At 42.6% G+C, this 144,179-nt stretch overlaps 1 protein-coding gene across 2 annotated transcripts; it reads right to left on the reverse strand.

The window, feature by feature from the left end:
* Positions 1-1,066: 1,066 nt before the first annotated feature.
* Positions 1,067-105,570, reverse strand: LOC136675537 (collagen alpha-1(XI) chain-like). 2 transcript variants are annotated; one of them, XM_066652118.1, is made up of 67 exons: positions 105,376-105,570; positions 97,531-97,695; positions 95,449-95,662; positions 92,540-92,702; positions 70,910-71,035; positions 67,578-67,670; positions 66,553-66,648; positions 64,277-64,609; positions 60,988-61,047; positions 58,734-58,775; positions 58,263-58,325; positions 52,075-52,149; positions 51,747-51,830; positions 51,195-51,251; positions 49,371-49,424; positions 48,653-48,706; positions 47,517-47,570; positions 45,151-45,204; positions 43,675-43,728; positions 43,526-43,570; positions 41,485-41,538; positions 41,359-41,403; positions 40,849-40,902; positions 40,128-40,172; positions 39,008-39,061; positions 38,435-38,479; positions 38,180-38,233; positions 32,936-32,980; positions 32,109-32,162; positions 31,731-31,838; positions 30,882-30,935; positions 29,556-29,609; positions 29,000-29,044; positions 28,852-28,905; positions 28,376-28,420; positions 28,216-28,269; positions 26,655-26,708; positions 25,126-25,179; positions 24,916-25,023; positions 24,743-24,832; positions 24,553-24,606; positions 23,623-23,730; positions 23,282-23,389; positions 19,669-19,722; positions 14,665-14,718; positions 13,475-13,582; positions 13,074-13,127; positions 12,928-12,981; positions 12,734-12,787; positions 12,549-12,602; positions 11,623-11,730; positions 11,466-11,519; positions 10,786-10,839; positions 9,991-10,044; positions 8,922-8,975; positions 8,046-8,153; positions 7,805-7,858; positions 7,647-7,700; positions 6,820-6,927; positions 6,467-6,520; positions 6,311-6,346; positions 6,144-6,197; positions 5,802-6,060; positions 5,397-5,509; positions 4,795-4,863; positions 4,479-4,712; positions 1,067-3,906 (listed from the first exon to the last, which is right to left on the reverse strand). In XM_066652118.1, exons 1-67 carry the CDS (start codon positions 105,491-105,493, stop codon positions 3,760-3,762), a joined length of 5,490 nt encoding a protein of 1,829 aa, XP_066508215.1. In that variant the 5' UTR covers positions 105,494-105,570; the 3' UTR covers positions 1,067-3,759. The 2 variants fall into 2 exon arrangements, with proteins under 2 accessions (XP_066508215.1, XP_066508216.1); XM_066652119.1 differs by lacking the exons at positions 64,277-64,609; positions 66,553-66,648; positions 67,578-67,670; ... (3 more) ...; positions 97,531-97,695; positions 105,376-105,570 and adding an exon at positions 64,182-64,222.
* Between the last annotated feature and the right edge of the window lie 38,609 nt (positions 105,571-144,179).

The following is a 144,179-nucleotide window of genomic DNA, read 5'->3' on the forward strand; positions in this document are numbered from 1 at the left end:
AAGAATATAGAAATGGAAAGGTGAGACGAGTTGTTTAAACATCAGGACACAAGATGTTCACTCACTGTACTCAGTTATAATGGAAGCAGTAAGCAGACGTTCTCTCACTCTCTCCGTTGACTGGTAACACCTTCTCCTGTAGAAAATTCTCATCTTTTCATTCAGTTGAGAGAAAGGCAGTGCAACTCTTGGGCACTGTGTATTGTCTTAGTCACCAGGGGGGCCAGTGTGTATTTAAAGTTATTGTTGGTAAAGGGTAAGGAAGGACTGTAAACTACCCTTGGAGGGGGTGGGTCTGGGATGCCAGACTTCACTGTTGAGCATTCTGGAGATGTTGTGGGCTTAATTTAGCGAAACACCAACAAGAGGAGGTGCCTGCCTGATGACCCCTGTGAAGAGCTAATGATACAGTGAGTGGTTTGGATAACTAATGGGCTGGGCTCAACGAGTAACCATAGTTGTTAAGGATAGCTGGCTGCTGATCAGACTTCTGTTTTAGATTAACAGAAATATACCACAATACGTTAACTCACTCCTGATTTTTGTGCTCCACTGAGGAGGTGTCCAAAATGTCTTTGGACACAGTGGACTTCACCTTTCAGCAGGTGTGTAGTCAGTGAACTGGGCTGTTATTTTAGGTCACAACTGCTGCAGTAAATTCAAATGATGAACTTTAAATCCCTCAAAGCAAAATAAAACATACTACATTTCAGCTGTAAGTCTGTGACCTCAAACCAGTGCAGAGCAAAATGAGAATGGCGTTCTCTTGTCAACAGATGAATACAGTGATTTAACTGTAAAACATTTCAAACAAAAGACTGTCCTCTTCAAGAGTGGGTACTAGATAAAACCTGACACTGACAGAAAGGTTCTCAGGTCCACAGATACAGTGTAACTACACAATTGAGCCCTGCAGTCTGTGCTCGAGCATCACACGAGTTTTATCTGTTTCATCTTCATGGAAAATGGGGTGGAAGTTTTCTGAAAACAAACAGAACATCACAGAATAAAACTCCCTGCTTCGTACCAATCATTTATTCCACGTTTTACATAAATTATAGGCAAAATTACAGGGAAGTATACATTTAAAAGTCTTACTGAAGGCAATGTTATTTGGAGAAGAAAAAAGACACACAAAATAGCTCTGAAACAAAAGCAACAAAAAGGAAGTGAAACAAACAGCTGGAGATTTAGCAAAAAAGTTTAAAATAATGAAAAATAAACCACAAAACTCCACATGATGTGAAGACTTTTTTTTTACCACATTAGCCTAGAGAAGAATAGCAGGCATAAAATTCTGGAGGAAAAAACAGCACAGAAACAGAACCAAAACCCAGAGAATCATACAAACACATCCAGTACAGGAGCTCAGAGGAGCACGGGGCACAAGGGTGGGTCACACAGGGTTAATTGTTATTAACATTCACCTCTTCCACTTTAATAGCCCCTGCCTCAAAATATACAGAGCCCAGTCTAGCTCTGAACAGTCCAGCGCTGAGTTTACGTTCAGATTTAGACGTGCACATCATCTCCAAATCAAAGCATTATATTATTTATATTAATATTATTATTAGTAGCAGACTTCCTGAATATGTTTGAATCTCAGAGATAAATCTGCGCTGATTATTTTATTCATGTGCACATTTTAATCCAGTAAATCTGCCCTGGTGTTCAGTGAGTACAGAGCTGAAAAGCTGGACATATCTGTACAGAGAAAGAGGATCTAAAACAACTGACTGAATAAAGAGCTCATTTCATAGGATAACTTGATCAGTTTACCAAAATTCCCCCCTAATTATATAGTATTGTAACACTGTAACCACACTGTAACCTATACAGTGAGTGGGTGTGCTGGGAAAGGCTCTGTTTAAACCCAGTGTTGAGGGATTTTTTCCCTAGTGGATTACGCTTGGCATTGAGCAAAGTAACCTTATTGGGGAATGGTCTGATTTGGTGTGAAATAAAAGCTCTGCTGCAGAGTCAGAGCAGTATACATTGTTATGTGAATGGAACCAGATGTCCTCCTCTAAAAGCTCCTTACAGAGAGTGAGGACAGTAAACAGTGGGAGACAGTGGAGGTGAATCAAACCAGACCTCCTCCTCACAGAAAATGAGGACAGTAAACGGTGGGGGACATATGGCTGATGTCTGACCATAGTCTGGAGAAGGGAGTGGTGCTTAAACATGCAGGGCGCTGCGAGAGACACACACTGTCCTTCATCATCTTTATCATCATCATCATCACCCCATAGAGACTCTGTAGATAGTGGAGGCACTGGTGGAGAGGAAATAAAATGCTGGGTATGTAATGGAGACATGGAAAAACTTGAGAACACATTTTGTACCTTTAGAAAATTTTCAGACTCTGGAAAATGGGAGAATTTTTATAAAATGGGTGGATTTCCCCTTTAAGTCAGAAGAAGCTCCAGAACCTTTGGAGGATAACACCTAAAAACATCTGTAACCTTTAACTGAACCATTGGGTGCTAACAGGAACAGAAGCCCTAGACTTGTGGGTGATTATTTACAGGGTGTGGTGGATAGGGGGGACAAGGACATGGGGACAGAGGATGGGGGTTTGGAATTACAAATAAGGACTGGGTTTGAATGCTGGTTTTATTTGAGTGAAGACAGGGACAAATGTCTCAAGATAAAAATGAAACACAGACATTAAAAAGAAGGAAGAAAATAAACTCACTCTGAAGAGTGACGCCTTGGTCAAAGCCACCTCGGAAACACATGCAAGGTCCGAAAACCAGATCAGAACCAACACAGTTTTATATTCATTACAGTCTCATTACAATAGAGCACCTCCCTCAGCACCTCAGCTTCGGGATCAGAACCAGAACACATGGCTGGGTTCAGCTCCTGGAGAGCACCTGGAGAAACAGCCCAGAAGTGAGGGATGAGGACTGGAATCAGAACAGGATAAGAAATATGACTGGTGCCAGAATTGGGATTGGGATTAGAATTAGGATTAGGATTGAATTAAAGGATGAGGAGTCGAATTGGATCTGAGATGGCTATTAAGAAGAGGATCTGGATTAGGACTGGGACTAAACCGGAATGGACTAAGGATTAGAAATCAAATCAAGACTGGGATTAAGAGTGGGTGACTGTTAATTGGTTATTAAAGTTTCTCTCAAAGATGCTAACTTTACCAGTAAAGCATGTGAATAACCAGTGATCAACATTATGCAAATTAAATGCTGATGAGTGAATGGCTTTGAATCATTGTTAATTGTGAATTATTCAGTAAATGCAAACACTTATTTTTGAATTATTCTGAAATGGTGTAATTGTGTAGTTATTGTCGCAAGGAACTGAGGGTCTAACACTGAGATTAAAATGAGACTGGGATTGAGAATAGAAAAAAAAAGAGGGACTGAGGATTGGGGGGTAGTATAGAGGAAGGGAGATATGGAATGATGTATTAGGTATAAATGTACAGAGGTATTGAGGGTTGGAGAGATATAGAGTGTACAGTGGGACGGAGGGATGGGGACTGAAAGGATGGAGGAATGGGGTATGAAGGGGGATATGGAATGAAGGGATGGACAGATGGAGACAGGTGGTCCTCCGTGGTCAGTTGTTCTTATGCTGAAAGTGCACTGTTCTCCAGTCAGTTCACGTTGTTCCTCAGATCACAGGGATTCAGTCGGTTGTATCTTTCTGGCCTCCGCTGGGGCCGTTAGTGTGTGTGTGTGTGTGTGTGTGTGTGTGAGAGAGAGATTTGTCCACTCTCCCGGTGATCCTTCTCTATCCGAGGAAGCAGACAGGTCCCACCTCAAAGCCAAATCTCTGGTTGGATTCTCCGAAGTCGTTGATCATGACGTCGATTATGGGCAGTTGGTCAATCCGCGGTGTGTTGACCTCTAGGACTGTCCTTGCATAACCCTGCTTCAGCTGTATCACAAACACACACACACACACACACACACACACACACACACACACACACACACACATTTAGCAGTTTGTAATACATCCAGTAGGTGGCACCAGAGACAGGCTCTACACATACAGCCCTTGCTCCCTCAGTTGCTCCCACTGTCCCTCCCTTGCTCACTGAATCCTTCCTCCCTCCCTCAATCCCTCTCGATTGCTCCCTCAATCCCTACCTTAACCACTCCCTCCATCACTTTCTCGTTCACTCAATACTTCCTCCCTCGCTCACTCAATCTTTCCCTTCCTCGCATGCTCACTCCCTCACTCCCTTATTCAGTCCCTCACTCACTCAGGCAACGGAGAGTGGTTTGTTGGAGGGGTCAGTAAGTGAGGGGGCAGTAACTACGTTTTTAGTAGTGTGGTTTACAGAGCAGTTTGATGGTGGGGTCAGTGAGTGAGGGATCATTAAGTGAGGGGGCAGTAACTGAGGGGGCATTAACTACGTTTTTAGTAATGTGTGTTACGGAGCGGTTTGATGAAGGGGTCGGTAACTGAGTGGTCACAAACTGAGGGGGCATTAATGTGTTTACCGAGCAGGCATCAGAGAGTGGTTTGATGAAGGGGTTGTTGTCGTAGGACATCTCCTCGTCGTTGGAGCCGAGTAAGCGCAGCGCTCTGTCATAGTTGTCGCTCTTGGAGTCGTACCATGCCACTGACTGGTGACAGATGTAGGTAAAGTTCTGTCGAGCTGAAGAACTCAGCAGCTTCAGGAAGGTCATCTGGACTGAGTTAATGGAGCTGTCCTCCATGTCCACGTAGGATAGCTGAGGAAGACAGTCACACCGTTACATACACACACACACAAAAACGGGCTGGTTCTGAATGAAGGAGCTAAGTCACACTCACTATTTTCCCACGTTTAAATTCACTGAACCAGGAGCCAGGCGTCTCCTTCGGCCAGTTGGACATCCTCACCTACTCGGAGAAACAAGACATGCTCATTTTCTTAATTTGTTTGGAACCAGAATCATCACTGACCTGATCCCTGGTCATTCATAGTCACGGAGTGTGAGGCTGGACATTATGCTGATGTTACATTGCCCTCTCCTGCCTCCACAGATTCAGCAGCTCTAAAATCCCCGGGGAATCCCGCAATCATGAGTGGCAAGGAACAGCATTCCAGTGTCCAGTCAGAGCAGGAGAGGTCACTCTGTCACCAGAGCACTGAGCCACATTAACCTGTCCCTGGTCATATTCCGTGAGCTCTTGGAAACTTGTGCTCCGTCTCGTACACTACATAGCTGTGGCAGTGCTCAGCATGACTTTGTTTACATGCGTCTTGTAAGAAACTAGCCTTGAGGTTTCATCAGGCCGGTGTGAACAGCGACTCCTGAGGGTTAACAGCAATGTTACCAGTGTCAAATCCAGCCCACAACAATAACTATGACTGGGAACAGCAGTGTGTGGAGTCTGGAGAGCTGAGGTTATATTAATGAGGCTGTACTCACCCCAGACGATTTTTTATCAGGATAAATACAGGTCTCTCCTCCAGCAGTGAAGTTACAGTAGACTTTGAAAGAGTCCCCTATGCAGCCCATGTTCGGATCGATCCAGTACTCTCCTACAAAGACACAGACACAAACACACACAGAGTGATGCTCAGGGCACATCTGTGCTGACAGGCCTGGAAATGACCAGTGTTTAAATAGCCCAGTATTTTCTATTTTCAGATGAGATGAGCATCTGATAGATCTGATTGGACCTCACCCACTCACTCATTCAGTCACTCCATAAGGGGGTGCTAGTGAGAACTGTGTCCTTGTTGAGCATTAAATGACCTATACAGACCTAGATGTAGTGCACTGTTTTCCTATATATATGGTGGTGAGAGAGTGCTGTAGCAGGTTTGGTACCATCTGTGAAGTCCGGTTGACTCAGCTGCAGGTCTTTACATGTCCGGGCCGGATTGTCCTGGGTTCCGAGGGGAAATTTCATCCTCTCGATATCCAGTTTCAAATTGTTCAGAGACCCAAACACATTGTCCATCCCCTCCATTCCCTCCAGTCCGTACTCCATCAACCCCACGGCCTCATCCTCCTGCACATCTGGAGACCGCCGGGACTTCTTGGACATCTGGATGGGCAGAGGCTGGATGATGTCACCAGGAGGACCCTGCATAAAACACAAATGTTGATGACAAATAAACATAGACGGTGAAAGATCGCATCTTTAATTTGAAGGATTATTTCACTTACAGGTGGTCCGGGCGGTCCGATTAATCCAGGTTCTCCTTTCTGACCTCCAGGACCCTTTAGAGACACAAAACACTGGTTCATACATATCCTTAAACCCAGCATGCATTTACACATGAGACATGGCTCCTGTTTAACACAGCAAATTAAACAGAGACTCAGAGACTTACTGTTGACCCTTTAGAGCCTTTTTGTCCTTGTGTTCCCTGAGAGAGAGAGAGAGAGAGAGAGAGAGAGAAAGAGATAAAGAGAATAAATTGCACTGTAATGTAAGAAAAGATATTACAGTTTAAGAGTATATAAGTATAAAGATGAAGTAAACATACAGGAATACCGGGAGGTCCAGGTGGGCCGACAGGACCCGACGCTCCTCCAGGACCCTGGACCATAATAAAAACACAACATCAAACAGAAACATCTGGAACACTAAGATGCAGATCAATAACACACATCAAAGCCCTGGAGAGACTCCCATACAGGAATCTCATCTTCTACACATACACATCTGCCCCTGCCCGTGCTATTGCCCCTGACCCTGATACTCATGTTGAAACTCAATAAGCAATAAGACTACACTTAAGTCTGATAACCAAAATTCTATGGCAATAAAACCCTGTGATATTCTAATGTTTAACAGTACAGTGATTTATTTCCTTTTCTGCAGATTCCAGTCACTCACAGGATCTCCTTTCCCTCCGCCTGTTCCCTGAGGTCCAGGCAGACCTCGGTCTCCTTTCTCTCCAGGTTCTCCTGGAGGTCCAATCAGTCCAATCAGACCTGGGTGTCCCTAAAGAAGGAGAACAACACAGTTAGAAACACTTTAACACAAAGTAGGATGCCAGCACTCTCAGGCATGATACAGTCGTAACCAGAACCCGGTCAGAACACACACTGCTGAAAGAGTTAAATCTGCTCTGATAGAATGAGGTCAGAACACACTGCTGAAAGAGTTAACACTGCTATGATAGAACCGGGCCAGGACACACAGTGTTGAAAGAATTAACTCTGCTCTGATAGAACTGGGTCAGAACACGCACCGCTCCGATAAAACCAGGTCTGAACACTTTGGGTCTGTACTGATCACAGTACACTGGGAGTTCTGAAGACTGAGCAAAACATCATAACATCACAGTGTGGCCCTCAGATCCTTACACTGACCATTTCTCCATCAACACCAACTTCAAGAACTGACCATTCACTGAATGATATACAACCAACCCTCAACATGGGGTGCTGTAACAGATTATCTGTGTTACTCGCTTCACCTGGGAGTGGTTTTATAATCTAGTGGCTGATATGTGTAGTATAGGGCAACAGGAGAGAGTCACTCACAGTGTAGACAGTATACAGTAAACAGGCTTTTGTTCTCTTCGTTTCAGAGGGAGATCTGACCTGAGTCTACTTTAATAATAAACAATAATGAACTGTCTGGAGTAATTACAACCTTCATGTTCAGTTTTCATATAAAAGAGGGGCGGTGTGTTAAAACTCTTAATAAAACTGCACCTTTTCTCCCTTTGAGCCTGGGTCTCCTTTCAGACCGGGAAGACCAGGAGGACCCTGAAACACAGAGGATGAGCAAATAAACATTACACTTGTATTATTGTAAATGTGTGTATATCTCTTTATGTTTGTATGTATATGTGGTTATATGTTTTTATTACGAGTGGTCCTGGGGGTCCATCCTGTCCTGCAGCTCCAGGAAGTCCTTGTTCACCCTGTAATCAAACACAACACCTGATGCCCCCAAACAAACAGCTCCACAAAACTCTAATGCCATTTTATTAAGCTTAAAATAAAATGATACAGTTCTATTTATAAACGTAATCTTTGTAAAGGACAAAATCAAAATGATATTAAATAATAGAATAATAAAAGAAATAATGAACATCCTCTATCTCTCACCACAGGGCCAGGGATGCCTCTCAGACCCTCAGCACCAGGCTTTCCTGGTGGCCCCTGAGGGCCCACAGGTCCAGTTTTTCCCACTGGCCCCTCGGACCCCGGATCTCCCTGAAAGAAACAAGAAGTCAGCAAGAAAATGACTGGCTTGCACCAGGATCTTTACGGGTTTCAATAAAAACAATATATATACTTAAAACATAATGTTACATTGTAATAAAGCAAAACTAAACATTTTAATAAAAAAAATGTAAACACAACTTTTTATGCACCCAACTGTTACTGCACAGTGTTTATTGAGCATACTAGACCGGTTCTGGACCTGGGCTCAGCGGGAAATAGTTGGGAAACCTCTGCTTTAAACTATACGTATATTTACATCTATATTTATATATACATTTCTCTGGCTGATCTCTGGCGATAAACATAAAAAAAATGAAAGTGCGTGATTTGAGTGTGACCTGTTAAAGAGTGACTACAGTGGGACTGAGTTGAGAGGATCATTTAAAAAACAGGGTGTTTCTAAAGTGGCAGAATGATAGAAATATTCCTTCCCTTCCCTGACAGAGCCTCTGGAGTGGACCAAGCGGTCCGAGCTAAGTCTGTTCCACCAAATGAGTTTTCCACCAAATCAGCTTCATAAACATAATGTCAGACCTGTCCGGTTCGACTCCTTTCAGCACCAAAGTAAGCACACAATATTGAAAGTGATAATTTAAGATATTATTATCAATTCTTGAGATAGGTGAAAAGGGGGGTGAAAAATCTGAATTGAAGTTCCTGAAGAAACCATAGAGCAGGTCCCCTTACATGGAGGCAACCATGTTTAAAGCATATTTTTTACAGAATCTGGGAGAATGATTGAAGTGTGGCTCTTACCTTTGCACCCTTTTCTCCCTGTTTCCCTTCGGTTCCGGCCGGACCAATCGGACCCTGCAGCAGGAAGAACAGGACCAGAATCAGATGTGTTCTACTTCCTTAACATGATTTAAATCTGAGTGAACAGAATGATTGGGCAGGGAGTAATGTGTTTGTGAGGCATGATTTTAACCATTGAGATATAATTGGACTGTTAAAAGCTGGCTTTATGTTTAGGATTAGGTATAGTGTTAGGGTTAGACACCACTTTAGTAGTGCAATATTAGAATGCACCTGGAGTGTATTCCCATAATATCTGGTACAGTGTACCCACAGCACCGCTTACTGTGGAAGGGTGATGTATGTTTACAAGGGCAGTGTGCATTCATGAGACAATTTTGACACAAGTTTTGTACCTGTTAAAACTTTGCCAAAGCAAAGAGGTTTGCAAATGTGTAGTTCAAGAGTGATATATCAAGGATATATTTCAAAAATGTGCTTTGTTCCATTGCAAAATTTTTGTTGGTTAAGTGCAGTATATTAACAAATAGCATTGTATTAATTGGAAAGTCACATATGCATTCGCAACAACCATGTTTGTATTTTTAAATCACACGTGTTTTTGACAGTCATGTTTTTCATTTGAAAATCATGTGTTTTTTGCAAATAGTATTATAATTACTTACAGAATACATTATGTTTATTTGTGATGTTTCAGCACTAAATAAACTCCACAGGACTGTGTTGAATCATTAAAGTGCTGTGTGTGATGTGCCATTGTCTGAATACGCTAGAAGGTTAACATACTAAAAATAAACCGCTCTTAGGCCAGCTGTGGTTTAAAGAGCTGAGATGTAAAACTAGTCGACTGTTTTGGAGCCGCATGGTGTTAAAGAAATTCTCTATTGTTTTCTTGTTTCTAGTTTTTACTGACAGTGTTAGATTTGGATCAGATCATAAACAGCTGAACTGCTGCAGTTTCAAAGCTCACTGTCGATGGAGCACAGAAAACACATTAACTGAAGAGTCCCAGTGGACAAACAGCCATCACACACAAAACAAGCAGAACACGTTGGTTTTAGGAACTCACTCTCTTCCCAGGGGGACCTGGGGGTCCGGCTTCACCAGATGGACCCGGAGGACCCTGTGGAGAACACATTTAATTTTAATTAATTAATATAGGTCACATTTAACTGCTTCTGTATTAAAGTCTCAGAATTTCTCACAGTGAGCAGAACTAAGTCTTAGTTATATTTGTGATTTTTACGAGAGCATTTGGACATTTTCTCTCGATATCTCTCTCACTCTTTCTCTCACTCTCCCTCTCTCGTTCTTCTTTCTTTTATACAATAAACAGTTTAAACTGTTTGAAGGATAGAAAGTGTTTTGTCCTGTTTATGCCTATGCTTTATCTTGCATTCACTGTTTCAGTTTTATGGCCAAAGAGCTCAAACTCATCGTAGGCTCAAAGTGACACATGTCACATTTATTTTGAGACCTTTAATCCAGAGTTGAAGAGATAGAGAGGCTTTATGCCTATTTCTAAAACTTAAACTTACCCTTCACTTTCAGAAAATGATCTGTTGGCAACTTCAATCTTATGAATTTGAGAAATTATTTTTAATATTGCCCATTCTGAGACTGCAAACCTTTTAAAATGTATCTACTGAAATCTCTAATGTAATATATCTTATGTATGTCATAAATTACAGTGTATTTTCCTTCCCTGTGTCTGCTAAATGAAGGTGCCATTGTACAGCACTTAAGACCTGCACTCTCTCTTGTTGGGAATGAGAATGAGACGGACAGCCCATTGCAAGGATTCATACCTCAGTCCCAAATTAGGGCATGATTTTCTGAAGGAGAAAAATAAATATTGTCTTACAGGCTGACCAGTTTCTCCATCATCTCCTTTATCTCCAGGAAGACCATCGAGGCCCTGAGGGACAGGAAATTCAATATTTCATTACAGATATGTTGTCAATATTTGGGAAATAAACTCCTATTTTGTCAATGTACAAGGTACAATAAAATGTGTATTCCGCATTTAACCCATCTTGTGGCAGAGAACACACACTATAGTGCACTAGGGGCTATGAACACACACTCAGAGGGGCGAGCAGCCATCCCCAGCACCCAGAGTGCATTTGGGGGTTCAGTGCCTTGCTCAAAAGCACTTCAGCCATGGATATTCTGGGGATTGAACCAGCAAACTTTCGGTACCAGTCCTGCTCCTCTAACCATTAGTCCAAGGCTGCCTCCAATATGCCAGTTCACTGTTTCACTGTACTTACAAATATGTGTCTAAATATATTTTGCTTTTAATAATAATACATTTTATTTGTAATGCTCTTTATATTTCAAGGAAATCTCAAAGTGCTACAGGATAATCAGAACCAATAAAAATATATTAAAAGCAAGTAAAAAAAAAAAAACAAGATCAGAGAAAATATCCTACTAAGCCTTTTGAATAAAAAAATTTTTTAATTGTTTTTTAAAAGACTCCATGCTCTGTGGTGCCCTCAGAAAATCTGTGAGTGAATTCCATTCCATTATTGAACTTACAGCAACACCAGGCTCACCAGGTGGACCCGGGTCTCCAGGGAAACCAATAGGGCCCTAAGAAGGAAGGAGACCGATTTATTGAATCTGCAATGCAGTGTTTTCCAGGTAAACACGTGAAGCACAGACAGGAGTTAAAGATAAAAATGAATAAACTCACAGGGTTTCCTTTAGGACCATCATCACCAGGAGGTCCTCGTGCTCCTGCGGGTCCAGCTGCTCCTGGTGGTCCTGTTTCTCCTTTCTCACCAATCTCTCCTTTAGGACCCTGGAAAACAGTAACAAATCATTGAACAGTCTCTCTCTGTGTCCATTAACACCATCAGGACTCTTCTGATCCACCTCAGAACTCAGGCCTGTCATCTACACCAAGCTCCAGCTGCTGACTAGGGGGGTCTCGGTCCGATCTGAGACGCACGGTATTGATTTATAATACCGCCTATGTGTGGTTTTGTGAAACACCCACAAAAAACAAACAGGAGAACTCCAGCAGAACAAACAAGAGCGAGGTAATGGACCAATTCACTACAGCGCCACCTTGTGACAGACCAGTGCTGCTGCACTGGTTAGTTAAAAATTAAAGTTTAACTTCTTCATTCTGAGGGCAAAACAGGCTAAATTTGCCTCAATTAAATCATTTGTTTTATTCACATTCACAATTAGGCATTTATTTCTGTCGAATACTTAGTATGGTTAACAGATACCATAACACAAAAATGTTCTTTGCATTTTGTTTAGGGCCTCACACAATTTTTTTTTGTGTCTTTCAGTGGGTTCAGTTGATTAATTATGTATTGTGCACCTTGGACTGACATCAGTCCCGGGTCCGGGTTTCACCGCCACCTGTTTCTCTTCATGATTCAGTCATTTATTTTGGTTTGTGGCTGTCAGTGAGGGGATTTGGGTATGGTAGGTGGTTTTTGCTGCTTTTAATTCTTCACTAACCAGACTAACGAATGGCATTAATGGCATTAATTCTGTGTGGGCAGAGCTAAGCGATCCTTTGCTGTCAGCTGCTTGAGCTCAGTTTGACGCGGGTCGAGGTTTATTTACTGAACATAGTCTAAAGGACGCACACATGCTTACCATAGAACCAGGTTCACCAGGAGGTCCCGGGTTCCCGGCTTCACCCGTCTCACCCTGCGTAAATAAACAGCATGTTATCATATGGTAACCAAGGCAACAGGCTCTGCATAAATATACAAATATCTCCAGTATTCATCACCAAACCCCAGGCACAGCGTTTTGTATTTCACACAGATAAATTCTACCTTTTCTCCATTGCCTCCCATTGCACCGATACCACCGGGAGGGCCTTGGGCTCCCTGTAAACAAAAAAGTCAACATGTGAATATAAACAATAACATTAAGGATCAATAAGGTTTAGGAAGAACTGTTCCTGCGCCTCTTCACACGGTTCTGTTCCAGAACCACGCTCAGTAAAACCGGTAAATACTAAACTCACGTCTGCTCCGCTGGGCCCCTGGGGGCCTCTCGGTCCTGGAGGACCCGGTGGACCCTGAAAACAAGAGGAGAACACGCTAGGTCAATACAGATAACAAAAACCAACAAACAAACGCATCAGGATTGAGGGAAACCCTGAAGACTCACCATTGCCCCCACGTCGCCGGACTCTCCCTTCTCTCCTGGGGGTCCCGGCAAACCCTGAACAAAAAAGAAGATAAAAATAATAAATAAATATAATAATAGTAAATATAACAACATCTCAGATTCTGAGAGAGGACAGCAAGGCCACCAGGGTTCAGAGCAAAAACACAAAAAGGTCAGACAGGTTGAGAATAGTAATAAACAAATTTAAAAATGTATTTGTCTTTCAGTCTCTGTGACTGTTTCTGTGCCTGTCTCTCTGCCTGTCTCTGTTTCTGTGTCTGTCGGTGTCTTTCTGTCTATCACTCTCTCTCTCTGTATCTATTTTTAATGTTTGTCCCCACTAAATACATTGGAAACAGCGTCAGCGCTCTTAGAACTGAACACACTCTGCAGAGTTTTACCTGTAATCCGATGGGTCCAGGGAGTCCAGGGAATCCTCGAGGTCCTTCGTCTCCTTTCTGTCCAAACATTCCTTGCTGCCCTCGAGGACCAGGCTCTCCATCACTGCCCTAATACACACACACACACAAACAAACTCAGAGAGAGGGGGATTATGGGTAAATGTTAAAAGTGTATGTGGGTGTAGTGAAGGGTGCAGCAGGACAGGAGCTAGTTCAGAATAACACACACACCACGTGACATCACTCTGAGACACAGATCATACCCTTCCTGTTCTTCATGGGTCAGGACCCCCACAGGACCCCTCACAGAGCAGGTATGGTTTGGGTGGTTGATCATTCTCAGTACTGCAGTGACACTGATGTGGTGGTGGTGTGTTAGTGTGCGTTGTGCTGGTATGAGTGAATCAGTGGGGGTCCTGACCATTGCAGAATAGGGCAAAAGGAGTAAAAAAAAAAAAAAAATAAGTCTGTAACTACAGGAGTGGACACTGGAGCTAAGGGGATAGTAGAGCTAAGAGAGGGGACTGTAAGGGGACAGTGGAACTGAGAGAGGGGACAGTGGAGTTGAGAATGGGGACAGTAAGGGGACAGTGGAGCTGAGAGAGGGGACAGTTAGGGGACAGTGGAGCTGAGAGAGAGGACAGTGGAGCTGAGAGAGGGGACAGTGAGCGGATAGTGAAGCTGAGAGAGGGGACAGTGGAGCTGAGAGTTGGGACAGGAAGGGGACAGTGAAGCTGAGAGAGGGGACATTGAGGTCACAGTGGAGCTAAGAGAGGAGACAGTGAGGGGACAGTGGAGCTAAGAGAGGAGACAGTGGAGCTAAGAGTGGGGACAGTGGGCCTGAAAATGAGGTCAGCAAGGAGACAGTGGAGCTGAGAGAGGGGACAGTGGAGCTGAGAGGGTACAGTGAGGGGACAGTGGAGCTGAGAGAGGGGAGAAACAAGGAGGTAGTTTTAATGTTCTGTGTATTTGAGGTTTTGTGCGTGAGTGTGTGTGTGTGTGTGTGTGGAGTCTCAGGAAGCAGATGAAAGGAGGATTCAGCAAAAAGTAAAAGAAAAGGAGGAGGAGGCAGAGAGTTTTCCGCAGGAACTCAATAGAACAAGAAAACAGAGGGAGACAGAGAGAGAAAAAGTTGCCATGGAAACTGGTGATATCATTTTGTGTGTGTTTGTGTGTGTGTGTGTACTCACAGCTGGACCTGGAGCTCCGACTGGACCCTGAAGACCACCAGGACCAGGAGGACCCTGAAGAACAGAGAATTAATGCATGAGTGGAGGAGAGTTTGAGATGATCTGTGCCATCTCAAAGCTCTCTGTGAGGATTTGATGGCACTCTGCCATAAGAACAGGTCACTAGTGATTAGTGAACTTGATGTAGTCCAACACCCCAGAGAACAAGGTTCCACTGCTCCACAGCCCAGAGCCTTCACACCCCTTCACAGACCCACTCACACATAAGGAGTGTCCACAAACCTCTGGACACATAGTGAACATGAGAAGTGACCAAGCATCCATAAATGGATCTGAACATGTCACTCTACATAATGTAGTGGAAATGATTATGCACACATTGCGGCAGCATAAACACTACATAGCGGAGTCAATGATAATTAATTATTATTTGATTAATAATTAATTATTTAATTCATTTTGTTGAGCTCCATGTTTGGGAGCCTTTAACTAATATGTAGTGTCTTTACCTGTCCAATTTTAGCTTGGACATGTTAGATGACTTTACATATTATATAGCAGAATTAGCTAGAATTAATTATTATTAATGAATTATGCTCATTGACCCGCTGTAGGTTCTTGGCTCCGAAATTGAATCTGAATTAGAAGTAATAATTCTGTACAAGAAAAGTGTATACACAAATAACCAAGGGTTGGTTTTATCACACAACTGGTTTATTAATTGTAATATCAAATAATGAATATTGATTATACATTCATATAATGAAATGGATTACAGCGATACATGAGGGAACAGGGAGATTAATATATGAGGGAGTTTCTCTATAATAATTACCCTAGATTCTAGAAAGGTTATTGTTTATCCTTCACAGGGCAACACACACACTCACACATTCACTCCTACGGACACTTTTGAGTTGCCAATTCACCTACCGTGTGTTTTTGGACTGTGGGAGGAAACCGGAGCACCCGGAGAAAACCCACGCGGACACGGGGAGAACACACCAAACTCCTCACAGACAGTCACCCAGAGCGGGACTCGAACTCACAACCACCAGGTCCCTGGAGCTGTATGACTGCAACACTACCTGCTGCGCCACCTTGCCGCCCCCAATATGGATTTTATAATCTGTAATTGGTTACTTCCACTTATGGAAGACTGAGTAAAGGACAGAAGCAGTACATGAAAAATAACTTTACAATTTACACTTTTTAGTATGCCATATGAAAGACAACTGCTTTTAATCAACTTGCACTTACACAAGTCATACACTAGGGTGCACCGGAGAAACTTTAAATGTAGTAGCACAAGTCATGCAAAAGGGGGCGCCATAAAATTGACTTCAGTTGCAATAGCACAAGTCAGCCACAGGGTTCCTGTTGTTTCCAGGGCTGGGTCAGTGGTGATGCTTTAACCCCTCCCCCCGGGCTAGGTTGACTGGTTTGGCTTTAATTAAACCACTTCAGTTTGGACATTCATTCATTCATTCATTCATTCATTCATTATCTGTAACCGCTTATCCAGTTCAGGGGTGGGTTCAGAGCCTACCTGGAATCATTGGGCGCAAGGTGAGTATACACCCTGGAGGGGGCGCCAGTCCTTCACAGGGCAACACACACACTCACACATTCACTCACACACTCACACCTATGGACACTTTTGAGTCGCCTATCCACCTACAAACGTGTGCTTTTGGAGCGTGGGAGGAAACCTGAGAACCCGGAGGAAACCCATGTGGACATGGGGAGAACAACAGTTTAGACACTAAAGGGGAAACACACCATTGCCAGTTTTAAAGAACCTTTTCTTTTGGGCCGCTTTAAAGTGAGCTCACTATTCACATTGTTTTACAAATTCAAGGCACGAGATTCTGTGTGAAATTATGAGCCAGGATTCACAGTCTCACTACTTAGTGGTTGAATCAACGCTGCAAACAATTCCTGCATTTATGAACGTATTTTAACAAGCCGTATCTCAGAGGTACGAAATTTGCAGATCAAAAGCTGGAATTTGCAGACTTTTGGGCGATTCAGAACATACACATACATGGAGATTCACGCGCAGTGTTTACTTTAACCTCTCACGGGTGTGTCATATGCTTTTCATATATGCGATTAAACCGTGACGCAGCACAGCTGATAAAGCACAACCTAATAATATCACAAATAAAAAGCGTGTTCACACTAATCATTAAATCAAAACAACAGTGAAATGACAATTAACGCTCACATTCAAGGCTTAACCTAGGAACAGGCCCTAGTTAGGAATTAATTAGAGGGGAGAAAAGTGGAAGAAACCAGTTGTGAGGCCCATGTTGCTTATTGATGCGATTTTCCTGCACAGCAATCATAACTTCTGATCAAGATTATGTTCAGAGCCTCACAGTTGGGTGCCATAAATATATATGTAGTGGAAATGATTATGCACATGTTGTGGTGGCATAAACACTACATGGCATAGTCAATGATAATTAATTATTATTTGATTAATAGTTAATTATTTAGTTCATTTTGTTGAGCTCCATGTTTGGGAGCTATTAAATAATATGTAGTGTCTTTACCTTTCCAATTTTAGCTTGGACATGTAGATCATCATGTTAGATGACTTTACATATTATATAGCAGAATTAGCTAGAATTAATTATTATTAATGAATTATGCTCATTGACCCGCTGTAGGTTCTTGGCTCTGAAATTGAATCTGAACTAGAAGTAATAATTCTGTACAAGAAAAGTGCACACACAAATAACCAAGGGTAGGTTTTATCACACAACTGGTTTATTAATTGTAATATTAAATAATGAATATTGATTATACATTCATATAATACCATGGATTACAGCGATTCATGAGGGAACAGGGAGATTAATATTTGAGGGATTTTCTCTATGATAATTACCCTAAATTGAAACCATATAAAACCATATGCATTTACGTAACCCTGGAAATGGACTGGAGATAGCTGGGAGCATGTCGCTGACGCGCGGTGCTTTCCGGCGCGGATTCCAGGAGGACTGCAGCCGCGGGCCTTGTAGCACTTCTGCCGCTGGGTTCCTATTTTCCCTCTTGGCCAGAGACACATCCATGCAGGTCTCTGTGGGAATTCTCCATCATCGCTGATCTGCCTCCTTGTGAGAGACACGTCCATGCAGGTCTCTCACGGGCCTTTTTCACAGAAGGTCATTCTGAGGTTGCGTGTGGCTGTCTCTGTTGCTTATCCTGAAGCTCTTGTCATCACTTTGAGGGTCAGAGGTCTGAGGTCTCCTTCATGCTCTGGGTGGCATTTAATTTTGCTGAAGTTAATAGCTTTTCTTAAACTATAGTTTTCTACTAGAGATAAAATTAAAATAGTACTTCTGTTCTATCTGGACTGTTTAAGAGAGCCATAAGAGAGTCTGCGCCTGCAGAGAGTTAACTGACTACCCTATCTGAATCCCTATCAGGAGAGAGGCGTTCTTCAGAAAAAGCCTGAGTCATATCTCTCTCAAGCCTTAGTCATTTCCAAAGATGTGTAAAAAAGGGTGTGAAATGAAGTGAAGTGAAGGACTTCTTTCTCTCTCTAGAGGTTATGCGCCACTGGGGTTTTAACCAGAGTTTAGAAAACCCGTCTTGAATACCTGATTGGTCCTCAGGGGTTGAGAATTGGAACATCTCTTTCTCCTTATTGGCTGTTTCCTGTACCTTGGTAGTGACATCACATAAAATGTATGACCCTTGACAAGACAAAGACTTGAAGACAATCCCAGTTGAATGACTACTCCAAGATTTTGAATCATACTTTTTCAATATAAAAGATTATATGTTAACATAAAGTAATATTATTCAGACAAACCATGTTTTACATAATTCTTAACCAAATAACACAGAGTAGGTGGCTACCTTGGTTCTACATGAGTTCATATAAAAAGTGATTAAACACATGTAAATAAATTCCACCCATTTTGATTGTCCAAATGAAATTAATTTCACACATTTGTACACATATGTAACTTCAAACTGTTTTAAACCAATGGGAATTAAGGTTTAATTCTATAGTTTGAGAAGTTCTTAATTAAGCAGTTTTACACAGAGCATAAACTTGGTAGTGTCTCCCAAAAGATTCCTCTCTTGACCCTGGGGCCTTGGGTCATAAACTGTCCTAGAGTGAGGTTTTACAACTCTGCTCTGGGTAATCTCACATTCCATCTGGCTTGTGTGGCTTGGAGATGTCTCTGAAAACCAGCTAAAGTCTGGGTATTAAAATCAAATCTCAGAAAGTCAAATTTCTTATTAGAAATTAATACACATTCATCAATGTGAACAAAACCAAGGAGTTAGAGAACTATGATTAGTCCTATTACCATTAAGGGTGAGTATGTTGAGCGGGTGGAAGTATACAAATACCTTGGTACAACTCTTCTTCTCTGTCTGGACATTATTGAGTGGTATTGAGTACTAAATAATTGTAGTTTTTCCAGTAATATCCACTCTAATATTATTGTCTACTGGACTCACCATTCATACATATAATGCATATATGCATATATCTCACTTAATGTTTACATTGCACTTAACCTCTTATACTGTATACACTGATCAGAGGGTCACTTTACCATTCTTGCACTTTGTACAAGAGATACACATAATATTTTTCTGTAGTTCATAGTTTTTGTCTAATTTTATTGCCAGTTTTTTTACCTATTTATATATATTTTGTGAGGGTTTATCTGCTGTTTTGCACAGTGTTGCCTTTCTGTACATCGGCCTACTGCAATATGTTAATTTTCATATGGGATTAACAAAGATCTATCTATGTATCTATCTATCTATCTATCTATAATACATTTGAAAATATTTAAAAATCCTGCAGATTAATTATTTTTTATTTCAACACAGATGTAACATAACAAACCGTCTAAATAAATAAATAAATAAATAAATAAATAAATAAATAAATAAAAGAAAGGGTCTGAAAAGTTCCCAAAAAATATTAAAATATTAAAGACATATAAAATAAAATCTTACATGTTCACCCTTGTCTCCTTTGCTTCCTTTCTGACCTGGTTCTCCAACTTCACCCTTTAATACAAACACACACAAAAACACACAAACACACAGCATGAGACACAAAACTTCAGCTTCAACTTTTACAGAGGTCTATGAAGTTTGTGATTGTCAGGCCACTGTTGAGTAGCTCAGGTTTGTGTAAATACTATGTAGATTTTGTGCAGAATGTTTAAGGTTTTTGTAGAGTTTGTAAGGTTAGTGTGAGGAGTGTGAGGAGTTTATGTAGAGATTGTGTAAATTTTTAGTGTATGTATACAGTCTGTAAGGTTTGTGTAGAGTGGGTAATAGTGATATATATATATATATATATATATATATATATATATATATATATATATATATATATATATATATATATATATATATATATATATATATATATATATATACATACATACACAAGGGGTTAGACAATGAAACTGAAACACCTGTCATTTTAGTGTGGGAGGTTTCATGGCTAAATTGGACCAGGTGGCCAATCTTCATTAATTGCACATTGCACCAGTAAGACCATGTGCATCCAATAGTTCAAACATTGTATCCTGAAGGTGGTGCCATGTATCAGGATGACAATGCACCAATACACACAGCAAACTGGTGAAAGATTGGTTTGATGAACATGAAAGTAAAGTTGAACATCTCCCATGGCCTGCACAGTCACCAGATCTAAATATTATTGGGCCACTTTGGGGTGTTTTGGAGGACAGGCAATGTACCAAATTAAAGCTTAAATCACTGATTTTCATTGATTTAATCATTTTATATATAATCCCACTCGATAAATAAGTATTTTTGCTGTTATTGGAAATTGTTATGAAAAAATATTATTGACAGTACAGATTTTCAATTTTTTCACAGCGCCATATTTGAGTAATGTGTACATATCATACACCAATCAAATGGTCAGACTCTCAGGATCACGAGGATATAAGCCATTATACGCTAAAATGGACTAAGGAATTAAAGCCAAAAAAATAATATATTCCACACTTCAAGTTTGTACCTCATCAGTGACAAAACTGCTGCTTCTCGAAGCCTGAAGAGCCCATAAGCGGCTCACACACAAAGTTAGCACAGCAGCGCTTACCTTAGATAGTCCCCTTCAAAACGAGACTAAATCTGAGTCTCTCCGTCAAACCATTTGTAAATAATCCTCAAGTTTGTGTCAAGAGTACTGGCCGAAAAAATAGTACACATTTTTTAAAAAAAATAATTAAAATAAGATCTCTGTAGACCCATGTCACACCTACTGCCGCGTAGCTTAGGCTCTCAGTTTTCCAACGACATGTTTCAAAGCTTAGATGTCTTTTACTAGTTATATTTTCCCCACTGAGGACATTTAAATGCAGCAGGGGTGTGGGGGAGGTTTCCTTGTCCTACAGCCAATCAGAGAGCAGCTCTTGCCTTTTAACACATCAGTCATTTAAAGGAACACTGTACTCGGTGAGAAACAAGTATAAACACCAGAAATAAACTCAGTACATCAGAATAAAACACACCATACCTAAGGGTTTTTACTGTTTGTTGAGGGGTAAATGGCCACTTGGTGAGGGACAGGAGACTCATAGAAAGTAAAGAAAAACACTAAAATGTTGACAAGGTATGACAATGTCTAGACAAGGTATATACACTGTATTTTTGCAGTAAAAGTAATTATTTTCCTTATGGAGAGCTTTGGGTCTAAAGAGACATATGCCATCTGTCCACTGTATCAACTCCAAATTTTACCTGATGAAAGTAGACCCTGGGAGACAAACTTAAAAAGAAAAAAGTAATGGGACTCATGAACTCTTCAGTTTATAGCCACTAACATTTTTTTTTCAAAATGGTTTCTTTTACAATTTTTTTCTCTAAAAATAAGTCATAATAATAACTCTAGTTTATTCACTGCCTGAGCAATGGGTATATCGGCTTTACATATTTATACAAAAATTGCCATCGGCATCAGCTATCAAACAACCCATATCGGTCGATCACTAGTTGGTAAGGTATTTGTAAATATTGTGTAAACAGTGTTTACAGTTTGTGTAGAGTCTGTAGAGTTTGTGAAGGGATTGTGTAAATGTTGAGTTTGTGTTTTCTATAAAGTTTGTGTAGAGATTGTATAAACATACTTGTAGCGCTCCTATCGTATAATCTGGCAATTTGTTTACTATCCAGCAACCATGATGCTGAGTAGATACAGGAAATATAGGATTTTGCCACTCTAAGGAACGGTATGTCTAGGCACGTTATGGAGGTGTGGGTGTATGAACCAGAAACAAGAAAAGGTTAAAGTAAATGTTTGGCTTTACTTGTGGAAAAAACAAACATATAACATTAAACATACAAAACACAAGGTATGGCTTCAATTCAAAATTAAATGCCAGATGAATAAACAATTATAATGGATATAAGTTGTTTACTATTTTTATACTCTGTGATTTTTGGTCTAATTAGTATTATATTTACTCTTTTTATCGCTCTTTAAATAGTATGGTTTAGGCTTTGGTTTAGTATCGTTTGAGTTAGAGGTGGGAGATATGGCTTTAAAATTATATAAAAATATTTCAGGGAGTTTCGGTGTAAATTTGGAGCAAATTCTTTGAACGCAGACAAAATTCCACCACTTTATTTCCTCATTGCCCACCCAAATTCAAAGCCAGCTCAACCAAACATTGTTTATTCGTATTAGCTCTTTGAATCTTTATAAAGAATCTTTATAAAACCGAAAGACTGTGTCATGTAGCTCAGCGGAGCACACAGGTTCTGTCACTGTGAACAGGATAGGTAGTGATCTAAAAAGGACAATTAGACTTTAAGCTCAAACCCTTATTGTAGATTTGGCTTATTTTTTGGTGACATTTTTGCTTGATGTTTCTTTTAATATGTTTTTGGCTTCTAGTTTCAGCTACTCTTTTATTTCGCACTGCAATTGAAGTACGGGGTGGGTAATTTATATGGATACACCTTAATAAAATGGTAATGGTTGGTGATATTAACTTCCTGTTTGTGGCACATTAGTATATGGGAGGGGGAAAACTTTTCAAGATGGGTGGTTGCAATGGTGGCCATTTTGAAGTCAGCCATTTTGGATCCAATTTTGTTTTTCAATGTAACTTTATACTTTCAAGAGTTATTTCCACTTATGACCACTTATAAAATGTGTTCAAAATGCTGCCCATTTTGTTGGACTGTCAATGCAACCCTCTTCTCCCACTCTTCACACACTGATAGCAACACCACAAGAGAAATGCTAGCACAGGCTTCCAGTATCCGTAGTTTCAGGTGCTGTTTGTGTAGAGTCCGTAGAGTTTGTGTAGGTTGTTTAGGGATTGTGTGGAGTCTGTAAGTTTTGTTTAGAAATTGTGTAAGTATATAAACACTGCAGTAGTTTGTTTGAAGAGTTTATGTAAAGTCTAATCTTGTGATTTGTTTACTATCCAGTCTGTAAGGTTTGTTTAGAAATTGTATAAGTATATAAACACTGCTGTAGTTTGTGGCATTGTGTTCTGAAATGTGTAACTGTGCAGATATAGCTCAGACTAACAGGAGATAAACAGATAAATGGAACTGAGCCTAGAAGCTGTACCTTGTCCCCGTCCTCTCCGGGTGGTCCCTGGGGTCCTGCAGGTCCTGGAAGTCCAACTGGACCCTGAATACCGTCCCGGCCAGCGGGGCCTGGAGGACCTTTCTCTCCCTAAACACACACAGCAGAGAAAACTAAATTAATGTCAGCCTAATATGATTAAGCCTGAATATGACAATTGACAGGATGGTATATGTGTTTCTAATGTTGCTGGGATTTTGATTAATTTTCAATTAGTTGCTCAGCCCTAGGAACTAAGCATGAAATCCACCAATCAACTCTTAGAAATGTAAACAGGTACAATATATACAACTCCGTTATAAACACTCAGCACAAACTCTTACCGGTCCACCTTTCTCTCCAGCTGGTCCTGGGGGTCCTTGTGGTCCACTGCGTCCTGTCAGTCCAATTGGTCCACCGGGTCCGGCCCCTCCTCTTTCGCCTGGAGACCCCTGAAACACACACACACATATATATCATTTTGTGGGGATATTTTCACACACCCAGTCACTCTCACACACCTGTGAACAGTTTCACATACTCACCCAGTCACTCATACTCTCACACCTGTGAACACACACTCTCTCTTTCTCTCTCTCTCACACACACATACGCACACCTGTGAACAGTTTCACACACTCACCCAATCACACAAACACATCTGTGGACAGTTTTACACACTCACTCAGTCACTCACACACACACACCCACCTGTGGATATGTATAAGTCTAATTCATGTAAATTAAAAAATGCAGGACTATAACATGAACTATAACATGAAGGATGGAGTGATGAAATACCGCCCAAGTGTTTTTTTTTTCTGTAAAGCACTTTGAATTGCTTCTGTATGAAAGGTGCTCTATAAATATACTTGCCTTGCCTTGAAATCAATTTCATGATTAGCTGAACATTTTGAACAATTATGATTAATGAAGGATTATTTTGTTTGTTGCCTCATAGTTCAGTGAAAAGGCTCAAAAGGTTCATATTTGGTGTGTGATTGTGTTTAATATTTTGTGGATTATTGCTGATTATGTTTTTTGTCAGTGTTTACATACTTCCTTATGTTCAGTGTCATGGGGACACGAACATGGGGGGGAGTGGGGGCTCATTAATAGCATGCGCCCTTAAAGGTGCCCCAACTACAAATTTTAAGCTCATATCTGACTTTTTAGGATGTGTTTTTAATTTCCATTCCAATTTTATTTTTTTTAACACCATTCCACTACTCCATCACAGACCTTCAGATCTACAGTGAAAAGCAGGAACTTACGACAGGACCAGGGGGACCCTGCGGACCCTCACCTCCCTTCAGCCCTGCGGGACCCTACAACAGAAAAAATCAGAGAAGAGTTACAGTATTACTGCCGCTCTACACAACACATACACACCCAGCAGAAACTACAGATGTTACAGAGAAATTAAAGAGACACTACAGAGATATTAAGGATATGTAATTTTACCGGGGTTCCAGGAAGTCCTCTCTGTCCTTGGAATCCCCTCAATCCAGCTGGACCGGCTTTACCAGGAATGCCTTGAGGACCAGGATCACCCTGTGGAGGAAGAGCAGGTTAGCTACTAATGAAGCCCAGGATGAACTTAAAAAAACTATAATAGACTTTTACACAAACGGCACCTTTCCTCCTTCTTTTCCAGCGGCTCCAGGGAGACCCTGTTCTCCAGGAGGTCCTGGAGATCCAGGATGACCTCTCTCACCCACAGGTCCAGTCTCTCCTGTCGGTCCCTTACATATAAAATATAGAATGATTAACAATGAGACTTTCTCCTCACACACATGTTCTGTTAGCAGATTTTGTTTATTCTATTTGTTTTGTTGATTGTTTACCTGTGGACCAACGACACCTCCAGGCCCTGGGGGTCCGGTTTTTCCTTGGAAACCCTGGTAAATAAGAATTTAGGAATTGAATTAGAGCTTACATCTCATGTCAGCCAACTAGTGACATAAAGAGTTGAGAACAAAACAGAAATCTCAAAAAGTTTAATCTATAAAAAACCTACAGTTTTAATGACGTTTATAAATGTTATTACATGTATGTATGATATTACAATGTATGTTATGTAATTACAAATGTTACATTAGGAATCGCACATTTTTGCGTTGTAAAAATGTTAATTATAATTAATTTATGATAAATTATAATTACACAGAATCAGGGGTCCGTTTTGCCCTTCACTACACTGAGGGTTCAAATTGATCACTGTCAGACTAGTGCAATTTTAAGTAAAATGTCTTATTATTGGTACATTATTATTATTATTATTATTGTTATTATTATTATTGGGTCTGTTCCAAAACCTAGTGCGCTGTCTAACTAGAGAGAATTTTACGTCATAGTGTGCGTGCTCCCGACACATAGGCTGTCCCAATTTGTAGATACTTCATTATGCTGTCTACTAAGATACTGGTCAAATTTAGTCAGGCAGCATCGAACCCTTTCTTAGCCATGAAGGCAACGCAAGAACAACTCCCGTCTGTTTCGCTCTTCTCCCAGAGCAAAAATATTTGAAATCATGATAGAAATGGGAAAAGTAGAATCCACCACACTGAAACATATGGTCTGTCCCAAAACCTAGTGAGCTGCCTAGGTAGGCATTGTCTGCATAGACAGCTGTTTAAGTAGACAGCATTTTAACGGCCGTCTGTCCTTATGAGGCAGATTATTGAGATGCTCTAGTTAGAGAGTGATTGCTTCTCTTGTGATAATTGTCATTTTAAAATTTTTTTGCTCTGAGAGAAGAGCGAAATGGATGAAAGATGTTCTTGCATTGCATCCTGGGATTGTCTTCGCGCCTAAGGAAGTGTCCAATGCTGCCTTAAAATTCAGCCAAATTTGGCGTGCTGTGGGCTGGAAAAATCTGTGATGCCATCTCAATAATCAGTAATAATAATCAATAACAGAGCTTCTCAATAATCTGCCTCATGGTGACAAATGACCATTAGAGTGCTGCCTACCTAGGCAGCTCACTAGGTTTTGGGACAGACCTATTATTATTATGATTCAACTACTGTCTACTGTTTCGTCTTCACATTTTGACACCTAGTGGCTTTGAAGTGTCAGAGATTCTGTACTGAACACTGTTTCAAACATGGCGGGCCCTTGTAGGGGACCCACAATGTAAAGCATAACGTGGTTCTTTCAGTAAAGAGAGCAGTTAGATTCTTCACTTTCTAAACATTATAAAACAATATAATGATCACTGTTTGCTTATTTGTGTAAGGTAAAAATGACTGACTGAAACTTTAATAACTATTTAAATGGTCCAGACCCAGTGCAGGGTGGGATTAATGCCTTGTATAAACACAAACACAGACTGGTTAGCTTTTTTAACTGGATGCAGAAAATGACCACTCACCGTTTCTCCTCTCTGTCCGGGATGACCTGGCAACCCATCCTTTCCTGGAGGTCCCTGCACAGAGACAACAGCGGATGGTCAATTACCAGCATCACACATTAATAAGTTACAGGGGAAATAAACACAACCTGGGGGAAACAGTCGATGTGTCCTGAGCAAGTTTGAAAATGTAATTTTTTTCAGGTCCATCAGCAATCCTTGATATAATTTAACTGATCATCGACTGATCAAAAGAAACCAAGGAATGGATGAGAACAGAAAGGGTTAAATTAATGAACATAGGTAAACTCATGGCTTGCCGTGTTAATGTTGTTTGTGTTTACTGTGTTTGAGGTTATTGAAGCTCAGTGTCCAAAAATGAAGCTTTATAAATGGAAGTTTGCCTGGAGTCTGAAAATGCAGTTTAGGGCTGTGTTCCCTTCAGAACCCCCTCAGAACTGTGTGAGAACCAGCTGGCGTCTCAGAGGTCTTCACGCTCTCAGACCACTGTCAGAGGATGATCAGGTCACTTCACATGATCACATTACATTGTTATTCATCTGTTCTAGATGTTTAACTGGTTTTAATGATGTTATTTTACACTGTAAACCCTCATGTTCAAAGAAATTAACTGGACTGATTCTAATTTAAATTATATTAAAATGTTTCACTCAAATAAACAAATTATTTTCAACAATTTCTTCTTTTGAGTTTGTGAAATTGTAAAATTTTAATTTAGCAGAGTCCTGTTGATTTAGCAGAAACCAGTGCAGCACTTTTCAACCAAGATGGCGGATAGTCAGAGGTTCACTGCTTTTAGTTAATTTGGAGAGGTTCATGTGTTTATTTCAGTGCAAGGGGTGGTGGCGCAACTGATATAATCACTGTCACATAGCTCCGGAGTCCTGGAGTTATGGGTTCAAGGACCACCATCAGGTCACTGCCCTGAAGAGTTTGGTGTGTTCCCCCACAGTGCAAAAACACATGTTGATAGGTGGACTGGCCGTGAGGGATGTCCATAGGTGTGAGTGTTACAGACAATGAATGAATTTATGGTTAATAGTATTTAATAGTATTTTTTTTAGTTGTATTATGTATTAAATGAAGTTGTAGACACTTATAATAAATGTGTATGCATACTTCTGACATTTGAGTTTATAAATTCAAAAAAGTTAACTTATGCTAACTATGTAACTTAACTGCTAACTTATTCAGGTTTACAGTGTAGAGAACGCATCTGAATCCTGTGGCTGATGCAGGAATTTATGCAGATCGATCATCTGCTGGGTTCAGGCACTTTCTCTGAGTCTCTTACAACAAGTAAACCCCCCCCTCCCAGAACCAGTGGAATAATGTTAGAGCGCTCTCCCAGCGTGGGATTCTCTGAAGGTGGATTTCCTTGTTTGGTCACCGAGGTGTGTGTTCAGCTTGAGGTGTGATCTCTCCACACTCTACTGCTGAGGAACTGAATGTGATGTTATAATGATTTAACAGCTGTAAACACAGACAGCAGGTTTTACTCTACTGCAGGGAAGCAAAACAATTCAGGTTTAGTGAAAATAAAGAATTAAAATTTACTAACATTTGGACCCTTGGGTCCTGGGAGCCCGACCGGTCCCTGTGGTCCTTGAGGCCCCTGAGTGGAGAGATAAATAAAAACACAGGGATCATAACGGGATTTTAAGGAGAAACTTCATAAATAAAACATGTTTAAAATGTGCCATAAGATCAGAGGTGCTCACTCGTTCTCCGGGACCCCCTGCAGGCCCATCATTCCCTGAGGTCCCCTGAGAAGAAGAGAGGAAGTGAGAAATAGTGAATAAGGAAAATGAAGAGTCAGCAACTTCTCAATAATGGACGAGGAAGATATAAATTCTTAAACTAAAAAAATAACTTAAGAATTAAGTATTAAGAGTTAAGTAATTCACGGCGGCTAACATAGAAATCTCATCTTTAAATTGTCTAAACTTTTGGATACCATATTATCCCCAAGAACAGAACAAATCCATTACATGTTTTTGCTAAGTCTACTATGGGCCACTACTTTGGTCAGGGTTTGTAAAGTTTTTTGCAGTGAAGGGAACAGAAAAGACCACAGCAGTCATCCAAAGTCTGCTGCTCACCTGACGAGAAGCCCTGCCCCCTGCAGGTGACAGGTAAATATCTCAGATATATAATTGACCTCTACTTCATTCTAAAAGTCTGAGTGAGGTCTGACCTTTGGTCCTGGCTTTCCTGTCGGGCCTCTTGCTCCTCGTCCACCTCTGGGACCCTGAGGAAATGTAAGCATTAGCAATAACATTAGAGTCAGGTGTTAATACAGGTATTTACTCTGTGAACTGAAAGTTTGTGGGTGGTCACCATACCGTTGGACCGCGCTGTCCTCGTGGTCCCGCTTTCCCAGCAATGCCCTGAAGAGAAACACGGTCAGAGAAACATCAGGAACAAAACCTGCCTGAAACACTGAGCTTGACCTGATTCTACACACAACCTAGAACCTGAACCCTGTTCATACAACAGCACACACACGGTCCTTGGGATATGTTCCTTCACACAGCTCATTACTGCAAAAACTTTGAATTTATTAATTTACAAAACCGTGGATTTATTCTAAGGTCTGTTATACTTGTCCTTATTGAGGTGCAGAATGATGAAGGACAGCACATTTTCACATGCCACTTAATATTCTACAATGTACTTTTAATCTTTGCAGTCTCGCTCTCATTGTCTCTCTCCACTATTTCTTTTCTCAGTTTCCCTCCCTCTCTCTGATTGTTTCTTTGTTCCTTTCTGTCTCACTCTTATTTTCATTCCCTCAGTCTTTCTCTCTCTCTCATATTCTACATTTTTCCAGTGTGACATGCAAATGTTTTATTGTTTTAAAAAATACTTTTAATTAAGACACAAATCTGTTGTTCTTACTCGTGTTCCTTTTTCTCCATTTGCTCCAGAAAAACCACCAAAACCAGTGGAACCCTAGAGAGAGAGAGAGAGATAGAGAGAGAGAGAGAGAGAGAGAGAGACGTGATTAGTTATGGATCATGCTCACCACTTCAGCTCATCCCAGAGGAACTTCAACAATCCAGAGAACACAGTTCCACTGTTCCACACACCAGGGGAACTCCTTCATTCCAGAGAACACAGTTCCACCATTCCTCACCCCATAGGAACTCCATCACTCCAGAGAACACAGTTCCACACAATCAATGTAGCGGACAGTGGGGTTTTCCATTAGCCCTGTTAGCCTAGCCACCAGAGCAAGGATAGGAACATGGAGCAGACTATACTATTTACTCTTTAACAACAAAGATAAACTGAGCACTTTGATGTATTTGATGATCTGAATACAGAGGCTTTTGATGTATTGTTTACTTGTTGTGTGTTGTATTTACAGCAGTCAGTAATTTCCTCTAGAGAATCAGGTTCCGAATCAGACTCTACACTGACACCTAGTGCTTCGTTCATGTTACGTGCCTCCTTAATTAATCCAGATTTTTACTCAGATGGGATCTGGCGGATCCTGCAGGATCAAATTTATGTAGGTGTTCTGTATCTGTGTGAAATATGAAAAAACTGTCTCTGAAACGGCCGTCTGCTCACACTGATATGTTTATGTGGCTCAGACAGAAACATGTCCCTAAGCAACCTGTGGTGCATGATGTAGGGCCTTAAATAACAGCTTCAACACCTGAGCACTGCACATATGTCTAACAGACATCTGTTTATAATCAGTTCTCACTTGCACACCTCCTTCTCTAACAGTCAGTGTGGTATTTTGGCACTGAAGCTGTAGATTCATCACCGTGCAGTATGCACTTTGTAGGGAGAACAGAGCCGTTTGAGACAGCCTGCAGTTGCTGCCGATGCTGCATGTTCACACAACCACAAAATCAAAGGCATATCAGATCTAGGAGCACATACGACAGTGTCTCTGATTTGAAAAAATCACAAAACTCTGAAAAATCTGATCTGTGTCATATTAAGGCAAATAAATCAGATTTGAGTCACTTCTGCTTGGTAGTGTGGACACAGTGCTAGAGGTCTGGAAGGGGTAGAGACTACTGATACTAAACCAACATAACTTCAAACATAGCTACGTAGCATAAACTTGTCAAGTAAATAATAATCATAAATAAGACTGGAAAAATGACTGATCGCACCTTTAAACTGAGTCTTTGTGGATGCAGAGGATCAAAGACCCATTAAAGGAACAATGCATTGAGTCCAAAAGTGTATGTAAAGTCATACCTTTGGACCTTGACGTCCAGGATATCCAGGAAGCCCAGGAACGCCCAGTTTTCCCTGAAAAACAAACAGCAGCTTTAACCATCCACAAGGCACAAAGAAGAGGTCGATAACATTAAAAAAACATTGAATATTTAAAACCCAGGGGCTGGTCTTGTGTCAGGATTAAGCCTAAATCTGGACGCAGGATCATTTGAAAGCAGGTTTTCCATCAACAGGACAATACAGTATCTGACCTGGTCTAAGATCAGTATCTGCTAAGAATGATTAAGTGACCACTACCCACCAAGCACCTCCCACCAGGGGGCATGGTCAGGGGCTGGTTGGATTCAAGATGGACACAGGCTCTGGGGATGAGTACTTGGGCTTTTGGGCCACTGGGCCAGGTAGGCTGCTTGTATCAGATAAAAGTGGGCAGCCCAGTAACTCTATGTGTTTGGGGTCCACATGGTTCCAGAGTGGGGCATCTTAGAGACCAACCCAGTACCCAGTGTGTTTAACCCGACCTGGCACCATCACTGACCATGTAGAGCATCCAAATGCGGGGTCTACATTTAACCCCTGGACAGAACTCAAACCCCCACAGGGGAGTATGGTCTGTGTATGAATAATTCACTGTGAAAATATTTCATAAAATGTGCTAGAAAATTAATTAAAAGAATATGTGTTTCTCTCAGCATCAAAGGGTTTAATATATTCTGAATAAACTTTAATTATATAAAGTGTGTTGATAAAATTTATTTAATGAGGTGTGTGCTTGGTCCAGAGCTGGAATCGCTCAGTGAAATTGCAGACTTTTCTGGACTGACTGCAAAACAAACACCAGCCTAAACCCAGCCTTCCTTGCACTACCTTTTCTCCTGCGAGACCCATGGGTCCAGACTCTCCGGTGGGTCCGGCTTTTCCTTTCGGACCTTCAGGTCCGTCCTCTCCTCTGGGTCCTAAGACACCAGACTCTCCCTAAATAACAGCATACATACAACATTCAAATAAACTCCACACAATATGTAAGCCACATGTAAACAATGTGTAAACAATACAATACACTTGCACTACTTCAGTCAAACAGTCTTTCAGCACTAAATACAGCTCTGAATCCAGCTTTAGAATATTAAGACTCTACACTACATGTTAAAGGATTTCCGAACAACTCAGAGAAGCTCTGGATTGAAGGGATAATTTAAGCTGTTTCAGAAAAACTTAAATAAACAAACAAATAAATAAAGTCACCTTGTCCCCTTTGAGGCCCATGTCTCCTTTAAAGCCTGGGAACCCGTCCTCGCCCTGAGAAAAGAGAGGGTCATTCATTTATAATAAAGCATCTCCTGCTCAACTAGAGCTGAGAGATAAAAAGGTCAGAGTGAGTTTATCTGCCTCAGGAACTGATCTAGAAACAATTTAGAATTTATGCCTTATTTTTTTCAGAGGAAATATACTCTAAAATTTATTTGAAAAATAATTTAGTTCTGCTCCCTTCAAAGGTTGTGTTAATATATTTACACATGCAGGTATTTAAGAGTTCCTATGATTATTAGAAAACGTTTATCATCATTATTTATTACTTTATTCCACTGTTATATCAGCCTCTAAAGGCAGTTCTGTGGCTAAATGCTAGTGGTGAGAGAGGAGACTGCTATTGTCTATGCTGAATATAATAAAGATTTATTTTTAGAAAAAGTCCCTCTCTCTCTCTTTCACACACACACACACACACACACACACACACAGAGTGGAATCTGAGTCCTCTCTAAAAGAAACAGTGACACCTGGCGGTCAGAACGGTTAAAAATCTGAAACAGCTCTGCCAAAGCACCTGGAGCACATCACTCACAGCATCCCTCCCTCCCTAGCCTTCTGAACATGGATCTTATTTTATCTTTATTTTAATTTTATTATATTTTAAACAATGAAAACAATACTACTGATAAATAAAGTGTGATTCAAGAACTGAACTGGACTGGAGAAGACAGGACTGAACTGAGGTGAATCCACTGCTCTGAAGTTTGCTTCACTTAGATCTCATTTCTAATTGTGAGGAGGAAGCTTAGCACACTTACCTTCTCTCCTTTACCTCCTTTCAGACCTCGAACCCCCTCAGCTCCCTAAACACACACACACACAATGAACAGCAGGTGCAATAAAGTCAGGAACACAGCTGGACTGAAGGGGTGGGGGGGGGGCTTAATTAACACTGTAAAAACCCAAACTACATTCTATTTACTAAAAAACATCAATCTTATCTTTTTTCCCCAGTTGCTTAGGAGCATTTCTCAAATCATCATTTAAATTTGCACAACATTATATGCATTTCTCAAAACATTTTGTAAAACCAGCACCACTGGGTGGATTACAGACAAATGCCTGTAACTTACACAAAATCCTTAGTTCATGTCCCAGAATGAAGTATTTATGTCAATTAACATGTGAGTGTTATTAGAATCATTGTTTGTGAACAAGACAGTCAAAATCTTTAGCCACATTGTCAGTACATCAGTAACACTGTGAGAGTTTTGTGAATGTTTTGAAAGTGAAAATACACAGGCTGCACTTTTACTGTAAGATCCATGTGGGAGATCAATTGAAAGAGACTGGACAAGATGCATAATCATGATTTTGACTCTTTGTACTGTAGGTCAATGACAGACTGTGTCTTTATGAAACAGAAAAAATGACAAGACAGTTTAGTACAAATGGATCAAATCTGACCAATCAGAAATATAAGCATGACAAACACCCTTCAGGCAGAGATGTACATTATAGGGCTGCCTGTAGAATTACATTGGAGACTTTCTAGACTTCCTGATGTGGTCTGTCGGGCCACAGATTCTCATCTACATCACACCAAATAGCTTTCCTCACAATGCAGTATGGAAATGATATTTTTGAATGTCTTGTCCAGCCTCTACGGTCATTGGCGGTGATGTTCTTACATGCTCCAACCATAGCAGTCAACAGTGTCATCTGAATATGTGGCTGAATCCTTACATATATCAAGCGGTTATTTCCTTGTTCTTCCATTGTCAGAAACTGAAAGGTAATTGAAGGTTCTCTGAGCTATTTTAGAGAGCTGGTTGATTATTGTTTGATATAAAGCTTCAAACACTCCCCTTTATATGTGAAAGTCATGATTCACCTGAGAGCTAATAATCAGTTCAGCAGGCATTTACCAAAAATGTCCAACAGAAATGTATAAAGTGTTCTATGACAACTGGATCAACATTTCTATATGTGTACTGACATATGCAATGGACTAGTGCCTGAATGTTTTGGGGGTTGAACTGTTCAACAGAGAAGCAGTCTAATACATTCTGATCAACATGATAAAAGCAATTGATAATATAAGAAGGAGCAGACAGCTGTGCAAAATCATCTGTATGATTAACCCAAACATGTGCTGTTTCTCCAAAAGGAATGAGAAATTGCTTTTATGATGTGCACAAGTCACTATATGATGTGGACTTTGAATAAGTAATATTGAGAAATTCATTTCTGATCTGAGAAATGCTCCAAAGCGATTGAGAAAAACTGTAACTGGAGAGAGGCAGAGATGGACCAACAGACAGAGAGATAAGCAAAAAGACAAACAGAGAGAGAGAGAGAGAGAGAGAGAGAGAGAGAGAGAAAGAGAGAGAAACAGACACAGATAAACAGACAGAAACAGACAGACCAACAGAATAAGATTATTAAAAATAAATAAATAAACACATAGATAAATAGGTGGATAGATAAATATTTAATGTATACACGATTGCACATATTTTTTATTAACTTAATTATAACGTTATAAAACATTGTTTATCTCCTTCAACTACACAGGCTTTTCTCCTTTCTAAAAACCCATTGTTATTGTATTTTTTTTTACATATCACCCCTTACATATCACAGAAATTTCTACTTCTATGTCGAACAATCTTCTCTGATTGGATACAAAAGTAAAAACATCAATTTCATAAATAACACAAAAAACAATGAAATCATCATCCTGCAAGAAACATGGGGCAAATCCGACTTGGTCACTCCCTGTTCCACTAACTACAAAGAAATTATAATTCCATCAATTAAGCATCCTAGTATAAAAATAGGTAGCGATTCTGGAGGAATTATGATTTGATACAAATCAGAATGATCAAAATTTCAATTTAATCAAAACTCCACTAAAAATATGAAAAATCCCTAATTCTGCGTAAAATCTCCCAGCAAATCCCATTACTACGGTTAAGATACCTTCCCCAGTCTCCACAACCAGATCAGCAGCTTCGAGACCCAGGGAAGTGTGCTGATCTGCGGAGACCTGAACACCCGCACAGGATTTCTACCTGAACTCTGTACGGAGAATGGTAACAATAACATATTTAGACATAATTACCCAAGAAACATAACCTCCCTCGAAATAACTCTGATCAAGAGGTGCACCGCAATAGAAAGGACCTCCTGCAGCTCTGTCAGAGTCTGGGTCTGTACCTGGTCAACGGTAGTACAGGAGGGGACTCTGTGGAAGGATACGTCTTCTGCTCACCCCTTAGCAACAGCACAGTCGATTACATGATCACAGATCTAGACCATTTCTCTCTCAGTGCGTTCACCGTTAAACCAATAAACCCTCTGTCTGACCACAGCCAAATCACTGCGTTTATCAGAAGGACAGAGGCTAACAGCACTGCACCCACACAACCTGGTAAGCTGTACAACATCCGGAGGCCATACAGATGGGCCCTAAACAGCACCCAAGAGTTCTAGAAAGCAATCAGGCGCCACGAAATTCAAGCAATTTTAGACACCTTGCTGGATGCCACAGTAACTACGGCGTCAATCTGGCCGTTAGAAATATAAACCATATATTTAATAAAACTCACCAAATATGCAAATGAAAACAATCAAAGAACAAATCCAAAAACCAAAGGAAAATAAGTGATTTGACACAGAATGCCAAAAAATAATTAAGAAAAAAATAATTAAGAAATCTATCAAATCAAAAACATCAGAAACCCAACTCAGATTTATGCTTTCGGTACTGTGAGACTGTACAAACACACACTCAGAATCACAAAAGTACAACACACACACAACTGATACTAATTGAGGAGTCCATCAACACAAACAGCTTCTGGGAACACTGGAACACTCTCAGTAAATCCCAACCAGAAGTATTGGTCATTCAAAACAGAGACATATGGATCACACATTTTAGATCCCTCTACAGTAATGTAACCACAAATTTAACACCAGATCAAAAGAACATCTCCAAAAAATTCATTCTTTGGAATTGGCCATAAAAGACTTCCAGAACCCCCTGGACTCCCCCATTACTGCGCAGGAACTTAAAAACAAAATATCTGCCCTAAAACTCAAAACAAGCAAGCAGCCCAATGGCATCTTAAATGGAATGATCTGGCACATGAGTGAAAAATTCCAATTGGCCATTCTTAAACTATTCAACATGATTCTGAGTGTGGGTTACTTCCCTGATGTCTAGAGTCAAGGTCTGATAACTACAGAGGCACCTGTGTGAACGATAACCTGGCGAAGTTAATGTGTAGCATCATCAGTTCAAGACTTTTAGACTTCCTTATGAAGCACAGGGTCCTAAGCAAAAGCCAGATTGGATTTATACCACCACAAGTCAGATCATATTTACCCCCTTCTTGCCCTGATTGACTTACATGTTAAAAAGAATATAACAAAATATTTGTTTTATTGATTAAAAAAAAACAAAAACATTTAATTTGATTTGGCACAGCAGTTTATTCTACAAACGTATTGAGAGTGGTGTAGGGGGTAAAACATATGTCATTAAATTAATGAACAGTAAGTATGGTATAAGGATAGGCAACAAAAATACAGGGCTGTTCTCTCAGGAGCACAGAGTGAGACAGGGCTGCTGCTTAAGCCCAACACTATTTAACATTTATATGAACAACTGGCCAAGATTCTGGAGAGCTCTGCAGCACCCGGTCTCACTCTGCATGACTCAGAGATGAAATTCCTGCTCTACGCAAACGACCTGGTTCTGCTGTCCCCCACAGAGCAGGGTCTACAGCAAAACCTGGACCTGCTGGAGCAGTACTGTCAGAAATGGGTCCTGGCAGTAAACCTGACAAAGACCAAAACCTTCATTTTCCAAAAGAAACCCTGATCTCAGGGAATCTCCCGCTGCTTCACACTAGGGACACACAGGTTAGACTACAGTAGAGTGTATAACTATTTAGGACTGAAGATTAGTCCAACAGTAAGCTTCAGTCCAGTGGTCAATGAACTGACAGAGAAAGCACGCAGGGCATTCTATGCCATCAAACGCCAAATTCCCATTTGAAATCCAATCAGATCTAGAACCCATTCACAGTGAGATGTGGAGGCATTCTACTCACATTTGGCCAATGGGACAAACACCCAACGGAAATAATGCATACTGAGATCTGTAAAAGCATCTGCAATGCACATGACAACAACAAACAACGGCAGCAGAGCAGAATTGGGCAAGTAACTTCTGTTACTGAAAATACAAAAACAAATGATTAAATATTGGCTACATCTAAAAAACAGTGACCCCCGCTCCTATCACTACACAGCCCTGCAAAGAGAAGAGTTCCCTCACACAGCTGGTCCTGACCCTGACCTCACTAACACACGTCAGGACCAGTCTGAAACACCCCAATGAGAGTCAACCAAATTATAACACTCCAAAAGAACAACTATATCACACACACACACACACACACACACACACGCACACACACACACACACAAAGCAGAATGCAGTGCTATCTGGCCCTAAATCAACAGTACATTTGTAGCAGAGTACCATAGTGACTGAACCACACATACAGATTCACACTGACCAGGTACAGACTCAGCGCCCACAGCCTGGCAGTACAGACAGACCTGGCTCCCCAGAGAGCATAGACACCGCTGGCAGTGCAACAGCGGCGCTGTAGAGACAGAGCTGCACTTCCTCACCGAGTGTAAAAAAAATTCAAACAGTTATGAGAAAGTGACTTCCCAAAAAAAAAATGTAATGTTCTTAATGATCTATGCTGTTGTATTAGTGCTTTGGCAATAATGTATCTAAATAGATTCATGCCAATAAAGCTTATTGAACTGAAAAGAATTGAGAGAGAGAAACAGACAGAGAGACAGATAAAGACACAGAGCGAGAAAACCGACAGATCAACAGAAATCAGACAGAATCATTGTGTACTCATTATAAAGTAGTTATTAGTGTTGGTTATTCATAAGAATATATGAAAATATGAAGACAAATATTAATTATGAAGTTGGTGTGAGTGTAAATAACAAGACTTCACTTTAACTCCGCGAGGACCAGGGTATCCAATAGAGCCCTGGGGTCCAGGAAACCCCTAAAACGCAAGACACAAACAAACTCAGTAAACCAGAGCCACTTCACATTCAGGACATTTAAAATATTATAGAAATTTAATTAAAGGTTATCTAAACAAACAAACAAAAACACACTGAGAAAAAAGGAAACACTCCAGAATATCTCAGACTCCATCTCAGAAAGAAAAAGAGAGAGACAGAGAGAAAGGAAACCCACTCACTGCTGCTCCCTTCTCTCCAGGTGGGCCTTCTTTTCCAGGATGACCCTGTGGGGAAGTCGGGTGGTGGGGGTGTAAGTGGGGGTTAAACTCCAATTAAAAATAAATACAGTAAACAATAACATCCCCCTCTCCACCGGGAGGCTCTGACACGCTTAGTCTGACACTTTACTGGACTGATCACACACTTGGAACAATAAACCCAAATAACACCGAGGTGACAGAACAAGAGACATGGATTCTGTTAGTCTACCTGCAGCCACCAGGGGGAGGCACAGGGCTGCCCTGAAGATATCACAGGTGATCAACTGCACATGTCCTTCACCTGTCCACCTATCCTACCGGACAGAGCTCAGTAAAGACTGGACTGGTCATTCAGGACAGGGATTTCCAGCCTGTTTTGCAGTACGTAGTGTTTTGTATGTGGTATGGATTGTGTAGTGTGTAGTATAGAACACCCCAGAGGATGAGTTCTGAGGTGCCTTTTTGTTATGGTCAGTTATACAGAGCCAAATTTGTATGGAACTGAATTGAATGAAAGAGAATTAACAGAATATGAATAAGAGAGAGACTCACAGGAGGACCGTCAGCACCAGCCAATCCCTGCAGACCTGGCTTCCCCCCAGGACCCTAAACAGATGAAGAGAATGAACATATATCAGGGTAAAACAAATAATAAAAAAATTAAAATAAATAAATAAATAAATAAAAACAACAGATAACACAGGAGAACTTTCTCAAACTCAGTTCTCCTAAAAACTCCAGAAGTTCTGAAACATTTTATTATATTCTTCAGAGGTTCTCCAGAGTGTTGTGGTGTCGACCAAGTGTGTGATGGACGGAGTCACTGTGAGGGTTAGCTGGTGAGAGAGGGTGGATGAGTGAGAGAGAAGCTTGTATGTAAAATAGTTCCAAAGTTTGGATTTTGATGTAATTGTTGGTTTCAAATAATTTCCTTTCATTTGAAATATGAAACACGTTCTCAATCATCAGATACATCCACTTCGGAAAATGGAACACAATGCAATGACACAGTTCCACCAGAGATGGTCCAACTTCCCAAACCTGCAAACTCACAGTGCAGCTTTAAAGTTAAGGATAACTGCAGTGATTCCAGGGTCCATACTGACCATTCAGAGTTGGAGCTGACCATCAGAGACCAGCTCAGCACATATCTCTCTCACACACACACACACACACACACACATATATATATATATATATATATATATATATATATATATATATATATATATATATATATATATATATATATATATATATATATAAATAAACAAATACACAGTGCGTAAAAGCCCTCATGGGCTCCAGTGTCACATTTCATTCTAATTGGCTCCTAAAGCTCAGGCTGTCGGAAATTTCTGTGTGTGTGTGTTCTCTGTAGAAGTTCTCTAATATTTATACTTAGAAAATCCACCAAACAAGTAAACAGAGGTGTTCTGTCTTTTACACAAATGTGTGTGTATGTGTGTTAGTTTCCTCTGTACTCAGCAGTGATCTTTTCAGAACCTACAGTTTGGAAACCAAAGAGCTGCTGAATCGTTTATGAGGCCAGGGCAGAAAAACCCTGTCTGTAAAAACAAAACCCCTCTCTCTCTCGCTCTCTCTCTCTCTCTCTCTCTCTCTCTCTCTCTCTCTCTCTCTCTCTCTCTCTCTCTCTCTCACACACACTTACTTTTTCTCCAGGAGGTCCGATTGGTCCTTGAGGTCCAGGCAGACCCTGAAACACAGACACTATTAAGGTTATTAAAGTGAATAAGGAGATAAAGATAATAAGGGAATTAAGTGCATTAATTGTTGAGATCTGAGGTGTTTACAGAGAGTAACCCTGAGAAACAACATGAACCCAAACCTGACTCAAGTATAAATTATAAAATTAAAGAATTAATTAAATCCTGCACAATTCTAAATGTGTGAATCGCCAAAACAGAAACAACAACTTTTTTGAACTGTGAGGGAGCGAGCGACAGATGGAGACGGAGTAAAGCCCCCACTCCTGGATTCTAGAGCAGTGGAACCAGATTCTGTGACCGTCTGATGGTTTAGCCTGTGTTTGGCGAATGCCAGGGAACCTCACCTGCCTCATTGCACTCCGGCAGCTGTAAAATCCAGTGGAGGAAGAATAATGCTGTGGTTCAAGGGTTTTTCAAGGGTTAGTTTCAGTGGAGTGAATACTTAATGATTTAGCAAACCAAGATGTTTTGGACAACTCTCTCCTTCCTTGTTTGTGGGAACAGTTGTGCTCCATCATCACTGTGCCCCTGTGCTCAAAGCAAGGTCTATAGGTAGATGATGAGACAGGTGCAGGGACAGGTTGAGGTATGTCTTAGTGTGTCTTACAGGTGCACCCACCTTCTCCAGGGTGTCCCTCTGCTGATGTCAGTGGGTGAACTGACCTGAGGTCCTGGGATCCCCTGCTGTCCCGGAGGTCCAGGTTCTCCTGAAGGACCCTGGAAGAAAGGAGTAAATCAAATATTAAACCTCAGGGTTCCTGCATCGTACCCACTGGAGTCCCAAACGACCAGCACCCAGAAGTGGATGAAGTGCTTACAGGAGATAAATGAATGAATGAACGAATAATGCATATGATTGATGAGAATGTTTATAGTGATTATCTTGTACATAATGAATGATAATAATAGATATGAACATGATTATAACAATGTAAATATAAAAGCAAAAAGATCTAATTACAAAAAAACTTTGTAGAATATTAATGCTAATTTAAAACCTGTATTTAAAAAATAAATTTACATTAATCACAAGCATGTCCTAAACAAACAACTGAATGGCAGTGCAACTGAAGTGCTCCACAGGTGTCCCAGGTGGTTGCTAAGGTGTCTCAGGTGGTTGCTAAGTGTCCCAAGTGGTTGCTATGATGGTTGCTAGGTGTTTAAATTTCTCACCATGTTTCCTTTAGGGCCAGCTGGGCCGTCCAGTCCAGGGAGACCCTGAGGGCAGGAACAGAGACACTGTTTAGTATAGTGTCAGTTTGAGTTCAAGTGTAAAGTGCAGAAGTGTGTGTTCTGTACCCGTTGTCCGGAGGTCCCTGGGGATCCTCTAGGGCCCAGAAGACCTCTAGGACCCTATAGAAACCAAACACATATATTTACACTCTCACTAATTCATCCAATCATACCCTGCAGACAAAGTGAGGACACAGATTAATGACTGGACAGAAGGATGTACAGAGTATAGGGATAAAGAGACAGGTGAATGGATGATGGATAATGGGTATAAAGGAAGGTAGATTCAAGGATGGTGGGATGGTTGAATGTACATAGGTGTGAAGGATAAATGGAGATGGATGAATGAAAAGGCATGAATGAATATGTGCTGCAGGTAGTATCGCTCCAGGGTGCTGGGGTTGTAGGTTTGAGCTCCGGCTCCTGGTGACTGCCGGTGAGGAGTTTGATGTGTTCTCACCGTGTGAACGTGGGTTTTCTCTGGGTGCTCCAGTTTCCTCCCATGATCCAAAAACACATGTTGGTAGGTGATTGGTTACTCAAATGTGTCCATAGGTACTGACTGTGTGAGTGAATATGTGAATAGGCCCTGGACCCACCACAACCCTGAACTGGATAAAATGTTACAGAAAATGAATAAATGAAGGAATGATTGGATGCTTTATTATACAGGGTGGGCCATTTATATGGATACACCTTAATAAAATGGGAATGGTTGGTGATATTAACTTCCTGTTTGTGGCACATTAGTATATGGGAGGGGGTAAACTTTTCAAGATGTGTGGTGACCATGGTGGCCATTTTGAAGTCAGCAATTTTTGACCCAACTTTTGTTTTTTCAATGGGAAGAGGATCATGTGACACATCAAACTCATAGGGAATTTCCCAAGAAAAACAATGGTGTGCTTGGTTTAAACATAAATATATTATTTCATGAGATATTTACAAGTGTCTGACCACTTATAAAATGTGTTCAAAGTGCTGCCCATTGTGTTGAACTGTTAATGCAACCCTCTTCTCCCACTCTTCACACACTTATAGCAACACAGCAGGAGAAATGCTAGCACAGGCTTCCAGTATCTGTAGTTTCAGGTGCTGCACATCTTGTATCTTCACAGCATAGACAACTGCCTTCAGATGACCCCAAAGACAAAAGTCTAAGGGGGAAGATGAAGTCTAGATGAACTTTCCAGAAAAACTGTTCATCTAGGAATGCTCGGACCTGACACACATAATGTGGTGGTGCACCATCTTGCTGGAAAAACTCAGGGAATGTGCCAGCTTCAGTGCATAAAGAGGAAAACACATCATCATGTAGCAATTTCGCATATCCAGTGGCCTTGAGGTGAAGAATGGCCCCACTATCTTTGTACCCCATATAACACACCATACCATCAACATGTGCAGCACCTGAAACTATGGATACTGGAAGCCTGTGCTAGCATTTCTCTTGCGGTGTTGCTATCAGTGTGTGAAGAGTGGGAGAAGAGGATTGCATTGACAATCCAACACAATGGGCAGCAATTTGAACATATTTTATAAGTGGTAAGAAACTTGTAAATAACCCATGAAAGAATAAAGTTATGTTAAAACCAAGCACACCATTGTTTTTCTTGTGAAATTCCCAATAAGTTTGATGTGTCACATGACCCTTTTCCCATTGAAAAAACAAAAGTTGGATCAAAAATGGCCGACTTCAAAATGGCCACCATGGTCACCACCCATCTTGAAAAGTTTCCCCCCTCCCATATATTAATGTGCCACAAACAGGAAGTTAATATCACCAACCATTCCCATTTTATTAAGGTGTATCCATATAAATGGCCCACCCTGTATAGGTACATAGATGGATGATGGATGTATGAATACAGCAATAGAAGGATGTGTGGAGAGATACATGCATAAATGAATAAATGCATGAATGAAAAGCTACATGAATGAGTAAATAGACTGATCAACAGATTAATTATTAAAGATTAATTAACTAATGAATAGGTAGATGGATGAATAAATGGACAGAGGAATGGGTGGATGGATATGGAGAACTGAACAGGTAAAAGATGAGAGACAGAATAAAACAGAGAGAGAGAGAGAGAGAGAATCTTACACTTTCTCCAGGCATTCCTCTGAGTCCGATCTCTCCATCCTCACCCTGAGTAACATAGTGCACATGTTAACAGGGTTACAATTTGAAATACACACACACACACACACACACACAAATAAATGAGAGAAAGGTGTCTGAAAGGAACTCACTCTGGGCCCATCATCTCCTGGAGGCCCTGGAGGACCCACGGGACCAGCCTCTCCCTGCAGAGAAAGAGGGAGAAGAGGGAGAGGAGAAGTACAGAGAGAGAGAGACAAAGTGAGACAAAGGGAGACAGACAGTGAAGGAGTGAAATGATAGAGGAGCAGAAGGAGAGAACTGTTATTATCTCCCTCGTCTGGGTTTGTACGGTCAGGGCCTCTGTTATAAAACCTCAACTCTTTCTAGGATTTCCTCATCTCCCTGTAATTACACACAGACTAGAAATACTCTCTGTCTCTCTCTCATTCTGTCTCTCTCTCTCTCTTTCTCATACTGTCTCTCTGGAACTTCAGTTTTTCTCTTTAAAGGACTGATCAGTCGTTTACCGCACCAATTCACCTTCACGTTAACAAGATCAGAATGTGTACTAAACCCAAGTTGTAAATATGGTCCAGTGTTAGGGACCCACTCTGTGCAGGATATTCTGGTTCCTACAGTGATGACATAGCCGTTTGGTTGGTCATCTCCTGAGTTGCATTTCACAGAAACCACTTCCATTAACATTCTTCACTAATGCTGATGTTTTAAAGCTGAGTTATCCTGCAGAGTTACGCCCCCTGGTGTTAGAGGCACCATGGTGGAGCCTAATCTTTACCCCTTCATCCTGGTCTTTACTGCCAAGTTGAATGCTGGCAGATCTGAAGTGTGATTTAAATTAAAAAACACACTCTTCCATCAGATAAGGCTGTGAGGAGATGCTAGCCTACTGGCTAACCCTAGAGCCAGTGGGAAGGAATGAAGGGTGTTTTCACACTAACTTCGGTTCGTTTGGTCTAGTGTGAACGCAGTTTTCGAGCCCTAGTATGGCCCACAGGACTGATCTCTGGTTCTGGATTCTGGTGCGGTCCCCTGCAGGTGTGGGAGCTCTCCACCCCGGTGCAAGGTTTGGAGTCACGCAGTAGGTTCATTCTGTACCGTAACTGCCTGGACTTATTGTGACAAGTAGCAAATGGATGAAGCAAAGAAAAGGATGTATGGAGAATCGGTCCTGCATGCGGACGCTGGTGGAAGATACCGTTGTAGCCTCCTTGAGACCTACTATCTGCCTCCATTTCCAGTATCTGCTCCACTCCACACCATCACAACACATCTGTGGCCCCTGTTGTCCCCATGCAGCCGCTCCTGGATCAGTGCTGGGACAGATTCAGCACAGACCTTTACTAAAGACCTCCACGATCTACAGACTCCACCACTGCTTCTCCCTGCAGTTTTAAACGAAAGGAGTACGGCCCCCTGTGATAACCTGTTCCTTCAGAGGTTCTTCTTCCAGTTTCGAGGCAGTTTTTCCTGCCGGTGTTGCCTTTAGCTGCTCATCTGGGTTTATTGATTATTAATTCTCAGAAGCCAACAGATTGTAAGAAGTACAGTACAAAAATTTTTACTTGACTTGATGGAGAGCAGTGCTGCCCACTCTCAGGACTTACCCTGTGTCCTTTCTCTCCAGGTAAACCTGGAAGCCCATCGAATCCTCTATCACCCTGTTGAAGAAGTAGAAAGGGTGGTGAGTGCAGTGTGTCTGTATCCGCTGAGTTGCAGTGACACTGTACGGCTCTATGTTTACAGTGGAGCCACACACACTGATCTGACCTGTGGCTCTGCTGTTATAACACTGTCAGGGTCATCCTTCACTCCTGCACATACCTAGTATCTGTTTATATGCATCTTACACACGTTTATTTTTATGTTTAATACACAAAGTTAATCAGTGACTGACTCCCCCTCCTTATTGCTGACTGTTCTAGGTAGATCCGTCATGGTGAAAGAATTTCCCTTGCTTAACAGGGTTTAACACTGCGTTATGCCAAAATACCACCCCAAATTACATTATTTATCCTGATTCTAGTGCTACACTTCTTACTATCATCTGAAACGTTCCTTCTGAGGTTGCTCCATGACTCTGTGCTGCTGGAGGCAGTTGGTCTTTGATAGTTTGATGACAGGAAGCTAGATGAGATCTCAAATTCACATTTCCCCATTTCGCAGTGACTTTTCTGACATAGATTATGCAAATCGCCTCATCTGAATTGCCTGGCTCTCTTTTCATTTGGTTAAGAGCCAAAATGAAGCTCCTAAACTGGTGAAGCTGCTTTTGGTTTTGTGACGATGTTTCTGCCATTGTTTCCATTTTATGAACAAAGACAGACACTCGGCCGTTCAGCTGTAATTCAGATGCCAACAATTGGGAAATGTTTGGTACCACTTTACAATAAAACAATATCTATAAAGGTATATAAATATGTTTATAAATTGTTAATTTTTTTTCAGATTGTAATGCTCGGCTACATTGTAAATAAGGGTTTCCCTCTATGAGAAGCTGTTTAGGCCAAATTTCAAACTTACCTCTCACACACACTATCAATACTCTCGCACTCACCCTCAAACCCTATCACACACACCATCAAACCCTCTCGCACTCACCATCAAACCCTCTCACACTCACCATCAAACCCTCTCACTCTACCCGTCAAACCCTCTCACTCTACCCGTCAAACCCTCTCACTCTACCCGTCAAACCCTCTCACTCTACCCGTCAAACCCTCTCGCACTCACCGTCAAGCCCTCTCGCACTCACCACCAAACCCTCTTGCACTCACCACCAAACCCTATCGCACTCACCATCAAACCCACTCACACACACCGTCAAACCCTCTCACACTCACCGTCAAACCCTCTCGCACTCACCGACAAACCCTCTCGCACTCACCGTCAAACCCTCTCACACTCACCTTCAAACCCTCTCACACTCACCATCAAACCCTCTCACACTCACCATCAAACCCTCTCACACTCACCATCAAACCCTCTCACACTCACCATCAAACCCTCTCACACTCACCATCAAACCCTCTCACACTCACCATCAAACCCTCTCACACTCACCATCAAACCCTCTCACATTCACCATCAAACCCTCTCACACTCACCATCAAGGAGATACTTAGTTTAGTTAACCCTGCAGTTGTGATGGTTGCTTGTGGTTCTCTGTGGTTGGGTGGTCAATATTACAGTACTATGGTTTTTATGACAGTCCTAGTTGTGTGTGAACTGCCATGTGCTTCGGGATAAATGTATTTTTATTTTAGTGTAAAATTATCTTTAACCAAGACTGTACCTCTCACATTTGTCATTTTAAACATAAACACACTCTCTCTCGCTCTCTCTCACACACACACACACACACACACGCACACACACACGCACGCACACACACACACGCACACACACACACACGCACACACACACACGCACACGCACACGCACACACACACGCACACACGCACACGCACACGCACACGCACACACACACGCACACACACACACACACACATAAAAGGGCCACTCAGCTATTGATGTTGAGGGAGGAGACAGTGCTGTTCCTTCACTCCCCCCTCTAGCTAATGTCCTGCTGGTCCAAGGGCCTGAACCTCCTGAACTTTCAAACCCACTTCTCTAACCTTTAGGCCACGGCTGCCTCCAGCATGCTCTCGAAATTGTCGTAAGATTATTATACAATAATTCAACAGTTGCTTTAAGTATTTTTAACTTCAGAGAAAGTGTCTTATTCCAGGGACAGAGGAGTTTATATCTCAATAAAAGCATCTGTTTCTGGAATAAGAGAATCTGAGTGGATAAACTCACTGGAATCCACTCTGAAACGACTTTATTATGAAGTTAATATTCCTGTTGTGATCTGGGAATGAGAAATATTAGAGACTCAACTGAGACAGCTGCTCTGAAGACCACCTTAAACTAAAACTAACTGTGTTTCTCAGTGAGTTACTGAACCCACCTTGGCTCCTGCTTCTCCAGGCATTCCTCGAGCTCCATCTGTTCCAGCGCGGCCCTGAGGAAACATCAGCACCACATCACACGCCGGCGGGGGATAATATGCTGAACATATGGCTTTAAGCAGCGGCTGACATAAAACACTCTGAGGGGCTTTAAAGCTGAGAAACTGGACCAAAGGTGGCACCGGGAGAGTGTGTTGAGTCTGGGGGGATCTGGGAGGGTGGGGGAGTTTGGAGCTGGTGGAGTATTTATGGCTGGACTGTGAGTAAACTCTGTCAGTCCGGCTTTAGTCTGACCCTCTGTGGAGTAATGGACAGGACTGAGAGCCTCACGACAGCAGTCAGTTTAAAGAGGAGAACGTCCAGGTCCTGAGTCTCACAGAGGACAAAATAAATCCTACTGAATGGGAATAAAATGCTAGGAATTCTTCACACATATACACACACACATATATATTTTTTTAAAACACTGAACATGTCCTGTATAAATTTGTATTAAACAGGTTTATTTCCAGTAAATGCCCCATGAATCTACAGGTCTTTGGATCAAAATCTCATACTAAAATCAGGGCATTTAACTACAACTCAGACAAAATCTGATCCTCAGAGCAGAAAAACACTCATAATTATATAATTAACAATAAAAAATGCAAATAACTTAAATGAGTCAAATATCAAGTGTGGATAAAAATGGTTTATGTCAGAGCTGTTTGAAAGGCCTGATTGTTATGAATATTTCACACCCTGCGAGGAACAGCTGGGATAATAGATCATCCAAAACATTAAAACACACATGTCCTGAGTCTGAAACTGTTTAGGGACTGGACTTTAAACACTGGAACTTTAAAACTCAATGTTTCTCTGAACATGTTTTGGGGAGTGTTTTGTATATTTATTTTATTGTGAGAACACGGCTGCTCCCCAAATGTGTGTCAGGTTCAGATTATGTGTTTGTCCTTCAGTCTGCAGCAAACTGTCCCCTGTCCAAACAGCATCTCCTATAAATTTATACACATATATACTTAAGCTCTGTCTTTAGCCCAAGTCTTGTTCTGGTCCATTTACCGACCGCTTCAAACCCCAACCGCCGCTCAGAGAGAGGAGCTCTTCAACACACTGCAGTTTAACACACTCTTACCCTTTTTCCGGGTTTCCCAGGGGGGCCGGTCGGACCCTGAAGGCCTCGGGGACCCTGGAATACAAAAACACACACAGGATTCAGTAGTCAGACAGCAGAACCCTTTATCCTGGTTCTTCACAGTTTTGACCCAGAAAAGAGGTTATAAACTTCAGCCACATGTCCTTTCACTCTTGACCTACATCCATCACCCACTCTGCCTCCATTACCCTCCACCTTCATTATATCAGCAAAGCCCTCTCCAGAACATGAGCCACAGCTCAGGAAACAAATCAAACCCAGCCATGGCCGCAAGGCAGAGCTTCAGCAGGAGCAAATTCTACTGAGCGATACTGAAACTACACAATGTAAAACAAGCCAAAGCTGTGAAGAACTTTCTGTAAGTCTACACTGACACAGTCCTGAGATCAGCAACGGCCTCAAAGAGGTTTCAAAATGAAAAGCTTCAATATTTAGATAAAAGCCTCATGAATAATAAAGTGCAAAAGTGAGTTTAAACCAAAGGACTGAGGCAGTGTGAACGAGAAATCATGCTTCCTAAAGATTCAGCTGTGAATCATGGTGAAGGAAGTTGTATTTTAATAGGCAGGGCTAAATATCAGGTCTGCCAAAAAAAAGCAATCAGAGTTAGCAATATGTTTATGCCCCGCACCTCAATTAAGGCCCTGTCTCTAAAGCCCTGGGGTTAACACAGATTAGTAAAAGGAACAGCACTTACTGGTGGACCGGAGTCTCCACTGTCTCCTTTAAGACCAGGAGCTCCAGAAGAACCCTAAAACACACACACACACACAGACACTTTTAAGGCTGTTATTACTAGACCTCTGAGCACTAAGCTGACATCTCACTGAGTGAAATCTGATTTACTCCAGTCTGTGTTTGTAAGGTTTCTCCCTCAGAGCTGTGAGATTATAATTACCATGCATGTGTGTGTGTGTGTGTGTGATACGAGGATGTCGGCACTCTCTACAGGATCATTATGGCCATGTCCAGGGACACTGACTCTGATTATATTATATATTACACTGCAGCGTGGTCTGAGTGTGCTGCATGTTTTATTGAACTGGGTCATGTTTTCCTGGACTCTGACTGGATAAGTGTAGGCTATGACTTGTGCTCTCTCACTCTCTCTGTCTCTCTATCTCTGTGTGTGTGTGAGAGATGAATGGTGGTAATAATCAGCAGAGGAGGAGTGGGAGAACCGGTGTGAAGGATGTGGATGGTATACTCTGATATTCCGATGCTGCGATAGATGCGCAGCAGGGGGTGCCACTGAGGTGGTCTTTATTATTTGTGCAATAGTGTTTTATCTGTTGGGTGCAATAATATTATTATGATTCTTAATATAGAAAAATTAAAAACACATGCACATAGTTATGACATGAATCTCTTATTTCTTCTGGTTTTAAGTGATTTTATCCTTTATTCCAAGGGCAGATCAGTTTTAATCTGTTTCACTTTCTTAAAATGTTAGATCCACCAGTGGGAGCAGAAATATTCTAAAAAAAAAAGCATTTAGAGCAAGTGTTAAACTTCTAAAAACAGGTGAATAATTCTATAAACTCTTCTCTGTGCTCTCAGAAAGACGGCGAGAGAGAGATAAGTATTAGAGTTCGATTTTAAGTTGATTTATATGAATGATCTCTGATCCTGTATGGTGTGGCTGAGCAAAGTCTGGACTCTCTCCGTTCCGTGTGTTGTGTCTCTTGCGGCTAAGGGAGAGAAACTGTAAAATGGAAGAAGAATTGAGAGAGACGTCAGTGGCGAGAGCAGGAAGCCGAAACCCAGAACACACCACAGAGTCTGAGGAGCAGTGTGTGGTTTCTGCTCATAAATCACAGCCAGATGAGCTGAACACATGCTGCTGCTGAACTGCAGCTGAAACCTGAGGGGGTCGAGTTCCAAATCAGCCCCAACATCAGCAGAGAGAAAGAAATAAGGACGACAGACGGATAAGGATGACGTGCAGAAGCCAGAGAACACTCTTCATTCCTTTCATTCAGTGCTTCCATGCACTCTGCCGTTTCTACTACCTAGACACTAACAGTCCTCCAGCTGGAGTCGGCCAGCTATGTATCCAGGCCACTAGGTGTCAGTAAAGCTGTAGTTTTATAATGTGAAGAAGCAGTGGAGGTCCTCCTCTCAAGTTGATCCCAAGCCTGCTCGGTGATGCTGAGGTCTGGGCTCTGGGGAAACTGCAGCAGCTTCTTTATTAGACTCTTGTGCCTATTTCCTTTTCTCAGGGTGGGTTTCATCTTCTCTCCTGCTCCTTGTTCTCCACGTCCTTTCAGAACCACAACGCAGAGGTTTGAAGGGACAGGGTTCTGTGAGGTCCCTCCTTTCTCTGGAGGTCGTCATCGGATATTGAACTCTGGTTTTTAATGATCTTAAATCTAATCTCCTCAGAAATATCTGTGAAATGACTAAGTTGGTCTAAATAATTTTTAAGGGGAAATAAGAGGAGGGTGGTCTCTGATTTTGCACAGTTCTGCAGCAGTCACTCAGTACACTCAGCTGTTATTTAATATTCAGAGACACTCACCACTGGACCGGCTCGTCCTGTTAATCCCATTGGTCCAGGAGGACCTCGCATGGCTAGCTGTCGGGAGAGATCAGCCAATCAGAACAGAGCACTGATTCACAAAACATTTTCTGTTGGCTCACACACACTACATCACAGACAGACATCTAGAACGGGTACAGCCCAACAATCCCAACTTCCCCAGTTTCCCCTCCACACAGTCGGGGGGCTACAAGGCTATTGTTTATCCCGGGACAATCCAGCATTTCAAACTTTCCAGACTGTTCAAAGTTTCCCAACTGTTTCCAACTGTGTTATAACTGTTTCCCAAATGTTTTCAAACTTTTTCCCAACTGTGCCCCAAATGATTTCGGTTTCCCAACTGTGTTCCATCTTCCGACTTCCTGACTGTATCCCAGCTGTATCCCAACTGTGTCCCAACTATTTTCTGACTGTTCCCAGACTGTGTCCCAAACACACCCCTAACACCCTTTCCCGAAACACCCCAAAACACACTGTGGTACAGAGCCTTGTCCACACTCAGCCCAGAGTGGGGTGTTGTTACCCCCTTACCCGGGCCTGGGCAAGAATGGCCTGGGCCTGAGCCTCCTGTGCTGTTACCACCGGACCTTTAGATGCCTCTCCACCTGCCCTAAACTGTAAACAACAACAACAACAGACACAGGGTTAGTTTTACATCCTGGTTTAGACCAAATTATATCAATATCCCCAAAGTCATGTATTTATAACAACAGTAATATTAAAACTTTGTGATTAATAAATTAATATTTTTAATATCCTCCCAAGTAACTTTTACATATTCACATATAAATAAGATTATATGGATTTATATATACCAAAGGCAGGAGGGTGTGTGTGTGTGTGTGTGCAAGTAAAGTACCGGAAGCATAAGGACAGTCCCAGATGGACCTGGTGCTCCATCAGCACCTGGCAAGCCTGGACGCCCCGGAGGACCCTGAATAAGAGAGAGAGACAGAGAGAGAGAGAGAGAGAGAGAGAGAGAGAGAGGGAGAGAGAGAGAGAGAGACAGAGAGAGAGAGAGAGAGAAACAGAGAGACAGACAGAGAGAGAGAGAGAGAGAGATTGAAAAAATAAGTCTAATCCAGAATTACCTGTAAACTGTTTAATGTGTAAATAACGCAGAGTGTAAGAGTTTGTATTAAAATGTGCGAGTGTGTATGACAGCATGTAAAAGTGTGTTAGTGTGCGAGAGTGTAAAAATTAGTGAGAGTTTTTAACAGTGTGTTAGAGTGTGTGTGTGTGTGTGTAGGCCTCAGAATAGTTCTCTTCGCGAGGGCTGTGCAATCTGAGAGCGCCTTAGCGATGTTTGCAAGGTCGCATACTTTCTGCGGTTTTGTTTTGCCTGTTGCATACTCTGTACTGCAGGCGCTCTGAGAATTGCTCCTCAAAGTCGTCCATGTTTCTGTTGTGGAATGCCTCTTTTGTACTGACCAATGAAAAGCTTTGTCGTGTGGCGTTTATGCCGCGGAGTTCGCCCAGCTTCAGTGTGCATGACATGGGGAAGCCTCCGCACGACGTATGCGGTTGTTTTCTTCTAAATTACGTCATATTTTTCGCCGAAGCCCGGAGAATGTAGTCTCCGCAAGAAGTATGCTAAGGTCTTTAACCAGTGGAAATGGATGGAGCACAGCACGCACACTGGGTAGAGGTGGGCGGATTGATCGAAATATCGATAATATTGATACCAATGCTTGGAGTTTGTATTGATCAATATATGTGTAAAAAGAGTAGGGCGGCACGGTGGCGCAGCAGGTAGTGTCGCAGTCACACAGCTCCAGGGGCCTGGAGGTTGGGGGTTCGATTCCCGCTCCGGGTGACTGTCTGTGAGGAGTTGGTGTGTTCTCCCCGTGTCCGCGTGGGTTTCCTCCGGGTGCTCCGGTTTCCTCCCACAGTCCAAAAACACACGTTGCAGGTGGATTGGCGACTCGAAAGTGTCCGTAGGTGTGAGTGAATGTGTGTGTGTCTGTGTTGCCCTGTGAAGGACTGGCGCCCCCTCCAGGGTGTATTCCCGCCTTGCGCCCAATGATTCCAGGTAGGCTCTGGACCCCCCGCGACCCTAAATTGGATAAGCGGTACAGATAATGGATGGATGGATGGATGTGTAAAAAGATCGATACTCAAGCTTCTTTCTCTCCCCACCTTTTGGTATTGCTCCGTCACGTTGTGAAGAGTGGCACGCGCACCCCCCTTCCCTCCCCCCATCTTTTGCTGCAGCACCGGCACGTGGCGAAGAGTAGCGGTATCGGTATCGATATCAGTGATACTGGTATACTGGATATTTATCGATACCAAATGGCACTGGGCGCCAAGTTACAAAACTCTGGAGGTGCGGAGGTGCGGACCAGAGCGCAGCGTGAAGGGTCGCCACGATTGTGTCACTTTTTGGCACGCACCCTCGTACCATGTCCAGTGCGTCAAGCATGAACCTATGGAACGTCGTTGGTCTCTAAACGTGTTGGATTCTCCGTGTTAACACGTAGCATATCATTTCGTGTTAACACGCTAAGGTATTTACGTGTTAACATGTTAAGCTTGTGTATTCCGTGAATCGTAATGATACACCTACTGGTGTATGGCGTTATTGCTGAAACAACATAAAGCCTTAACTTATCAAATAACGGAAAAATTCCAGTGTTTAATGTTCTGATCAATGTTATTTGTATAAACATTATACATATATAAATATAATACATTATATTGTTCAACCACCACAGAATTTACTGATGAAAAAAGCCCTTTTTTAATTCAGATTTTTTTGTTCAATTCAATTTTGAACATATTATACATGTTTACAGAAAGAGGAAGATCTGGAAAGTTAATTTCACTAGGGGTTTGTATTGACACCGTACTGTTTAGCAGTTTGCTATTAAAAGAATGCACATAATTTATCAATGTGAATGAATCACACCTTAATTAATGTTTCATGTCAGCTACAGTGTGTGATGTAAATCCTATCATGAATATGCAAGTACGCCCAGATTTGAGGTCTCCCATTGGCGAAAACCTTAAGAAGCGTGTAAACGTGTCATTTTTGGTCACGTTATCACGACAAAATTTTACGTGTTAACATGCAAATTTTTAATAACGTGCTAACGCGCATGTGTTCACACGTTTAGAGCACAAAAGCATTCTATATAAACCAAGGTTGACTGAGCCTAAGCGGCGCTGCTCTATCCAAAGAAAAACATAGCATCGCCAGGGCAAAGCTGTTTTACCGTGTATCAATTTGAAAGCGCCTTAAGTATGGAGTGAGATCACTGTATTTTATGCAAGAAATTGACACTAAATCGAGCAGGTCAGACTTAACGAGCGCATAGAATCCATCCATCCATCCATTATCTGTAACTGCTTATCCAATTTAGGGTCGCGGGGGGTCCGGAGCCTACCTGGAATCATCGGGCGCAAGGCGGGAATACACCCTGGAGGGGACGCCAGTCCTTCACAGGGCAACACAGACACACACATTCACTCACACCTACGGACACTTTCGAGTCGCCAATCCACCTGCAACGTGTGTTTTTGGACTGTGGGAGGAAACCGGAGCACCTGGAGGAAACCCACGCGGACACAGGGAGAACACACCAACTCTTCACAGACACCAACTCCTCGAACCCACAACCTCCATGCCCCTGGAGCTGTGTGACTGCGACACTACCTGCTGCGCCACCGTGCCGCCCGCGCATAGAATCAAGAAAACCAAACGAAAAACAGCGACAGCAAGAGCAGAAAATCAAGCACTGTGCTCGCTTCCTGTAGATCCGCGCTGCTTTCAGTGCCCGCTCCAGTTTTTTCCTTGCTTCAAAAATTTGAGCTCGCTTCTCAAAAATTTGTTATGAGTGTATTCTAAACATATTTTTAATATATTACTGTTTTATGTATTGTAACAGAATATATTATTAATTCATTAAAGTTTTCTGCCAAATCCACCCAAATGAGCAATGAGATATTGAAGACATGTACAACAATTTAGTTTTAGTGATTTATTTGATTTAAACAACAAATACATGGTTGTACTGCACCCAAACACGGTTTTAAAAGCTGTAAAATGTGGCATCTCTTCACGAGATAAACGAAACACTTTGAGGTTTTGGCCACCAGATAGCACTTCTGTGCACTGTCTCAGGAAGCTTCGAGTAATTAGCCATTTTCACATTCAAGGGTGCCATCACTAGGAATCGGTTACAAGGTTTTGAAACTGTGACGTATTTCCTGTTAAAACTGAGAAGCGAGCAGATTTTTGAGAAGCGAGCTCAAATTTATGAAGCGAGGAAAAAAACTGGAGCGCGCACTGAAAAGAGTGAAACAAGAGCACGGAGCTACAGGAAGCGAGCACCGTGCTTGATTCGTTCGGTTTTCTTGATTCTGTGCGCTCGTTGAGTCTGACTTGCTCGATTTAGTGTCGTTTTTGCGCTCTCGCATAAAAGACAGTAATCTCACTCCATACTCGGATTTCAGTGAAAGTGTGTGTATGTGTGTGTGTGTGTGTGTGTGTGTGAGAGAGAGAGAGAGAGAGAATGAGACCTTCAGCCTTTAGGCCTGAAGTTTGGTTCTAAACTCAGGTACACCCCCTGTGGCTCAACTCCTGTTTTCAGAGATTCACTTTACAGAAAACAAAGTAAAAATAATAAACAATCAACCCAGGAACACTGTTTGGGCTGCTCTGCTGGAAAAATACCCGATTACACCATTAAATCTCAGGGGAAGAACATAATTACTGATTAAAATGAGCAGACATATTTCAACAACTCAGGGGTAAAATCTGAACCTGATTACAGACAAATACAAACCTCGAAAACAATCCGAATTTGATGAGGGAACAGCGTTATTCGTTCAGCGTTGAGAAATATTTCCAGCTCAGAAAGGAGGAAGGCTACAATGATCACTTTAACAGAAGCCAGTCAACAACACACACTCAACAAATCACTCCCAGATGAGTGTGTGTGTGTGTATGTGTATAAATACTGCTGAATGATGCAGCAGACACTAAATACACCGCCCCCTAGTGCACACTATATGAACGTGTTTTCATTTTCCTTTTCTCCCTCTATCTCGCTCTTTATTTTCTCTTTTATTTCTCTCCTTCTTTTCTGTGTGTGAGATATGGAATTAATTTCCCGGTACTGTTAAAGTAAACTGTTGATGAAGTAACCATTAATTTTTCATTAATATTAAGGTAAATAATAAAACTTATTGTCAAACTAAGAAACTAATTTATTAACCCCATAAGAAAGCTTGTATCTTCAAAACTGTACCTTCAGTTTGGAGAGAGAGAGAGAGAGAGAGGGTGAAAAGAGAGAAGGAGTGTGTGAGAGAAAAAAGAGACAGAGAGAGAAAGGGAGAGAGAGATGGCGGGGTGTACGAGGGGGTGGAGTAATAATTTCCTCTCAGACAGAAAGCTCTTTGTGTTGTGGGATGTGGGGTGGCCATCCTCTCTGTTCCCAGAATGCATTGGAAGGAAGGGGTTAACCCCACAGGAGCCAAGAGGAAAAATAAACCCAGAGCCAGACTTCAGTGAAATGAGGAGGGGGCACGTATTCTCCTCTGAATTGTCAGGGATGGAGGGAACACACCTCCAGAGAGAAGGAGAACAAGAGTGAGCTCTAACAATCAACTCTTCAAGCTCCGCCTACAAATATCTGTTTTCCGAGTTAAATGACATCACATGATTTTAATCACAAGAATTTGTCTTTAATTTTTAGTCCAATTTCAGCCAAAGTTCATCAGAGACACCATTATACACACACCCCTAGCACCAAAGCGCTCAGAAGAGTACACTAGTATTTAAGGGTCCATGTCCCCCTCTTCTGCACAGTGGAAAACAGTTCAAGTCCCACAGCAGCATTCCCCCTCTCTAAACAGCCTTGTTCAGAACTCCTGCTTTTAGCACCTGTTCCTTTAAATGATAAGGTACCACTCGTTGTTCACCCCGAACAACGTGTGGAGCAAGGAGCAGAAGCTCTGGTCTTTAGCTGTTTTCGCTCTGTTCTCTTTCTCTTCCATTCTTGTTTTCTCCGTTTTTACTCCATGCTCATATTCCTCCATGTTTGTTTTCTGTGATTGGACAGACTCAGGCGTTTCTAAAGTCTCTGCACTTGACGTCAGAAGCTGAGCAGAATTAGAACGACTCGTTTTATCCCATGTTTTCTGACTTGGGCAGCACACAGAAAACTGACTGGGTGTGGGTTGTTTCACAGTGTGTGGGTTGGTGGACAGGGGTTTGTTCATCATTTGTCACCAATTGGTTTTAAATGGTCTCAATCTGCTGCTTATACAGACACAAATTAAACAGCACTTACAGGGTTAACTACAGTGGGGGGTTTGTGGGTAGATTTGGTTTCTCCATGGCCTCCCAAGTCTCTCTCTCTCTCTCACTCTCTCTCTCTCTCACACACACACACACACGCACACACACCACACACACACACACACACACACACACACACACACACACACACACAATAAGATAGACAGAGAGCCCCAGGCGTCTGTGTGCTATTCCCAGTGCAGTGGAGAAAACTGAGCACAGTTTACACAGCTTTAAGAGGTTACTCTCTTTTTACCTTTACTCCTCATGGCTCATTCACTGCTCACTGCTGAGAAATAAGACATGCTACTGTTACACACATCTAACCACTCCCATTAAACTCCTTCATCTCTCATCATGAAGTTTAGCTCTTTTTTTAACTTCTGCAATTTAACTCTGGACCTGAAACTGTCGACATGCAAACACATAAACACGCAAACACAAACACGTAAACACAAACACGTAAACATGAGAACACATACAAAAACATAAAACACAAACACAAGCTGAGAAGGAGCCAATCAGGGTGCAGATGATACTTTTCTCAGACTTTTCTGTCTGGAAGACAGTTCTCCTTCTGTCACGTGATCCTACACTCATCTTTCAAACGGTCGAAACTGCAACATTACTGAATCTAAACACACTTTGAGGAGAACACTAACTGCTAATTCTCTTATATCAGCTGCCTGTATCAGGTAACTCTGTTAGCATCCTGCAGAGAGATGATGAAAGTGTGTACTCACTTTCTCCCCAGGATCTCCTCGAAGTCCTGGAGCCCCCTGGACTCCTGGAGAACCGGGAGTACCCTGCGGAACAGACACAATCAAATCTTTAACCATCTGTGCAGTAATTCATAACTGGTCCTTATTTGTTACAGATGCTGAATAATTCACAGAGGGAAATGAACAATTTTAATAAGTGTACTGTAAAATAAAGTGCATAGAAGTACATTAATTCAATTCATTTTTTTAAATTCTGGAAATTTTAAAGTAAAAGTATCATTGTTTACAGTCAGTAACGTGGAATATTATATAATTATAATTAAATTATACATTAACTGAATTACAGACTCTGATTAAAGTGTTATTAACTTGTTACTACAGTGTTATTGATGAATTATTTACAGTGACATTAAGGTGTAATTAAGGTGTTTTCCCCTCTACTGCTCTGCTCTGTGTGTGTGGAATGTGAGCGGAAAAAGCTCATTGACTCACAGCAGCACCAGGAGGTCCTTGGGGTCCTTCTATAAGCATCCCCTGCAAAAGAATGGAAGCAGGAGAGTGAGAGAATGAGGAGGAAAATATGAGTACAGTAGCACTGAAGGGCGGGCTGTAAATCTGAGTGAGAGCATGATGGAAAGAAAAGAAATGAAAAATGAAAAGAGGAGAGGAACGCAAAGATGAGGCTCATTTTACCACAGATTTTCCACCAATTCTGAAGGTGAGGAACGACAAACTCAGCCAAGAATCACACGTGTTTCAGGATGGAGATATGTTAACGGTGCAGCTCGGGAAAAAATAAAAATAACAAAGATTCGCTGCAGTGTTTTATTCCTGAACCTGTTCCAACCCTTCCCAAAACGTTCCCAAATACCTGTAACTGTACTGATGTGGAGCCCAGAGAGCAATGCTCACATGTACAGAGTTCTACTCACATGATGAAAACAAGTCCAACATGAGAACACACTGCTTGGACATATGTTTATCATCTCCTGAAGCTCCAGGCTGGGATTCTCAACTCACAGAGTCAGCAACAAACACTCGGACATTATCAAATTTATCTGTTCATACTTGGCCCCAGTTGTCCTCATCAGAACTGATTGTCTCCACCCCGCTCTAAATCCACAGCTAAGAGCCATCTCGCAGCAGGGTTTCTGAATCTTTTCCCCAGTGCAGAGACTGTGACAGCTGTTAGAGGTCAGTGTAGTGACCAGTATCTGACCACATCACACTGGGTATATTTGGGGCAGCCGTGGCCTTGAGGTTAGATAAGTGAGATTATGGCTGGAGGGTCATGGGTTCAATTCTAAGGACTGGCAGGAAAAAATTAATTCACAGCTGAAATGCCTTATTAGTGTTAATTTAACACTGAGAGGGTTAAATTATTACACTAACAGTGTTAATTTAACACTAACAGTGTTGATATAACACTGGTGAATTTACTGTGCACGTATGTGCTTATTGCCCCTAGTATGTGTGAAGAATTGCTCCCTAATCTGTGTTTGATTGTTCACTGCCATGAATGGGTTAAGTGCAGTTAAACAATTTAACACACAAAGACATCCAAAGACCAGAAGGAAGACCCTCATTCCTAAACACCTAGGCATGGGTCAGTCAGAGAGATTCTGATGACAGAAACAGTGCAGGAGGATCTAAGGTGACGATCTACCGTAGATCAGTCAGTATGAGCCTCACATTCAGGAGGGAATCTGTAGAAGAGTTACATCTACAGCCAATCAGACACAAGCTGTGTTTAGGAAACACACACTAACTCCTCCTTTACGTCCAGAGGAGCCAATCAGACACATACGGATTTAGGAACCACATGCTTACTCACAAATAACATCCAGGGGAGCCAATCAGACACAAGCTTCTGATTTAGGAACCGCCCACTGACCCCCCACATAATGTCCAGTGGAGCCAATCAGACAATTCCTCCCATTACGTCCCATAGACGTAATGAGTCCCAAGAATAGAGTAGGGAGGGTGGAGCAGAGGGTGGATATGAGTGGGGAGTGTGGTGGAAAATTATGACAGAAAATAAGACAGCTCTTGAGTCTCTGAGTCGGCATCAAGTGAGACAGCTATTTTATTTACGTGAGAGAGGAACGCCGCGCGCAACGCTGTTTACACCTCTCTGCTGACCATTTTTGATCAGCATCTTTTATCCCTGTAAAACCCTTTGAAGTTCACCATCTGTTCGCTCTTTTACATTTCAGTCATCTTTCAATGTATCCTGTTCCCAAAACTCTGAGCTTCCCACCATTTGTTTTCCACTCTCTCCTGTATTTCTAACACCTTTCCAGACGTGCCCTGTGCCTCCCCCTCTACCTCTTTGGTCTGGAGACAAAGGGAGTTGATTGAAGGGAAGGTGTCGATATGTTATTTGAAACACACACACACACACACAAGTCTGCTGTCTAACACAGAGAATTAGGAATAAAACAATTTCAGTTTACACAAGCATGCGTGGTCATTGCTGATTAAAAATATCTCTATTGATTATGAATCATTTCTATAAACAAATTTCCATCACCGGAGGGAAATGAGGGTGGAGCGGGGGAGGGGGGGGGGGGGGGGGGGGGGAAAGGGTGGAGGATTTGAGGCTGGAGTTAAAACAGAAGGTGGAGCTGATGGTGGAAGGTGGAGGCAAAGGTGGAGTGAAAGGGAAGAGGGTGGAACTGAGGGTGGAGGGTGGAGCAAAGGGCTTAGATGAGGGTAGACTTGAGTAGAGAAGTAGATGTCTTACAGGCTCGATGACCGCTGGTTCTCCTTTCTGTCCCTTCTCTCCTCCGTAACCTCCACCCACCTACAAACACACACACACACACACACACACACAAAAGCACAGAATATTACACAAATAACATGGTGAACATATATTCTAAACACGACAGTAACACACCGCACACACACACACTACACATACTGCAGTAACACACTCTACACACACTGCAGTAACACACTAAACATACTGCAGTAACACACTAGTTACACACACTGCAGTAACACACACTTTACACACTGCAGTAACACACACTCTACACACACTGCAGTAATACACACAGCTGTAACAAACTTTACACATACACTGCAGTAACAAACACTGAACACACTACTGTAATACACACTGAACACACACTACTGTAATGCACACTGAACATACACTGAGTATCATACACTGCAGTAACACACAATGAACACACTGCAGTGTTACACACTAAACACACACGTTAGTAACACACACTTCACACACTGCAGTAACACACACTTCACACACTATGGTAACACACTGCAGTAGCACACGCTTCACACACTACGGTAACACACTGCAGTAACATACTCTTCACACACTGTGGTAACACACTGCAGTAACACATGCTTCAAACACTGCAGTAACACACAATGAACACACTGCAGTAATGCATGCTCTACATACACCGCAGTAACACACACTCCAATAACACACACTTCACACACTATGTTAACACACTGCAGTAGCACACGCTTCACACACTACGGTAACACACTGCAGTAACACATGCTTCACACACTGCAGTAACCTACACTGAACACAGTGCAGTAATGCACGCTCTACATACACCGCAGTAACACACAGTCCATTAATGCACACAGCTGTTGCAATCTTTACACACACTGCAGTAACAAACACTGAACACACACTGCTATAATACACACTGAACACACTGCAGTAATACACTGAACACACACTAATACACACCGAACACACTGCAGTAATACACGCTGAACACACACTTCTGTAATACACACTGGACATACTGCAGTAACACACACTTTAGTAACACACTGCGGCAACACACGCTTCACACACTGTAGTAATACACACTGAACACACACTACTGTAATACACACTGGACATACTGCATTAACACACACTGAACACACAGTTTAGTAACACACTGCGGCAACACACGTTTCACACACTGCAGTAACACACTCTGCACATTGCAGTAACACACACTCTACACACTGCAGTAACACACACTCTACACGCTGCAGTAACACACACTGAACACTGCAGTAACACACTGAACACACTGCAGTAACACACACTGCAGTAATAAACTGAACACACTGTAGTAACCCATACTGAACACACTGCAGTAACACACACTGCAGTAATAAACTGAACACACTTTAGTAACCCATACTGAACACACTGCAGTAACACACACTGCATTAATGCACACAGCTGTAACAAATTTTACACACACTGTAGTAACAAACACTGAACTCACACTACTGCAATACACACTGAACACACTGCAGTAATATACACTGAACACAAACTATTGTAATACACACTGCACACATTGCAGTAATACACAAGGAACACACAGTACTGTAGTACACACTCAACACACTGCAGTTATATACACTCAACACACTGCAGTAACAAATTCCACACGCTGCAGTAACACACTGAACACACTGCAGTAACACACACTCTATACACACTGCAGTAACACACACTCTACACACACTGCAGTAACACACACTCTACACACACTGCAGTATTACACACTGAACAAACACTGAGTATCACACACTGCTGTAACACACTGAACACACTACAGTAACCCACACTGAACACACTACAGTAACCCACACTGAACACAGTGCAGTAACACACACTGTATATACACTGCATTAACACACACTGCATTAACACACACAGCTGTAACAAACTTTACACACACTGCAGTAACAAAAACTGAACACACACTTCTGCAATAAACAATGAACACAATGCAGTAATACACACTGAACACACACTACTGTAATACACACTGACCACACTGCAGTAATACACACTGAACACACACTTTAGTAACACACTGCGGCGGTACCACACGCTTCACACATTGCGGTAACACACTGCAGTAACACACACTGAACACACTGCAGTAACACACATTCTACACACACTACAGTAACACACAGTCTACACACACTGAACATACACCTGAAACTATGGATACTGGAAGCCTGTGCAAGCATTTCTCCTGCGGTGTTGCCATCAGTGTGTGAAGAGTGGGAGAAGAGGGTTGCACTGACAATCCAACACTATGGGCAGCACTTTGAACACATTTTATAAGTGGTCATAAACTTGTAAAAAACTGAAATGAAATAATAAAGTTACGTTAAAACCAAGCACACCATTGTTTTTCTTGTGCAATTCCCAGTAAGTTTGTTGAGTCACATGACCCTCTTCCGGTTGAACCCCCCCACAAATGGCCCACCCTCCCCATAAATGGCCCACCCTGTACACACTGCAATAACACACACTTCAGTATTACATGTTGAACACACACCGCAGTAACACACACTACAGTAACACACACTCTATACACTGTAGTAACATATACTGCAGTAACACTTTACGCACACTGCAGGAATACACCCTCTAGACACACAGCAGTAACACACACTAAACACACAGTAAAACAATCACATCCTTCACACACTGCATTAACATTTTACACATACTGCTGTAACACAGACTGTAGTAACACACTTTACACATGCATCCAGTAACTGGAAGAGTCCAGCGTGTATAGACACACACACGCAATAAATAATATAACAGTATAAATAATAAACACACTCTTTCTGCATTTACGAAGGGTATAGAGTTAAATTTCCAGTTTGGAGCAGAGGATTAAGCACACACATACACACACACACACACACACACAAAATAATGGTATAACACACTTCATAAATATGCTGCTACTCTGTTTCTTAAATACACACCCAATAATGAAGTCAGAGTAACACAGAGACAATACACACATACACACATACACATACACACACATACACACATACACACATACACACACACACATACACACAGAGTCGGCTGCGTATGCTGTGGAACGTTTAAAGGAGAATCACCGCTTGGTTCCGGCTTGTTGCCTGTGGTGACCTTATTGCCCTCATCATTAATCTCAGGGCTCAGATGATGCCGGTGCCAGGCGATGCCCACTTACGCTGCTCTCTGAAAACTCTGTCTCCGCGGGAACGGCTGGTCCGATCTCATCCGGTCCGATCTCGTCCTCGTACGTGGATGACGTGGGCTTGGCTCCTCCTCTTGTGTAATCATAAAATCCATCATCGTAAACACTAGGGTCCAGCTCCTTCGCCTCGTACTCATTCAGGTCGTACTCCTTAAACTCCGTCATCTCCGGTGCCACCGGGGCCTCCGCCTCCGTTTCCGCAGTTACCACCGGCTCACCCACTTCCAGGGTTTCAGCTGTGGGATCGGCTCCGACCTGCTCCACCCCTGTGATGTAGTCATCCACGTTCTCCTCCTCATATGTGTTCTGAAAATTAGAGAGGTCATAATTTCACCACCCTTACAATAACACCACCTATCAGTTTACACCAAGAATAAAGGAACATAACCCGGTCCCACTGTTCTCCACAGTGGAACATAGTTCTGGTTCTTAATGAAATGTGTGTGACCTGCTTTGGTGAAAACCACACAAGCCCCAAAGTGTAATTGCATATTCATATATTTGCGTATAAATGTCTAGACTCTTTTAAGGCACTGAGGGAAATTTAAGTTGAAAAGCCCTAGTGCCTGATTCAGTCCTCCAGGTCGACGGTGGTTCCTGGTTGAGAGTATGCTTTATGTGCATTTGACTGCCATTTTTTGCCAGTGTGTACGTGTGGATTGAATGTTGACCGTTGATTCTAAAGCGCTCCTAGAAAGTGCCTAGAAAGGCACTATGTACTGTAAGTGTAAGTGTAAATCTACTACCATCTAGATCTTCACCAGCTCCAGCTCCACCCAGGCCCATGCCAGATTCTTCTGCGCCACCGCAGTGGCTCTCTAACTCTGTTCTGTATCTCGTTCTGCCTGCAATGGTCGGATATTGGCCCGACTCTCCAATGCCATCCACTGAGTTGTTAAACACTCCTTAGCCTAACTCATAGATCTTTAATTGTAAACAGAGAGGAGTGTGTGGGGTGTTGATCCAGGCCAGAAAGGGGCTTTAAAACCATAAAAATGTTCACTTTCATAATCTGCTCACTGCTCACCCACACAGGTTAATGAAAAGAGAACTCAGAAATGTGCTTTGTTTTCCCTTCATAATCCTGGCCTTCTTCCCTGAGATGAGGCCACTGCACTGTCCCGCTGGTGGTATTTAGGTGTGTGATCTGCAGCAGGCGGATGTCTCTGGTTTCTGAGCCACATACAGTTTGAGTTTATATCCAGGGTGGTTTGTATTAGGCTTCCCTTCATGTCCCAGAAACACAGGCAGGGAGCAGAACATCAGGAAACGCAGCGACTCCTTCAGCACTTTAGATTAGGCCGATAAGCCGGCGCAACACCTGCGTATATCCACGTTAAATCTGCAGCTCTGCTGCACAAAGGTGAGAAGGAAGCATTTAACAAATGAGTGCAGTTCTCACTCACTCTGCATGAGTGTCTCCACATGCTCCTCCTGCATTTCTCCTGAACGGAGGGGCTTTAATCAGGAGTGGGCGGCACGGTGGCTTAGTGGTTAGCACGTTCGCCTCCTAGCGCTGGGATCTTGGGTTCAAGTCCCATCTGGGTGGAGTTTCCATGTTCTCCCCGTGTCTGCGTGGGTTTCCTCCGGGGTCTCCGGTTTCCTCCCACAGTCCAAAAACATGGAGGGTAGGTGAATTGGCTTCTGTCTAATAACTGTCCTTGTGTGTGAGTGAATGAGTGTGTATGTGTGAGTGAATGTGTGTGCGCCCAGATATGGATTGGCACACTGTCCTGGGTGAAATCCTAGTGCCCGATGCAGTTCTCCAGGTGGACGGTCGTTCCTGGTCGAGAGTACGCTGTGTGTGTTTGGCTGCCGCTTCTCGCCAGTGTGTGGATTGAGTGTTCTGAGCAGTGTGGATTGTAAAGCGTCCTTGGGTATCTAGAAAGGTGCTATATAAGTGTAACAATAGAGTGTGCTCAGAACATGGCTGTGAGGATCTGATAATCATCATAATCATCAGTTAGGGTCAGCAGCTGGTGATTAGTTCTGGATCAGACACACCACTCCTCATCCCAGAAGAACTCCATCACTCCAGAGAACACAGTTCCACTATTCCACACACCAGGGGAACTGGATGAAGCTCAATCTCTCCAGATCGGGTTGAGCCCAAATCCTTTAAACTCAAGAGCACCCACTTGCTTTATTAGTCCAAGCATTAGTCATGGAGATTATAAACACCATACAGATGCTATGTATTCCAGCTCAGGTATGTATTATTATTATTGGAAATGTTATTGAACAGATACCTCTGCTGTGACGGCTGCAGTGGGGTTTTCATGTTTGGATCCGTCCACGATTTCGTAGTCCACTTCAGAATAATACTCAGTGTCAGTGGCTCCCGGCTGTGTACAGATCACACACACACACCAACAGATTAAACACAAACACACTCCTTACCATGATGCAGAGAAAAAACAACATCTAGAGTGAACATCATTATCAATGTTTTTTTAATAATTAATATTGGCATTGCTCAACATTTGTATTGTTGGTGTTATTAGATAACTGTTATTTTATCTTAAAACAAAACAAAACAAAAACTACAATTTTTGGGATCAATAACGTGTGCCCTGTGAAGGACCGGCGCCCCCTCCAGGGTGTGTTCCTGCCTTGCGCCCAATGATTCCAGGTAGGCTGTGGACACACCATGACCCTGAACTGGATAAGCAGTTACAGATAATAAATGAATGAATAAATCAATAAAGTGTTATCTTATTTTATAAATAAGTAAATATAGAAGCAAATAAATAATAAAACAAACAAACAAAAAACAAAACAAAATAAAATAAAATAAAATGATATAGCATTGTGGCGCAGCAGGTAGTGTCACAGTCACACAGCTCCAGTGACCTGGAGGTTGTGGGTTCAAGTTGCACTCTGGGTCTGTGAGACGTTTGGTGTTTTCTCCCCGTGTCCATGTGGGTTTCCTCCGGGTGCTCGGGTTTCCTCCCACAGTCCAAAAACACACATTGGTACGTGGATTGGTGTGAGTATGTGAGTGAATGTGTGTGTGTGTGTTGCGCTGTGGAGGACTGGCACCCCCTCCAAGTTGTGTTCCTGTCTTGCGCCCAATGATTCCGGGTAGGCTCTGGACCCACTGTGACGCTGAACTGAATAAGCGCTTACAGACAATGAATGAATGAATAAAAAATAAAATAAAATAATTCATAGTAATATTGCTCTGCCTATGGTAATGAAAACAACAAAAGTTTGGAGTTAAATTTTCGATATTTAACATGAGCTATTCAAGATAAACGAGTTGCTACTTTACCTTGGTTCCTGATTCGAGTGGGACCTCGGTAGGGCTCAGTTCTCCATATGTGTAGTCGTAGAAATTGTCGTATTCATTGTATTCTGTGTGGTCCTGAAGGAGGGAGGGAAGTACAGTGTGTAAGGCAGTGAAAGGGAAACATTTGGATTTTAAATCTCATTCACAATAGAGTTGAGCAGAAGCAGCAGTTTTTCCAATGTACTGAATATTAAGAAACGGTTGGTTTAGGGTCAGAGTTAAGTGTGTTGATTTGACCATGACCAGACAACACAAGACAACCACAAAACCGGACCAAGTGTGTGGTGGAGATAAAAGCTAAATATCTGAGCTTTAAAATTAAAATCTCTTAAATACATCAACTGAATTCTCACTAGTCTGCCTTGGGCAGGTGATGAACGTCTGCTGGACTGTGCTACAATAAAACTGCATTAAACATTCCTTCTGTTTTTGAAGTTCATGGCACAGCTCTTGTTTACGTCTCTTCGTCAAGAGGAACACCGTTCTGACGTTCACAGTTTTGCTGTGACACCAGTCTGTCCACAATCACTGAGAAATAAAAATGACTCCCAGAACAGCAGCTGAACTAATAAACATAACAGAGGAAAGACACGCCAAAACTGGAGCTGGCTGCTGTCCACAACTGACCGAGAGAGAGAGAAAGAGAGAGAGAGAGAGAGAGAGAGAGAGAGAGAGAGAGAGAGAGAGAGAGAGAGAGAGAGAGAGAGAGAGAGAGAGAGAGAGAGAGAGAGAGAGAGAGAGAGAGAGAAGAAGAAGAAGAAGAAGTCTCCTGCCGGGAGAGAGTTTATGTTTCTGGAAGCTGGTGCCAGGCCGAACTGCGGTCAGTGAAGAGGATAAAAGCATCAATTGCTTTCCAAACGTTTAAGAACGCTAAAACGTGCCGACGCGCTTCTACACGTGTCCGAGCTCTGTGGGGGAAAAGTGAGGGTTTCTGGACCATCTGCCTATCCAGATGGAAAAAGATTTCAGATTTTCTGCTCCTTTGGGTCTAATACCACAGTCAGAGTTCTGTTCAGGGAAGAGTATGGTCAGGGGCAGGACTCTTATGTAATTCCACCTTAAATACTCCTCAGTGACGGTCAGAAGTAGTATTATCATGTATATTCACTTTTAATACTCCACAGCGATAGTCAGTGTGGTAGAATTACTACATAAATCCTCCTTAAATGCTCAACACTGACTGGCAGGGACAGTATTATTATGTAATTGCACATTAAATATTCTCTGGTGATAATCAGTTATTACATAATTCCACTTCATCCATTCTGAAGTTCAGGTCAGTAGCAGTTTTATTATGCAGTTCTAATTTAGTGCAGATACTGGGGTGTGAATCTATAACACCTCTAACACTCCTACACCTGCTTTTCCCCTAGGGGAAAGACTCTAGAGTTCAGGTGTGTAGGAATCTTTGTCTTCTCTCAGACGGACTATCCAGTCCTAAAGCAACTCTATGTGATATCTGTACCTTAAAATTACAGATTGATTCAAAATCATTGTGATGCTCAACTGAGCTGTAATATGGAGAATAGGGTCTCTGTGGTTGCTACTCTGAACTTAACATGGCGGAAACTGCACTATGTAACTAAAATAAAATCAAATAAACTGTAAACACATCTCACTAGTTCACTGTCCGGAGAGGATTTAAATAAGAGATCATTTTTACACAGTGAGGAAAAAGAGAGTGATGGGGCTTTAACAGCAATTTTAAAATTTTGGAGTGAAAGTTTCCAGCCTCTGTTCAGGATAGAGAGAGAGAGAGGGAGCTAGGTAGAGAGTCTGTAGAAGTCATTAGTGAAATATATCACTGGCCTCTCGGTAGCTGAGACTTGCTGGAAACTTGGGAGAATGTTTCCACTGTGAGCTCATCATTTTCTCTCTGAATACCTTTGGAAAATATCGGAGTGCACTCAGAACGCCGGAAAATCCACAAAACCCACATAGGCAGCGCATCCAGTTAAAAACAGAGTGAGAGAGAGTGAAGGACATGGCTGACGGCCCTCATTCACCATATTATTCATCACAGTTGTGAACGGGCAGATCTGAGCATTAAATGAGCACAGGCAAATTCCCAATCTTCACCTCTGCTGGGAGGAGGTGTCCACATCTCCTCAGTGATGTCCCTCCTGAATCTGGATGCGGTTAATGACACTGTGGGACAAGCAAGCTTCCGGAAACGCCCTGTGGCCCACCCAAACTCACAGCCAGACCCTCACCATCATCCTCTACTTGTGAAACAGCAAACAAGCCCTCCAGCTGCCCACTTTTGACAGGTTTGATTTAACCGGCATAAAAATTTCTTTTGAACAGTGAGGCAGTGTACAACTGGACCCGGGGGTCCTCAGTGCAGTGTCATGGGGAGAGTCCACAGCGCCATCGCTGGCCACCTCTTAGCTCTCATCAACTGCAGGGGCGTCCAGACCCAGGGTTTATTTGCAGTGCTTTAGTGTGTGGGGGTTCTCGATTAAAGTTTCCCTCTCATAGCCGAGCTCCTTTCCACAGGATGGTCTCCGCTCTGGTTTTGAAATAGTTGGGGTTTGACAGGTTGGTGGTGGGTCTGGGCCGTTTCTCTCAGTGAATGCTAATGGCTGATGTCTCCTGGTTCAGAGACTGCCTCATACACTGTTCAAGCCCCGCCCACTGGGAGGGGCCTACTATAGAAAAACAAACATGGAGGATGTGTGCCGTGGTCATTTGAGTTTCGTTGTGAAATGAGGAAAATAGAATATAGGAGACGACTCAACATCCAAAATTATTTTCCATGTGTGGTTCTGAGGCATCCTGCAGCGTTTCTATTCAGTGAGAGCAGGTGGAGCAAAAGGCAAATATAAAACCGGAGTCGGTGTCTGAAAGAATAGATTCAAGTAGGGATCAATTCTTGGCAAATGAGTCAAACCTCAGAGACCTCAGTTTTCTAACACCTTCCTGCAGTGAACATCATTTCCACATGTTTATCACACATTACTGTGATCTGAACCTGCTGTAAACAGTGGATTATGACTCTGTCCCAGCTCTTTTTATCTACTGCTCTTTGTCCAGGGGAAAAAGAAGCTTTGTGACCCATGAAGTCTCCTTCCAGTAGACAGGCTTATACAGTGTATGAGGCGGGCAGTCATAGAACCAGAAGACATTAATAGCATTCAATGAGAGGACCAGTCCTACTACACACTCCACCCTAAACACTGTGGGTGGAGCAACAGGCTCTAATTCATTTCAAGACACACAGCTGGACCAAAGGACCAGAGCTGCATTAGTGTAGGAAAGAAACATTCTCTCATCATAAAACTCAGAATATCTGAAACCAATGAGACACCTACCTTGTCTTCGGGCTCCTGTGCCTGTGGGGTGTCCTGGTGTGGGGTGTCGCAGTCTGGACTGTAGTGTTCACAGTAATCATAGGCTGATCTGGGGTCAGCAACCAGCAGCAGCTGCTGAATATCTCCCTGAAAAACACAACACACACAAACACATTACACACACACACAATAAAGGACAATCACAGTAGGAACCACATTAACAGCTCTGCACTTCCACCTTAAAATCTCTGTAGTGCCTCCTTAATTTCTCAGTAGTTCCTCATTAATGACTTCGTGGCTTCTCCTGGATGACACTGAGGTCAGATGGAGAGACAGTGGAGACTGTAACATGTCTCTCCTGCTGCTTCCCAAGAATGCCCCCCTTTTGTCCCTCTTGAGTTTGGAGATCTCAGTGGAGTCTCACCCTGGGCTCAGTTCTGAGATAACACTCCTGTTTATCTACAGCTGAACTAAAGACATAACCTCATGGTTTTAAGCTTTTCACAAGTGTTTCACATCTCCTTTCTGTCTCGTGTATATTCTGTTGAGATTAACTGTTAGCTTTAGGTGTTCTGAGACATAAGTGAGCAGCATCTGAGCAGTTAAACATGAAGCTCAGTTCCAGAACAGAATCACAGCATCTCAGTCAGGAAACTGCTCAGTCAGCATCTACATTCCAGAAACAGCCTGAGCTAGTGCCAATCCAAACACAATTCTGCAGCGTTCCAGACAATCCGTCACTGGGATCCTAACCCAGGACCTTCACACGGCTCCATACACAGCTCAGAAATGCAGCTCCAGTGCAAGACGAGACTAATGTGTTCATCACTGTCACTCTCAAATTAAACCATTCACACCAGCATGACACTCACAGACTCTTACAACAATGCGCTCACTCACTGCCTAACACATGCTCACTTACTCATTAATTCACTCTCATACATACTAACATGTGCTCAATCTCATACATACTCATTCACTCACTCACTCACAATCATGCTAACACTCACTCACTCGTTCACTCTCATACATTCTCACTCACTAACATGCACTCACTCACTAACACACTCTCACTTACTCATTAGCATGCACTCACTCACTAACATGCGCTCACTCACTCACTCACCACCTAACACACACTTACACAGTAACATGCTCTCAATATCCTACATACTCACTGAGTAACACACTTTCACTCTCACATACATACTCACTCACTTACTCATTACTCCCTAACATACCCTTACCCACTCACTCATTAACACACACTCACTCACTCACTCATTCACTTACACATGGTCACTTACTCACTGACATACGCTTACTCGTATACATATTCACTCATACACTCAGGCTTACTCAGTAACTTACTCACTTTGTTTTTAAATTAAACTAATGTTAGTAATCATGATCTTGTGTTCCATTTCTCAGTGGAACACAATTGGCCCTTAATTATTCTCATCTAAAATATGACTGGCCCTTCAGTTTTTGTTTGGACAGTGGAGTGGGTAAAATCCCTGTACAGATAAAACCAGAGAAACTTTTTTTTTTTTTCACGTGTACAGGTCAAAGATAGACAGTCGAGTTCATCAGCATGAGAGTCCCTCTTCAGAGAAACTAAAGTGCAAAGGAGCTGCCGGAGACAAAGGAACAGCGAGAGACACTTTTCCTGCTGAATATCTGTGTCTGTTTCTCATGAAGATTCAGAGAGAGGAAATAAGATCCCACTCCTGCCCCCATCCGACTCCCACCCCCACTCTCCCCCCCCCAGTGTTAGATCCCAGTTCCACACGGCTCTGCGCAGGATCTGATTCCAGGGATGGTTCTGTTATCCAGGATCCATCTGTGTCTGCTGGGAATCTTAACTACGGCACAGTCTGCAGAACACACCTTAGCTGACCTTCGCTCTGCTTTGACACACAGCATCACACACTGGTCAATGGGGTAGGGACGCAAAGACGGGGACACAGAGACACAAAGGAAGGCCCTACACTGCCTGCTGTAGAGGGAAAATAACCCTTGTACTTCCCAAAATTATAAAATGTAATTCCTAGAGTAAACAGAACCCAAGTCATTAGAGTCTGAGAAAATACAGAAATGTCTTCGCAACACACAGCATTCTGAATCACACACAAAATACAGCCATTACACTGACACCTAGTGGCCTGGATGTGTCAGGTCTTCTGTACTAAACCTGTTAGAAACATTGCTCTGTGGAGCTTAATCTGGTTCCTAAACATTACAGGCCACATACACACTTAATAATTATGGTTCTACAAGGGTTCTTTATTAAAGGAAATTATTCCTTATAGGATCCTGAACACTTGAAGATCCTTTTGCATAATTTAATGTCTCATTGCTCTTAAATCATGAAAAAGATTCTTTAAGTGTTCAGGGTTCTATATAGAACAATTTCCTTTTATAAATAACCCTTGTAGAACCATCATTATTAAGTGTGTACAGGTCACAACATGAATAAATTCTGACTCTGCCAAAATATCATCTTACAGAGAGACATCCTCCTGAACCCTGCATGTGTCTCTAACATCTCTCACTGTGAGACCACTGTGGGTTTTACTGGATTATTCACCTCATTCTGGATTGTTTTTGGTGTTAAAAAAAAGTGGTTTAATCTGTAGAGAAAGTGTCTGAATCCACAGGAAGAATTCTTGAATCATGGCAGTGGAGTCAGGCAATCTCTCACCAGATAAAATCACCAGAAACAGTTGAATAATCTCACAGTATTTTCACTGTAATCGCAGAGTGAAGAGTATTAAACAAACCAACTGGGTTTAAGATGATGTCAGTTGGTAAGAGGTCAGTTGCAATGGTGTGGAGACACGTTTAGCTGCGATGTGGTTGGACGGGAGAAGGTTTTCGGGTCCTGGGAATGTTAATAGCAGAGCACAGATTACATTAAATTACAGGGGCTCCATCTGTAGGAACTTAAAAACTCTGGAATACATTTTATGGTCAGAAAATGATGCCTCTCAGGGGGTGGGGAATCTATTGTATAGCTTTAGGGGTTATTTGACATCCCACTGTACAGCAAACATCTCACAAGCGTGCATAAACACACACGCAGATTATAGATGGATGTAAACAAATCTTACAGCAGGAGCTCATTAAAATATATGGCAAACACTCAGAGCGTATCACTCAGGTGCAGGGGGTAAATAAACCCTCCCATAAATAAGCAGGGAATGGAGTAAACAAAGCTTTAAAAGCCATCCTATATAAACGCATGACTCTAAACACACACTCACACACTCTTCCCTCTAGTTCTTTTTCTCTCTGGACAGTTTCCTCTTTCCTAAGTGCCTTGGCAGGACGTCTTCATTGGTGTAACACACCGGCACAGCTCAGCTCTCGGCCTCAGTGCAAAACTGGAGCCATAAATTCAGCTCTTTCTGGGAATCATACAGTATTCAGCAACAGCAGCAGAACGGGGCACAGAGTTTATTACAAACACACACATCCACCAAATCAGCCATAAAACCATGACTGAACCTCACAATGCACACATTCAACAACAGCCAGTGCTTCCTTTATTTTTATTATTGTACATAGTCCCCCAAAAATCTCACATCTCATTAATATTCATCTACAGGGAGTCAATATGACAACAAAGCTGCTGTCATCACAATAAATAACATCATTAAACCAATATGACACAGCTACAACAACAATAATAAATGTAATAATATTCTAAGTACATTTCTATACAATGATCAGTTTGTTAATTAATGTTCATATGCATTTGTCATTGCACATTGTATAACAAAACAACCCATGTTTGGCAGTGAACACACACACACACACACACACACACACACACACACACATATACACACACATATACACACACATATACACACACATACACATACATACACACACACATATACACACACATATACACACACATACACATACATACACACACACACAAAGATTCTTCAGCCATGGATGTTGAGAAAGTAGAGTGCGGTTCCTTCACTCCCCTACCTCTGTTGCCTGCTGGTCCAAAGAGCTGAACCAACGACCTTCCGGTCCTAAGCCACTTCTCTAAATGTAAAGGCAATGTCTATGACTGTGGGGATTGTTCTAAGCTCCACGGTGTGGAATAATGTGCTTGAAGAGGAAAACATCATAAAACTTTGTGTACATAGCTGAACTACGTAGCGTGTCCAAACATTAGTATTAGGCGTTTTTTTTTTTTTTTTTTCAGCTGAGCTCTGTGTATTTATTATGTTTCAAGTACAAAAACTCGCTGTGATGTGTAAATGTTTTGCCCTAAATTCTGTTTTATGCTGCTGGTGGAAGGATCTGAAATAGCAAAAATAAGTCAATATTACCCAAAGTGAAGTTATGCTAATAACATAATTTTGGGAGTAGGACCACGCCCAAACTCCTCCTCTCAGCCCTATATATACCCTGCAAATTCACGTCATTCCTGCGACAGACAAACTCGCCTCATTCAGTTCAGGAGACGGATCTCGACTCGACTGCTTCACGACGTCAGCTCGCTCCTCCGCGCTGAGTCATTCCTGCTGATCCCCATATTCGGAGCCGTGTTCGGCCTTTATCAAGCCCACTGAGCCTCCTGTTTTAAACTCGCTCCTGCTAAACAGCTATGGGACTGCCCGGTATCTGAAGTAACGTACGGCCGTTGTCACGCCTGCAACCGCTTCAACTGTTTTGTGCTCTGCTGTCTTACCCGCTCCGGATCGGTGCTCTGTTCTCCTGCTTCTCCTCCCGCCGCATTCGGCCTTCCGAGTGACCCCCCGCATATCCCTCCGACGCTGGCGAAAGGCTTCGAGCCTCCCCTTAACTTTATCTTCGGCTACACTGCCACGGGACTGCCTCGCGTTTTGGGGAACGCGAATCTACCGTCGTCACGGCTGCGGCTCCACATCTACGAGCTCTACAGCGCCTTGAGACTCCCATTTCCTCCTCTCCGGCAGAACAGCCTCGGCGTTCCAGCAACGTGCTCCGAAACAATGGCGTCGCTCACTCAGCTAAAGAGAGAGAAACCCGTCTGCCGGTGTAAGGATCCCCCGCGCAGCAATGCGATGACATCACAACCGTCTATCTCCGACGCCCCTTGCTGGAGTATCCTTCGTCTTCCCGTTACCCTTTCTGGTCGTGTCTAAGCTGGAGACATTAGCCTCAATGTCTTATAGTCTTTGCTGTCTCACAGGTCGGTGCCTTAGAGGGCTGTTTTGATAATAATATAATTATCTGAGCTGAATTGGATAATGGCTTAGAATCTGCATTATTTATGCACATCTCCCATGCAGTAGTTTACCTACACTGCTTGCCAAACTGGTCCTATCTGAAATGTTGAAAAAAAAAACAAAAAAAAAAAAAAAAAAAAAAACAGGCAGCATGTTTAAGCCTCCATTCCAAACCGGCTCCTCTTTCCACCTGAACACTACCTTGATTGACAGCATCGCACCCATTTAGACAGCCCTCCGAGTTCATTTCGTTCTCTCTTATCCTCTCTATGCATCATCCCACCCCTCCCCTTATCATCCCACCCCTCCCCCTTTTTTCTTTCTTTACGTCTGTCTCTACGCATCATCCCACCCCTCCCTTTATCATCCCACCCCTCCCCCTTTTTTCTTTCTTTACGTCTGTCTCTACGCATCATCCCTCCCCTCCCTTCATCATCCCACCCCTCCCCCTTTTTTCTCTCTTTACGTCTGTCTCTACGCATCATCCCACCCCTCCCCCTTTTTCTTTCTCTACATCTGTCTCTACGCATCATCCCTCCCCTCCCTTCATCATCCCACCTCTTCCCCTGTTGCAGCCGCAGCTGCATGCCTCAGACCTTCTAGCTCGCACCCCTCGATAGGTGCTGCGGCGGGCCCGTCACCTGTCCAGCGCTCTGGCCACTCGACACGGTCTACACTTCGTAGGTCTACTCTACGCATCATCCCCCCCCCCTTCATCTCCCCATTTTTTCCTCATTGCAGCCGCTGCTGTATGCCTCAGACCTTCTAGCCCACGCCCCTCTATAGGTGCTGCGGCGGGCCTGTCTCCTGTCCAGCGCTCTGGGCACTCGACGCGGTCTACACTTCGTAGGTCTACTCTACGCATCATCCCACCCTCCCTTCATCTTCCCACTTTTTCCCATTGCAGCCGCAGCTATAAGCCTCAGACCTTCTAGCCCACACCCCTCTATAGGCGCTGCGGCGGGCCTGTCTCCTGTCCAGCGCTCTGGGCACTCGACGCGGTCTACACTTCGTAGGTCTACTCTACGCATCATCCCACCCTCCCTTCATCTTCCCACTTTTTCCCATTGCAGCCGCAGCTGTAAGCCTCAGACCTTCTAGCCCACACCCCTCTATAGGTGCTGCGGCGGGCCTGTCTCCTGTCCAGCGCTCTGGGCACTCGACGCGTTCTTCTCGCTGCATGGCTTCCTCATTGCTGATTCAATTTCTTTCCATCCTCTTCCCCTGCTGCTGCTCTATGCCTCATACTTTCCAGCTCACACCCCCTCTATAGGTTGCTGTTGCGGGCCTGCCTCCTGCCTGGCGTTCTGGGCATTCTATGCAGTTTCCTTGTTGCACAGCTTCCTCACCCTAGATTCGCTCTCATCCGATCGTCTCATTCTCCCAGCCTCTACATCAGCAGCTTGCATACTTCATGGACGCTCATCCCAACCTCTTTCATTTGCGGCCATGCCATACCCCGCCTCTAACATTACAATTCTCATTTTTCTATTTAGGTGCTGCTGCAGACCCTCATCCTGACTCCTCTGCTGATGTGCTTCTCCCAACCTCCGGCTCCCAGTTTATACTCTCTTTTCAGATGCTGCCGTGGACTATCGTACCAGACCCTCCTCGGTGCTGCCTTGCTGCTCACACTCTACAGCTTCTAATTCCTGCTCTGTTTTCAGGCGCTTCGGTGGACCTTCATCCCCCACTTCTTACGGCTGCACTACTCCCTGACTTTCCAGCTCATCATCTTCCCGGGCGCCGTTACAGGCCATGTCCTAATCCTCCGCTTTGCATCTGTCCCGCACCCCGCCTCTTCCTTTACAGCACACCCACTCTCCTGATGTGGACCTTCATCCTAATCCCCTTCCCCTCGTGGTTTCGCTGCATCCTGCCTCTTCCTTTACAGCCCTCCTCTCTCATGCCACAGACCTTCATCCCAACCCCATTGCTTTGCGGCCGCACCATTCCAGCCTATGCTCTCTCCCTAGGTTACCTTGGACCGACACTTGATGCCACCTAGGGCACCTGTTATTTCAACACCCTCTAGGCATCTTCGTTATCTTGTAGTCAACTTTCTACTTTGCCACCTTGCTTGAGCACCTCGGCACTTTTTGGATTTCCTCTTCCAGAGTTTTCTCCCGTGCGACAAAATGCCTTCCTTTCTATCTCGCTTTCCTGCGGTGCTGACCTTTTTGGGCTTCTTAACTGGCCTCATCTGTCATCCCTCTAGATCACCATTCCGTTCTCTATTCTCTCTATGCCATTGGAAAGGCACCACCAGGGGGCACACTTGCCAACGAAGAATATCTCGCTTTATTAACACTGCCCCTCTGTAGTACTTGACTTCAAGGCTGCTACTAATCCACTTTTCACCCATTATTGCCAGCCTCAGACCCCTCACTATTACCCAATCACCATCAATTACACTGAAGTAGAAATTGGACTTAGCAACACTATGTCCAGTGCATGGCGGCCTAGATAAACGTCACTATTATTGTTACTCCGTAGCAAAATGACATTTAGCTGGTGATACGTTAAAAATTCTATTAGTTGATCAATTTGATTTCTGCAAATGCGATGATCTTGTCCATCTTAAGACCAACTCCGACTTTATATCACTTCTCGCAATCATCACCTCTTTACCCTGCGGCATCTGAATACTCGAATTACCAGTCACACTAGAATTTCCGTTATCATAATCAACAAAGGACATTCAACTTACTCATGCTATTTTCTCTACCGTCTCACATGACACTCAGTCATACACCAGTTAATTAAAGGTAGTTCATTCAAAGACTCACTAACCCCTTCATTTCACCTAAACACAATCAGGACACCAATCAAACCCTTGACCAGAGTACCTGAACCTATCCATTCTGTAGCACTTAATGACCAGCATTCCTGTAAATTTTTGGGGGTCCGGCTTCATACGCATTCATAAGCTGCCCTAAACTCTTCCCCAAAAGACTTCTGAGTTTGCCTCCCCGTTTCAGCCTCTGAGGGCGTGGTCCGTACTAGCAAAGTGAAGTTATGCTAATAACATAATTTTGGGAGTAGGACCACGCCCAAACTCCTCCTCTCAGCCCTATATATACCCTGCAAATTCACGTCATTCCTGCGACAGACAAACTCGCCTCATTCAGTTCAGGAGACGGATCTCGACTCGACTGCTTCACGACGTCAGCTCGCTCCTCCGCGCTGAGTCATTCCTCCTGATCCCCATATTCGGAGCCGTGTTCGGCCTTTATCAAGCCCACTGAGCCTCCTGTTTTAAACTCGCTCCCACCTCCACCCCATCTCCACCCTTTTCTCATATTACTTTATCCAACGGGGGGGTCCGGCTTCATACGCATTCATAAGCCGCCCTAAACTCTTCCCCAAAAGACTTCTGAGTTTGCCTCCCCGTTTCAGCCTCTGAGGGCGTGGTCCGTACTAGCAAAATGCTTTTTCAGCATTTGGAGTGTCTCAGATGTAGAGAGAGAGAAAGCCTAGCATACCGGACTGAGACGCTTTGTTTTTTTAGCCATTTACTGATACCGGGGTTTCATAAACACATTTGATCAGTTTCAATTCGACTGGAGAGCAGCAAATAGGATGGAAACATTTTCTCAATTTAATAAAACGTGTTTTTTTTTTATTAAAATCACCAACATCGCCTTTAAGGCCACGGCTGACCTCACTTTTATTTCTGTCACAATTTTCAAAAATTAAATTTAAAAGTTGCAAGAGCTGTTTTTCATGAAAGACCTCATCGTAAACCTTAATAATTTTTAAGGTGGTAATTCTAACCCAGTAATAACTCACAGCAGGCTGAATATCTGTCAATGATTTGGGGAGAAAAAGGTGGCCTTAAAAGAGAAATCTGTAATATTGGCACCAAGCGTTTAAAATCAGAACTATAATACAGTTTCAAAACAGTGGAGAGAGCCCTCCTCTTCCCCCTCCTCCCCAGACTGAAGCTTGAGCTGGTTGCCAGTTTGAGGAAAACTGAACGAACAAGCAAGAGACGAGTTTGATAATGGACTATAATAGCTAAGAAGAATGTGCCATAATCAACATTTTTACAGAGAAAAGTATTCATAATTTCACAAAAACATCTACCGACACAAGAAAAAGACAAATGAACAACCAGCCACCAGTTCTCTGCATTTTCAAAATTTTATTTTCCAAATCCACATTAAATTTTATGACTAGACAAGGTTGACGTTACTTATGGATTTTCCATTCCATCATAAATGTCATTTTGGAGGCCTAAGTTTGCTTCTTATTCACAATTTTCATAGTCAAAATTTCGTTCCACCTTAGCTACATATGTCCATTTACGAGTCTTATAGGTGTTATTCACCAGCTTATTGAATTCTATGTTCCACCTTAAGAGCCGGAGCTAGCGTTATAGCTTTTGAAACTTTTGAAACAACTGTTATTCTAGTTTATCAGTTTAAATCACACAAATCAATTGTATGTAATGTCACTAAACTAAGGCAAAAATGGAAAGAGTCCCCACCGTTTTCCCTGCATTTATAAGAATTTACTGTCTAAACCACCTTGTGTGTTAGACTAGACAAGGCTGGTGTTATTTTCCCTTCAAGGTAGAACATCTCCCGCTGTGAGCTGCATGTGTGAACGACCACTCTGGGACATCTCCACACCCAATGCTCCAGAGTCTCCCTAGAAATTCTCAGGAGTTCATGTGTAAGGGGCATCTGACTCTGTAATATACTGCCAGCCGTCCTCAGCTGAGAGACAGAAAGGGGAACCAAAGAGAACAATGTGACAAGTGTAGACATCATACTTCTCTCTCTCTCTCTGGGGTCTGGGTCGGTGGGTTTATCTGTAAAACAGCTGTGGATATCGGGCCTAGCACCAACGCAGAGCTGATTAGATATTTCTCTCCACACTGAGCTCCAACCTCCACCTGCTATCACCATTAACACCAGCAGCACAGCAAGCCCCAAGGAAACATTATATCCCCTCTAACATTCCACATGCCGGGAATGATGTAGGAATATTTTAGGACTAGTCCGTTTATTTCTAGGGACTACTGCTTGTTGCTCGTTTGGCTGTTTCTGTACCCGTTTGGAAGCTGTTTTGATCGCTCGGGTTTTCCTGTTTACTCGTTTCCATTGTTATTTCTATATTTATATCTGTTTTTATAACCTACTAACCATCCATAGATCTATCTTTTAGATTGTCTCCGCAGGAATATTCATTACAGAGGCACTAAAACTGCCACCGGACCCTGGAGTAACGTTCTTGGTGTAAGTTACTAAAATTCACTAAAAGCGGTAAGTACCTGCAATTCCATGGCTACTACTGGCTGTTTTGCCTGCTCAGAGTGTGGCATGTTTAGTTTAACGCCCTTTTCCACCTCTAGCAATAAATATATTGGTTGTATTTGTAGTAAGTGTCAGCTAGTTAGCTCTCTGGTGGATAAAGTGGACCAGCTAGAAGTGCGCATCCGGAGCTTATTATTGTTGAGGGATAAACAGCGAGATTCAGTGTTAGCAACTCCGGGTGCCTTAGGGAGAGTTAGCACCCCCACGACTCCGGCGTTAGAGCCCTCACAGCGGGGTGAATGGGTGACGTCTCGGCGTCATAGCCGGAAAGCTAAGGCTGATGCTAACGCTGAGGCCAAAGCTAGCCCACCGGGACACCACGCTCCTCCGATTCGCGTGTCAAACAGGTTTGCCCTGCTCAGCGAAGCACCCGCTGAGGAGCCTGTTAAGAGTGCTCTGGTTATAGGAGACTCTATTGTTCAGCACGTGAAATTAGCTACTCCTTTAGGGGCACCGGCAGTAACAGTTAGCTGTTTATCGGGAGCCAGAGCGCCGGATATTAGTGGCAACCTTAGACTGTTAGCTAATAGGAGATATTCGAGGGTAGTCATTCATGTAGGGGCCAATGATATTCGTCTGCGGCAGTCTGAGGTAACTAAGGGTAATATTAGAGAGGTGATTAAACTGGCCCAGACGATGTCCGATGCCGTAATCTGCTCTGGCCCCATACCAATGCGGCGTGGCGACGAAGCTTACAGCAGACTTTGGGCGTTAAACTGCTGGATGTCCAAGTGGTGTTCCGAAAATCAAGTGGGCTTTATAGACAATTGGTTACGTTTTGAGGGCAAGCCTGGTCTTATAGGTAGGGATGGTATCCACCCCACGCGGGAGGGTGCTGCCTTACTTTCTTGCAGTATAGCACATAGTCTTTTAGTTAGTCAGCAGAGTAGTGTAGATAGCTGCTGACAATCCAGAGCCGGGACCAGGCCGCAGACAGACAGGCTAAACCGACCGTCTGCGAACTGTCTTGAGACGTCACCCAGGTTCAACTGTATTGAGACTGTGTCTTTCCCCCGAACTAAATGTAAAAGTAGAAAAACAAAATCAGCCTGTTTCAGCAACCTAATCAATATTAAATCATACACAACACCTAGCAGCAACACCTCAGAACTAAAATTTGGGTTACTCAACATAAGATCACTAAACTCAAAAGCACTCATCGTAAATGATATTATAAGTGATCATAAATTCAATGTTTTCTGTCTCACGGAAACGTGGGTTAAACCAAATGAATATTTAGCACTAAATGAAGCCACCCCCCTAGGCTATAATTATGCACATAGCCCAAGAATATCAGGCAAAGGAGGTGGAGTATGTGTAATTTACCAAAATACCCTAGAAATTAGTCTTAAACAATGTGACACCTTGTCTTCTTTTGAGGTTCTCTCCACTATTATTACAAATCCGGTCACAAAAAAGGACGCATTTTTATTATGCAACATTTACAGACCACCAGGGCCTTACTTAGAATTTCTGAAAGAATTCAGCGATTTTGCTACAAACCTAGCGGTGTGCAATCATAAAGTTATAATTGTAGGAGATTTCAATATCCATTTTGAGAAGGAAAGTGACCCACTAAATCTTACCTCAATCTTAGACTCTATTGGTATTACTCAAAATGTAACAGGGCCTACACACTACTGCAGCCACACTTTAGACTTAGTTCTGACACTAGGTCTTAACATTGACAAAATTAATATCTTACCGCAATCCTCAGCAATCTCCGATCATTACTTAATTTCATATGAGCTACGTTTTATCCATAATATATGTAAGAACCCTCGCTATTCTACAAGGCGTATAATAAAACCATCTACCGCCCTACAATTTATAGAAAACCTACCAGAACTATCGACCCCAGTTCCAACTCCATCAGACCCAATGGACCTAGATGTACTAACTGATTACCTAGAAAATACCTGTCGATCTACTTTAGAAAAGGTAGCACCACTTAAACATAAAAGTATAAGACAGAAAAAGCTCGCACCATGGTATAACGATAAGACCCGTACTTTAAAACAAACATTACGAAAACTAGAGCGGAAATGGCGATCAACCAAGCTTGAAGTGTTCAATTCTGCCTGGAAGGACAGCCTTATAGAGTATAGAAATGCCCTCACTAAAGCTCGCTCAGCATATCTGGCCTCGCTGATCTCCCATAATAAAAATAATCCGAGAGCACTGTTTAGTGTGTTTTCTAGAATTACAAAAAATCAAGCAGGTTCTGAACAATTAATTCCAGCAACTCTCACCAGTAAAGATTTTATGGACTTTTTTAATAATAAAATTGAGAATATTAGACAACAAACTCTAGCCCAAGGATCAAATCCATCCTGGCTGCCACCTGATGTGAATGAAATAAAACATAATATAACTGTAAAAGAAAGACTTGAAACCTTTTGCCCACTCCCACAATTAGAACTAGAGAAGATTATCACCTCCGCAAACTGTACAACTTGCACACTTGATGCAATTCCCACAAAGTTGCTCAAAGAAGTACTACCAGCTATTATTGATCCTCTTTTAACTATAGTAAACTCATCGCTTAGTCTGGGCCATGTACCCAAAGCTTTTAAACTAGCAGTTATTAAACCTATGATCAAGAAACCAAATCTTGATGCTAGTACACTGTCTAATTACAGGCCTATTTCTAATTTGCCATTTCTGTCTAAGATCTTAGAAAAAGCTGTGGCCCAACAACTTAGTTCATATCTACATAAGAATCATATATATGAAAAATTCCAATCTGGATTCAGGCAACATCATAGTACAGAGACAGCTCTAGTCAAGATAACAAATGATCTTCTTCTTGCCTCTGATCAAGGCCACGTATCCCTGTTGGTGCTTCTTGACCTAAGCGCAGCCTTCGATACAATAGACCACAATATTCTCATAGAAAGGTTAGAAAACATGGTTGGAATCACAGGGACAGCCCTATTATGGTTCAAATCTTACTTAACGGAACGTTATCAATTCGTAAAAGTAAACAATCTAAATTCAAATTATTCTAAAGTAAGATTTGGAATTCCACAAGGCTCTATTTTAGGACCATTATTATTTACATTATACATGTTACCGCTAGGCACAGTTATAAGAAACCATGACATTAACTTTCACTGTTACGCAGACGACACACAATTGTATATTTCAGCCAAGCCCGATGACAAACACAGATTAAAGAAAATAGAGGACTGTGTAAAAGACGTGAAAGGCTGGATGTTGCGTAACTTCCTCCTTCTAAACAGCAACAAAACAGAGGTCCTGCTTTTGGGTCCAAAAGTGACAAGAAATAAATTATCAGACTTAATTTTAAATCTAGCTAACTTTCCAGTTAAACCTGGTTCAGCAGCAAAAAATCTTGGTGTCATAATTGACCCGGATTTATCATTTGATCAACACATAGGTAGTATCACTAGGACAGCTTTTTTACATCTTCGCAATATTGCTAAGATTAGAAATGCCTTATCCCTCCAGGACGCAGAAACATTAGTACATGCCTTTATTACTTCAAGGCTTGACTACTGTAACGCACTACTGTCAGGATGCACCAGCAGCAATTTAAGAAAACTTCAACTAGTTCAAAATGCTGCAGCTAGGGTCCTCACTAAAACTAGAAAATTTGAACATATCAGCCCAGTTTTATCATCACTTCATTGGCTGCCTGTTAAATTCCGCATTGACTACAAAATTTTGTTATTAACATATAAAGCTCTACATGGGCTTGCTCCTGAATATCTTCAAGATACAATTTCCTATTATGAGCCCCCACGTTCACTCAGATCACAGAATACTGGATTTTTAAATGTTCCCAGAATTCAGAAGGCCTCAGCTGGGGGAAGAGCCTTTTCTTATAAAGCCCCCCAACTCTGGAATGATCTTCCAGAAAATGTTCGGGACTCAGACACAGTCGCAATCTTCAAATGCAGGCTAAAAACTCATTTGTTTAGTTTATCATTTGGTAGCTAATGCTCCCCCATAGATAAAGGCAGATCCGGGGGGTCCATGGACACAGGGAATTATAGTATACTGAGACGCTGGTGCTGTCGTCCCGCCGCTTCTCGCTATCACTCAGGTTTGTTGACGGTGGAGCGGAGGGATGCCAGTGTTTCAGGATGCTCCCGTGTCTGTGTGTCCTCCTGGTTCTCTCCTTTTAGTTAATGCTGTCATAGTCAGATCTGCCGGAGTCATTAGCCACACTCTGGAAATTTTCATATTTTCTACTTTACAAACACAAAACAGTTCAAAACTAATTCCATCCCTTTACATCTTTCCGAGTAAACGACTGCCCACCTGTCTGTCTGGACACTGATGGATGACTGTCGAGATCCTCCTCCACGCTTCAGACCAGCTGCCCACGCTTCAGCAACCACCAAGTGCCTTGAAGCTGTCCCTACACTGAAGTTCTCATGGACTACTAACTATCATCACCAGTAGATTGACCAGAGGAGGATGGGTCACCCCTTGTGAGCCTTGGTTCCTCCCAAGGTTTCTTCCTCAGCTGGGGGAGTTTTTCCTTGCCACTGTCGCCCCTGGCTTGCTCACTTGAGGGTGTTACATTTGTCTTTACATTTCATGTCAAATCTTGTCTTACTGGAATTCTGTGAAGCTGCTTTGTGACAACATCAGTTGTGAAAAGCGCTATATAAATAAATTTGATTTGATTTGATTTGTTGCTGTAGGCATTGTTGAATCAAAAAACGTTTCTGAGGATGTCTCCTCCCCACTTGTAAAGCCCTAATGTCTATAAATGGGTATAAAAAAACAAAGGATCTTGGTCCGAAATGCTAGGCTTTCTTTCTCTCTGCTCACAGCAGAGAAAAGTCATCTGGGTTTTTTTTAGACAACTGAGACTCCAAGCGCTTAAAACAGAGATGAGGACATTGCACTATTCCTGCTCCATAGGTGGGTAATATTGACTTATTTTTTCTCTTTTGGATCACTTTTGGAGGTGAAAATGCCTCCAAATTCGGGAGATGGCTAACTGCATTACTGAAAATTCCCGAGTGTGAATTGTGACTCTGAAACATGCTCAGTATTTACACCGCAACATCAAGAGTGGACGCTGGAAGACAGCCAACAAGAGTTAGCCTGAATGTAATTTGACAACGTGTATGGAAGGATTTAATAGAACAGTGTCTAAACTGTGAATGAGGTGGACTCCTGAGAAAGAGGATGAACTTGTGGAGCATCTGTAAAACACAATGTAACTACCTTTTCCTCTGGAGGACGCTTTAAATCCCAGCAAAACTGTGTAGAATCAGGTGAGTAATTAATAACAGGCAGACAGGAATCTCAGAGTCAGAAACATTAGCCATAGTGGGAGGTTTTAGGAGGTTTCAGATCATTTCTTGCTTCATTTGTGGCCTGATGTTTGGTCATTAACAGAGGACACACACACACAGCGAGCAGGGCACAAGAAGAATCCACAGGGACATTAGGAAATGAGGACATAGAATTCACAGTAGAGGAGCAGGCCATTGTTCTGGGTTGGTTTTGGGTGGGTTCAGTGTCTCTGTTGTGAGTTGTTGTTGTGAATCGAGGGGACATGACTAAACAAAAACAGATGGGACGCACTGACGAGGCTTGCTTTGTTTTATCATCACCAAAAACGGCAGCATTTGCCAGCAGCTGGTTCCAGATGTTTTAGGAAAAACACACCGATGCTGTTTTGCTCTTCTCTTCATGTCTGATCCCACACGACATTTAAGAACATCCCTCAGGACACTAGAGATTATCAGAGACCAACAGCCAAAGGTGGACAGGTGGGTTTCCGAGTGGTCAGCATTCAGCCCTGTCCCATAGCTCTGGTTCTCCTGGTTATGCTTCAGATACATTAAAGAAGCTGGTTTTAAAGGTACTGGATGGAGCTCCAGCAATCCAGTAAACATAATTCCACTGCTCCACAGTCCAAAGTCAGAGGTTTTACACCCCTCTAGCCAACATTTGGTATCGAGCATGGTACCCCTGTGGTGAGGCTAATGTGGGGTGCTCCAAAGCGTCTCATTTCATCTATAGTGCAGAAAAAACTATAAACCAGATGCATTTATGTTAGGATGAAAGAATGTAAACAATTCTGACAGCACAGACATAGTCTCTTTGAGGAGAAGAACTGAATAGCACCCCTGAATAGCACAAGTGAGTGAGTGAGTGTATAACTGAGTGAGAGGGTGAGTGAGTAACCATCTGAGGAAGAGCTCTTTTCAAATTGCCAGACTTTAGCTCAGGGCTTTGTGTTGAGGTCAAGTTCAGGAGAGACTTGTGCTGGACATGTCCTGGAGGACCCTGGTGGACACTGGAGAACCCTGGAGAACCCTGAAGGACAGGACCCCCCAAGCCGTACTGTAGGGTGTGTTATTACTGAAGATTATTGTTGTATCAGATGTTAGATCTGATCAGCTGGAGGTGGAATCTCCCATTCTCGCTCCTCAGCTACTGATCTCCTGATTTATAACTTTCACACTTGCCTTCAAACCGCAGCAAAAGCCCCTGCTCTGCTGCCACTGCTGGAATTCCGCTGTGTCCCTACGTCTGCTCTGTGTCTAACACATGTCCTCCCAGGAGCACTAATTACTCTCCAAAACACCAATACGCCCGCCACAAATACACATTGCCAGGAATCAAGAGAATCAGACATTCCCAAAGCCTGGGATCCAGAGTAAAATCCCTAACAGCCGGTATTCCAGAAAAGGCATTCCCAAAGCCAGAAGTAAAAAGAAACAGACATTTCACAAAAGGTATACTGAAAACCAAACATTCCCAAAGCTAGGAACCCAGAGAACCAAATGTTTGAATGATCTGAAGGTGTTGGAACATAGCTGTGAGGATTGGACGGTGTTGATGATTATTTCTGGTTCATGCACACCACTCCAACTTATCCCAGAGGAGCTCCATCACTCCAGAAAACACAGTTCCACTCTTCCACATACCAGAGGAAATCCATCACTCCAGAGAACACATTTCTGCTGCTATATGCCACTCTGGCCCATGCTTGCTAGATGGTGTGTTTGTAAGGTTTGGTACAGGTGTGTGTGTGTGTGTGTGTGTGTGTGTGTGTGTGTGTGTGTGTGTAAAGCTGGGACGTGTGTGTGTGTGTGTGTGTGTGTGTGTGTGTGTGTGTGTGTGTGTGTATGTGTGTGTTCTATACAGTTCTATAGTTCTAAGTTCTATACAAGGGTGTGTGTAAAATTCGGTACAGGGTGTGTGTAAAGTTCTGTACAGGGGTGTATATGAAAGGTTTGATACAGGTGTGTGTGTGTGAAGTTTGGTATAGGGGTGTGTGTGAAGCTCTGTACAGGGGTGTGTGTGTAAAGTTTGGTGCGGGGGTCTGTAAAGTTTGGTACAGGAGAGATGTGTGTAAAGTTTGGTATGGGTGGTGGGGTGTGGTTGTGCTGTGTAAAATTCTGTACAGGGGTACATGCATGAAGTTCACTATGGGGGTTGTGTATAGTTCTGTACAGGGATGTGTGTGTAAAGTTTGGAACGGGGTGTGGAGGATGTAAAGTTCTGTACAGGGTACATGTTTAAAGTTCTGTAAAGTGGGGTGTGTGTAAATCTCTGGACACCTATCCAAGCTGTGCCATCGGGTCTGGAGGAAGTGGGAGCAGATTTTCGAGTGGTTTCCGAGTTCTGAGTGTCTCTGACCTGGAGGCAAACATTTAACAGACTTTTCTTATTACACAGCATTCCTCCCCCTCACATCAAAGAGACACAGGCAGAGATTGTCTTACAGACTTCTACACACACACACACACACACACACACAGGGAAAAAAGAGAGAGTCTTGCCACTATGGATTCCTGGGTAAATTACACAGACTTCTATTCATTTCTTAGACATTATCCATGAACACTACCAGATTAACCTAAGCTTAACTCTTACCTTACACCTTAAGCTCAATTTATACTTCTGCATCAAAGCTGCACATCTCCAGAGATGTCACTATGCTAGGGTCAGGAGAGAAGTTCCTGTTCCTGTACGTCTTTGGTTCAGCATAAACAATGTACGTAAAGACTATTGTACAATCACAGTCGTGAACACACCTGTGAAATTGCATCAATTGTTCAGTAGTCTTTACAGACATTGTTTAAGACATTGTTAACTGGACAGCAGAGAATTCATAGTGAGAGATTTCCACAGATATTAATAAATAAGTATAAAGGAATAAAATATGGATAAAATAAGGAAAATAAGAATAGGGAAAGAAAGGGAAAATATGGATGTTTCTGGGGAAAAAATAACTCAATGAGCAGCCGGACCATGTGGGAAAAATGTGGTGGCATTGTATTTGTTTTGTTCCTGGTATCTCATGTAAACTATGCTCTGTCCGAAACAACAACCTACTCCCTAAATAGTGCACTTTAATGATTTAAAAAAGTAATTCTACTACACCATGCATAATGATGGATGAATAAATCAGCACTTAACCCTTCTTCTAAACCATGATAATAAACCTAAACCCAAATTTAACATCTTCTCATTAAATGTAGTAATTTAAAATCTTGAAACCTTATTATTTTCTCTATAAGAAAAGTATCCCCCACAGTCTGAGGCCTCGTCCACATGGATCTGTTTATTTTTAAAATAAAAGGTTTTTGTCTGTGTTTTTCCTCCCTTACACATGGATACTCTGTTGTAAGTCACTGACTGAAAACTGAGGTTTTATAACTGCTCTCTGAGGTGGAGATTTTCAAAAAGTGTCCCTAGGTATGAGTGTGTGTCAACCCACCATGACCCTGAACTGGATAAGGGCTTACAGATGATGAATGAATAATGTATATATATGTGTGTGTGTGTGTGTGTATGTGTGTGTGTGTGTTACTTTCAAAGAGAGTAATTCTACATTACAAAATGTGACACCACAAATAATTAAAATTGACAGAAAAAGCCCAAACACACATGACATACATATCAGATTTGCAAACACTACCACCTTTATTATTGGGAATAATCTCTTATGTCTTATAAGACACTTTTTCTTAAGAAAAAGTCACTTCAACTATGCAAAAACATTCAGAGCCAGATGAATAATCTCACACTAATCTCGCTCAGTCCCTAATTAAGAGTGAGGAACATTAGAGACTGAGACTGGGTTAGGAGGATTTCACTGAGTAAAAGTGCTGATGTTGGCATGAGTGTGTGTTTTCACAACGTTCTTGTTTTAGCAGCAGTAATAGACACTAGGCCTGAGACTTCAAAACATTGTCACATTCATCTCTTCCCCTTTCGGGGCTTTCTTTGAGAGCGGACGACAGTGGGTGGAAATTCCTTTGCGTCTCTGAACATAAATCCCTGCTCATGCAACTCAAACATCCTGAAAGCTCTGGTTAGTGCAAAACTGAGGCCTCACAGATACAAAGCTTCACCACAGACTTTTTCCCAGCTGGAAATGATGGGCGTCGTTATTTAGGAGTTCTCAATCAATATCATAAAATACCTCACTCACTGCAAGAATTCATCTACTACTGAGTGAAACCCTTTTAAATCCAGTCTGTGTCTCTCTGTTCCTCATTCCGAGAGCGCTGTGAGGATATCAGAATATTATTCAAACTATTTCTACCCAGTTTTACTGGTTTTTAGTGACATTGTCCAGAGAGATGAGATCTTTTTCCTAATTTCAAGAAACAATGTGGAAAAATCTTGAGACTTCGTCTCATAAGCCAAAGGTTTGTGCCAAAAGTAAAGAAGCAAACATGAACTCAAAGGATGCGCTATAATTTTGCCAACTGTAAATATCCTTCCAACTTCTTTCATTTTCACTGGAAGAAAAACAAGAAATGGACTGAAGACAATACACATTGTATAGACCTAATGATGTAATGTTTCCAAACAAAATACCTGCTATATATCACCTAAAAAAACAACACATCCTGCCTGCTCGATACTTCTTGATTCCATCAAACCACATACCACCTTTTCAAAACAAAGCCCACTCTAGATAACCTTAAAATCCTGCTAAATGCCACATTAAATCAGCACATCCCACTCAGAATCACTTTAATAATATCACTTCATACCTGATACCACCTTATGGAAAATAATGCACCAGAACATCGTTTTTTTTACTCTTTTAGTAACAATAGGTAATGGTTTTTTCTGCTCCTGGGGCTCCCCTTAGAGCAATTAACTTTTACAGCACTGTACTGAAATTGGTAGGGAGTAGGAGGGAAGGGGTGGTTTCCAAAAGTTACATAGTGCAGTTTCTGCCATGTTGTGCTGAGCATAGCAGCAACAGAGGCTCTATTCTCCCTATTGCAGGTCAGTGAAGTATAATGATTTTGAAGCAGTAATTTTAAGGTAAAAATATTACATAGTGTTCCTTTGAGCTCTCTGTTTTGCCTACATAGTTGCAGAGTATATTTTGAGCTATTTGTGCAATTCTGAGACACCTCTTTCTTAAACAGTTACAGTTTTGTTTTTCTGACTTTTTGCCTGACACTCATTTTGGTCTTTTGGATGTTTATCTCTCTGTACTGATCTTTGGGTTTTGGAATATTTCTTCTTGTTTTGACCTCACTTTGTATTGTGTTAAATATATCTCCAACTGACTCTTATCCTTGGTGAGTGCTTTGTGACATCTAAAGATCCGTAAACCCTGTATATAAATAAAGAGTAATTACAGATGACTCAGATAGAGCCAAATATTAAACAGTACAAGTCTTTTAATTCATAACACTGAAATGAAAGTGGTTACTTAAAGTCTCAAATTCACACATCATTTGATTGAAAAAAGTTTGCCTTTGGTATTGTTGTTTTAACATGAAAACTGTGAACAACTTAGAATAGGAAATCAAAGTTTTATCCAACTTTGGATGGTTTAGACCCAATCACTCCCTTCACCATCAGTGGATCCTGTTTCCGATCATCTTTACCTGGAGCATTATTTGCGTCTGATCGGATTAGGTTGAACATATACTCAGCTCATCTGATTCTAAGCCCATAGGACTCCTCAGCTTGTTGGTTCTAATCCAATCTGATTCCCTATTTATTGGACCCTAGGCCGACCGTATTCTGGGCTCATTGGATCCCCAGTCGATCAGATTCCTCAGGTGATCCAACTCTCGTTCGAAAACTGGCCCAAGTCTCCTTACCTCGAAGACCTCCTGGTCCAGGATCCTGGTTCCAAACACTGTGATGCCATCTGTGTTGATGACCGCACGGTCGCTCCGACCCAGATGTCTGGTCACCTTCTTCTTACAGTCCACGATCATAGTGACAGATTTCTTCTCCACACTGATTGCCACACGGTGCCACCTGCACAATGAACAGAGCAATCATGCAAGGCCCAGAAACCACACTCTGCTCATCACTACAGATACACACTGTGTACATGGGCCTGAAAATCACACACTTAACCAGCCACACGCATACTCACCCAGTCATTCACACACTCAGCCCATCACTTATACACTCACATCTTTCACACCAGTAATTCACGCACTCAGCCAATCACTCACCCAGTCACTCACACACTCACACTAGTCAGTCACACCCTCACCCAGTCACTCACACCTGTCACATACACTCATCCAGTCACTCACACCCACAACCCATCACTCACTGACACCCACTCACCCAATCACTCACACACTCACACCTGTGAACAGTTTCACACACTCACCCAGTGACCTAGTTTCACTCAGTCACCCCAATCAACCAGTGTTCCTCACAGACAGACCCCAGAGGACAGGATCCCACCCAGGACCCTGAGACCCTGCAGCTTTATGTGTGTGTGTGTGTGTGTGTGAGTGTAGACAATACAACTCTTGTGTGGGAGACAAGCAACTTTTCTCTGTCCTGCACCATAGAAGGATGGATGAATTTCCGCTATGATTTACTGTCCTTGTGTCCCCTCATGGTGTCCCAATGTCTCTCTCTGTTCTTCAAACCCAGTGCAGCAACTAAATGTCTAAATGACCACACTTCCTGCTCTTACTGAACTGTGTCTCTGTCCGAGGTCTCAGAGCTCAGTGTGGTGTGGTGCTGCTTTATGTTTATTGTGTATCTCTCTCTTTAGTTCTCAGCAGTGTCCTCTGTGTCTCGGTCTTAGCTTAGTGGTCTCTGGACTCTAATCCAGATGTGTTCTGTGAGGAAGATGACAGAGCACTTCTGTGGCTTGCTCTGAAGAAGTGTATGCTAAACACTAAGTGTGGCAGAGAGAGAGAGAGAGAGCGAGAGAGAGAGAGAGAGAGAGAGAGAGAGAGAGAGAGAGAGAGAGAGAGAGAGAGATTCCCACACATTTCCTGTCACTGAGTTAAACTCTCTGTCTCACACTGAATCAGTTCCAGCCTTCTCTCAGTGTTTCTCCGTCAGCTTTTTGCTTGTTGTGTCCCTGTGGTTTTCTCACTCACAGATATCTTCAGCCCACGCTCCAGAGCAGATGATTTATCTGTTTATTTATCATTCTGACTTCGACAGATCGGACAGTGTAGATAAGACAGGTTGTAACACACAAACAGCCCTCACTCATGTTCTCCAGTCAGCCGTTATACTGACAACTAGTTGCTGTAAACATGACTTTCTCCATGTGGGGGACCTGCTCTGTGGAGCATAACCTGGTTTATTTATGCTGCTTCCGACAGTGCAGTTTGATTCTTCATCTTGTGGGAAATAATATAATAATTATAAATGATAAATAATTAATAATAATCACTGTTCCTCTGGTCCACAGCCCAGAGATAATGGGGGGCTTTATATCCCTGTAGTACACACTAGACCTTTGGTTCATGTCCAGCTGTTCCAGAGCATCCTGTGTCATTTAATGCTCTCTTTACATCCCTTATGTGTATTTCCATGGCTTTTAATTAGGGAAGTGAACACAACTACTGAAACGAGATTTACTGACCATAAACCATCATCATTTATGTTTCATGACCATTATCCAGCTTCTGTTAATCCATCAATATTAAACAGGCTGCTTTTTATGGAACATAGCTGCGAGGATTTGAAGGAGTTCAGACTCATAATCATCTGTGAGGGGGCTGGTGTTGGTGATTACTTCTGGATCACATTTGTGGTTTTGTTTTTGTTTTTTTAACTAAATGTAAAGTATTGATAAACACAACACTCTGGTCCACCTGCTCCACAGCTAAAAACAGCCCTCAGCTAGGGATGGACAGTTCGATACATAAATAGTGATTTTCTGATCCTTGCGTTTACATTTAAGAATCAATTCTGGCTCCAAAATATTAATATAATTTGTTTATTCATTTTGTAGGAGGGATGTATAGCTGTCCGTGTACCTTTCATTAATTGGTTTTCCATTTCTAATCCTGCAATAAAAGTATGGAGAACGACCCATTTCCCTATTTTGTATGTTATCAATGGCACCAGAGAATGTAGATTTTATTTGTTTTTTTTTCTTCCAATGCATCAAAACACAAATACAGGAAATATTAGAACTGGATATATTTTGATTTTAGTTCACTATAAATTGATATTAGGTTCGTGAAGTGGGTCAAGTATGTTAATCTTTAATCTACCAGCAGAATAAGCTCCTCCATTTCAAAATATATGGCACTATTATCGTTAAATAATTCCAGTTGTGGCTAAAATCTTTAGCCCAATCCATAATCAGCCACAAGCAGGAATGAAAAACAAAACTCTTGTTATTTTAATGTATACTTGTTCATATTAATTTTTCGTATTTTGTTGTATTTAGTTTCTTCATGTTGTACATATTCCTCAAACATATTCCATGATGAGCTGTAAAGTTACAGAGGGCAATCACCAAGTGCTGAAATACACAGTGTGTAAAAATTGACAGCGCTCTACAAACTAAATAACTGCAGAGTTTCCAACCTGCTGTTATAACTGTACAGGGGAAGCCAACTCCATATTAATGTCTGTGGGTTTAGAATGGGTGTCATTAAAAGTGGAATGTGCTAGTGTCTCAATATTTTCGTCCTTGTAGTGTACATTTCATTACATAGCAATCAGTCCCAAACTGAGGTTGCGGTTGTCGACCGTGATCCGACCCTGTCCCAGTGTGTCCACTTACTTCCCATCAGAGAGGCTGATGGAGCGGAAGAGTGGATAATCCTCAGGGGCAGGTTTTCCAGTCTGATCTTCATACAGGAACACCGGAGTGCGTCCAATCTCCACTCCCAACTGCTGGATCCCTGCCTCGTTGTATACAGACAGCAAAAACGACTGGGTGCCAGCCTTGGGCTTAATAGTCATCAGGATGGAGAAATCCTCTGGGAACACGCCACCTGCAAACATGGGTGAAACATTACTGAGGGGGGGTCCTCAACTACATCAGGGGTGGGCTTCTCTAACAGGTTACATCAGAGACTGGACACGAGGGTATGGCTACATCACAAACACACACACACACACACACACACAGACACTCTCGTCCTCCCACTGACCATTTTGGGTTGATACTGACTACTGCACACTCTGAACACCCCATAGAGTTCTGGAGACTGACCAAAATATTATAACCATTAAAACTATATCCACTGACCATTTGTCCTGCTTCAACATCATCTTCAAGAACAGATGCTTCACTCAGTACACGATATACCCCCCCCCCCCCACCACCACCACACTCATACTCACATTATTAAGGGAGGAACAGTCTCTACTCATCTGAGAAGGCTATATTGTGGAAACTAGAACAAAACTGTGAGGATCTGATAGAGTTCAGCCTCATAATCATCAGTAAGAGTCAGATACTGGTGCTGGTGATTAGTTCTGGATCACATTCATCACTCCAACTCATCCCAGAGGATCCATCACTCCAGAGAACACAGTTCCACACACACACACATGAAAACACAGTTCCAATGCAGGGGATCATATACTCTTCTGGCCCATGCTAGGCATTGGGAAAAATGACTTTGGGCTCATGTGCAGCTATTCCTAAGTGTCCCATATCATTGCCTGTTGTTCTGTACAGAGGGTACAGAGTGGAGCTACAACAGAGGAATACAGAAGGACTAAGACTGTAAGGGTCCTCTCTGTAGCCACCCTGAGTTTATTAGCTTACAGCAGCAATCAGTTTAATGAGATAGTGGTCTTCAGGGGGAGAAAACCCCGCCACCTCTCCTAAACAATTAAAACATTTATTTGCTGAAATTTCCTGTCTATAAAAACCCTGACGTCACATAGGTGAAATAATTAATTCACATGCTTGCGGCTTCAGGCCTGCGTCTGCGTTCCTCTGCAGCTGTGCAGACACTTCCCAATTACACACTAAAGAGGCCTCAGTTAACGAGCACACCCAGCTATCACACCCCCCCCCCCCTCCACACACACACACACATCTAATACACAAACGTTTAATACACACAGCCTTAATACACACACACACACACACACACACACATTTAATACACACACAGGCTTAATAAACACACACACACACATACATGTAATACACACACAGTGTAGAGATGCCCTGTGTGAAGGAGTGATGTAGTAGACCATGTAATATTCCTGATCCGGTTTGGATCCCTCTGGAGTCAAACAGTAGCCTCCACTGTAAAAAACATTGCAGAGGTGCATTCCAGATCATGCTGTAGATTCTCCAAAAACAATAAATAAATCTGTGTTTTCCCTCACTGAGCTTCAGACGGTTCTGAGGCTTCCAGAGCTCAGCCCAAAACACCCGGCGTTTACTACACACACACACACACACAGAACCAACACAAGCCAATTCTGAGAAAAACCCCATTTCACAGAGCTGCAGGACACAGGGGATACACTAGCCCACTCCCTCTGAGAAACAGCTCTGCTCCTCATAGACAAACGTGAGAGAGAGAGAGAGAGAGAGAGAGAAAGACAGAGAGAGTGCCTGTACAAGTGTACAGCTGTGTGTAAATAAATGACATTGCAGATGTCTATGATGTTTACCTGTACAGACAGATATGTTTACATATACAGGTGTGGTTACCTGAACAGACACATGTGTTTACATATCTATACAGATGTGTTTACCTGTACATGCAGACGGGTATTTACTTTGTTTAAGCAGGTATGTGTTTACCTGTTTACTGGGGGTGTTTACTTATACAGACAAGTGTGTGTATGGACAGGTGTGTGGTCACCTGTGTGAAAAGTTCAGTGTGTTTACCTGGAAACAGCTGCTTGGTGGGGGTGCTCAGCTGGGCTTTTTTGTTCACTCTGTAAGCTACATCTGGTTTGGATCCTCTCCTCACAGAGCAGAAACCCTGGGTTTTCTTCACTCCTTCTGGGGAACTCTGGAAATCTAGAATCTTCAGAACGTCCACAGGTTCTGCTGTGGGAGAGAAAGAGTCGCCACGGTTACAGAGATGTAAAAAACATGTCAATATTTGTTCACTGTAGAACAGAAACCTGTCTCTGTGTGTCAGAACATCTGGAGCAGAACCAAAGGTCATGATGCTAAAGAATTTAATGGGATGGAGAAGTGGCAGTGGCTGCCTAGCAACCAAATTATACACTATAGGAACTGCATAGCACCCTAGCAACCACTGGATTTCATGGCTGTTTCTCAATACAAAGTATGTCAGGTTCGAACTGCGGTACTTGGTAGCACAAACTTGGTGAGTTTGACTTGTGAGTACAAACTCCCGAGGACATGATGATGATATTATGGTCATTCTTTAATTACAATGCCAACATACTTGATGAGTCACTGTCCTGTAGTGGGGAAAAAAGGCACCGTGCGAGGTTGGTGTGAAATGCATTCTGGGATATCTGACTTTCTAAAGTCTACAGAAGTCTTGTCCGAGTGCATCCTCAATAATACGCAGAGCTGGAACGCATCCGGGTATTTGCAGTGTACTTGGATAGATGTGGACTTTTACACGGAACAATACTTAGGCTGTGACTGATGACTTTTTCCAAGATCTCGACGATGCAAGAACACAAATGAGCACATATTAAAAAACAGCTCATAACAAGCATTTAGCAACAACCAACAACTACTAAATTTACCATAGCAACTGGCTTGCAACACCCTAGCAGCTACCTTTCATACCATAGCAACCTCCTACCAAATCCCAGCACTCTGGTGGTGGGTTGCAGGCAAATAAATGAACAACATCCGTAGTGGCTGCCTAGCAACCACTTTAGGCACCATAGCAACCACCTAGCAACATCCTAGTAACAATTTAACAGTATCCATACAAGACCTTAGCAAACACCTGCATCCATGTGAATTTCAGTATGAGCTTATAGTTAAGAAAAGTTCTGAAAGTTGTGTTTTTTGAAAGAATAGATTAAAAATATTTCTATGCCACTTCTCTACAGAACTCTTTTTTATTTAAAGTCTGAACCAAAACTGTTGTGGAACCTCACAGAAGATTTATGGACATTTTAAAAACTATGTACTTCAGGAAATGCATAAATCTCTGAGCATGGTTTTATTTACAGCTTTATAACACAGTTCTGCTTCACCTCCTGTTTATTCAAATTAGGAACAAAAGTAAAACAAAGATGGAAGGTATTTGTGGGGCTTTTTTATGGGCCTTTTAACATAACATAAAGAAAAGGCTTTTGAGCTTTATCTGGTGAGACAGACTGAGACAAACTGAGACAGCCTGAGACTGACCGCACACTGACAGCAGAGTTGTTCTTGTTGACTCCGATGCAAACTGTGACTGACAGGTTTATGGCAGGAATTTCTCAGCTACTGTAACTGCAAAAGACCCCACAGTGGTTTTATGACAAGCATGAGCAATTCCTCAACATCTGAGGAGGAACTGTGAGCAAGGCCTCCTGGAGAAATCCCAGTGCAGAACAGGGCTGGAAAGATAGAGCTGGTGTTAGTCATTGCTCCTCTGAGCTCCACAGACTCAGGGATTTACGAGCAGCTCAAATTCAACACTGTAACACACTACACTCTGTCTGTTCATCGCCCAATTCAGCACAAAGGACAGGGTTATTGCTCAGAAATCGCTTGCCCATGTCTCAGGAGAGTTAATGGTTGTCTTTGGATCTGACCTCAATATCATCCAAGAGATAGTAAAGAGATTTTAAGGAGATACTACAGAGAGGTCAAGGAGACATTCAAAAGATATCATGGAGACACTACAGACACTACACACAAATTATGGAGACATTTCAAACAAATAAAGGAGATATTAGAGAGATTTAAAGGAGACACTCCAGAGATATCAAGGAGACACTACGAAGATTTTAAGGAGATATTGCAGGGATATTAAAAAGAGATACAACACACAAATTAAGGAGACACTACAGAAATATTAAGGAGACCTACTGAGATAAGGAGAGTTACGGAGAGTCTGACTATTAAGCCCCTGTATCTTTCTCATTTTGAGTTTATTGTAAATATACTGTTATTATTGTTTCCCTGACACTTGATGTTGTTTATTTATTTATTTGTAATAAACAGATATTTTTCTGGCAGCATGAATAGGGGAGTCCTGCTGATCTCATGCACCCCTCAAACCCTCCAATACATTCCTTTTCCTCTGAGAAAGAGAGAATCCATGGGAAGTGGCAGCTCGGAGTGGGCTCTGATGAATGAGGTGTTGCTGGAGGTCAGGAAGATAACTGTGTTTCTGAGATGTCTACTGCTCGCCGAGAACAGATTGGACTCAACACCGACATCAATCATGCAGAGAGACTCTCTTACATAAGCCCCTCTGAGACCTGGTGGAGAAACACCAACCAGGAATCAATCACGGGGGTGGGCATCTTGCCCATATAAGGAGTTCCAGGTCTGAGATGGAGGTCTCTGTTCGCAGGGGGTGGGATGGGAGGGTAGGGGGTAGAGGTGGTAGGAGCCAAAGGCTTTAAAGTAAATTAGGCTCCTGTTGTCTGAAATAACCCAGTTTATAACCCACCAGGAGCTAGTGTTGAATCCATCATTCCAGAGAACACCAGAGGAAACACCTTCCTGAAATCAGGAGATGGTTGTGATTGTTGTGAGGAGCAAATCAGCCTCAAAATCCACCAGATCCTCCTGCAGTGTGGGTTGGTGTGTCCTGGTGTGTTGGTGTGTGCCAGTGTAGTTTGGTTTGGGTCAATGTGGGCCAGCATGGACCGGTGTTGGGTCGATGTGGGTCTGTCTGTTTTGGCTTGGGTTGATGTGGGCCGGTGCAGGCCAGGTGTTCTCCTTCACCCTCCCCTAAAAATCCCAGCCCACAGGAGCTGACCTCTCTGATGATAAAGGGGTGTCTATAAATTTCTGGACACCGAGGACATCTGACTAAGGGTCAGGCGGCTGAGAGGAAGCATCTCGCTCAAAGCCCAAAAAACAATAGACCACAGTGAACTCCATCCTCCGGCTCTGCCCCACTTCCAACAGTGAGGTTTGTTAATCCTCAACAAACACAGGTTCTGTTTTTCAAACTCTCTGACATCACAAAACCACTGTCCAATCCCTGCAGCGATCCTGGGAAAGTGCTTAATCAGGATCACCATGAAGCCTTTTCCCAGAACATCAGACTCAGGATTCAAAGCAGGATTATCCAGAATAAAGACAACAACTTTATAACACACACACACACACACACACACACACACAGACACAGACACAGACACAAAACATTCAACGGTATTTGGTGTTTGTGGAAGTTTCAGACTGATTTAATGATTATTTTAAGTCTTTGAAGTGAAGCTTGATACTTCTTCCAAAATTTTCAACAAAATGCTCTGCTTTCAGAAAGTCTCTGTGCTCAGAATTCCTCTGGGATGTAAAAATAGAACAGACTATGTCTTTAATGAGAGAGAGAGCTTTTAAGAAATGAGACTAATAACAGCCCACGCCCTTCAGAGCAGTTAAGACCAACAGTGTGTAACTGCTCAGACCTCAGTCCAGACACCGTCAACTACAGAAATCACTGCTTACTGAAGGACATCTGAAATCTGCCTGTGTCTCTAATATCCCTCACTCTGAGACACTGTTTAAATATTATAATATTATTCCCTTGTTTCCATGTGTTTTTATATAATTTCATCTTTGGGGAAAGTGTTTTGTTCCATTTGAAATTCATTGTGTTAGTTAAAAAAAAAAAAAAACACAATTTTAATATTCTTCTCCCAGTACAACAATCTCTCTCTCTCTCTCTCTCTCTCTCTCTCTCTCTCTCTCTCTCTCTCTCTCTCTCTCTGTCTCTCTCTCTCAAATGTCTCTTTGTGTTCCTAAAATGCCGTTCTCTGCGGCTGCATACCTAAAGGCTCATATATTCCAGATGTGGAGAATTGGCCGACTCCGGAAGGCCACGCTCACAGAAGGTTTTAAAACACTGAGCTATTCCAAGCCCATTAAACCAGCACAGAATGAGCTGGAATTATCCTTGAATGTGCTCTGAGAGTTATGCAGGCATTTATCTCAACTCTTCACCTAACTTCTCTGTTATTACCTTCACTCAGGTAAATTCACCTGGAGACACACATTTTAATAAACCACTGTGTAAATATACAAATCTACACACTTTCACTCATTTTGTGATGCTAACATCATTCCTGCTCTGAGGAGAGTAACATCTACTGCTGTTCATCAGCTCAACATGCTCGGAGGAGAACACTAACCTCTAACTCTGTTCTTCAGCTCAACACCCTCGGAGGAGAACACTAATCTCTGATTCTGTTCTTCAGCTCAACACTCTCAGAGGAGAACACTAACCTCAGATTCTGTTCATCAGCGCAACACTCTCAGAGGAGAACACTAAGCTCTGACTCTGTTCTTCAACTCAACACCCTCGGAGGAGAACACTAACCTCTGATTCTGTTCATCAGCGCAACACTCTCAGAGGAGAACACTAACCTCTGACTCTGTTCTTCAACTCAACACCCTCGGAGGAGAACACTAATCTCTGATTCTGTTCTTCAGCTCAACACTCTCAGAGGAGAACACTAACCTCTGACTCTGTTCATCAGTGTAAAATACCCTCGGAGGAGAACACTTACCTCCGATTCTGTTCATCAGCTCAACACTCTCAGAGGAGAACACTTACCACTGACTCTGTTCATCAGCTCAACATGCTCAGAGGACAACACTAACCTCTGACTCTGTTCTTCAGCTCAACACGGTCAGAGAAGAACACTAATCTCTGACTCTGTTCTTCAGCTCAACATGCTCAGAGGAGAAAACTAACCACTGACTCTGTTCATCAGCTCAGCATCCTCGGAGGAGAACACTAACCTCTGACTCTGTTCTTCAGCTCAACATGCTCAGAGGAGAACACTAACCTCTGACTCTGTTCTTCAGCTCAACAGTCTTAGAGAAGAACACTAACCACTGATTCTGTTCATCAGCTCAACAGTCTTGGAGAAGAACACTAACCACTGATTCTGTTCATCAGCTCAACACTCTCAGAGTAGAACACTAACCACTGATTCTGTTCATCAACTCAACACTCTCGAAGAAGAACAATAACCTCTGATTCTGTTCATCAGCTCAACACTCTTGGAGAAGAACACTAACCACCGATTCTGTTCATCAACTCAACACTGAGGAGAACACTAACCATTGATTCTGTTAATCAGCTCAACACTTTCAGAGGAGAACACTTACCACTGACTCTGTTCATCAGCTCAACATGCTCAGAGGACAACACTAACCTCTGACTCTGTTCTTCAGCTCAACACGGTCAGAGAAGAACACTAATCTCTGACTCTGTTCTTCAGCTCAACATGCTCAGAGGAGAAAACTAACCACTGACTCTGTTCATCAGCTCAGCATCCTCGGAGGAGAACACTAACCTCTGACTCTGTTCTTCAGCTCAACATGCTCAGAGGAGAACACTAACCTCTGACTCTGTTCTTCAGCTCAACACTCTCTGAGGAGAACACTAACCTCTGACTCTGTTCTTCAGCTCAACAGTCTTAGAGAAGAACACTAACCACTGATTCTGTTCATCAGCTCAACAGTCTTGGAGAAGAACACTAACCACTGATTCTGTTCATCAGCTCAACACTCTCAGAGTAGAACACTAACCACTGATTCTGTTCATCAACTCAACACTCTCGAAGAAGAACAATAACCTCTGATTCTGTTCATCAGCTCAACACTCTTGGAGAAGAACACTAACCACCGATTCTGTTCATCAACTCAACACTGAGGAGAACACTAACCATTGATTCTGTTCATCAGCTCAACACTTTCAGAGGAGAACACTAACTTCTGATTCTGTTCATCAGCTCAACACACTTAGAAGAGAACACTAACCACTCACTTTGTTCTTCAGCTCAACACTGAGGAGAACACTAACCACTGATTCTGTTCATCAACTCAACACTTTCAGAGGAGAACACTAACCTCTGATTCTGTTCATCAGCTCAACACTCTTGGAGGAGAACACTCAGGGTGTAGCTATTATCGAGTTCCTCTTCAATTCAGTGGAACATTCTCTGAGCTGCTGAAATGTTCATTGTCTATGCCAAAACTGGCAAACCACCTCCTAATTAAAAACTTGGCAACTCTGATCTGAATTACAGGGCACTGGAAAATGGAGTGAAATTCAATCTGCAGAACTATGTCCTGTTTATAAGCGGAGAACCTCAGGGTTCCGTGGTTCTGCTGACTCAACCCTCTAAACTCAGCGTGTTAAAGAGATCATCTCCACAGCAGAAACGGAATCTCATTCAGGCACTTTCTACTTCCCTCCTCATTCCCACTTTATTCCCTCCTCATTCATTATTTATTCTGTCATTCGCTCATTCCAACTTCATTCCCTCATTCTTTCATTCCCTCATTCATCCCTCATTTCTTTATTCCCTGCCCCTTATTTATTCATCCCTCCATGTTCAGATTATAGCTCAGATTTATTTTATTAACCCTCCACCTGTGATTCACCTCACCCTAATCTCAGCTAACTGCTAAAATCATTCATTTCAGATTTTAAAATAAGCAACATATGCAAAATTAATCAGAATAATTTGTGCAAATTAGATTGATATATGAACACGAATCATTCAATATTAAAAATAATCAGCAAATATAAATTAAAACAGCTGGATGGGCTGGGCTACACTGCAGCAGGTTGAATGGGTGGGGCTACACTGCTATAGGCTGAATGTGCAGGCTACACTATTGGAAGTTTAATAGATTGCTATACTTAAACTGTAAACACACTGGAATTTTTGGCATCACCAATTGAAGTGAATTCATAATTGCCCATTTTTTTCAGCTGAAAATAAATGTAAATAACATGTTAAATACATTCTAGATTAAATAATTAGCTTCTTAAAGAAGGAAAATGCTGTTTTCATTATGCATTTTAAAATATGAATATGGTAATTAGCAATAATTAATTATGAATGTTAATTCTTAATAAAATATCTCTGGATTCTGTGCAGATGAGAGATGTCTGATGTTACTCCAGTTTTTTAAACAGATGCCAATAAAAACTTAAAATACACACATTTTAACACAGCCCAGTTGAACAGCTGGAATACACATCTGTCTCAGCGAGAGAGAGAGAGAGAGAGAGAGAGAGAGAGAGAGAGAGAGAGAGAGAGGCGGGGGGTGCAAAGAGACTGAGAAACTAGAAAAGGAAAGTGACAGAATAGAGACTGACAAAAAAACATAAAAATAATCGGAAGAAAGGGAGCGAGAGAAATACATGAATAAATGGTAAAATAGAGAGAAAATAGAAACAAATGATAGAAAAAGTGAGAACAATATACAGAGAAGGAGGGAAAGGAGCATGAGAGAAAACAAAAATGAGAGAAACAGAGAGAGAGAAAGAGAGAGAGGGATTATTAAAGTCTTTAACAGTGTGATTAGAATCACACACAAACACACACACACATTTGCTGCTCCAAGCATAAAGGGATAGATAAAGGGATGGATAGAGTAATCAATGTGTGCAAAAGAGAAATAAATAATGGCTGCACTCAAACAGTCTCAAACACACATCATTCTCTCTCTCCCTATCTCTCTCTATCTCACCCTATCTCTGTCTCTCACTCACTCTCTGTCTGTCTCTTTCTATCTCTCCCTCTCTCACTGTCTCTCTCTCACCTGCATATGTCCCAGAGGCCTGTTGGATGATAATGATGATGGTGGTGATGATGAAGGTTGATGTTGTGAAACTCCTCAGGTTCTTCCACCTCCACTTACACCTCCATCTCTGATCCATCTCTGGAAACACTCCCGGAAAACTCAGTACACACTCCGTACACTCGTATCTCACACACACACACACACACACACTATGTATTTCCTCTTAAACTGTCATCTCTCTCACACACTGCTCAGAAAAGCTGAGCCTCTGGGTTCTGGACGTTCTCCGGTTGCACAGTCAGAAGGTGAGTGTGTGAGAGTGTGTGTGAGTGTGTGTGAGTGTGTGATGAGGCTTGAGGAGTGAACCTGAGCCTGACTGAAGGAACATACTCCAGAGAGAAAGCTCTACTTTCTTTCAGCCAATCACTGCCCAGGAAAGAGCACAAGCTCAACCCCTCTCCTCCCGGAGAGAGGCTTAGACACACACTCTCTCTCTACCTCTCTCTCTCTCTCTCTCACACACACACACACACACACACACTCAGACACATCAGTCACTCTCTCACACACTTATACACACTCTGAGAAACTTTACTTATTCACACTCTTTCACACACACACACTTATATACACTCGCAGGGACTATTTACTCGCACACACTCACTCAAACCTTCACATAGTCTCTCAAAGGCTACAATCACTTACACACTCACACACATTCCAGGTATGACTTACATTAACACTTTTCAAAACTTCCCACACTCTCTCAGAATTCATATACTCTCACACAGTCTGAGACAAGATCCCTGAGACAGAAACATGAAAACCTTTTCTGAAACTGTGAGAACTCTTCTTTAGTACGTTCAGAAAGTGGTCTCTGTGAGATCTCTGCCTCTGTTACAGCTCCCACCCTCCCACCTGCACTGTGCTCAAAGAACACTCTCATTATTTCTCTGTGACACGGTGTTTTTTTTTTAATATATATATATATATAAATGACTGCTCAGCATTAATTGCTTCTACAGTTTCATCCAGATCTGGAACTCCTGTTTTTCCTCGCTGGAAATATCTTGGAAACACCTCAGTATTTTGAACTGAACACTAGATGTTGCTAGATGCAGGCAAACATGCTGAAGACACGCCCCCTGATAAAGGTGGCCACACCCCCTGAGTTTTTAAGGTCATATAATTAATCATTGCTGAGGAACCTTCTGGATCATTGCTTTTATTAAAGGTTCCAGCTTCCTGTCCCTCCGCCCTTCTGACCCCCCAATCGTCTGACCCTCCACCTTCCTGACCCCTGACTCTTCAGACCCACCACCATCCTGACCCTCCACCCTGCTGACCCCCAACTCTACTGACCCTCCACCTTCCTGACCACCCATCATCCTGACACTCTGGGACACTTTGGACCAGCTGCACATGAGCCTCAGCTCAGCCTCAGTCTACAAGTAGTGTATAACCCCCCAGCATTGATCTATGGAGCAGTGGAACTGTGTTCTCTGGAGTGACAGAGCTACATCTACTGCATTTGGAATGAGTTGGAGTTTCCTCCAACACCAGCCCCTGACCTCACTGGTGTTTATGAGGCTGAATGCCATTAAATCCTCGCAGCAATGTTACTACACAAAATCTAGTGTAAAGCAGAAAACTAGAGACTATTTTAGTCAAATTCCTTCTGCGCTTTTCTGCAAACTCAGCAAGACCACACTCGTGTTTTTTTGTTTTTTTTGTAATTTTTTTACAGAAAACCTTTTTCTTTTCGCCGTGTTTCCTTGGAATGAAGCTCAAAGCACCCAAGTTTAAAACCACAAGGTTCTCAGGTTCTGACAGGACCAGGTTGGTCTCTCTCTCTCTCTCTCTCTCTCTCTCTCTCTCTAACACAGAGCCTTATGTACACTGAGAAAAATCATCTCTATTCTAGTCTGCATCTCTAATATTCTTCACTCTGAAAGTGCTTATTAAGAATATAATAAGAATAACTGGCATGTATTTGCATCATTTAAGGAATTTTATTTTAATTAAAGCAGCTTTAATTTGACTTGATTTTTAAAATATGTCAAACATCAAAAAATCTGTCAGTGGAATCAGAGACACATGCCCTAAAGACAACCCCCTAAACTAACCACAACTGCCCTGAAACATCTGAACACATTTCAGAGACTTACAGTAATGTTTATGGCTAAATGCCATCACATTCCAGCAGCAATATTCCAGCATCTTCTTCATTTATCAACAACTGCAATTACCGCCATTGGAATAAGACTTAGTATCTATAAACAGGTGAATACACATACATCTCAGAGACGCAGACCGGTTGACTCTGACTGCGCAGCTGCAGTCCTGGCGTCTTCTTTCTCCTCATCTATTTTCTCCCCTCTGTACCGTACAATTTTCAGCAGATTCCTCCTGCATCGTAAACCATGTGATTAAATAAACCAGGGCTGTGCCCAGAAAGGCATTGTGTAATTATTCTATAATAAGCTCCGCGCATAGGGCACATCAAACTGGGTTTTAAAGAAAGGGTCCAGGAGTTTAAACACAGCTTTCAATTACTTCAACCCGTCTGACCTACTGTACGATCCGTCCCCACCACAACTGCCTACGTCTCATATACACATACACCACACAGTTAGGGAACACCGAGAACAGTCCCGTTATTCCACAGAATAATTCAGAATCAGAAATACTTTATTGATCCCGGGGGAAATTGCAGTTATTACAGTTGCAATAGTTTTTGTAAAAGAATAAACACTCTACAACAAAAAAGAGAAATTTGCAATATGTACACATTTCATTTCTTAAAAAATACAGTAAAGCGGAAGTGGATGTGATAATAAATATGGAATATACTTTATAAATTGCACCTCTGAATTATTGCACACATAATTAAGAAAAATGAAATTTATTATCATTGTTATTGCACATATGAACAGTATAATTTGGTACTGAGTTTTGCATGAATGAAATATGGTGTCACACATTGAGGGAGGAATTATGGAGTTTGATGGCCACAGGAAGGAATGACCTCCTGTGTCAGTCTGTTGTGCATTTCTGTGGAATGAGTCTTGTGCTGTGTTTCATCTCTGTGTTGTAGAGTGGGTGGAAGCCATTTTCCATAATGACCTGCAGCTTAGATAGCATTCTCCTCTCCGACACTGCCATCAGCGAGTCCAGCTTCACACCCACAACATCACCTGCCTTACGGATCAGTTTGTTGAGTCTCTTGGTATCTGCCACATTCAGCCTGCTGCACCAGCATGCAAAAGCATGTGGGACAGCACTCGCCACCACAAACCCATCCAAGATCCTGAGCATAGTCCGGCAGATGTTGAATGACCTCAGGTGCCCCGGAAATAATAGAGAAGACTTTGGCCCTTCCTATAGAGGGCGTCAGTGTTCTTAGCCCAGTCCAGTTGATTGTCAGTGTGCACTCCCAAATATTTGTAGTCCTCCACAGTGTCCACACGGACCCCCCTGATGGACACAGGTGCTTTGTCCCACCTCAAGTCCACCACCAGTTCCTTTGTCTTTGTCATGTTGAGCTGCAGATGGTTCAGCTTGCACCATGCGACAAAGTCTGTCACTGTCAACCTGTAATCATCCTGCTGATACATCCCACTTTTACAGAGTAATCAGAAAACTTCTGAAGGTGGCAGGTCTCTGTGAAGTAGGTGATTTCCGTGATGTAGAGGGTAAAGAAGAATGGAGTGAATACAGTTCCCTGTGGGGCTCCAATATTGCATTGGAGGCATACATACTGTGGTCTGCCAGTCAGGTAGTCAACAATCCAGGACACGAGGGGCCATCTACTCGTATCATTTTCAGCTTATCGACTCAGAAACGCAGGCAGAATGGTGTTGAATGCACTGGAGTCAAAAAACATGATCAGCCAGCACTGTGAGGGTTTGTCCAGGTGAGCGTAGTCTGGGTTGAGCAGGTAGATGATTGTGTCCTCAACTCCCAGGTGATAGGCGAACTAGAGGGGGTCCAGAACTGGATGGACCAGGACGAACCTCTCCATGGTCTTCATGATGTGGGATGTCAGTGCCACTGGCCTTTAGTCCTTGACACAACTGGGTTGCGACATCTTTGGAACATGAAAAATGAAGGACATCTTCCACATCACAGGGACTCTCTGGATTCTCAAGCTCATGTTGAAGACATGTTGAAGAGAGCTTATAAAGAAATGTTTTTTTACCTGGTTGTTATAGAAAGGTAAGTAAAAAGACACGTCTCCCTCTGAATCTCAGACCATGACCCTTGATGGCCCACCCATTTATATTCATATGATAGCATGATAATCCGGCCATTCTTATTGGAGGATTATGATGTGTGAAAATGCTCATTTTAGTCATATAAAAGAATACATGGCTGTGTTTTCACACTGAGCATGGAGCTTCAAGATTGGAGCAGTCACACATTACAGAACAGCTTCATTTTGTGATGAGTAAGTGAAATATATTTGACAAATTTTTCAGAAGCATTTTCGGTTAGCACTGGTTAGCTTTGATGCTATGCTAGTGTAACCCGCCCACTTTGTGTGTGTGTTACGCCTGATGAAACCTGCGTTGTGTTCTGGCGTGTAATTATGGGATATGAGACAGAACTGGATCTCTAGTTCCTTTAATGACAGCACACTTCATACCTGTAGTACAGGAAAACAATCATGAGTCGTGTGTCACGTATCTGCTAGGCTGGCTCTTCTCCGGCCATGCAAGAAAGCTCTGTGTGTATTCAGTAGCACAGAATAACATAATATTTTGACAAATAAAAATTACTGTGCAAGTCTCTAAGTCAGGCAAATCAGCAGCATGTGCACTGTCCATCTCATCTACACCATCACAGATGACACTATGACCATCTGCGGACTGTGAAGCATACTCCCCTTCCACTGAATCCACACCGGGTTTGAAATCGGATAGGACCCACAAAGAAGTCCTTTTTGCAGAAGACTCAGTGTCCAAACTAGAAAGTCGTTTCGATCCTCTGCTGACACTGAGGTCACCAGCATTAGATGAACTGACCAGGGACTGAGTTTCTAGAGTATCCTGAATAGGGAGGAAGCTCACGTCCAACAAGAGATTCCTGTGTACAACTTTACAATGGCCTGAGGCATCACTGATCCGGTAGATGTGGGTCTTGGGGTTCCTCTCCACAACAGTGTAAAGCATAGGTTCCCACCTGTCTGCTAGTTTTTTCTTGCCTCGCTCACCCTTATTGGCGAGCAGAACACGATCTCCGACATTGAGACAAACACCTTTGATTTTCTTGTTGTACTGATGGGCCTGATGTTCCTGTTCTTTGCTGGTGTGGAGCTGAGCAATTCTGGCAGCCTCAGACAGGTACAACAGCAAAAGCTCAGAGTATTTGTTGAAATCTGACGCGATGGGATCACGCAGGACTGACTTGAACACGACGTCCACTGGAAGCCTTGGGACGCGGCCAAACATCAAATAGAACGGGGCATAACCGGTAGTCTCATGAACCGTAGCATTATATGCAAAGGTTAATGTCTGGATCTGTTGGGGCCATTCCTGTTTGGCTCTAAGAGGGAGTGCCCGCAACATGTTGCCAAGGGTGCGGTTAAACCGCTCCGTGCCACCGTTGCCCATAGGGTGATAGGCAGTGGTATGGGACTTTGCAACGCCAGAAAGCTGAAGAAGCTCGGACACTAACTCACTCTCAAAGCTGGGTCCCTGGTCCGAATGGATGCGTTCGGGGAAACCATATACACAGAAAACAAAGTCCCACAACTTCTTAGCGACCTGCTTTGCAGTCTGGTTCCTGCATGGAAAGGCAAAAGCCATCTTTGTGAAATGGTCTGTCGCCCCGAGGACGTCAATAGAGCGTTTCTTCTGATCTTCTGCCGACCAGAAATCAATGCAAATGAGCTCCATAGGGGCTGAGGTCTTTATGCTTTCCAATGGGGCACGTGCAGCAGGCTCTGGGGTCTTAGCGAGTACACATCTTCCACAACATCTAACATACTCCTTGACATCCCTCTCCATACTGGGCCAGAAGAAACGCTGCCTTGCAAGGTGTAGGGTCCTAACTTGACCTTGGTGTCCTGCCAAATCATGTACTCCATCCAAAGCCATGGCCCGTAAACTCGCTGGTAAAACCAACTGAAGCCTTTTTCTTTTGCTCACTGGGTCTCGTGTTTCCCTGTAGAGGATGCCATCCTGTAGTCTGAGTTTCTCCCAGTGCTTAAGCATGGCCAGTGCCCTCACATCCATACCATGTCTTTCGCGTCTTGAAGGATGTCTCCTACGAATTATGAATGGCAGTACAGCAGAGACGGTTGAATCCTGAAGTTGGTGTTCCTCCAGCTCACGCAAGGTAAGTGATGGCAAAGTATCATGACCAGCTGGTTGCAACTGTTGAACGAGATGAAAAAGGGAAGCGGCCCTAGTCTCAGCACTAGTCTCCCAGTCACTGTGATGGAGGAAGGTAGCTTTGACCTCAGGTGAGCTGCAGGAACCTGGTGAAGCCAGGGCAGGTCCAAGTTCCTGAAGATTCTGGATCCCAACTCTGAAAGTGTCCTGCACCTTCTGAGCTGCTGCACCTTCTGCATCCTGTACTAGCTGGTCATAGGGCTCTTGGAGCAAGTGTCTGCTAATAGAAGAGGTGAAGGGATCACGACTGAGTGCATCTGCCACAACATTCTTTGGGCCTGGGATGTACTTCAAATCAAAGTTGTAAGACGCCAGCTTGGCCACCCATCGTTGTTCATAAGCATCCAGCTTGGGCTTAGTCAAGATATGAGTGAGTGGATTGTTGTCAGTCCACACTGTGAAGTCATGTCCTTTCAGCCAGTGGCTGAACTTCTCAGAGATGCTCCACTTCAGAGCCAGGAACTCAAGACGGTGGGCTGGGTATCTCTGCTGTGACCTGCTAAGGGCTTTACTAGCAAAGGCGATGGGGCGTGCCTTATCCCCATCAGCAGGCAACTGCGACAACACTGCTCCCAAGCCATCCAGAGACGCATCCACAGATAGGATGAAAGGTTTTGAAAAGTCTGGATGGGCCAACACAGCACAGTTAAGCAGGTCATCCTTAAGTCTACAAAAGGCCTCATCACACTCAGAACTCCAATCCATAGCAGTTAATTTCCTGAACATGCCAGCATCTCGTCCAGCCCGACCAGTACGCCCTTTCCTCTTCTGACCTGCTGTCAGTGCAAACAAAGTCTTGGCGATGGCTGAGCAGCCAGGGATGAAGCTCTGATAGAAAAAGACCATTCCCAAGAAAGACTTAATCTTTTTCACAGAGGGAGTGCAACCATCCTCCTCCATTAGGGCTTCCCTAGGCATGTTAGAAATCACCTCCACCTTAGACGGGTCCACAGAAACACCACTCTGGTCGATGACATGACCAAGAAACCGGACTGACCTCTGAAGAAGATGACATTTCTTCTGGCTCAGTTTGAGATTGTTGTCTCTCAACCTTTGGAAGACCACTCTGAGACGGCTTAGGGCTTCCTCTTCAGTGGGAGCAAACACAAGAAGGTCGTCCAAGTAGCAAAGCAGACTGGTGAAGTTGAGGTCACCAAAGATGTTCAACATCATGCACATAAATGAAGCTGGACTATTGCAAAGTCCCTGCAGCATTCTGTTGTACTCATACAGTCCAACCGGTGTTGTAAAGGCTGTACACTTTTTATCCTCCTCGCACATTGGGATGTTGTAAAACCCAGAAGTTAGGTCCATTGTGCTGAAGAAAGCATTGCCTCCGAGTGCAGCAAGGCAGTCTGCTTGGTGAGGCAGTGGATGGGCATCCTTCAAAGTCCGCGCATTCAACCACCGAAAGTCAGTGCAAATCCTTACTCCACCATCCTTCTTCCAGACCATGACAAGAGGAGAGGCATACTCGCTGATGGATTTACGGATTATGCCTTTTTCCTCCATGTCTGTGAGAACTCGCCTTAGCTGCTGGTAGTGAGCAGGGGGTATCCTCCGGTAGGGCATGCGGAACGGACGTTCGTCTATCAGGTGGATGTGATGCACAAACCCTTTGGCTTCGCCACAGTCAAGTGAGTGCCTAGAGAAAATGTCCTCATATTCCTCAACAAGCTCAACCATCTCTCTCTTGGAATGCAAACTGACGTGGCAAGATTCAACATCAAGGTCAGCCAAACCAATGGAGCAAAGCCTGTCTTTCAATTCAGGCTCAGTGGCAACTGGCCTGGTGGCTGGGCCCTGTGGCACATTCTCCATCTCACAGGAGCCCTGCTGGATGTCAAAGTCCTCCACCGCAAGGCAAGCTGAAACATCAGCGACCTTAGAGTTGCGCCTCAGAGTGACTGGTTTTGAGGAGAGATTGGTTATCTTCATCGGCACCCACCGATCTCCCCACATACATGTGATAACCCGACCAATAAGAATGTCTCTTGGACAAGACTTTGCGGTTGAAGGCTCAACGATGATCGTGCTGCCTGGGGACACTGGCACACTACTAGGTAGCCTGCCCCACACCAGATGCTCATGCTGAGGGAGTAGTGTCACAGCACGAGGCAGCTTCACAGTGCCGATCCTATCAGGTACCACATCACCCCTCCATCTTGTGGTGCATGACATAATATCCAAGAAATGCTCATAGTCAAGGAGCGAGTGTTTGCAGCTCTCAGACACAAGCTTCCAATAGTCATTAGTGCCTTTCATGACACGCATCAGGTGCTTGAGCACATTCGAGCCAATGTTGAATTCATCGCGCTGACCTGTCACCACTAAAACAGGCACAATACACTTAACACCATAGACAGTGAGTGTCAGGTCGTGAATGCATTTTGGATGAGTCTGTTTTCCACCACAGCCAACCAGCACAATCTGTTCTGCAGACCGAGGTTCACCCACAAGAATTCCAGCTTCCCTAAGCGAACATTCAGCCTCCTCACTCATTGTACAAGCCATGGATCCTGAATCCACCATGCCCTTCAGAGCAACTTTATCATCCACCATAACCTGGGTGTAGAACAATTCGCTGAAGGCAGGCACCTCTGCTGATCCTTGAACCACCACACGATAACCGCCTGGCATGGCTGAACAGGTGTTAACATAAAGAAGCTCGAGATCCGACTCATCTGCACTGAGGGTTTTTATTCACTTCCCACACTGCCCCTCTCCAAGTGTGGGTGAACTAGTTTTCCATAGGCTGATTCTGCCTGGTGTCAGCTCTGGCCCCTTGTCTTTGTCCACGACTAGTACAGTCTCTTCGCGAAAGGGCGATGTGGCAAACCGCTGTGGTGTCGCAAGTGCAGGAGCTGCAGCCTGTACATTTTGATGTGCCATCATGCGATCCAAAAGGCTGATTAGAGAACGCATGCCAGTCACATCAAAGGCCGAGTTGGTGGCTGGAATAGACGGGGAACAAGGTGACTGCGGACCAGGCTGATCAGGTTTAAGAGATACTGGGGACCGCCCGAGCTGAGGAGTGGACATGGGCACTGGGCAGGAGAATACTGGTGCCACAGAAAGGTGGGACGTAGAAACACCTGAAGGAGTGAGATCTGGGATTCTTGCTGTGGCTGGAGACTGCATTACAAACCCTGAGGTTGAGATAAGCTGTGAGATGGGAATGGCCTGCGCTGTTTGTGGTGTTGTCACCTCCTGTGGCATGGCACAGCGATTGTGTCTCCCTGAAGCTTGAGGCGCAGTCTGAGTACGTGCCCTGAACTTCAGTGGTTTTCCACTCTTCAGCCGCTTTAACACTGAGCCTGTTGGATAGGATCGGGTCAGGACAATACTTGATGAACATCATTGACACCTTACGTCCTGGGTCCTCAACAGTACGACCCTGCCTCCGCAAACATTCATCAGCAATATCAATAGCATTATTTAGCCTAATCCAATATTCCATCACTCCCTCGTGTTGCCATGGTTTGGTGTTGTAAAAGTCAGCCATCGGCATAGAAGAATATGTCAACTCACTAAAGTGCTGTTTCAGGATGTCAAAAATCAGTCCTGGAGTCTGTATGGGGTCAAGTGAACTGTTGTGACGCAGTGTAACTTTCACTACATCTTTGGCCTTCCCCATCAACCTAGCTAAAATCTCTTGTGATCGCTGATCAGCTGGTGTGTTACGTTTTACAAGATACATTTCCATCATCTCTACCCAGTCATGGATAGAAAACTTATCATTGCTGTCACCCCTGAAAACTGGAGGCTCCTTAACGTCAGACTGCATGACAAGTTTTACTCCAGATAAGTTTAACTCAGGGTCCCTGGTCTGACTTAGAGACCTCAGACATGTTTACACTAGTCCCTTTTTCACCTTGCAACTGAGCCACAATGGACTGACCGATCTGACTGGCCAATTCAGAGATGAGAGAGCACAACTCAACAGGGGAAGCTGCCTGTGGGGTCTGTAAGTCACAAGGGGGAGCCTGGATACGAGTGGAACAAAACCTGGGTGTGTGCAACCCACCCACTTTGGGAGTCTGACCCACATCTTCAAGAAACCACCCTCTACCAATGCCCACATTAGTGGAAATATCCCCTTCAGGAGCTTGAGTTGCTTCTGAACCATATACTGATTCCATAATGACAAGGAGAGTACAAATGAACAAAAACAGAAAACTACTTATAAGAATATAATCACACAACAAAGGTCAGCAACAAACCAGTATTAATAATCAATTCCCTAGGAATCCAAACTGCACTTAGTAAATGTCCAAATATATATAAAATATCCCACACAGTTTAAAAGTCACCAACTTGGAACAAAGTCAGGTAGGAAGAGCTCCCCACGGTGATCGAGATGGCGTCGATGCTTCTCAAATCCAGAGGGTCACGGCACCAATGTAACCCGCCCACTTTGTGTGTGTGTTACGCCTGATGAAACCTGCGTTGTGTTCTGGCGTGTAATTATGGGACATGAGACAGAACTGGATCTCTAGTTCCTTTAATGACAGCACACTCCATACCTGTAGTACAGGAAAACAATCATGAGTCATGTGTCACGTATCTGCTAGGCTGGCTCTTCTCCGACCATGCAAGAAAGCTCTGTGTGTATTCAGTAGCACAGAATAACATAATATTTTGACAAATAAAAATTAACAAACTGGCCCTTTAAATCAGTTTGAGATTACCAGAAAGTATAAAAAATAATATATCAATGAAAATACAACTTAATAATAATAACAAAAATAACAAAAATAATACACAAAGTACATGAAAATAGATCAGGAAAAACAAATCCTCATTTCTAACCAGGAACATTTTGGTATTTTGGAGTATAATACAAAATGAATTAACAACATATTAACTCTGTTGCACTAAAAACATATTAACAGGCATCACTAGTCTCAGATAACAGATAACGTCATGGCGCAGCGCACGCACACACACACAGACTCAAGACGCACAGGTAGGAGGTTTTAACCCAAAATGAACATAACAAAAAAAGAGAGGTGTTTTGGTGAAATTCACAAGTACATAATACAAATGTTACACTAGTTCAGTACTATATTCCAGCGATGGATTTCATGAAGATGATGGCACAGAGTTCAGCTGATTGTTTGGGGGCGCTCGGCTGATTTCAAAAAGTCATCTGAAGCCCATATGTATGGCTTGAGGTAGAGTTGGTGCTAATGAAGTCGATTTCTCATGACTAGTCAATGTGTGAGCCACAGGTATTGAGAAAATCAGTGTCACATCAGATTCATAGCAATATAGAAGAAAAACTAATCAAAATATCAGAAAGCTGTAAACACCAGTGTGTAGCCAACACCCATGTCTACAAAGTTCAGAGCTCTAAAGGAAACTTGTTCACATGTGTCACAATGTTCACAATGTGTTTTTTCACTATATATCAGCACCTTTGAAAATAGGTTTTTGGGAAGACCATGTTTAGGGTTAATTTAAAAAACAAGAGCAAAGGGAAAATAGGCAATCCTAGTTTTGTTGGACTGTGGTGTTTCTGGTATTTCAAAAACAGGAAATCCCAAAATACATACCCTTGTCTGGGGAAGCTTTGGTGCCTCATATCAATATCCTTTTTTACAATAATAACAAATAATAACAAACTATAAAAATAGTATATCTTGTCAGTTGCTGACAGTGTGTGTATGATCACAAAACCAAAGTACTGTGTTGAGATGATATAAAGCAACAAGATAACATTATAACATTTAATTTTAACAAGTTTTTGAGCATTTCTAAAACCAAGCACCTTAACATTTTATTAATTAATTAGGTAGTGTCGCAGTCACACAGCTCCAGGGACCTGGAGGTTGTGGGTTCGATTCCCGTTCCGGGTGACTGTCTGTGAGGAGTTTGGTGTGTTCTCCCTGTGTCTGCGTGGGTTTCCTCCAGGTGCTTTGGTTTCCTCTCACAGTCCAAAAACACACGTTGCAGGTGGATTCCCGCCTTGCGCCCAATGATTCCAGGTAGGCTCTGGACCCACCGTGACTCTGAATTGGATATGCGGTTACAGATAATGAATGAATGAATAATTAATCTATACTTGATAAAGGAACAGGGCATCTCTGGGAACTAGATATTTATGTACTGATGTACATTTTTATAAGGGTCTGACTGATAAAACAGTGCTGCAGCTAATTCACAACTTCATTTATTTTGAGTAACACTTTGCTCTGGTGTTCTGGCTTTAATAATTCAGAGATTTCGTGTAAAGTTAAACAAAAAGCTGTGCAGATGTAATTTACTCGTCAGTAAGTCAGTAATGGTGAGATGTGTCTGTGTATTTGTGTCGTTATAGAGACAGACAAGATGACTTTCTGCTTGTTAAATATATAGTAGAAAACAAAAGGTGTGTCACAGAAACATTCTCCATAAAGAATAGACTGTATTAAATATTACCTCAACCATATTCAACATATTTTTGTAAAACACTGAGCTGCTCACTGTGGTGGATGGTGGACCTAGATTGCTGAAGCAGCGCAAGTGTGTCCCAATTCAGCTCTCAACTCTCTGACCCCTTGAACACTCCAACCCTCGTGCCTTTTGCTCAACTTTCTACAACGTCATCTGAGTGGACATTTTAATGAAGGATTTAGGGCTTATGGCAAGAAATGGGATGAGCAAAAGCCTGCAGACAGCAAAATCCCAGACAAGGGAAAAGAGGACATTTGGGAAAAGAGGACATTTGGTCACCGCAGAACAGTTCCTAATTTTTTTGTTCACAGACTGGAATGTAAAATATGGCTGAACTAACAACAGACGATGTAGTGGCGCCACGTTAAATTCTCTCTGTGAAATAAGGCTGAATTAACAGTTCCTATTTGCAATGCGCGTTTCATCATTAGGTGTCTGTCAGTCAGTCAGTCAGTAAGCGTAAATGCCTCTTCTAGGATGGCCCGGTAGGCAGTCCGGCAGTAAAACAGTTGAATGACATATATACTTCTCTCACATTGTTGTTGTTAGGTTTGTGCTGCATATTAACATGTGTAGCTACATTTTGGGAACAAACTTTCTTAAGTAAGTTAAATTTGTTAAAACGTCAAGACATGTCAGATCACCTCAGACATGGATGAAAGGCTTCAGACTCCAGGGGGGAACTCATCAGGGCCTGCAGTCTTGTTTATGTGGAGTCTCAGAAATGTCTTGCAGTACCTCATAAGTCTCCTCAGACCATCTCCTCACTGTCTGCATAGTCACAGGCTGACTTTTCACTAGCGGCACATACTAGGGGCTGAGGTGCACCAAGTTGTGGTCTGACTTACTCAGAGTGGGGAGAGGGGAGCAGCTGTATATGTCCTTAACATTAGCATACAGCGAGACCAGTGCTCTTTACTTTCTGGCGAGACAGTCCACATGCTGTGTCTTATTGCCATATTGACGTGGTTGAAGTCACCTTATATGCCGATTAAGACACTCAGGTGTTGAGTTTGGTGATGTACTATGGCAGAATGAATGACGTCACATGCTGGTGTTGGGTTGCCAGAATGGGAGACATAACCACGATAATAACATGATCCGACTCCAACAGCCAACAGCTCACTGTGCTGTTGGTTCAAATGAATAATTAAACACATTGAAATGACTGATTCATTAACCAAAGACACCAGGCTTTTATTTTTATTTATTTGTGTGAATGAGTGAGTGATTGGATGAGTATGTGAAACTGTCCAGGTGTGAGTGCGTGTGCGTATGTGTGTGTGGTGCAGGTCTGAGTGGAATCTGGGGCTGGTCTCTGTGCTGTAAATAGAAATTAGCTGCACTAATAGGAGTCTGAGTCTCTGAGGCCTAGGAATGAAAGGGTTAATGCTGAAGTGTTTCCTTAAATGTGATGCAGACATTACCTCAAAACGTATGTGTGTGTGTGTGTAGGGGGGTAAAGGGATTTACAGAAAACTACTGAAACCACAGAAGTGTGGAATGTGCCTCGGTCTGAGCCGAGGCCGGTTCTCCGGGGCTAATAGAACCTGACTCAGAGGAACAGCACTCTCTGCGGTTCATTAGAACTTTATACTGTACCATTTACTCTATAAATAATAAATGTCTCACACAAAGCACAGAGTGGAAATTCACACAGGGGCCTTTCTTATGCGGATAATGGTTGGAAAAAATGCAGAGAAAGTGGAGATATATTCAGCCTCAAACAGATCTCTTGCTCAGATTAAAATATTTAGGGTATGGGCAGTAAATGTTCTGCAACTGAGCTAAACACACACACACACACACACACACAGAGTCAGTCTCAGTCCAAATCTGATCTGCTACAGCCCCCCCTAAGTGAGCTAGGGGCTCTGTGGAACATCTCAGAACTTCAATATGGACGTCCAGCCACACCCACAACTCCTTATATGGGCATCCAGCAACACCCACAACTTCTTATATGGGCATCCAGCCACACTAACAACTACTTAAATGGGCATCCAGCCACACTAACAACTACTTAGATGGGCATCCAGCCACACTAACAACTACTTAGTTGGGCATTCAGATACACCAACAACTCCTTATATGGGCATCCAGCAACACCAACAACTACTTAGATGGGCATTCAGCCACACCAACAACTCCTTATATGGGCATCCAGCCACACACACACAACTCCTTATATGGGCATCCAGCATGTTACAGTGTCTCAGTCTCTGGATCACTGCTCTGTCTCACTGCCTTTAATTTAATTGATGGATTTAGTCCTGGTTTCCACACTGGTTTTCTTTGAAAATGTTGGTTCTCCAGGTTCTCTCAGTAATGACAGTGGTTCAATGTAGAAGCATGAACACTCAAATAAACCCTAGTTTACACGATTGCTTGCATTGTGAAATGTGTCCTCGGACCAATGGTAAATATGCTGTAAATAAATATATATACATTTTTTAAAAATGTTCTACAAAGAAACATACAATTTTATGGATATGAGAAGCCTTACAGAATGCAAAGAATCATTTAAGCAGGTGAATGTGGTCTGAGTGCTCATGGGTCTGACTAAAAACCCTTAAAATAACATACCTATCTAAGGGTAGAATAAACGCAGCTGAGTGTTTTCCAATGAGGGGTGTGCCCTGGCAAAAACCTGAGGTCAGTGCAAACCCTCTACATTTACTATATCTAACTCAGATCCACAACTCCTTATCATTATTTTTTACTTATTACTGTGCATTACTTGCTGCACATAGCAATGACGTGACAGAGGATCAGGTTAGATCGGAATCACCAGCCGTTTGAGCCCAACAGTAACCCCAGAACTCAGAGCCTCAAGTTTTTGATGTTGATGTTAATTGAAGCCGAGCGGCTGCTCCAGGTCCGTGGTTTTAGTCTGGAGCAGTTAAAGATGGTGACACGCTTCACCTTCCCGTCTTCCAAATGAAGGCCTTGCACAAAAGCTCATGCCAAATTTCCTGTGTGTTTCTGAGAGCGCTGAGTTTTCACTTGTTCCTTTGCCCTTTGTTTATTTCCCTTCGGACTCAGGGTAAAGTTTACACTGCAGAACCCACAGCGCGGATTAACTCCAGATCTTTCTTATACTCTCCGACTCTCAGAGCCAGAGGGCCCTGTTTCCACAGAGCCGCGCCGAGAGTTTCAGTCAGGGATGAAGACTTTAATCTGAAATGTTTACTGCATAAACAAATGCATTTTATTGTTTCATAACGCTGCACGTTGAGGAAAATCAGATCCAGGGTTCGCCACAGAAAAGCTTTTCCTCAAACAAGACACGTGTGTGCAGCTGCACATGAGCCTCGGCTCACCAGGGGCAATGGCAAGTGCCTGGCAGAGTGGTGAGAGCCTCCAACACTGGAGAACAGGTTCTCTGGAGAGATGGAGCTCCATCCAGTTCCTCTGGGATGAGATGGAGTGGTGTTTGTGATCCATACTCATCAGCATCAATATGTGAAGCCTGAACATCATCAGATCCTCACAGCAAAGTTCCAGCATCAGACAAGACTCCTGATTAACACCCTGAATTCAGAAGGACCTTTGAATAAACAGGTGTTTTTTTTACTCGTTTAAAATCAATGTTAAACATGCTGAAGCTCTTTCCCTGGAATTTTGTAAAGGAGCCGCTGGATTCCTGACGCACTGAGAGTCTCTGTGTCTCTGAGCGAACCGTGTGTTGTTCATTAGTGCTGTTTCACTGAGGCAGATTTTATTGCTCATTGTCATCTTTTATTTATTCTGTAAACTTGCCCTTTGAAATTCACACAATGGTGCTGTGTCCCACTCGTGATTTGTTGTGTTTCTCAGACTTTTTCACAGCAGAAAACAGCTACAGCTAAATCTCTGTAGGCCGTGATGAGTTTGTGAAAAATTGAAGGCATTAAACGGAATTCAATTGCAGACAGACTCCTAATAAATCAGCAGCATCTTGAATCCAGCTTCAGAGACAAAACACACACCACAATACATACTATATTAGCTACACTACACACTATGTACAAACACTGCCTGTCTCTCTCTCTCACACACACATACACACACACACACACAGTCCACCCTCTCAGCCACACTGACCACTGTGGCCAGGCACCCGGTTTAGGACGGACAGTCTGGTTTTTCAGTTATTGGTCCTCCCTTAGTGCAAAGACTGGACAAATGCTTAGAGTGAAGTAGTTTCACTGTGGATGTACAGCATTTTAGGGCCACTTTTTAAAGTTTAGATTAGAGTTAAACTACACAAGATTAAAGTTGCAGTAATTTGAGAATGTAAAGTGACTGTGGAGGCCGGAAGGTGGTGCAGCAGGTAGTGTTGCAGCCACACAGCTCCAGGGACCTGAAGCTTGTGGATTCAAGTCTCACTCCAGGTGACTGTCTGTGAGGAGTTTGGTGTGTTTTCGTGTGGGTTTCCTCCCACAGTCCAAACACACATTAGTAGGTGGATTGGCAACTCAAAAAGTGTCCCTATGTGTGAGTGTGTGTTGCGTGAAGGACTGGTACCCCCTCTAGTGTGTGTTCCTGCCTTGTGCCCAGTGATTCTGGGTAGGCTCCCGGAGCCACCATGACCCTGAATTGGACAAGCGGTTACAGACAAAGAATGAATGAAAAAAGTCACTGTGGATATATGACAGAATCTCGTTCCTCCTGTGCGTCTACACTGTGTTTTACAGTAGAGTGTTTTTGAGGCACAGGAAAACCCACCTCTCACTGAAAGGAGCAGAATCTCCAAAAGAATTGGGCATTTAAACTTGCACATTATTTACTGAGGTTTAATCACAAAAACAAAACTTATATAGGAGAGAAAGGTGAAATATATTTAGGAACTCCACACTATTCCTTTTATTACAAACCCACACCACAAGATACTATATTAGCTACACTACACACTGTGTACAAACACTGGCTCTCTCTCTCTCTCTCTCTCTCTCTCTCTCTCACACACACACACACACACACACACACATGCACGCAGACACACAGGCCACACTCTCAGCCACACTGACCACTCGGGTGGCAAGGATGTACAGCATTTTAGGGCCACTTTTTAAAGTTTTGATTAAAGCTTAAACTACACAAGATTGCAATAAAGTTGCAGTAATTGTAAAGTCACTGTGGAGGGCGGCACCCCTCTATGACTTCAATCTCTAAATATTTCAGCTTTAATTTCTAGATATCTCAGCTTTATACTCAACATTTTGCTTTTAATTTTTCTAACAAGTGGCCCTAAATCAGCTTCATATAAATGTGTTGGTTCAAACTTAGATATGTATATATTTATTCATGCAATTTCAAAATCTGAATCTTCTAGTCTCTGAAGTCGAATGAAGAAATGAAACAAAAACCTTGGCTTTTAAGATAAGGTCACTTACCCACCCCTGCCCCTGCCCCAATCCTTGGTTCTGGGTTAATGTTCTCCCTTTTGGGGTCAGGGAGGTGGCCACCCCACTGTCAAAACCAGTCTCTATCACTGATACCATTCGAGAATTACAGTCTGTTGTCCATCTGTTGCTGTGCATACTTTCTTAGCACCCTTTTCTCTGTCCCTCAAAGCTCAGGGCTGTTGGCATTGGACACAGGGGTCATGTGATTATGGATTTGAAACCAGACCGAGTTGTCCTTAAAATTTCACCTAATGCTAACATGCTCACAGCAAGAGGAAGCTACCGTTAAAGTGTTTAGTCCAGATTTATCACATCCTTCTGCAGAGTGGGTTCAGCACTGACCCAAACTCTCCCCGGGTCAGCCATCGGCCTCTCAACCCTCTCATACTGGGAATTTAAGCTGGGCAACTACACGGTGTGGTGCAAACATCGGTGCAGCTCTGAGTGAAAACAGGAGGCAAGTCCAGGTTAAAACCCAAGCCATCCATTTTATTTATTTATTCATTTTTTGTACAATATTTACAAAAAACTATATATGACTATAAAACTATATATATATATATATATAAATAACTAAATATATAGAGTAGAGGAGGTGAATTATATACACTTAGAAAATAATTAAAAAAACATTCCATAAAGGTGAAAAATAATTTCCAAAACGTCCCTCAATTCTCATCCTGTGAGAATGAAAGAACCAGGAAAATAAAACTAAACCATGGCATTGTTTTATATTTAAGGTTGTGTTGTTTTATGTAGATGAACAGAGATCTGCAGAAATGTTCTCTTTCAGAAATTCAGCTCTGCATGTGATGTGAAGAGATGGTTTTCAGAGCTGAACAGGCATAGAATGTGTGCAGGAGGAACTCTGGAAAGAACATTAAAGCTCCACTGGATGCTCTGAGACTAAACCCCAGAGACTAAAGACTCAGACTAAACAGGAAACCAGAGTAAGGCCTTTGCTCTAAGACTCCTGCCTCCACTTTACGGAGCGGAGTGTTGGGGAACAGCATTATTTACACACAGTGCATAGATGGGATATTTCAGAGCGTTTATACTTGATTCGTTTAGAGATTTATTTTGGTGAAAAGAGCAAGTGTTGCTTTTAAAATCTGTAAAAAGAAAGAAAAAAAAGAAAGAAGAAAATGTCCCAAGGTTTTGTTTCAGCACTGAAAAATGTACTGATTTTAAAACCTCTCCTTTACATAAGGTGTTCTAATTTACAGATTATTTAGAGACTAAAGAATGGTTCTGGAAGTGATTCTAAATCTGGATCCATATCTGCTTCTCCAAGTGAATGTAAAGTGGATCAGAACCTAGTTCTCAGAGCAGTTCTTAAATGGTTCTAATTGTGTGATTTATAATTCTCCCCACCACCCAATCCAGGGAACCCACTCTGGCATTGTTATTTTTAAGGCAGTATTTTAAATAGACTCCTAATCCAAAGCACTTTAAGGAAGCTCCAGCTTCAATTGTCGCCACATTGTTTGGACATCTGTGGAACATTTGGGAAAGTGAGCATTAGCAGAGACACTAATAAAAACCAGTGATGCTAACCCCCCCACCCCACCCCCCAGACCTAAAACAACATGAGAGACATGGGGAACACGACTCCGCCCAAAACCCCAGCCTGCTTTCATTCTAGGATTAGTGCAGTGATTCCTACTGAACACAGCGACACGTTCCTGTCTGGAGCGCTGATAAACACCTGGAGGGAATCAAACTGTGATTATAGCACAGGTTTATTCATTAACGCAGGTCAGGACACAGTTTACCCTTCACTTCAGATTGGCTGCATGGGTCAGACACTACGGAGCTCAGGGTCTGTCTGTCTCCTTTCAGAACAGGGATGTAATACAGTGTCCTGTCGGTCACTTCTGCTGTCACCACGTAGTTTCTCTCAGGTTCAATACATTTCTGGTCAGTCTTTCTCTGTCTGTCTGTCAGTCTGTCTCTGTCTGTCAGGCGATGATGGCCTGGTGAACAGCTGAGAGCACAAAGCCTGTGACTGTACAACAAGTGAAACCAAACCTCAGCTTTACACAACTCTCTGAATCACTGTCTCCCTGAGAAGTACTGGACATGAAAGAAGCAATACAAAAAGCATTTTAGGGTTCTCCTCCAAGCATGTTGAGCTCCAATGATGTTGTGCTAGAAACTTGTGTTAGTATTCATGCTCCTATCTTTATCCCATTGTGAGGGATGGAGTTAGGTGCGGAAAAGGCAATATCCAATCTGTGTGAGAAAACTGGGTGAGGTTAAATATGAGGTGTAACCCTTGTGACCTTACAGGACACAGGTTTAATCTGGGCTTTGGTAGAAACATGTCAGAGAAATGCTTCGTTTTTTTGTAGATCTTCCCTGACATCTAGTTAAATGTTTGAGAACCAGAGGTTGTTTGGTTCTGTGATGTGAACACACTGCATTTCCATTAGCAACATCCATGCTGCTGTTATCCCTTTTCTCCTCTGCACTGCTACATTTTTTCTCTTCCATCTCAGGCTCTACACATCTGCATTTGACTTTTGGCTTTCACTTCAGGATGTCTTTCTTCCGTCATTTCTCCTATCTCTCTTTTAAAAACAAAACAGTGGTTTTGTTGGTGTGTGTGTGGTGTATGTGAGTTTGTAGTATGTGACACTGATACACGGACAGAATATATGACGCTCGAGTATTTGTTATCCAAGATATGAAATATCTGCAACAAAATAAACTTATCACAAAAAGTAAGTAAAGGTGTGTAGATTATTTCTTTGTTGTAACAATACTTCTTGACAATAAATCTTATGCCGTTGGAAATCCTGTTAATTTCCCCTTTAAATGGTGCCACATTTGTAAGGAACATGAATTTGTGGGATGTGAAGTAGAGCTGAGTATGTGGGTTGCACCCATGAAAAATTGACCAAATTCACTCTTCCAAACAGCTTATTTTGCTGTTACTATTGACACTAGTTTTGAGCTTGGCAGCACCTGTGAGCATGGGCCCTGCTAAAGTGGGAAGCAAGTGTCTGCTCCAAGAATCAGCATGCCATATTTGATTGATCTGGATAGGGCCCGTGCAATAGGGCAACTTCAAACTTCAAAAAGTTGTGGCTTTATTTGGAGTGAGCCCTAGTACCATATCCACCTTGACGACCAAGTTCCATATAATGAGGGATGTCAGAAGAAGACGACACCCCAAGAAGATCATTTTCTCACCCTGTCAGCACTTAAGTATCGTAGGCTGTCTTCTACAGATTTGTAGTCAAGATTTGAAGGACAATATGGCTGATGGCTCTCTGCACAGACAATCCGGAACAAACTGCACGCAGCCAATCTCCAGGCTCATCAGGCCCATATGCGCTGGTGTTGACAACACGTGCACTGGAACCTGAACATGTGGAGGAATATTATGTTCAGCGATGAGTCCAGATTCTGCCTACAGCATTTGGATGACAGTGTCCAATCACAGGGTCCTTCTCCAAATGTGGAGAAGACACGGAGAACGGCATGCTGATTGCTCCACTGATATAGTAACTTTTTTTGGTGGGGCAGTATGTTGATGTGGGGCGGCAAATCCCTCACTGGAAAAACAAGGCTTGTCATCATTGGAGGCCATCTCAATGCAGAGAGATTCATTCATTCGTTATCTGTAACCACTTATCCAGCTCAGGGTCGCAGGGAGTCCAGATGGAATCATTGGGCGCAAGGCAGGAATACACCCTGGAGGGGGCGCCAGTCCTTCACAGGGCAACACAGACACACACACACATTCACTCACACACTCACACCTACGTGTGTTTTTGGACTGTAGGAGGAAACCGGAGCACCCGGAGGAAACCCACGCGGACACGGGGAGAACACACCAAACTCCTCACAGACAGTAACCCGGAGCGGGAATTGAACCCACAACCCCCAGGTCCCTGGAGCTACTACCTGCTGTGCCACCGTGCTAATTATCAAGATTGATCAGTATGGAAAATGTATCATGACAAATTTTATGGACAAATTGGCCATAGGTGTGAGTGTATGAGTGAGTGTCACCCTGTGAAGGACTGCCGCCCCTTACAGGTTCTACTCCTGCCTTGTGCCCAGTGATTCCGGGTAGGCTCCGGACCCACTGTGACCCTGAACTGGATAAGTGGTTACAATGAATGAATGAATATCAGTATGGGTAGAACAGTGTTGCAGCACGTAGTGTCCCTAGGGCTGGGGTTGTGGTTTCAAGACACGTTCCGGGTGACTGTGTAAGGAGTTTAGGTCCCTGGAGCTGTGTGACTGCAACACTACCTGTGGCGCCACCGTGCCGCCCTATGCAGAGTGATATCAAGATGAAATTCTGCAACTAGTGGCAATCTCCACAGTCTGGGACCGAACTCTATCCTCCAAGATGACAACGCTCACCCCACGCAGAGCGGGATTTATCAGAGACTACCTCTAGAATTAGGCAGTGGAGAGGATGGAGTGGCCTGCCAGTGTCCTGACCTCAATGCACTTGTACACTTGTGGGATCAGCTCCAGTGTGCTGTTCGTGCCAGAGTGACCACAACCACGTTGGCTGACTAGCGACAAAAGCTGGTTGAAGAATGGGATGACATCCCACAGTAGTGTGTGACCAGGCTGGTGACCAGCAAGAGGAGGAGTTCCCAGCCTGTTGTGACTGTATATGGTTCTTCCACATGGTAATGAGGCTCCTGTATGTTAAATGAATAAACTGTTAAATTGAAAATACATCTTCAAACTTCAATCATCCAGTTCACCAAACACCAAATGAGGCAATGGCAGAATAAGCTGTTTGGCATTGGCAGAGAGGATTCGGTAAATTTTTCATAGGCACAACCCATATGCTCAGCTCTACTGCTCATCCCACAAATGCATGTTCCGTACAAATGTAGCACCATTTAAAAGGGAAATTAACAGGCTTTCGAATGGTATACAACTTATTGCCAAGAAGCATTGTTACAACAAAGAAATAATCTACCAAACACAAATGTCCTTAGTTTTTGTACTAAGTTTATTATTTAGCTGATAAATCTGTTGGTACATAGTCCCCTAAGAACCTTACCTTGAACATAGAGTCTTGTAAAGAAGCTCAGTCTGAGACATGGACATTAACACGTTCAGGAACCTGTCAAGAACACTGTCAGTTGCTAGGTCAGACACACATCAACGTCATCAACATGCACAATTGTTAACTTAGTGCCCATAGGGGGCACTAGATACGTGTTTACTGAAGGTTATAACAGAAGTCGGTTTATCTTCTGTGGCTTTCTGTTGTCTGCCCCCTTTTTAAAGACCTGAGAATTTTTAATATTTATTACTAAAAACATTCAAAGAAAATAATAATAATAATAATAATTAAACCATAATATCACAACAAACCCAACCCCACTATTCTAGTATGTGTGATACTGTGTTGGTTTAACCCTTACCATATCTCTCCTGGTGACAGTCAAGCTTTAGTTGAGTTTATCATCCAATCCCTAGTTTTAGCAGTTAAATACTTCATTATGTTAAATCAAGTGTGCTGTTGATTTAACAAATTCATACGATCAAGAACACATCTGGAAACACTTTGTTCTGCACACTTACAACACATATACTATTTTTTTAGAATAAAAATCCTTTTACATTTACTGTATTTATGTTTTTGATTTATTTGCAATTATATATATATATATATATATATATATATATATATATATATATATATATATATATATATATATATAAAATTTTATACAAACACCATATTATTGAGAAGTTCATCATCATCATCATCATCATCATCTCCTTTGCCGCTTAATTTCAGGGTGGCAGTATTACTGAGTGGATTATAAAATATTTTAAATAATAATAATCTTAGGTGCCTATGACTCTGCAGAGGACTACCCCAGAAACAAAACATACTTAGCGTCTTTTTATCCATCTCTCACTTCTCTCACATTACAAACATGGATACCATGATAAAAGAGCAAGGTAGACTACAGCATTAATTTAAATTTCAGAGAGATGGAGAAAATCTTAGGTATGTTCAGTGTCTCTTATCTCTGTTTCTGTCCGCAGAGAGAGTGAGTGTGGAAACAGTGACACTGCTGCCAGAGAAAAATGACTCCACATGAGGAAAAAGCTCTTAACTGCTTCCAGATCTGCTGTACAACCTGCTCCAGCAGCCAATCACATTCTCACTAATTCACAACACACACACTGCAACAAACAACGTATCAGCTCGGCAGGAACATAGCCCTGTCAGAAACTCATCAACTGATAAACCTCATGTCAGAACATCTGTCAGAACTTCAGTCTAGATCTCCCCTGAGAAAACCCATCAAGAACCCAGTCAGAAACCCTGTCTGGAAACATCAGGAATTTTGTCAAAAGCTCAGTCAGAGACATGATCAAGAACCCTGTCAGTGACGCATCAAGAGCATTTTCAGGAACCCCTTTAGGAACCTGTCAATAAGCTGGTCAATAACGGGGTCAGGTACACTACATGTTTGTACTTCAAGGAGAAAAACCGGTATGTCTTTTGTGTTATAAGGCAGTGGCAGTTGTCAAGGAGTACAATTTACGTCGACATTTTGATACCAACCACTGAGCTAAGTATGCCAAAATTAGCCTTCAAGAAAAGCAACAAATTGTACCAGAATTAAAAGGTAAACTGCGATCACAGCAGAATATGTTCACAAGAGCTATGGCCCAAAACCACGCAGCTGTGAAAGCTAGCTTTATTGTAGCTGAAGAAATCACTCGCGCATCTAAGTCTTTTTCAGAGGGTGCATTTTTGAAGCAGTGTATACTGAAGCTATGTGAGCAGGTGTGTCCTGACCACATACAGACATTTAATTTTTTTATATAAAATGCCACATCTGTTACACATGTTCTTAGCAGCTCACAGTTGTTGGTTGTATTTTAATCTGCCCCTTTCAGCTGTAACAAAGTTTTGAGTTAGTTAATGTCATAACTTGTGTTTGATGATATTTTTCTTTATTCACTTGGATAGTTTTGATTGTTGATTGATGGAGTAATATGGGTTTTTTAACCTGACAAAATAACAGGATTTATGTTAACAGAGCAACAAGCAAATATTTTTACATCTATGCAAATATTTATAAGTTAAATAAGTAATAAATTCAGAGTTATTTAACATTAAGGAGTACTTACATTTATTTTACATTACATTTGGTTACATTTATACTGTTTTACAGTTACATCTGGCCATTTGAGGGCAACCATTATGCTGATGTGGCCCTCTGTGAAAATGAGTTTGACACCCCTGAACATGATAAGCCTGGAAAAAAGAATCTGAATAGAAATCGTGCAGAACATTATAAGACTGCACGCTGAACTGCATGCTCCTTTGTAGGTCTAGATTTAAAAAGCAGCTGATTATGGGAAGGTGACAAGTAGAGACAGCCCTAAGAATAAAAGTGAAAATGAAGGTGAGCCATCTGCTGTCAATGACATTGTTCCAAAGAAAGGCCACACCACTTCAATCATATGGAAGTGATTTGGGTATCTCAAGTCTGACCAAGCGCAGTTAAGCCCAAAATGAAAAATATGTCGCCGTGCTGTGCAGACGAAAACAGGAAACACAACCAATTTGTTCCACCATTTGAAAAAAGACCATCCAGTTGAGTACACAGAGTGTAAATATACGTTCAAGTGTTGTTAGCAAGCCGCTAAATAGTGGCGCTAGCCAGCCTTCCAGCAGTTCGAGTTTTTCCAAAACAACAGTCAACTGTGTTGACTTTTGTCTCCATTACCCCTTACGTAATAAAAATCAGAAAGGCATCAGGAAATAACAAAAGCTGTCACATATTTCATGGCCAAAGATACGATGCCCCTTGACACAGTGGAGAAGAAAGGCTTCAAAAATCTTATGAGAGCTCTTAACTAAGGTATCAAACACACAGCAGGAAATTTTTCTCATAGACCACTCTGCCGCTGCTTTACGAGGAATGTAGGGCAAAAGGGAAGGTGAGTTAAAAGTTAAGAGGCACTTTACAGCTACCGCTGATCTGTGGTCAAGTCGGACATCCGAACCGTACATGAGCCTTACCGTGCATTACACCGACGGGGAGTGGAATTTGTGAAACAGATGCTTGCAAATGGCGTTTATCCCTGAGGACCACACAGCAGAATTAATCTCCCAGGTGCTCGAGGATGAACTTCATCTTGGGTACTAAGAGAGGAACGACAGGTCTGCATCACTATGGAAAATGTTTTATTAGGAAAACGTATTAGTTTTATTACGATAAAATTGATTAGGTTATTTGTTGGTAAATTTCCCCTTGTACATGTTTTAAGGGCCAATAATATTAAGAAGAGCATGTTTGTCCTTTACTCCTGGGTATTTTATATTTTATACTCTGGGAATTAAATTCATTTAAATTTGTAACATAATTAACTAGTATAAATAGAGAGAAGTAAAGAGAGAAGTTCGATAGACATCTTGTTAATCATTTATTTTGTTACACTGATACATTTTCTACTTGCTTGAAATTTTAATGTGCTAAGAATGCTCACAGTACAAAGATAATAGTTTACTATATTTTGTTATGTTAAGAAATAGATGCTATATTAACCTTATCTAGGCATTCATTCATTCATTCATTATCTGTAACGGCTTATCCAGTTCAGGGTCGCTGGGGGTCCACAGCCTACCTGGAATCATTGGGCGCAAGATGGGAATACACCCTAGAGGGGGCGCCAGTCCTTCACAGGGCAACACAGACACACACACACATTCACTCACACTTAAGGACACTTTTGAGTCACCAATCCACCTACCAACGTGTGTTTTTGGACTGTAGGAGGAAACCGGAGCACCCGGAGAAAACCCACGCGGACACGGGGAGAACACACCAAACTCCTCACAGACAGTAACCCGGAGCGGGAATTGAACCCACAACCTCCAGGTCCCTGGAGCTACTACCTGCTGTGCCACCGTGCTGTGCCACAGTAGAATCAAAAAGTAAATTTACATATTTACAGTGAAATCTTTAATTGTGGATTTGAGTAAATGCATACTATGATCATGTATATTATGTATTGTTAATAAATAAATATTTTTTAGATTTTAAATAGTAACATTTGAAAACTATGTTAATGTTCCAAAATTGAATATTGCAATAATTATCAAGATTGATCAGTATGGAAAATGTATCATGACAAATTTTATGGACAAACTGGCCATAGGTGTGAGTGTATGAGTGAGTGTCACCCTGTGAAAGACTGCCGCCCCTTACAGGTTCTACTCCTGCCTTGTGCCCAGTGATTCCGGGTAGGCTCCGGACCCACTGTGACCCTGAACTGGATAAGTGGTTACAATGAATGAATGAATATCAGTATGGGTAGAACAGTGGTGCAGCACGTAGTGTCCCTAGGGCTGGGGTTGTGGTTTCAAGACACTGTCTGTAAGGAGTTTGGTGTGTTCTCCCTGTGTCCGTGTGGGTTTCCTAGGGGTGCTTTGGTTTCCTCCCACGGTCCAAAAACACATGTTGGTAGGTGGATTGGCGACTCTGATAATTGTCCGTAGGTGTGAGTGTGTGTACCTAGCCAATGGAATGCATCGCGTTGTAGGGCCAGTCCCAAAAGCCTGGATAAATAGGAAATGCATCCGGCGTAAAACTGTGCCGAATCGATAATGCCGATCGGTTGATCTGCTGTGGAGACTCCTGACAGAAGAAGAAGGAGACAGATGGGCATATCAGTGTTAGCGATCGTGAATGTAGCGTATTAATACTTCATTATTACATTATTTTTTGTTGAATAAAATGATAATTGTGATTTTTTATACTACACAACAATTACATAATTGACAAAAGAGATAGAGAATGTTGGAATTTTGACTTACAGTTCTACACTATACACAGAAACTCTAAAAAAATTGAATTGTACACCTGATATAAATGACAGGTCCAGAATGTGACGTTCCTGGAAGTGAAGATGTAAAGACCCCGAGCAATAGACACTGATCGATAAAGATGACGGAAATATATTTGAGAAAGTTTTGCTCAGTTTTGCTAATCGTTTCTCCTCCGCACCGTGACGTCACCCTTCATCCAGAGTTTCCAGAAGCGGACAATAATTGAGGATCAGCTGCCGTGGGTCACCGCAGAGGCCTGACGTCACCGAACCCGACCCCTCCCAGCTCCTGTGGCTTCACAAGACCCGGCCCAGAAGATGTCAGACAGAGGTTTGATGATGGAGCGGGTTTGGGTTGTGTGTGGTTGAAAGGATCTGAGCAGAAGCCAAACTCACGTCAGAGAACCGAGCGAGACACTGAGGACTCCATCAGGACACTGTGGTCTGTGTTCTAGATTGCAGCTTTCAGTTAGTTACTGTGCTCTCTCTCTCTCTCTCTCTCTCTCTCTCTCTCTCTCTCACTTCTGACTTTCTCTTTTTCTCTCTCCCTCTTTCACTCTGTTCCTTTCTCTCCATTTCTGTTTCTCTCTCTCACTCACTCTCCCTCTCTCACCTATGGTCTCTTTTGTGACTTTGTCTCTCTGCTTTCTCTGGTTCCTTCTCACAAACACATTACTCTCTCTTTCCTTTTCTCAACTTTCTTACTCTCACAGTTTATTTCCATTTCTGTTTCTCTTTCTTTCTCTCCTTTTTCTCACTCTGTCAGTGGGGTTGTGTGTTTAATACAGGGGTCATGTCTGGTCCAGATGTGGTCTGTGGCACAGACAGTAGGTCATCAGCGCTGCGTCTCGGTGTGACCCACATCTAGCCGCATTCTTGGGCGTCTTCTGTACAGACAGATACACTGAGACTGCTTTAAAAATGTGGCTTAAAAGACACATTCTCCAAGAATAAAAATCTCTCAGAGATGGGTTCCTCAGGCCGGACACTGCAGGTCAGAAATATAGAACTATTCAGACAGTCTGAGAGGGGGACAGCTCTGAATTGACCAGCGTGTACACACACACACACACACACACACACACACACACAAAGAGGCCAGTTCTGAAGTTTAAGTCAACAAACACACTGACCACTTCCAGATGAGTGAAATGGCAAAATGGGTTTGGAAAAGTGAGTCTCCTCTGTGTCTTCTCCCGTGGAAAATGACAGTGCAGCGTTTCTTAGGATTCCAGACCCTTTATTTATTTATTTATTTTTTGTTTTTCCCCAAGGGTGGCATGGTGGCGCAGCAGGTAGTGTCGCAGTCACACAGCTCCAGGGACCTGGAGGTTGTGGGTTCGATTCCCGCTCCGGGTGACTATCTGTGAGGAGTTGGTGTGTTCTCCCCGTGTCGGCGTGGGTTTCCTCCGAGTGCTCCGGTTTCCTCCCACAGCCCAAAAACACACGTTGGTAGGTGGATTGGCGACTCAAAAGTGTGAGTGAATGTGTGTGTCTGTCTGTGTTGCCCTGTGAAGGACTGGTGCCCCCTCCAGGGTGTATTCCTGCCTTGCGCCCAATGATTCCAGGTAGGCTCTGTACCCACCGCTACCCTGAACTGGATAAGTAGTTACAGATAATGAATGAATGAATGATTTTACCCACTTTCCACTTTATTCTCTGAACATTTCTTGTTTTTGCGAAGAAATATAATCCACAGAGACTTCGTTAATATTAACACAGAGTGTTCTCCTCAAAGCATACATTATCCCATCAAACTATTTTATTTATATAGCACTTCTCACACAAATTAATTTAAAGTACTTGAAAAGTGACGAACAAAACATTCATTCATTCATTATCTGTAACCGCTTCTCCAGTTCAGGATTGCGGTGGGTCCATAGCCTACATGGAATCATTGGACACAAGGCGGGAATACACCCTGGAGGGGGCACCAGTCCTTCAGAGGGCAACAGACAGTTTTGAGTTGCCAGTCCACCTACCAACATATGTTTTTGGACCATGGAGGAAACCGGAGCACCTGGAGGAAACCCACATGGACACAGGGAGAACACACCAAACTCCTCACAGACAGTGACCCAGAGCGGGACCCACTTGAACCCAATTGAACCCCTGGAGCTGTGTGACTGCAACACTACCTGCTGCACCACCATGCCTCCCCACGACCAAATAAAAAAAATAAAATAGAGTTTAGGTTAAAAAAAAAACAACTAATTTCCAGCTAAATGACAATGATAAATGAATGACATTTATAGGAAAATTATATTACATTAAAAATATAAAATAAATAAATAGTATAAAATATATAATAGTAAAAATATAAAATAAATAAAACTCTGTGGTAATGGAATATGAGTATAAGAAATAGAACAAACAAATGTATAATAGAAATAAAAATAAACCTATGAAGGATGGAAGAAGAACAGAGTTTGGGTTCTTTGGCTTCAGAGCGATTCAGGAGAACCGTGTCTCACTCTTCACAGCGACCACTTACTTTCGGCTAAACTCCACTCCAGAATCCACACTGGACCCGCACCAACACCAACTTCCGGACTTTAATGTCTCTCCACCCTCTCTCTCCCTCCCCCTCTCTCTCTCTCCCTCCCCCTCTCCCCCCCCCCCCCTCTCTCTCATCTCTTTTTCCATTCTTTATCTTAAGGAATTTTTTTCTCTTTCATTTTTTTTCTTTTGTCAGCTCTGCTTCCATCTCTCCTTTTATTACTCTGTCTCTTTGTTGCTTTTTTCTTCACTCTTCCATTCTGTTTTTTTCCATCTTCATCCTTTTTCTGTTTGTCTCAGTTTTTTCTTAGAATTCCATTTCCCTCTCTCTCGCATTTTTCACATCCTCTCCTTCCCTCCCTCTCTCTCTCTGTCTCTCACCCACTCTCTCTCACTCAGTAATAGCAGTGTGTACTTTGTGTGTGTGTGTGTGTGTGTGTGTGTGTACGCACGTGTGGTTAGGAGTGTGATTAGAGAACAGTAGCCGTGTCTGCTGCTAAAGTACAGGGTTCTAGATTAAAGACCTGATGGCTGGTTCTGGTTCTGACCGGTCCGTTACAGTGTCTCTTGGCTCCTGTTCTGGCAACAAGCTCAGAGTGAGACGAGCCGAGGCGTGCCAAACTGAGACGAGCCAAACCAGGACAGAGAGCAAAACTACTACTGTACAACTCCCAAAATACCCACACAAACTCATTAGACACACACACACGCACACAAAACAACCACATCTCTCACACACACACACACATACACACACACACAAATCCACATCTCACATACACACACACACACACATAAAACCACCACATCATCTCTCTCCCTCTCTCTCTCTCTCACACACACACACACACAGAGAGACAAATCCACCATATCACGCACACACACACTAATCCACATCTCTCTCTCTCTCTCTCTCTCTCTCTCTCTCTCTCTCTCTCTCTCTCTCTCTCTCCACACATACACACACACACACAAATCCACATCTCACATACACACACACATAAAACCACCACATCATCTCTCTCTCTCTCTCTCTCTCTCTCTCTCTCTCTCTCTCTCTCTTTCTCCCTCACACACACACACACACACACACACACACACAACACAGAGACAAATCCACCATATCACGCACACACACACAAATCCACATCTCTCTCTCTCTCTCTCTCTCTCTCTCTCTCTCTCTCTCTCTCTCTCTCTCTCACACACACACACACACACACACACACACACGCACACACAAACATATCACAAAGACACAAACCACCATATCTCACACACACATACACAAAACCACCACATCACACACACACACAGAAAACCAACACATCACACACACACAAACAAAACCACCACATCACACACACACACAAACAAAACCACCACAGCTCTCTCTCTCTCTCACACACACACACCCCAAAACTATCACATCACACACACACACACACACCCCACAAAACCATAACATGACACACACCCCAAAAACCATCACATCACACACACAAAACCACTACATCCCCCCACACACACCACAAAACCATCACACACACACCAATAAAACATGCCATTTGACTCAAGTGTAAATAAGTGACACCCTCATTTTAGAGATTTCCCAGTAGGCTGTCTTCCCAGTACAGGGCTTCTCCCAGGTAGAAACCGTCTCCCTGGAACAGGGCGTCTCCCAGTTAAAGGGCATCTGTGTGTGTGTGTGTGTGTGTGTGTGTGTGTGTGTGGGTGTTGAAAACATGAGGGAACACAGGACACAAATAGGAAAGAAAAAATGGGACGGAAATTTTGAAAGTAGTATATGTGATAAAAAGCTGAAATAGAGTGAAAAGCAGATGGGCGACTGAGACAGTAGAGAAAATGTGAATTTATCAACAACTTTATTAGACCAGGATTTCAAAGGTTAACCCAAGTCAGATCACATTAATCATGAACTGAGATAAGAAGCATAAAACCAAAACCAAGTTTCATCATTCATTCATTTTTAAACTCGCTGACTTTCTAGTTAAACCTGGTTCAGCAGCAAATAATCTTGCCGTCATAATTGAAAAATCTCACTATGACAGCTTTTTTACATCTTCACAACATCGCCAAGATAAGAAATGCTTTATTCCTGCAGGACGCAGAAAAATTTATTACTTCATGGCTTCACTGTTGTAATTCTAAAACTAGAAAATATCAACATATCAGCCCAGTTCTATCATTACTTCATTGGCTGCCTCTTAAATTCCTATCAATTACAAAATTCTGTTATTGATGTATAAAGCTCTATATGGGCTCGCTCCTGAATACCTTCAAGATATTATTTCCTATTATGAGCCTCCACGATTACTTTGATCACACAGTACTGGATTTTTAATAGTTCCCAGAATTCAGAAGGCCTCAGCTGGGGAAAGAGCTTTTTCTTATAAAGCCCCCCAACTCTGTAATGATTTTCCAGAAAATGTTCGGGACTCAGACAGAGTCACAATCTTCAAATCTAGACTAAAAACTCATCTGTTTAGTTTAGCTTTTTGGTACTTAATGTTCCCGCATAGATAAAGGCAGCAGATCCAGGGGGCTATGGACAAGGGAATTATAGAAAACTAAGACGCTGGCGATGTCGTCCTGCCACTTCACACGATCACTCAGGGTTGTTGACGGTGGAGCTGAGGGATGCCAGTGTTTCAGGATGCTCCTGTGTCTGTGTGTCCTTCTGGTTCTCTCCTTTTAGTTAAAGCTGTCAAAGTCAGATCTGCCGGAGTCATTAGTCACACTCATTCATCCATTATCTGTAACCGCTTATCCAATTTAGGGTCGCGGGGGGTCCAGAGCCTACCTGGAATCATCGGGCGCAAGGCGGGAATACACCCTGGAGGGGACGCCAGTCCTTCACAGGGCAACACAGACACACACACATTCACGGACACTTTCGAGTCGCCAATCCACCTGCAACGTGTGTTTTTTGGACTGTGGGAGGAAACCGGAGCACCCGGAGGAAACCCATGCAGACAACACACCAACTCCTCACAGACAGTCACCCGGAGCGGGAATCGAACCCACAACCTCCAGGCCCCTGGAGCTGTGGGACCAAAACTGCAGACAACAGAAACAGGGCCTCTGCCTTTAACCCTCTGAGGTCGGCTATGCCGTCGGCGGCATATAACTGAAATTCCACCTAAACACGTATATAACTCTGCGAGATTTTATCCTAGAAAAAAAATACAACATACCTCGGAAACCTTGAAGGGTCTACTTTCTAACTATATATAGGATGAAACGATATATATATTTATATTCTTGTGAGAGAAGCGTAAACAACAACCGGCACATTTTTGAGGCACAAGCTTTTTTGTTCTGCCCATAGACGCGTTCTGCCATTCACATGTTAACACTATGGTAATTCGGCAGCTGCAAATGAGGAACACAATGAGGAAAGGCTTTTATAAAGTCTGTGTTAAGGTTTTAAATAGAACTGCTCTTAAGTCCAGAACTGACACACCATGGTGGGTAATGCTGGTTTTAAATGAGGATTTTAAACCTGCATGGAGAGTTAATTTTATAAGCCACCGATGTGCTATGGTGATTTACAGTGGAGAGTTGTACATTGTATTATGGCTTTTGTTTTAAACCCAGCTGTTGATCAAATCTGTCCATATTGTGGTGACACCCAAATGAGAAAAACTCAGAACCAACTTTTACGTTTTATTATTGGCACTGCTAAAATAGCAATATGTAGATATTATAAAATAATAAGCAGAAACAGCAAAATTGAGAGGCTAAGTGATGGTGGTGCCAAAACGATTTTGTTGGTTAGCACCCGTATTTTAACTGATTTTAAATATTACTCCACCATGACTGATATGGACAGTTTTGTAGATGTGTGGTGTTTTAGGGATATTTAATGCTTGTTCGAGAGAGAGAGAGAGAGAGAGAGAGAGAGAGAGAGAGAGAGAGAGCAATAAATGAAGGAAAAGGGAGATAAATTTGTCAGGATTGGAGAAAGAGAAAGGAGGAACGAATGGCACAAAAATAAGAGAGGGTAAATGGAAGGGAGTAAATCGAAGGGAGAGGTCACTAGAGAAAGAGAGAAAGAGTGTGAGTATGTGTGTGTGTATGAGAGAGAAAGAGAGAGAGAGAGAGAGAGACTTCCTCCTTCATTGCCAAACATTCAAAACAATTTAAGTACAGAGTTAAACAGCTAAACCCAAATTATCAGACACTTAGAGAACTGGAGAAATTACAGATAATTGTGGGACACATTATGCTAAGTTTTCATATATATGAAAACTTATCATATATACTTTTCATATATATGTTAAGTTTATATATATATATATATATATATATAATATTTGTTAAAAATCCTTTTATTTTTCTCATTACTCTCAGGCCAATAACACTACGTCTTAATTAAAACAGAAGATAGAGATTGAAAAGATGTAATAAATACACACAACAGTAGAAAAAGAGGAAAGAAAGAAAAAAAGAATGCTCTCTCTCTCTCTCTCTCTCTCTCTCTCTCTCTCTCTCTCTCTCTCTCTCTGTGATGATGAAAGTGAAGCTCTGATTTCCCGCTGACTGCTGTGAAAGACGATAATAAAATTGATTCCATCTGTGCGCCACTTTCAGGATAATTTTCCATCCACCATGAGGTTCGCCCTCTTTACACACATAGACACAAAGACACACAAAACCACATCCTCTACACACACACACACATTTCACCCATTCACTCCTGTACACATCTTCTGTAAATAATCAACATCTGACTAATGATGCAACTGTCCAGACACCACAGAGACCCAGATGAGTCCAAGTCCAGATATCATAGAGACAGAGAAGAGTCAGGGCACAGGTAACCTCGAGACCAGACGCCACTAAGAGGAGTGAGAGTCCAGATCTCTGTGAGACCAGGACAAGTTTGAGACCAGGACAAGTTTGGGCCCAGAAACATACACAGTGCTTCTGTGTGTGTGTGTGTGTGTGTGTGTGTGTGCGTTAGTCTCAGACCACTGTGGCCGTTCTTGGGGCTGTTTTAGTTTCCAATCCAATGGAAAATGTCTCCTAACATCTGTAGATCACATCTGTGAGGCCAGGAGCAAATTCCATGCAGGAAAATGATCCAGAGAGCCAAAAATATTCGGACACGTTCAGTGCCTTTTGCTCATTATTGCAGTCCCCAGTAATGAGGGAACGGGGGGACAGCGTGGAGGATGTTCCACATGAGTGATCTGTAAATGGTCCACACAAACATCACAAACACAGCTCACATTCTGAGCAGATATCATTCGAAAACTACAGCTCGTTTCACCCTCTGCTCCAGGACAGTGTTCTGGTCAGTTCCCACTGGTCACTTCATCATGAAACACACAGAGTGAAGGACAGAGGCATTGTTACACTTTGAGACATAAAGGATATCAGAGGTACAAGGCATCGTTCAAAGAGTTCATCGCAGAGAGAAAAAAGAGAGAAAGAGACAGAGTGAGACAGACAGCAAAGATAAAACAGAAAAAAAATCCAAAAAAATTAATGTGAGGATTGAGGAATATGTGGAATGAGTGAAATAATGGAAAAAGTTCAGAAAGAGTGAAAGAGGGAGAAGAGAAAGAGACAGAAAAGGAGTGAGGGAGATACAGAGAGAGAGAGAGAGAGAGAGGCATGCAGGCCAAGAAAGATAGAAAGAGTGGTAGAGAGAAAGATAGAGAGCCAGAGAGAAAGAAGGGGAAAGAGAGAGAGAGAGAGAGAGAGAGAGAGAGAGAGAGAGAGAGAGAGAGAGAGAGAGGGCGTGTGGTGTTTACAGATGACGTCAAGAAACGTGAGAGGCTCAGAGACGGACACAGGGCCTTGTCCCTACAGTGAGGACGTGATGAGGCTGCGTGTTCCAGCAGAGACTGATGTGAATTCCTGGTGAGTGCAGTGTGAGGGAACAGCGTTCCGTTTCAGGAACTCTCTCTGAATCACTCTATCCAAATTCTGGCTCCTCCTGCACTTCTCTTTAATCAGAACAGTCTGCAGGGCCAGCCTCTGCTCTACACCACACTGGAACATAGCAGTGAGGATCTGATGGTTCTCATTAGTGAGGGTCAGGGGCTGGTGTTTGTGATTCCACACACCAGAGGAACTTTCCTCACTCCAGAGAACACAGTTCCACACACCAGTGCTGGAGGCTTTATATCCTTCTGGCCTATTTCGGCTCATGTGCAGTTACTCCACTGTATGTTTTTCCTAAGGGCGGGCTACATACTTTTGGACATATACAGCGCATGTACACGGTTTACTTTAGTGACAACACTGACCTCTACTGGCGAATAATTACGACAACAACCAGCAACATATTTTACACTTGAATTATTCTTTCCACATTAAAACTTCGCAGGACACATACAATAACTTCAGAACCACTTAAAATTTGCACAATTATAATTAAATATATGTTATATATTTAGGTGTTGGACAATGAAGCTGAAACAATTGTCATTTTAGTGTGGGAGGTTTCATGGCTAAATTGGACCAGCCTGGTGGCCAATCTTCATTAATTGAACATTGCACCACTAAGAGAAGAGTGTGAAGGTTCAATTAGCAGGGTAAGAGCACAGTTTTGCTTAAAATATTGCAATGCACACAACATTATGGGTGACGTACCAGAGTTCAAAAGTGGACAAATTGTTGGTGCACGTCTTGCTGGTGCATCTGTGACCAAGACAGCAAGTCTTTGTGATGTATCAAGACCACGGTATCCAGGGTAATGTCAGCATACCACCAAGAAGGACAAAACACATCCAACAGGATTAACTGTGGGCGCAAGAGGAAGCTGTCTGAAAGGGATGTTCGGGTGCTGACCCGGATTGTATCCAAAAAACATAAAACCCCAGCTGCCCAAATCACAGCAGAATTAATTGTGCACCTCAACTCACCTGTTTCCACCAGAACTGTCGGTTGGGAGCTCCACAGGGTCAATATACACGGCCGGGCTGCTATAGCCAAACCTTTGGTCACTCATGCCAGTGCCAAACGTTGGTTTCAATCGTGCAAGGAGCGCAAATCTTGGGCTGTGGACAATGTGAAACATGTATTGTTCTCTGAGTCCACCTTTACTGTTTTCCCCACATCCGGGAGAGTTACAGTGTGGAGAAGCCCCAAAGAAGTGTACCACCCAGACTGTTGCATTCCCAGAGTGAAGCATGGGGGTGGATCAGTGATGGTTTGGGCTGCCATATCATGGCATTCCCTTGGCCCAATACTTGTGCTAGATGGGCGTCACTGCCAAGGTCTAACGAAACATTCTGGAGGACCATGTGCATCCAATGGTTCAAACATTGTATCCTGAAGGCGGTGCAGTGTATCAGGATGACAATGCACCAATACACACAGCAAGACTGGTGAAAGATTGTTTTGATGAACATGAAAGTGAAGTTGAACATTTCCCATGGCCTGCACAATTACCAGATCTAAATATTATTGAGCCACTTTGGGGTGTTTTGGAGGAGCGAGTCAGGAAATGTTTTCCCCCACCAGCATCACGTAGTGACCGGGCCACTATCCTGTAAGAAGAGTGGCTTAAAATCCCTCTGACCACTGTGCAGGACTTATATGTATATGTTATTCCCAAGACGTATTGACGCTGTATTGGCCGCAAAAGGAGGCTCTACACCAGTGGCAGATACTGGTCTTTCAAGGAGGGGAAGCTCAATTTCAGCCTACATCATAAAATGTATTATGATACGTAAATTCTACCCTACGTTCCTTTTCAAGAAAATGATCTGTGACCCTGTCGTACCAACAAGGCGTCTTTTCCAGGGACTTGACTAGTGTCCTCTCAATGGCCAGCAGAGCTAGGCTGCTTAAACGGCCTTGGCCCATGTGAAGTGTGTCCGCCTGTGAGTGCTTTGTGATGGTGGAGGGGCTCAGCAGCACCCACTGGACAGAAACTGCGGTAGAAGTCAGACAGAGTGATAGAAGTCAGTCTCCAAACACAAGCAGCTACAAAAAACCCACCAGAAATAGAAGCTCGATTTGTCGCTAGTCGTTTTTAACAAACAAAGTGCCGCTAAGAGGACTCAGAAAGTCTGGTTCAACTCAGAACAGAATGAAAATGTAATGCTCCCACGGATCTTTAGACCAAAGGATCGCTGATTCGCTCATTTCGCTGTCAATCAAAAAGGGATTCAGCCTCAGACAGATCATCCAATCATCATGCAGAAGCTGAGCGTCCGGGCCAGCCGAGGCCAGCCCCATGCCCCATAGACCCCCAGAGACGCTG

The sequence above is a fragment of the Hoplias malabaricus genome, chromosome X1 (assembly GCF_029633855.1).
Source record: "Hoplias malabaricus isolate fHopMal1 chromosome X1, fHopMal1.hap1, whole genome shotgun sequence".
Taxonomy (NCBI): domain Eukaryota; kingdom Metazoa; phylum Chordata; class Actinopteri; order Characiformes; family Erythrinidae; genus Hoplias; species Hoplias malabaricus.

Excerpts from the sequence above, each read along its gene's own strand:
- LOC136675537 (XM_066652118.1), bottom strand. The coding sequence starts at position 105,493 with ATGGATCAGAGATGGAGGTGTAAGTGGAGGTGGAAGAACCTGAGGAGT. Across the intron at positions 41,539-43,525 it reads GAGGAATGCCTGGAGAAAGT|GGTCCTAGAGGTCTTCTGGG; the intron begins GTAAGATTCTCT and ends TGGTTTCTATAG. Across the intron at positions 25,180-26,654 it reads CCGGACAGAGAGGAGAAACG|GGTTTCCAAGGAAAAACCGG; the intron begins GTGAGTGGTCAT and ends CTTATTTACCAG.